Genomic DNA, 144,179 nt, shown 5'->3' on the forward strand with positions numbered 1-144,179 from the left:
GAACCGTGACCTTTGGATGACAATTAATGCCAGATGTATTTCCACAATGTTCATTTATTACTGGCTAATTTTACCTTGCCTGCATTTTCTCCTGTGCGGATATTCATGCAAGTTTTGTCTAAATGAGCTCTTCATCATTAGTTAGCCTCACCAGGACAAAGACTTCCCTGTCCACTTGCTGGGACAGTATTTGAAAATCCAGCTATCAATTCTTAATGAATATGTTTATGAAAAGCAGAGGCAGATATATTAACTGCCCTTTTTATCATGAGAGATTTTGATAAAGATGATAAAGCCAGGTGTATGCATTTATTATTGGGGTACAAACAATGTATAGCTTGAGATGTGTGTCACGAATATTACCAACCCTGTTTATGAACAAATGTGGTTGTATTGATTATTTCATTGAAATACTTGTTTCAGAACCAATCGATCTAAGAATGTGTGTTCTAAGCATCCTCATGAAGTGCTTTTAATTTTTAAGCCTCATCATAAGTCTGGAGCATTTGGTTGTTGTTGTTTTTTTTGGATTAAGTGAGACAGTCATCACAAGATCTCAGAAATATCTAGTTTCCTCTTGTTCCTTTTTCTCCCCCCACCCCTTCTCACTATGTTTCCAGTCTATCATACATCCCCCCCTTACTGGGATCAGTGGGGCCATCACGCGCGCACCTTTGATGTCTCCCAGAGTTAAGCTGGTTTTGAAGTCAGATTAGTGAATTGTAAACACCCTTTTAGACCTTCAGACTCTCTCCGCAGAATGAGGGAGAGTGAGAGAGGGAGAGAAAGTGAAAGAGTTGTGGTATTAACCCATACACTACAGCTCAAAGGTTAGCCAATCTAAAACCATGCTCCATATTGCCATGTGCAAAATCATAAACTGAGGTGTTCGATTCGTTTATCATTTGTTGCCTCCTCCCTGTCTCACCCTTTTTCATTTCATTTCATATTATTTTGGGGATGCTATTGAAATGGCTGGATTGAAGCAGACAGTAGATATTTGTGGGAGCAAAAGTGCCCTCTCAAATCACACACACACACACACACACACACACACACACACACACACACACACACACACACACACATACACATGCAGTCACACATACGCACACATATATACACATGTGTACGGAGAGAGGGCAGTGTTTTTCAGACGAGAAGCCCGTCTGTCTCTTTCACATTCCATTAGTTCCTGGAGCTACATCAGAGGGCAGGGAGAGCACACAGACATTCCTGCAAGACGCAGATGTCAGGATCAAAAGTCAGACTGACTCCTGTACGCAGCAGGGGAGAAAGACAGAGAGGAAGAAAGGAGAGGGAGAGAGCAAAGGAAGAGAAAGAATTTATGCTGGGCATTGCGAGAAAGCGTGGCTGCATCTTTTTGAACATCCTGTGTGTTGAAACCGATAAAATCATCATACTCTCCTTCAACAAATTCTCCAATTTTCTGCAAACAAAGGCCTTATTCACTGCCTTGTGTTTCCATCTACACCTGTAATGCTTTGTGTATTTACTGTTCTCAGGGCTATTGTTGCTATTGTTACTTACTGCTCTCTTGCTGCCAGGCTGATGGGAAACCATGCACCATGCTGCCTACATCTTGTGCCTTGTTTCAGTTATTAAAAGGCACGGGACCAGATGGTGTGTGTTTGTGTGTGCGTGCGTGCGTGCGTGCGTGCGTGCGTGTGTGTGTGTGTGTGCGCGCGCTGCGTGTGTGCGTGTGTGTGTGTGTGTGTGTGTGTGTGTGTGTGTGTGTGCGTGTGTGTGTGTCTCCAGGTCTACACTTTGGCTCCAGGCTCTTTCAGAACTGGCACAAGCCCAACTGGGTCATCCATGCAAAGACTCTCTCTCCTCCTCACCAAGAGCGCATCTGTGTAGGCCTTTACATGGGGAATGTGTGTGTGTGTGTGTGTGGGCATGTGTGTGCATGTGTGTGTGTGTGGGCATGTGTGTGTGTGTCTCTGTGTGTGTGTGGTTTTAGTAAAGATACAGTATATGTTGGGGGTGCTGGGCAAAGTACGACCGCTCCTCAACAAAATATAAACGCTGTTCTGCATATGCCCATCTCTCCTCCTGGGTCTTTCAGTCTCTCTCTCTTTTCTCTGTTTATTTTCCATCTCATTTGTTTTTTTATCTCTTCCTTCCTCTCATCTCTAGCCAGCAGAGCAGCCAGGTGAGCACTCAGTCAAGTGATCAAGAGATGCTATTTTTTGCTATTTCCACAAGAGAACTGTAGGAAGAGAGAGAGACAGAGAAGAAAATAAAAGAGCACTGTGGGATTGCAAAGGAGCAAAAACCAAGAGGGAGTCAAGGTGGGTAATAGCGAGCTGCAGACATATGTGCAGGGACACCTAAGGTAATGCTAGAGGATAGGAGGGTAAACACTTTCAGCATCGGGCTGAGAAAAAGATAGGAAGACAGAAGGAGTTAAGAAGAGTCATGGGCCTAGTAGAGCTGTCAAGACGGCCAGGGAGCTGTGGGACTGCAGACTGTCAGGAAACATCGTGTCCCTCCAAGAACAACCAGAACTCGTCTCAGCTCACAGCGTCGTTGTGATTTTACAGATATGTCTTTAAGTAGTAGACAACTATTTTAATCTTCTCATAGATTCTTCTCAAATATTTACATGTTACTGTTACATGAGACATCAGACACTGGGATTCAGCTCGGAGCTTGGCCACAGATCTTTTATCTATCATGTTGTGTGTACTTCAGTTATGAAACAAAGCTAGAAATTTGACAAGCAGGAGACTGCCTATGTTTGCTTTAAGCGGTGCTTTCACTCTGTGTAACCTCCCCCCCTCACACACACACCCAAACAAAAGGACTTGTAATTTACTTGCATACTGTATTTCCATCTTATGCTACTTTATACTTCTTCTCCAGACAAATATTATACTTTTTACTCCACGCTACATTTATTTTAAAGATATAGTTACTAGTTACTTTGCAGATTCAGATTATTATTGCAAAATATAATCAATAACAACAAATAAATTATGATGCATTATGATAGATTACCCTACCCAACAGTACTTAAAATGAGCTCCACCCTTACCAGCTTCAACATTACACACAGATGCATCAATAATCATAATTATAATATAATATAATATATATATTATTCTAAAATGGGCAAATCTGCATAATGAGTACTTTTACTTTTGGTAGTTTAAGTATATTTTGAAGCTAATACTCTTATATATTTTTACACTGTGGTCTTAAGTAAAAGGTCTGAGTACTACTTTAAGTTGTGTTCCTGTGTTTCCTTGTGCTTGTCTTCACCTTGCAAAATACAATGTATAAACTATAAATATATGCTATGTACAAGGGATCCTCAGTGCTTGACTCCTGCCTATTCTCACACCTGTCTCACTGCTAATCTCGCCCTCCACCACCTGCCTCTCAGCCTGCAGAGGCAGGGGGCACTGATTACATTAGTCCACAGAGGGCTGACCAGATCAATAACAGAGTTGCTGTTCAATCCAATACAATCACAGCCACTCGCTAATGAGAGGGAGAGAAAGACAGATGGATAAAAGAAAGAAAAGAAAACTGGTAAAGATCTGTTCTGTGTTTTTTGTCAAAGTGGATTGTGTCATAGATTTGTCTTTTAAGGACCACAGATACTGAGAGCTCCATTTTACCTTGATCAATACTGCATCCTGATTTTGGCATTTACTGTACAGTCTGCCTATGCCAATCTCCCTCTTTCCTTTAATCTGGTTCCTTTCATATGAAGTGTCTGTCTTCCATCCTGCCTTGTCTCTGACTATCCCATTGTCTATCACGGGCTCTCTTTTTTTGGCTCCCTCTTTCTCTCCCTCGCACATCGCTGTTTAATGATGGTAATTTTCTACCCAGGTCCGAGTGTGAGCTGATGTGGCGAGGCTCTTGGCCCCCCGCTGTTCCTGATGAGGCATGATGGGAAATTACCCAGAGCTCTCTGTTGTCAGATTGTAACTCACTGTTTGGTTGTAATAAGCAGGCAAACCCCTGCATGGGTGTTCACACACACACACACACACACACACACACACACACACACACACACACACACACACACACACACACACACACACACACACGCGCGCGCGCACGCACACGTGCGCGTATGCAGACACCTCAGATTGTGTGCATTAATTACACTGTGTGAAATCACCACAGTGACCACAGCTGTGTGGGCCACGCCTTGCTTTCCGGGTCACTTGGGTCATCAACTCTCTATAACAGCTACAGCGCTGTCGCTGTCAGACACAACAGCACATAATGAGAGTTCTCTTCGCTGTGCTTGCTGTTCAGATCCCACTGAAACACTCTCCTCCATCCATCCATCGCTTCCTTTCTGTCACTTACTTTCCCTCTCCATCCTGTCATTCTCATCAACATTTCCAGGTTGTCGATGATGATGTTGTGTGTGTGTGTGTGTGTGGCCGCCTGCAGTTTATTGACTGACGTGGCTGAGGTACAGGGCTCACTGGGGCACCACCGCTGGGTGAGTGGATGTTAGTGGAGAGGGTGGAGGGGGGGCTGCCCCTGTCACTGTGGTGTGTCACCTCTGCAGCAGCGCTGTCACCAACAAATGGAGCTGTAGTGGAACCCTGTAAAGAGAGTCCTGCTGAGGTACTGTTTGAATCAGCTTGGGGCCAGTGGGGGACTGCAGGTTCTGTTTGATCAACATCAGCGGATGTGGGAGGATGTCCACTGTCAGCTTAACTACAAATGACCATCCACAGTCAACACAGACGGTGGGTATTTATTTTAAGTTGCTGTATATTGAAGTAGGGTTTGAGAGGCTAACATTTAATATTCTAAGAATACAGCTTCCAATTGAGGTAAAAAATAAAAAAAATAAGTAGTGCTGTATCCTTCACTTTGCAGAAAGTGAGGGGAATTTCAAAAAATCAGAATCCATAAGGTCACTGGCAGACAGAAAGGCGTGGATAGGAAGGCTTTGTAACCTTTGTAATGACAACTGTCAAGCAGACCTGTATCAAATTTGGTTTGAATGTAACAATGCAAGCATAACAGGGAAGACTACTTGCCAAAGTAGTATTTAAACCATCCACCAACATGTGCTTAAAAATCCCCTGCAGACATGCTTTATATATAAATACTATAAAAAAATACTCCGCTTTGAATAATATTTTGTGTCCAATGAGGTTTTCCACAAAATGCAAGATGTCTCCTACTTCACTTTAAAGTCCATTCTCAGTGTATGTGTACTGGAGTTTTCAAGCTTTCACACCGCACTTGTGCTTTAGAGCAAATGGCTGTAAAGCATATTAGGGGCAGCTCAAGAAGAGACAGTTCAAGAAGTCTAAATTATGACTGAATCTGAATCTAAAATATAACATATTCTAAAAATATGTCCACTCATGATGATAAATAACTTTAGACATGCACTGACTTTAAAACATATTAGACACACTTCAAGAGGTTCACTGATGAGGTTGATAAGGACATTTTAACTCACCAATTTCCCTGATTATGGTAAAACTATGAAAGATAAATTATGTGATGCAGACAAAGAGGACCAGTTCTTGGGATGTTTAATAATTAAAAACAATGTGTGGGTTGTGCAAAAGCAGCTGGATTATTTAGAAGAAGATTATTTAGAATATTTAGAAAATGTCCCTAATGTTATGTACTGTACATTCATTGCATTATGATTAAAAGATGAAGTCATGATCTCCATCAGACTACCCATTCTACTGTGATGCCTCACTGTGATGCACACTGAATGTCCACATCACGTATTTGATGTATCTGTGATATCTGTATCATATTGAGGACATGGTAATTACATTCCTCCCCACAGCACTGGCTGCCATGCTCAGCATCACCCTGCATCGCTGTTGAGATACCCTACATAAGAGAAGCTTTAGCTAATGGATAACGGTCAGCATTACCACTATCATGGTGCCGCTGGCTGAATGTGGGCAAAATGGCAAGGCCCAACTAAACTGGTGTGACTGAGAACGGTCTCAGACAGGGCAAACCCAGTCCTGCTCTCACACACATACACACACAGCAACACAGGCACACCCAGGGGCCAGGAGCTGACAGTAAATAAAACCAGAGTCCTTCCTTAATTAGCTCTTTGCCTGAGGGTGAAAACACAGAGAGAAAGTGTGTCAGTGTTGGACACTAAACTGCCACCCCGTCCCTCTGACCATAGAAGCCAAGGAACGTGGCATATCAGCACACTGATGTAGCTAAATGGCCTTTATTTACTTAAGTATGAGATGATTGTTTTAAAGTCAGTGTTCCTTACCTCATTATTGTCTATTCATTGTCATTTTTTAATTGTCACTCAATGCAAATACTGCACATTAAACAATGACAGCCTTATGCAGAGACAGCAAAAAAAAAATGGTATCTAATTAGACATAGAAATAATTTGAATTTAAATTTAGGCCAGAATGTCATGAGATATCTGAATTCACTGAGGTGAATATTATAAAAGCTGATTAAATTTAACAATTACAAGGTAATGTCTGTCTCTACCTTTGTGCATCAGTTACGTCTCAGCCTCTTACTCTAACCTGAGTTCATTATGAAATAAAAATGAGAGCTCTCCACTCCACGGTTGTTCATGAATTACTGACCCTCATCCACATTTTTAATATGAGCTCTAAGCATGAAAATAATGATCTTTAATATTATGTTTTATTTCTTTTGTTAAATTCCCAAGTGATTTTACTGGATATTATAACACTGTCCACTATATAGAATACAGACAATTATGTAATGTTAGAAAAATAGTTTATATATTTTAAATAACCAGTGTAACCTATTTAAAAGCTTGGTGCAGCTGCTTGTAGGAGGAAGCCCTTTAGCTGGTGATACGCAGCTCTGATAGCAGTGCACTACTGACCCCTGCTGGTATGATGTTGCCCAGAAAAACAGGAGTCCAGTGTGACATGAAGTCAACAAAAATCATTTTACTTGACTTAAAAGTATCTGCTTTTTGCTTTTTCAAGGCCTGATCTCCATCTTTTTTCTAACCTAAATAAATGGTGTTTTATTAATGTACTGTACATTACATGAGATACAGTCTTTCCCAGATAACATAAATAAATCCACACTATTCCATTATACTGCTGAAAGCTTGCAATCTGATAGCTTTTTGCAGGACTTACAATGTATGGACCATTCATTTTAATTTATTTTCTTATTATATCATTTTTTATATACCTTTTGGGGAATTATTGCTGTTATGGGATGGTCGACAGTATAGTAAAGAGACAGGAAACATGGGAAGAGAGAGAGTGGAGTGTGACATGGAACAAAGGTCTCCAACTAAAATCAAACCAGGGATATTGCAGTTATGCTTCTCCACTAGGCAACAAGGATGCACTAAGTTACATTTATTTAATCGTTTATCCTCTGCAGCACTAGAAACATCAAAACAAATATTTGCAGCACTTTGCACACTCTCTCTTTCAGCGCAAGTGGATATACTGTACATTCTCATGGTCAAACAGGCTTGTGTGTCACACCTGACTTAACTGTGGCAGAGGTCTGTAAGAGCAACGGATTTACACCTCATTGCACATCCGATGTCACTAAGCCATGGGTCAGAGGGAGGAAGAGAGTGCTTGTAAGTGAGACCTCTGGGAAAGAGCAGGTTCAGGAGGTTAAATCCATCTTGTAGTAGAGAAAGGCTCAATCAGAAGGGACACACCTGGGACTTGTTATTACTCAATTCATCATTCAGCAGGAGTAGATCATCTTAAAACGTGATGAGCTTGAAAAGTATAAAAAACATGTTTTATCTGAACAGAAGTAAGGAGTCTGTTCTGCAGCTTGATGATGTTTGAGAGTGCATTGCCTCCTCTGACCAGTGTACAGCTGAGTGTTGTCTGAGACAGATTTTTGCAAGGCAACCGTATGAGATCAGGCAAGCACAGGACACACGTCATTAACAGCACATGGCAATGGCCCCGGAGCCATGGGTGGCTATGAGTGGACTATCAGTCGCCACTGTAAGGAAAGGCCCAATTAAGAACATTAATTATGCTTCCTTGGCACTAACTCTATCACCCTCTTTTTAGCCTGGAGAGCATTTAAGTCTGAGGCCGTGGCTGCACGCTCCCTCTCGTGCTATAATCCAATCTAGTTGAGGAAGTTTGTCATGTTTGGCAGAACTGGACTTTCTGGGATGAGCTTGGATATCCAGATGGACAGGGTAGCAGAGTCAAGCTCATCCACAGGGTAAAGATGTGAAGTCGCACAGAAAATGCAGTGTGATCTCAAAGACTGATTCTACACGGTTCTCCTAATGCACTGTGAAAAACCTGTGAGGGAGGCAGATACAACATGTTTCACATCAGCACGCCTCACAGCTCTTTACTGACACAGAAAATGCTAAACTGATACAGGCTTAATGTCAATTAGAATGCCTAAATACAGTGAAAGTGAGGAAGCTGTTAAGAATGTGTGCAATATTTCTCTGTATGTACTGACGTTAATTATAGGGAGTGAAATGTGCTTTTACTGTTAATAAAAGCCTAAGGCATGCTGTCTTAATATATAAAGGGTTTTATTTGTGAGAGTTATTTCTCTCTTTAGACTTGGTTCCCCTGCTCGTCTGTTCACTAATTAGTAACATAATCAGGTTTACTTAATGTCACAGATGAGTGTCTTTCTCATTAGCAAAGCCTTCATTCTTCCAACTACACAAAAACTTTAGTTTTACTTTGATTTTAAAAGGGTGTTTCTCAACAAGTAGCTCATTTGCATCAGAAAAAAGACATTTGACAGGTTTATAAAAATACATCGCTGTAAGAGGGCAAATGGCATTCCAATTAAGGACATAACCTCAAAACATTATAGCAGTCTAATGACACAAAGCAGGTTCAGTTTATGATTAAATTAAAACAGTTAATATGGGACAAAATAGATTTGAAGTGAAGAACATCTCACAAATGGTGTGTAGCCTCTTTGTTGCATGTGAAATGTTTATTTGGGGACTAGATAATTGAGATGATACAGCGCAAATACGCATGTCCCATTGAGTGAGTTCTCACTCCGCTATGTTAGCTGATTTCACTCATCACTTCCTCCTCTCTGCTTTAAGATGTGCTAATCAGCAAATCAGCTGGTGTGGTGCTTAAAATCAAAACCTCAATAGCTCTGCCCTCTATGGTTGTTCATCCCTCTAATAGAGCATAGAGAAAAGCAGAATGCTGAGAGATCATGCCTTTTTGACTGTTGGAGCTGCTGGGCCAGGGAATCTTGCATGAACTGAACTGGGACAGTGCCGCATACCTGCAACCATGGCAGGTCAAATAGTTTTGAGTTTCAAATAGCATGCAAGCAAAGTTTAACAACACTGCCTGTATCTCACATGTCACCTGGAACATGGTATTTTCTGAGTTCAATGCCCCCGTCAGTTGATTAAATGTTCTGGCAGCCTATCCATAACAATTCACTCAGTTCTTTGCATTACACCATCTAATGCCAATCTGCTCTATGGCGGTCTGCTTACGGTGCTGCCGTACGTAGAACATATTTTGCCAAACCAAGAGAGTTAAAGGTTAAAAACCAAGTAACCAAGAGTGTTGAAAGGTTAAAAGATTTAGTGTAGAAACTGGCCTCAGCATGAGCACCTACTCTGGCAAGATGGTAACAATGTTCCTTTAATTTATTTATCTAATTTGCAATAAGCATTAAAATGTGCTGGTGTAATCCTTTTGGCTGTACATGTTTATGTCTACTCACAAACTGTTTCCCTAAGAGACAACATTATCAGTGGATTTCATGAAGGATGACAATATTTTGATCAAAATATGGTGTCAGGCAAAAATTGCTTTAAAATATATTATTGTATCCGGACTGATACTAAAACTATGCTGAGTATATAGTGTATGTGCCAACAGCCAGTGATGCAAAGGTGATGGAAAGGTCACACTACAGTTTTCATAGTACAGTACACACAGTATCTTCAGTGTGTTTTTACAGATCAAACAAAGATCAAAGATCAGCCTGCAATAGGAAAATGCAAGTTTGAAAAGTTTATGCAAAACTACATGCATGTTTTCAATATTTACTGCAAGTTAAAGTAGTTTATCTCCTTCAGTGAAGAAACCTGGAAACAATGCTTATTGATAAATCAGATCAGGCACTAATAAAGCCATTTCTTTTAAGGATCTGCATTCAGAATATAATATGTAAACTCCTCTGCTGGAAATAAAAAAAGGTGGAAGGCCTGTTGCAATAAAACTTAAAACAGCAACATTATCATCAGAAGTGGCCATGAAAATGATAAGACATCTATACACTGTTCAATACTGTGCATTCTTGGATTTCACTGATTGAAAGTTCAAAAGTTTGTGTCTTGATTGTCCGTTACTGTCTGGACCTCCAGCTCCCACCCAAAGCACAACTTAGTCATGATCCTGCTCTAAAGTATTACCAGACCTCAGTTTTCATGGCCAACAGAACATTAGAATGCTTATTGCTCTCAGCGATTATCCTCACTATGTACGCTACATTAGTGAACTGTACGAATGGCCAACCCCCTGCCTGCACAATCAACAGAGAGCGTGAATGAATGATCAGCCATTAGCAGGTCGGGTGTGAACTGTGAAAATGGGCTCTCACACCAATGACTGCAGGAGGCCTTGATTTGCTTTAGCTTAGCCTAGCATCCTGCTAGCAAGGCCCTGCACTTGTTACACTGTGGCAGAGCATCAGATAGCATTAGTCTGCTCTGCCCAATGTAATGTAGAATACAGACTAGTGTAGCGTGCTGAAGCCCAGTCTAGTGGAGTGCTGTGTGCAAGATCATGGTAAGACTCCTTGCTAGCATATGCTTGTGTTTAATGCAGCGACCTGCTTCTGCATGGTGAGTTTACACATACCCTGCTGTGAAGGTAGTGTGTGTGTGTGTGTGTGTGTGTGTGTGTGTGTGTGTGTGTGTGTGTGTGTGTGTAATATCAGTAATCAGTGTACCTCAAACAGGCAGAGTATAACTAGGCCTGGTGTGGTGAGAGTGCTGTAGACCAGCTCTCTGCCAGCGCATGTTGACTGTTTCAGCTGCTGTGTGTGTGTGTGTGTGTGTGTGTGTGTGTGTGTGTGTGTGTGTGTGTGTGTGTGTGTGTGTGGGTCTCTCTGTGTGTGTGTGTGTGGTCATGGATACTAAAATTGGAGTCTCCACCTTCAGATGCCACCAAGACAGTGAAGGCCCAAAAGGTTAAGGTAACAGGGAGAGGTGTCAGAGTGTGTTGTTTGTTCTTCACAGTGTGTCATTTTTTTAAAGCAAGATAAAGTTCCTTTGGTGGGAAAAAATGTGATTGTTCATGTGTATTTTTTTCTTTTTTCTTTAATACACCTATGACCTCTGTGTGTTTCAACTAAGTCTCAGTGTGTGTGTGTGTGTGTGTGTCTTTGTGTGGATCATGCAGTGTTAGTCAGGTCTCTGTGGATGAGATGCTATTGCAGTTGCCAGCATGACGTCAGCAGCATGTCAAGGGTCATAGGAGGATTTCAGATGGACCGAAAAAATCTGAGAGAATATAGCCAAGCAGTTTTGTGATTTGTCAGTAAATGTAAAAATGACACAAAGTAATAAAGAGAAATACATATGAGGAGGTTGAAATGTTACCTCCTGCAGCAGCACTGGAGGAAATTGTTCATTATTTCAGTAGTTGCAGTCTCTTTGTTGCCTTGAAGTACAATAGAAAATGCTTAGAAAAGTGAGAATGTAAGTTTCACTCTGGTTTTTAAACTACTTAATTATTCTCTTTTGAGTATATGTTGGCTGAGAGATATGTGCATGACTTAATAATTCAGGTTAGAGATAAAGGAGACAGTATTTCAACAAGCTTGAGGCAAACATGGCACATTAGTCACAACAGAGAAACCAAGATACTTCTGATTGTGGACACTTTTCTTCTTTATCAAGTTTGACAGCGTTGAGGCGCGGGAATGTGACAGGCGAGAGTTTGATACTGTGTTTCAACCTCATGCTTATTTGGTTTTTCCACTTTCACACCCCAGTCTAATTTCACAGTACAGCATCCTGGCTGCATGATGGGCTCGTTGAAGTCCCTCGAATCACTGGACCGGAGTGGTCCCGGGGCCACTGACTGAGCCCACGGCTCACCAATATCAGTTGAACACGCTGACGCCTGCATGTGCATGGTTAATTTGGTTGTTATTGTCGCTTGTCTGTGTCCCAGTGGAGCCAAGGCGCGTTGGTTTTGCAGGCCAGGTTTTAGTTCCACTCACTAGTCTAAATGCACACACGAAGGCTGATGTGAGGTCTCTCTGGGCTGCTCCCCTCTTCATGTGTGAAAACCTGAAACTCTTATCCGACACTGACTCCATTAGTTTGGTATTTTTTACTTGATTGATAGAGATGGCAAGACCCGGGTGAGCAATGTTTGTATTTAATGATTGCATGCACTTCAACTAATAGCACAGTGAAGTAAGTAAACAAAGCTTGTCAATGAGCTTTTCTGTTAGTACATTTTGTTAACACTCTGTTCATTATACTGTGCAGTAAAAATAATGTATGAGTAGCTGATACAAGACACTGAACACACATAAAACCTTACTTTTCACAGTCGAGTGGCTCTATCTGTTCAAGTACTGTTGCTTAAACGATGACCTCTCTGTTCCCTGCCACTGAACAGCCTAAGGACCATCAAATCCTTGTCCCACTGTGTCGTATTCACATCACAGAGCTAACCCGGGCTCCCCTGTCCATCAACAGAAACAAACATTTCATTATCGCTCTAAATCACTGGCAGATCACTAATTCATCCCTCACACACTCAAATCCAGACACTTTTTTTTTAAATAATAGCACCTAAACTTCTTCCATATATTAACATCTCACTTTCTGCACCCTCAAGGCCTAATTGGCTCATTTTTGGGATGTGGTCAGTGGCTGTGTGATATTGACATTGTGTGCATAGTTGCCAAATAATGAGTAAGCTTTAAAACAAATAATGGTTGAGCTTTACTATTAAACTCTCACACTAGGGATTTGTAGATTAGTGTCGCTTTTTGATCTCATATCCTCGACCCGTTGATGTGGCATCATAGACACCGTTGCGCTGATCTTCATGCAGGCTTAGAGGCATGATAATGAGCAACAGGATGGGTGCAACAAGGGACTGTGTGACAAATACTGGATGCATGTGCCGTAAAGTGTAAACACTTAACTGGATTCACCTGATTTGTGCCAGTTTATGCCTCAATGTGCTGAGCTGCGTTAGATATTCAGCACCCAGGCTCATTATAAGTTCTAATTCAATTGACCTGGAGATGTAAACACATGTGTATGTGGATATAAGAGAGGCCAATTAGCAGTGCTGTGACACTGAATTGCAGCGATTTGTTGTACCGTGAGGATAGTCGTCACAGAGCCTAAAAAGTAATTGTGAGAAACTAAGGCAATGGCATATTTTGTGGTTCCTTGTTGGAGTGGGAGACAAAAAAAGGGGGGGGGGGGTTCAGTACAGGCCCAGCTAGTGTCCCATGCTTACTTGGGTGTAATGACCCATCAATGGTGACATCTTGTTTCATCAACTTCTGCTTCCCTTCACTTGTCTGTCTGGGCCTGCATGGTCTCTCCCTTTCTTCTGCCCTTCTCCCCTCCTGCCTCCTGAAATCCATCTTCCTCTCTCATGTTTTCCATATCCGTGGAACTGCCTGTGTGCCTCTGCTAGATGTAAAGGAGAACCCTGAACCATGTACTAGAGGACGTCCAGAGTTTTTTGTGATGCAGTGTCCTGTTAGGGCTGCGTGAAATGGTTAAAATCGATTTCATAATATCACAAATCAGTATATATCCCAAATATTGCAAATGTATGTGCAAAATTACAACTAAAATAATCAAACTGATTAGCAATTTGGACTCTGGGAAATTGTAATGGATTGCGAAAAACAATAAATCAATCAAGAAATAATTGTCAGATTAATCGATAATGAAAACAATTGATAATTGCAGCCCTTATCGAATTATTGTACAGCCCTATGTCCTGCCTCCATTAATTGTTTATCCCCAATTTTTTTCACATTTAAATACTCTGTATGCCCAGCAAGTTTATTTTCAAAAGTTGATTCGATAATGAGAAAAGAAAAATACATAAAATATGACAATTGTATTTTAGGGACATATAGTTACATCCCAAAGAGAGTAAACAGAGGTGGAAGTGGTGTGAATGGAAAATGCCGTAACAGCATAAACTGCTTTAAAATTGAAGTGTTTGTGTGTGTGTGTGTGTGTGTGTGTGTGTGTGTGTGTGTGTGCGTGTGCGTGTGCGTGTGAAGAGGCAGGAGGCCCAGCTGACGAGGCCTCTCACTGGGACACTGGCAGGCCTAACTCGCCGCAGGCCCAGCTCTCAGCTCTACCTCTGACAGGCTTCATACTTATTGCTCAATGACATTCGATGTTTTCCTTCAGTTTGCTGTAAGATTGATTTCCCTGATATGTTTGAAATATCTTCAGAGCCCTAGAGCAGGGTGACTGGCACAGTGGCACTGAGAGAGAGAGAAAGAGGCGGTGCAGAGGAGGAGATGGTGTGTACAGGGCAAAGGAAAAGAAGTAAATATGAAAAGCAAATGTGGACTTCAAAATCAACAGATGAGCTGTTTGTTACCTGCAGATTACTCAAGGTGCCTGTGCTGTCTACAACACCGGACTATTGCATTTAGAGATTATTGATTACTCTTGATTTATCTTCTTTCTTTCTTTTTCTTTTTTTTAAATTAATAATTTAATCATTTAGTTTTTTAAAATGTCAGAAATAGAAATACAGTAAAAAGTTAAAGGTGCACTATGGAGTTTTCTTGTAAACCACAAAAGTTATGCTTACATTTATTGTTTCTCAGCAAAACGCGTGTGTCCTTGAGGTCAAACAGATGTTGAATGCATTTCCTTCCTCATAAAACATTTGCAAAAGCTTGATTTGTTTACCTCCATGTTAGTTAGCCGTCTTTACTTTACTTTACTTCTTAGTGCATTGCTACACTTACCGACAGAAGGACTGTGAATTGTGTCGCAAGCATGCTCATGCGAATGCATGTAGGTCCTCATACTCGTACACAGGACAAACAAATCGGGGACCCGCTCATAAAAACATTGCTCTGTAGCACTACTAGTGGTTAGAAACTCCACAGGATACCTTTAATGTCTCCAAATTTCTTGTTTCATCTAACCAACAGTCCAAAACCCAACGATTTTTAATCTGTATTCATAAAAAACACAGTAACACAGCAAATCCTCACATTTGAGAAGATAAAACAGTGAACATTTGTAATTGTTGTTTGATAAATGTCTTAAGTGACTAATTGATTCGAAAAATTGTTGTTAAAATAAAAAAATAAAATAAATTGGGACATATTGATGCATGACCCAGAGAAGCCTGACAATCCCTTTAGCGTGACTCCTGTTGTGGCATCAAGTTGATCTCTCTTTCCTGAGGTGTTTGTCATGATTGGATAGGGCATCATGATGAAATTTTCCCCTTTATGAAAACACATCCTCGGTGCATATTACATTATGTCACGTCTCGTCACTGAGCATTTGAGCACATTTACTGCTTTGTTTTCTTGGGAGCAGGGGTGGGGGGCACAGATCTACTGTTTTAAACTCTTTAATGCAATTTAACAATGCCATATATTCTTTTCACGTTTCATTGGAGTCCTTTACGTGTGAAATTGCAAAGGCTTGCCTAGCCTGAGCGACACGGCACAGCAGAGGCATGGTCACACCGAAGCGCCAGATGTGGGAGGGAGAGCGAAATTAATTGCTACACATTGTTCAGTGGGTGTGTATGCACCTTCAGTGAATTAACTGCTCTCAGGGTGTGACTGTTTGAATAACGGGAATTAGATATGAGGCCTCTCACTCACAGCTGAAGCCAACTGCAGGCATTGCATCAAATTAGCTTATTTGGCCCCAAATTCACATGCTTAACTTGTCGATTGTTAGTGCATAGAGAAGGAGGACATTTTTGTGAACAACACATTGTTTATAGTTGTTGTTTTCTGTTGGTTTTCTGTGCAGTTCTCACGCATACAATACACCTCTCTAAACTCTTATTTTTAAATCTATTTTCACATCTTTCAAGACAAGAAACAATTTCATTTAAAGGTATTTCAATATTACTGATATAATAAGAAATATTAAGGGCGAGACACTTAATTCAAGTGACATATTCAGATAGACAGTTTTAATAGTGATGACCTGAAAGCTATGCATTAGGTGAAAATGGCAAACCAATTAGAGAGACCGTCGCTGTGAGCCCATTAATGTGAATCTTAATGTTGTCTGTTCAGTCTTGTATTGCTTTCAGATTAGACTTCACAATGTGGTTGAGAGCAGAGGTAATGCATATTAATGACAGTTGGATGGCAGACATCAGGAGCATATGGTGCTCTCCTATGGCCATTACCAAGTTCATACCATCCCTTCACCCATATGGAGAATGACAAGAAAATCAAATCCATTTTAAGACAGAATTCTTCCTGTAATGATGTATATATAATACAGCTTTTTATTGCATTTAATCTCATTTAGTTTTAATGTAGCTGTATTGTACGACATGATTGTGTGACAACTGTTTTCATTGCATTCCACACCATTACCTAAAGACCTACAGTACCTACAGTAAGAGTGGCAGTACATCATATTCCTTTGAGGTCTACAATTACCAACCAAGTCACGCTGACCCTAACCCACACTGCCAGCATCATCTGTATCAGAGGAACTAGCAGTGGCATGCCCTCCCTAATCATGACCCTGGCGTTGTCTCCGGTGTGGAGAGCTTCTTGTAGCCCAGTCCGGCACAATAGAGCACCTCTTCCCTCCACCTGCCCCCTCCTGTCTCTCTATTTTCCTGGGCAATAGGAGGGTGGAGGGGTGGGGGGTGGTTTGATGGAGAGATGGTGGTGGGGGGGCACTCTGTTTCCCCTGGGGCTGCCTGCTGGAGCGAGGTGACCCAGCTTGTCGCTCGGTGACCTGTGAGAGGGACATTATGAAGTGTGAGTGGCTGTCACCCTAACCGCTTGTGACAGCACGGCTCCCGGCACAGCTGTGCCAGCCTGCCCCAGCCAGAGACCCAGGGCCCATGGAGAAGGGGGCGGGAGGGAGGCCGCTTTGGAGAAGGCGCGGGCTAGAGTGGGGTGTTCAGAGAGTGTGTGTGGTGGGGCAGGAGGGTAGGAGTAGAAGGAGAAAGGAGGTGAGGGTGTTCGGGGCCTTTGCTCTTACTGGTGTAATGACTCCATTGAGTCCAGTGCTTAAGGGACGGCCCTGCGGCTCCACAATGTCAAAGCCAGCACTGTCAGGTTTTGAGCTACAGGACGACATAGGGATGTGATGGTAGATGTGTAAGTGACCAGCTGTTATCCTTTAAGTCAAGCGGGGTTACATATACGTTCTGTATTTAGCATCCAAAAATTATTTTCTAGCTTGTATTTTCCTTGTTGTCAGTGTCAGAAGTTTTTCCTCCTCATCAAGCTTGGGTCAGACACTTCAGAAATGTTTTGGTCCCGTTGACTTTCCTCAGGTCTGTATAGAAAGCATATGGCACCAGAATACATGACACTTTGTTCTGTCACCCTACATCTTAATGTTGGGTTATGCTGAACCTCAGCAGGATTTTGTTCTGTTTACTCCTCTGCAAATCTCTCTGATTAAGGCTCTAGTGAACGGATCACAGACCTTTGACATGCTTGTGCTGTTGTTTGTCACCTCGCTAAACTCATTAGTTTGTAGAGTGACCAGAGGGACAAGAGTGCGTCTAAATCCAGATAAGGATCATTAAGCTACACTCCCTCCTGCTCAGTGTCTTTTTTCATCCTCCTTTGATAGTTAATTGCAAACTTTACCATCTCTTCTTCCAAGTATAATTTAAAAGATGGAACATCAATTCCATTTTCAAACCAAGTTTAAGAAATTGTTTTAACCTGCAAGTAAAGTCTGCCCAATAAGACAAGGGACACATAGGAAATTTGTTTTATATCCTTAATTACAAATGTGTGTGTGTAACTTTAAAAATTATTCTGTAGAGGAAGCATGACACAAAGAAGGAAGTGTGAAATAGTTTAGAAAAAATACATTTTCTATAACTCAGGCCAACATTGTTCACTAATCAATTATGCAAAACTTTTTCTTAACCAGAGTCAAATTATTAGTTATTACATGTTATTGTCTTGCAAGAGAGGATTATAATATTCATGTAATTTGCTCATTTCACAAAATTGTGTGTGGCTGTATTGGATACGTTTTCAGTGAGTGCCTCTAGGCAAACATTGACACTCGTGCTGTTAAGAAGCATTGGCTGAGCTATCATGGATTGAAACTTTTTTTTTTTAAAAAGGTCACAAGATCTGAGAATGAAGGGCACGCCGTCCTGGAAGTGGTTCATGCTTGTGTGATTCTATTGCATCTGACAGTTTGTTAAATGTTTTTGATAAACAGAGCTTTACTTGCTTTCTCTTACAAAAGTGCATATGCAAGATGTAACTAAAAGTGACTTTAGGCTCTCCAAATTTATAATCTGAAATTGAATTGAAAGTCTTGTATTTCTTTTGGAGAAGAGATTAGTAGATTATTGAAAAATTGTTCAAATGGTTTCACATTCTGCCTCCGATTAGCAGTGTGCGTCTCTCATTATGTGAAAAAGTCACACAGCCCAGCGTCAGTCTTACATTGTACATTGCAACAACCCTACTTCCTAGTGGAAGAGCACACACTGATTTCCTTAAGCAGGTCTCTAAATCCCCTAATCACTGTACATTGCAAAAAGTGTTCTTTACACATGGATGAGCAATCCAAGAAACACAGAGCCTGACTCCTCTTGAGGTGTTCCCAAGCACCAAATGAGCTCATGTGTCATACTTTACTTGCTTTTTTCATAATTTGAAAATGCCAGAATGGAGAAATTCCTTCATAGCTACAATTTGAAACATTTTAATCCTGATATATTTGGCAACCCCTTTGAGCTCTTTACAAATAGTACTTTTCTCCTCATTTGTCCAGCTTCGCCGCAGCCTGCAAGGAGGCGACAAATATGCAAACAGAAGAGGTGATGTGAAAATGGCCTAATAAAACTGGAATAAACCTGTTAAAGGGAGCAAATATATATATTACAATATATACACATCTTTATCAGGGGCCAAATTCAGCTCACGTAATGCTCATTTACCCAGCCTGACAGTCTAACTACCAAACTGCCAATCCACGTACAGCATGATTGGACAAGCAGGTGTATCCATTACAGGTTTTGATAACAAGTTTAACTCAATTTAAATAACCAACAATCAACAACAAAACAAAATGGTGCTCTCTCACCTGGATTTAATATTCATGTTTGTATTACTATGGGTGTTTGTAGCTGCAGTGGCTAATCTACTCATCAACACTTTCTTTTTATTTACACTATTTTATGCATCCAACAATCCTGAAGGAAAGAGAGTGTGTGTGTGTGTTTGTTCGTTTGGCCACACAGCAGGTCTACAATGCTTGTATGTACAGTAGTTAACAGTAAGTTAACTTAACTTAAACCATTTTGATAAATTCAGTGATATACATATTACACCATTTTCATATGCGTGAGGAAGTAATTGGTAGAAATGTTTTGCCTTATTTCCTGCAGAGTAAACAACCAAACCTGGATTTTTGCTGATAAAAATTGTCAGTATATGCAAAAGTAAAGCAGGTTTGATGTAACCCAATTTTCAGCAGTTTCAGCAGTTTATACTGTAACAGATACAGTGTAAGTAGAGCACTTGAGAAGTAACATGTAATACCATAAATGTGTTAAATTACCTCAGCTGGGATAACTAAGCATGTACTTTTCCACATTTGTAATTATCATATTTTACTTTCCTTATCACATTTGCAGTGCAGTACAGTAGTCCTAATATGGATACTTTCATTAAGTGTAAAAATAAGGTCTTATTTCTTGGTCTTGTCCTGCAACTGCATTTCTGAGAGATTTCTTTCTTTTTTCACTTTCACACCATCTTTCTGTCCTTTGCGTTCAATCCCTCTATAACTTTCCTCTCCCAGTATGTTTGTAGCCTTGCTCTGTATCTGTATTTACTCCATACCTCTCTCTCTCTCTGTATCCCTCTGTCACGGCTGACCTGCGTCCTCTCTCTGCAGGGCCTCTCCTGGTAGCGCCCAGCTGGCGCACTGTGAATTGGCTGGGCAGAGGCAGGAGGCAGTGCCAGCTCTACTGGTGCAGAAAGGGGCACACCAGGCAGACAGGCCCAGTGTCAGCAGCAGCAGCATGCTATCCCCCCGGCTGCCATATTCACAACACACACATATGCCCGCATATATATTGCCGCAACCCAAACACATGCACACCAGCATCAGCAGACCAATGCCAAATAGGTTTGGTCCGACTGGGACCTAGTTAACTGGGACAAAACATTTGTTTACACACTAGACTAGTACAAACAGGCACACAGACACATTGAGTCACACACACATTCAGATGTAGAGACAGTGCCATATTCACATAAAGAGAAGCATAGCTATTCTTTGGTGCTGTTTGCAGACTCCTAAGTGATTAGTTTGACAGTCCTGATGTCAGCCTGAGGCCTGTGCACGAAGCACGTAATAGAGCACATATTGAAAGACACGCATGTCATTGGCTTGTATGTGTCCTCAGGGTCGACACTTGAAGCTCCTTGTAATTAAGAAGATGGAGACTGGGCCTCCCGCCTACAGATACCCCTTCATGTCTTCAGCCCTGGGTATTTCTGTCCGTTCTCTGCCAACTGATGTAGCAACAAGATTATTTATTGTTATTCGTTGGGGCATTTTTTGCCTTTATTTGATAGTGACAGTTGTAGAGATAGACAGGAAAGGCGGGAGAGAGAGAGAGAGAGAGAGAGAGAGGGGATGATATGCAGGATAGGGCCGCAGGTTGGAATCGAACCCTGGCCACTGCGGCCTTAATGGTGAGCTACCAGGGTGCCCCCCTTTAGCAGCAACTTTATTAACCCAAGTGAAACAGTGCTGCCCTGAGATCCACTTATAGTGATTAAGATCAGTGGGGAGACGAGAGAGCATGTTGCACCTTGACTGACACAATTTTAAAACTGGTGAACTTGTGGCTTGAATTTAAATGTCAAGAAATATACAAAATAATGCTACAATTTATATGTGACATAAAATTCAATAGCATCCATAGTGTGACATTATTCTAACTCAGACATTCATATCTGAATTGTCTGTCTCTGCAGAGAAAAACAAACTCTCTTATTTGCATACTGTTTGATTGTCGGGATCTTGAGTATTCAGCCAAACTTCCTTATTTGCGTTTGTGGCCCTCTCTCTCTCTCTATGTGTGTGTGTGTGTGTGTGTGTGTGTGTGTGTTTTGACCTCTTTCACACAGAGAGACCCCCAATTGTGCTCCAGTAGCCAGCCGAGCTCAGTGAAGCAGAGCCTATATGCTCACTGGCATTTCACACACCCAAACGCGTGCATGTAAACACACATGAATATCATTTATCCAGCTGGGGTCCCATGCGATACACACACACACAAACAGATGCACACAGACATCAGCTTGGATATGGAAATAATAGTTGGGGTCTTATCCCCTAATGTACGCCTTGCATAGCACTTCTCTGCAGCAGAAAACCCTCAGCCATATCTCCCCTGTTATCAGTCCAACTCTTGCTTGACTCTGCAGGTCAGCCCACCCTTTGCCATCCCCAGGATTTGAGGCAAACTTCCGCCTTAAAAGTTATACACCACTACCTTTGATAATCAAGATAGAAACTAATTGAGCTCACCCATGCAGAAGATGCTCTCGCCTTTTCGCGCGCACACACTTTTTGAGAAGATGAGGGTCTATACTGTTTCAGCTCATCCAACTGTGAGATTCTCCTTTCCCCTTTCCAGTCCTGCCATCATCTCACTAATGGTGTTTCTATCTCTTCTCCATAGGAGGTAAATGAAACTTTTAAGCAGGGTGGAGGGAAGGGGGACCACTGAAAAGATTAATTGACTTTCTGCAGAGCTTCACTTATCCTCCACTGGCACCTTTGGCTTGTGAGTGTATTTGTGTTTGTATTACATGATTATATCACCATTATTGCAGCAATTTGTGGTTTGTTCAAAACTGTGTCAGGAAATATCAAACTGTGTCCCATCAACCATTTCATCCACAGTGACTGCTTGGTACCTTTATGCAATTAGAGCAAATCTTGGTGGCATTCGTGATAAAATATTTTCTGATTATAAATGATCAATGTAATAAAGATAATTCTGAACTCATCCATTTTTTAGATTTACAAATCAGCAAAAACAGTTAAATGGTTAAAATGAAATAAAAATAGTCACAGTGAAACAGATTCCAGACATTATGTATATATATATATATATATATATATATATATATATATATAATGTAGATTTTGTCTGTTCCTTATTAGTTCCTTCTTATTTGTAAAACAGCATTATTCTTCTTAATTTACAGTGTCATTTTTTTTGCTACAGAGCCCATTATCCCATCTTCCCCCAACCTTCTAGCTTTGTTGCTCAATAGATCATAATGTACCCCGTAATAGTAGAATAAGTACCCAGTAGTTAAACCTACCAACAGTATAAAGTTCCCAGATTGTTACCTCCTTATTCCCTAATGTCACATCTTGTTCCCTTGTACCTACACTTATGTATCAGCATGCACTGTTCTGGCAAACCATTAGAACTAAATATTAGACTGTTAATTGGGAAGAATGACGCTGTAAATTGCTATTATAAAGTTAACATTTCCATTAGTTGGTGTGTGTCCACAATTGATTTTATGAACCTGATTATTCCTCTACAGAGGCTTTCTGATTTTCTGTTGGTAGCGACGCAAGCTTAAGAAAGAGCTTGTAAATGAGCAATTCATCTTAGTGGGCAGAGAATTGACAGCTTAACTAGACTGCCTTATTGCAGCGGGTGCGTTTATATGTTGCTGATGATGGTAAATTAATGTGTCATAGCTATAACAAGAGGAGCTCAGAGGCTCTATTTGCAGGGAGGTGTAGGCAGAGAAATGAATGACTGAACTTATGATAGAATATGATAATGATTCTAAACTGTGCTTTATAAATAGGGATTGAACCATTGAGGAAAAGATCTCTTCGCACGATTTAAGTATAGGGCAAGTCAAGGAGCTCTACATGTTTTATGTAGATGGTTGAAATGCTCCTCTGTTGTCTCAGACACTGAATAAGTATGGTCTTAGACTAAATTGACTTTGGTATATAATCTCCATTAAAAGTTCAGTCTAATGCAGGAAAATGCTTAATTTGGATTGCCTGCACGTGTCTGTGCACAGTATGATTATTTGACTTACAATCAAATACGTACAATCCTGATTACCGGAGCCTTGAGTACTTTTATCATGTTTGTCTGCTCTCTGTGTTGTTTGTAAAATGTCTGTCAAGATGGATGCCTTGTCTACTGCAAACCAAATCTATGACAGTGGGTAGCTCAGGCAACCTCCTGCATGTCTCAGATGTCTGATCACACAACATCCTCTAGTTCCACATTTGTTCCTCAAGTTTTCCACCTGTCACCTTCTTTTAACCTATGTCAGTGTTTACTGTATGTGTGTGTCTCGATTTTCTTTCTCAGGCACATACATATGATGGACAATCAGTACATATAAGATTGTATCTTGCAGAGACTGAAGTAAGTTTGACTTTGACTCCGAGCACTGGTACAGTGAGAAAGAAGAGCCAAATGCGTGAATGTACAAAGAGTTTGCTCCCCACCCCCATCTCCCCGCTGTAAACTCCACCACCCACAGCTGCACACACTTCTCCTGTCACGGTGATAATCTCTTTGTCAGGAGCCGTCTGTTAAAGATTTGTCCGTCTGATTCGGTGAACGTCCGAGTGGCAGGTCTAGCTGTAGTGCCACAGGGTGTCAATGTGCGTGTGTGTGTGTGTGTGTGTGTGTGTGTGGTACTGGGTGTGCGCACACCCAGTACCATAGGTGGTGGTGTCTCCGTCCCTGTCAGAGTGTGTATGTTGCTTGTCTTCAGACCTCTGTTTTGTGACCAAAGAGGAATGTTGAGCAGAAGAGGAACAGATACATAGACACAAGGGAGTGTTTGCATTTTACATTTAAAAGCCAATTCGATATCATCTGCTCTTTTATTTATTTTATTTACATCCATCTTTATCTGTCCTTATTTTGCAGCCAATATAACTGGCGATACATCAGCACTCTGTGTCATCCATAACTAAATGTGAAATGTCAAGGTTGTTTTATTCCCATCACAGAAAATGTTAAACTGGAAATGGCCTTCCATTAGATGGCTCTGCTTTCTGCATAGAACTACATCTAATCACTTTGCTCATAAATTAACAAGCAACATTGACAATAATGTCTCATCTGTGTTAACAAAAACTAGCTCACCCAGTGTTTCAGGGAAAAGACAAAAAACTGATTAAGTACTGATTAAGTGCTGATAATAGTCCAGTGATATTGTTTTTAGCAGTGGTCAAGTGATAGATTCAATAATATTTTGCAAAATTTTCATTTAGAATCATGTGCAAATGTTGTAACATTGTTGTAACATTATAACAGTTTTGCAGTGCTCCGTTGATCTCAAAATAAGTATTATCTGTTTAGTCTGTAATCCTGCAAAATATAACGTGATGCATGCCATCTTTGTAATAACAATAACAATGTTTTCTTTTACCTACTGTGATAAATAGTACTCTTTCTCCTGTATGTTGGATACAGTAAATTGAACTTAATACTTTGTCCTGAATTTTCTATAATATTCTTGTTAGTTGTGGAGTAGACGTTTACTCCATGTAGAACTTCTTGTACTTACGGACAGCTAATCACTGGGATAACTGCCTACAGATTGCTGCCAAACATTTCTTCACTTGATCTGATGGTGTTTTTGTCTTTTTCTTGAATATTGAGCAGCACTGTCACTTGCTCTTCAGAAGGGCACCTTCCATATGCTGTAAATCTAAATGTGTTTTCATTTTCTCCCCTTTACAGGAAGGTCAGAGGCCAAGTTATGCTACAAAACAGCACTTCCAGAGAGGGGGTAATCAATCAGTTGCTCAAGGACACTTTGGTATTACGAGGACCTGAACATTGGCTGTCTGGTTTAAGGATGGCCAGGTGCAAACCAGGTTTCCTACTCATTATTTTAATCAATTTCACTTTAAAGGAACACTAAAGACCAAAACCTGAAACTTCAACTGTTTGATTGTACATCAGAATAACATTAAATTATTTGTTGAAGCTACACAAGTGTGAAAATATTAACCTGCAATGAAATATAAATGACATTATACTGAGTTGAATTAAGATGAGAAAATTCCATTTTTTAATACATTTTAAAGTTCTCCCTTTATGATAGATAACATAAATTCTGACAAAGCTGTAATTGTTGGGTTGAGATATTGTTTCTCAAAGCTCTTTCTTTTGCCTTTCATCTCTCCCCTCCCAACACCTTCTCCTTCCTCTATCTGTTGTTTGGTCTTCTCTTGTCACTCCACTGCAATCATCTTCGCAGGGGGGCTTGTCATCTGTATCTACTCATAGCCTACAATCCCTTTTGCTCTGAGCACTACTGCACTTAAATGTCAGGGCTGATGAGCCTGCCACACCCACCTGACACATCAGCTCAGCGCCTGCTAAAAGCTTTTATGGAACAGAGTGTGAGCCTGGTGGTTGATATAAATTAAAGCATCCTTTTTGTCTTTCTTTTTTAGGGATTATGGCTCTAAAGGGACAACTTCTGGTAAAAATGGAAAGAGAGAGAGTGAGAGCATAGTTTGTGATTGGTTGCCATCTAGTGGCTTTGACAAGCACCTGCTGCCACATTATGATGGATGGAGAGGAGGACACAGTAACTGAACTCTTACCACCTAAAACTGTATTACATTTCACACTAATCAAAGACAATGCAAATTATATAGATTTCCTCCACCATTCATAGTTATTAGTCATCCTCTTTTATTGATTTTAACATGTACAATTTGGCTGAATTTTCAAATGGAAAACAATTAAATATCTGAAAAAAACTCATTGTTACCATTTTGTGGTGAAGCAAGTCAAGGAAGCTGAAAGTATTTTATAGTATTTCCTGGACTGCCAACATTCATCAGTATCTGACACAGATTTTTTGTATGAAATGAGAATCAGTTCTTCATGTTTGGAAACAGTTTCTTTTGGGTGCATCCTTGCGAATTGTGTATAAAACTACATTGATGTGACAGCTGCACAGACTGGACTGAGCACAGTGACTTCTATGGGACACTTTTCATACATTTTTCCATATTGTGATGTGAGGGTAGTGAAATCTTTGAAACCTTTCACATTTATTTGAATATCACACATGAGCGTTTCATAACGCAGCATTTAATGTTATTGTACAAAACAGAATTTTAAAGATAGAGTAGTTTGTTATATGTAAATGCCTTTTCATGTTATATGTCTTTGTCTACTAATCTGTGCCTGTCTTGAACTATACCTACAGTATTTAACTCGTTATCTTGCCTCACGTCACCCCTCATAATTTATTTTCTACTATGCTCAAACAGCCTTGATTACATTTTATAAGCTCTATAAGATCTTTGAGGGGCCAAAATTTGATTATTGTGAGGATGTAATGCTGAAATTGCACTGTACTAATACATCTTTTTCACTGATGACATTTTGACATGTCATAGTAAGAAAAGCACAGGTGTAAATAATAAAATTAATGATGGCTGAATTCCATTTAGCTGCTTCAGTTTCTGGGTCCTGGTATTACGCATGTTGGCTCACTGTCATAGCTTACTGGGACACTTGAATAGAACGGTGCCATCGTTCATGACATTAGAAACACCTGTGCGTTTCCTCCTATGACAAGTCAAAATGTCTGCTGTGAAAAAGGCCTGTTGTTATGTAGGAATGTAAGTTTACTTTCTGTGATACACTTTGTTAATCTCTAGGTAAGTACTCCAGGTAAATGTTTAAAATTTAAAAAACACTTCACTCATTTCAGTGCTAGTTCCATTATTTTCCTTTATTTGTAAAACTTTGGCATAATTTCAGTGATTGGCCAGGTATAGACAGTATGTACACTCTGAGCAATGGATACACAACACAAAATAATATGTACAATGTCTCAATATATCTGCAACCACAATATATACAGTCTCACTGCTTGCCGATAGTTGTACAACACTATATATATACAATCTAACCTCTTTACTGGTGGTTTTGCATGACAGTATGTACAATCTAAATTAGTAAACAATATTTACAGCTTTACCTCGAACTTATGGTTGTACAACGCAATATCTACAACCTTATCTGCATACTCATAGCTGCATTAGTCCCAGCTCCACCTCTTACAGTTGTGCAGTGCGTCACAACACATACAGTCTGTGTATATGCAAACATTATATGTACAGAATTACTGTATCTCTGCTACAGTGCTTATTGGTTACACATCACAATATGTTTTGTTTTACCTCTGACCAGTAAGTATCAGTATTATTATTATTATTAAAATCTACATTCCTACTGGTAAGTTGTACAACACTGTAACTGTACAACACAAAGTGTGCTACTCATATCTGCTAAACGCCCTGTTCAGTCTTACCTCGTAATTGTGATTGTACAACTTATTAGATACAATCAGGGCAGCAGCAATAGACAGTATGTACAATCCTCTGACACAGTGGTTCCCAAACATTTTGGCTTTCAGACACTAACAGCAAACAGAAGCCGAATGGCAACTACTTGACACACTCGAACACTCAAAGAAAGATGAACTATCACACTGAATGCAGAGTTAATAATACAAAGGTGTTTAGGCTGCAGAGTTTTGCTATGAGAGCCATATGATGTGCTCCAGGTTTTCCTGCCTCTATGACTACTCTTAAGCCAAATAACATTTTGAATATGTTATGAAAAAACACAACAAACTACAACATAAATAGCTTCATAGCTCACTGATCCATCTGATCTGGGAAGTGCAGTAGTGATATATTTAACAATAAATTGTATAAGAGCCAAAGGCTGCATTTATGGAAGACAGCAATACATACAGTAAAAGTATTAAGCATATTATGAACAATAAGACTTCAGTGGCATTTTTAACTTAAGTAATAATTCCCTTTGGTAGGATATTTACATTTTTAACATGCATAACTCTGTAGAATTCAGAAGATTGATTGGAGGAAAAATATAATCTAAATGACAGTGCCTCATTCAAATAGATGTTACTCTAACATATATCTAATGTTAGAAATATGTGATATGAGTTATGACTGTGGAAGATGGTATTAATGTTTGGCTATCCATGAACTCCTGGTGACATACATGTATGCACTTAATATGAAAACTAAAGTAAACTGACTACTTGGCATGTTGTTTGTGGCACTGAATACTAATAACTTTCAGCTGCTGGAGCTACTATAGATATAGATCAAGGCAAGCAACAATTTGTCTGTGTATATTGCACTACAGCGCTAATTATATTATGACATGTATGACCAAAAAGTAAATGTCCATGTGTTTGCTTTGAATTTCAGATCAGTCAAATTCCTTGCAATTTCATAGCCATGACCACACTACATGAAATGTTGCCTGAGAGCCAGGCTTACAATTAAAGTGAGAATAAAATTTAGATAAATATTTTTTCAACCAAGCGAAATCAAGGGCAACTTTCTAATTAAGCTTGTAATTTCCACAGGACAACTGAGGGACATCCAAAGGATTGTACAAGGCTTCTGCATGATTAACGCATGAATTAAACCCTTTCTGATCAGGATTAAGGTTTAATTTAAGGTAATAATAGTCAACTTCTTCAAGCCACTGGATCAGTTTTAGAGTCACATTTGATGTGCAGGAGCACATGATGAATGTTATATTGCACAGTATCATATTAGTTTAAGATTTAAAAGGTTTAAAATTTACACTTTCAGTGAACTGAAGCTAATCCTGATGCCAGTGCTAGTGGACTGATTTATTGTTATAGTTAATTAGGCTTAGTCCTTTTGGGATACATTCAGTTTATAGGTCTACAAGCACTTCGTAAAAAAGTTTGTGCTTTTCAAAAAGAGAACATCTTCTTTAATTATGTGGCTCTCTGTTTAATATCTTTTGAGTTTCATTCAGATTGTTGAGGCTACTCCTTTTCTTTAGGGTCTGAATTAACTTTGGGACTCCCAAGTTTCTTCATTCCTCGCCGCTGAGCCAGGGTGGAGGACTGAACAGGCTCCAGAACTGGAGCAGGAGCACAGCGCCTCAGAGCAGAGTAGGTGGCAGACAGCGCCCCCTGGTGAAATAAAAGGAGACTATATTATATCATATTGATACTGGCCTAATCTGTCCAACAACTAAATAAGTGGCAGACAGCACCTCCTGATGGACAGTTTTGTGCACTGTAGTACATTTTACTGATGAACTCTGTTTATACATCCAAATACATCCTAACAACAGTTTTTTTAAGAGCTCAGTCTTCCAGAGCAATAGAAATGCTGACACATACAAACACTCACATACATTACACACACATTGTTTTTTATAAACTGTGTATTCACCACCTAAACCATAGTTCTCTCACAGTTAGGCTGTAACATGGATACACACAGAAACACTGAACGTCAGAGAACAGCAAGTATTTGGTCTGATATTCTGATGACATTTACTGGATACACACATGCACACAGGGCTGACCTTGACAGTAAATGCATCCTGTCGTGTGAGAGCACTGTCAGAGAGCTGGTCTCTGTCAACAATCCAGGGGTGACGAAGAACCTAAAGGGCATCACAGGGCATGTTATTTCCTAATGTATCTTTCAAAAACTGCTCCTAACACTGATATATAAACAATAAAGCTAACATACAGTATATACTGTATACTATCCTAATAAAGCATACCAAGTCCTATTATGGACTAATAGTACCTGGGGGGCAGTGAGGCGCTGGTGAGGGTCCACATGGAGCATCTTGATCACAATGTCCTGTTAAACATATGCAGACATACACAGGTGATATAAGTATATTTAGACAATACCGGTATCATGATGTCAGCAACACAACCATTTTATGTCCATTTATCTCCTAAAAAAAAGAATAAAATTTTACCTTGGCAGGGTCTGATACCAGGTCCCAGTTCCCTCCTGTGATAATGAATTTCCCGCTGCCGATTTGAGCCAGAATTTCCTCTGCTGTGTCCTCAGAACTGCTGGCAAATGGACTGAAACTGGCCAATAAAAAAAAAAATTACAGAGAGCAATTCAAAGGTTGGTTGAATAACAAGAACAGAGAATGAGTCAGACCATAGAAAGCCTTCTAAAATCTACAACTAGTGTAAAAACCCACTTGGTAAATTCAAACCTCTGACATTATAAAATCTAGAGACAATAAAACCCATTGTAGAGAAGATAAAAAGCAATAACCTTTCATTTGACATGGATAAAATACATTGTCTCTTATTGCTTTCATTGTAATTTCACCAGGGGAGTTTATTTAGAACACATCCTGTTTACAGCAGCAGAGGGAGCGTTTGCAGAAAATGGCAACATTAGATACAGTTTACACATGTACACCAGAAAGCTGAACTGTACTGCAACAGTCTGTCAATGCTGGTAGATTTAAACTTACCCAGCTATCATGGTGTAGAGCAGGATCCCCAGGCTCCAGATGTCACAGGCTGCATCATAACCCTGCTTCCTGAGAACCTGCACACACAAACACAAACACACACACCCAGTAGTCATTTCAATAGAGTGCATGGTGGGATTAGTTTCTGTGATTCATTATTTTTCAATGTATTTTGATAGCCATTTCCTAATTTGTGTAAGTGTTAGAGATTTGTTATTATGATTACTCATATACTGTACCTCAGGAGCCATGAATGTAGCTGTGTAACAGGGGGTCATCAATAAGCCATTCTCAGCCCTGAGCTGTTTGGCACAACCAAAATCACATATCCTGATGCATTCTGGGAGTCCACTGTCATCAGAATATCGAATGTTACTAGGCTTCAGGTCTCGATGCACGACCTAAAAAGGGGAAAGACACACACAGACAAAAACACACACATGATTAGCAAGTTAACATATAATTAGTTTCACAGAATAGCAGGACCTTTACAGCAACCACTGGGCTTTGCTCTCCCTCTCTTTGTAAAAGTTACACATCTGGTTACACAAAAAAATTCAAAGGTTGCTCAAACTGCTACTGACCAAACACAGACATACAGTATTTTGCAAGTAAGTGTAAACATTCATGTATAATGATGTCAAGAAGTCTTGTGTTAAGGGTTTCAACAAATATTTTTTTGCCTTCTGTCCCTGCGTCTTACCCCCTGTGAGTGTAAATATTCCACAGTCTTGGTCAGCGTGCAGATGATGTCTGACGCATCTCTCTCTGTAAAATTTGGCACCGTCAGAACTCTGTCCAGCAGCTCATCTCCTCTCAATAAATCCTGAACCAGGAACGCACACTGGCCGTCGTCAAACACCTAATGGCAAAGCATGCACACACGCTTATTAAAAACTGATGATGAAGAAGTTCTGCTTCCATTTTAACATGGTTTTTGAAAAAAAAAAACATTTAGGGAGGGGTGGGCCTGTTACACTTACATCCTTCAGGGTGATAATATTTGGATGCTGTCCGTATCTTAATAGAATCTCAATCTCTTCTGATGGATCTTTCCTCACTCTCTCAATAATCTGACACAAAACAGAAACACACAGGATATGTTGTGAAAGACACACAATAACTCTAAATCTCTAAATAGACATGGCCAGGATGCACAAAGCATGTTGTTTGAGTGCAGCCTGTCCCACAATGCATCACTAACCCACCTTATGCATATGGAATTAATACATTTTGTTGGTTGGATTTGGAGGTGTGTTTGAGGTCAGACTGTGAATGCTATACAATGCTATGACAAAAGCTGTAAATGCTTTGTATGTATGTTCAAAAATACTTTGTATATATTATAATGTTAATATTATCAGAATCAGAATCAGAAATACTTTATTGATCCCCAAGGGGAAACTCTTTTGTTACACCAGCTCGCCTTTACGTCAGTGCACACAGGAATAGAAGTACTAGCAGAAAATATAATACGCTATAATACAGGTCAGAAGTACCAAGTGGGTATAATTATAAATTAAAATAAGTGTGAAGTACCAAGTGGGTTTACCAGTTGATGATAATAATACGGTATAAGGTAATAGTGCATAAACTGTCAAGTTAAGTGTAGCTTATTAAGATTATAATGAGACCGAGGATATTGCACAGCAGTAATAGAGGTATGAGTAATATCAATATCAATAAATAAATAATGTTGTATGTATAATGTTGTTGTATATCTTTCTTCTTGTTCTAGTAAAAGTTTAGTGTCCACTACCTTCACTGAATACTCCACAGCAGTAACTCTGTGCAGACATCTTCTGCAGACAGAAGTCGCTGTCTGTCCAACTTCCTCCTTAAGCTCATAAACATCACTGAAGACCACATCACCACGGAGATGCTGCAGGGAAAACAAACAATCAGACAGACACACACTCTTCTATTATATTTCATATATCTGTCATAGTCAAATGTGTCAGAGTCATATGTTAGGTGAGAGAATGAGAGAATGATGAGAATAATTATTCAGTCTGTTAATCTGTCAGTTAACTCATAAACCAGTGATCAATTCAGTGATTTATTTACAGTTAATTTGATATCCAATCAGTGCGCAAGTGTATCATTTAATTCAATGTGGAGTTATGACATGAGCTGTTTTCTTAAAGACGTATATACCTGTGCTATGGGGTTGATGTTGGTCACTTCCTGACGAGAAGGCGCTACCGTAGCAACACTAGGCTCTTGAATTTGATTTGTTGCAACAAAGCTGAAACCACGAAACAACTGGTGTGTGTTTGCGCTGGGAGGGATGCCGGGAGAATCTGGATACAAAGACACACAGAAACATCTGCTCATAATACTTTACAGTGATTTCTAATGAAATTAAAATTATACTAATATTTCTCATTGAGTCCAAATGCATCATCAGCTATAACAACCACTAGATACATTGCATCAGTTAATGGACTTATCTTATATTATCTAAGCACACGTATGCTAATATATCACCATGTATGTGTATGTTTTTGTCTGTGTTAGTTACCAGTGGGTGTTCTGGAGGTGAACTCAGGGTCAAAATGGAAAGTGTCTTCAGGTCTTCCAACTGTCGGTTTGAATGGAGGCCTCATTTCCTTCTTGTACAACTTCTACAGAAAACAACAATGATCAATATCAGCACTTATCAGCAACAGCTGGTTTAACCACAAAATGACACATGATCTGGTGCAAATATAACATAATGTAAAAGGTATGTTTATAGTAAGCTAGTGAAAAGTCAAACCTTTGCTTTGTTTCCATTGAATTGCTGTTTTTAATAGTCACTGGATCCAGTATGAACAATGAAATATGGGTTGGGTTCCACAACAGTTAAATGAAATGTTCATGTCCCACCAACTTTTGTCTCACATCTCACACCAAACTAATCCTATAGTGATGCACGTTTTAATGTAAATACGTATTGAGTCAGCAATGATATTGAAATGTAATGGCGAGGGCAAAGAATAGAGCAAATTAGAAGAGAAGAGAATTTAAAAAAAGGATGCATATATCCAAATTAGAATGGAAAATAATGTTTGGCCTCTACTTGTGGATAATGAAAAATCCTAGGCAAAAATGGTCACCTATATGATATGTAAAGTGATGCCAGGTGAAAACTCTTGTATGCCCATTATATAACAGTACACGAAGTTCTTACGCACATGCTAAATATTTATTTACTTAAGTGTATTACTAGTTATGGCCTACAGGTGTCACCATTGTATTGTTAGTCATTGCCTGATGTGAACAGTCTGGCAAAGTTTCACATTAAATAACTGTGACTGAGGCCACCAGCATTGGAAAATATATTTATGGTGAGACTGTTACCAGTAACACACACTCTTACTTGCTATTTGATTTGCAACTGACTTTCTTTGTGATGCACAGCCGCTGAAAAAGTGAGGATGCAGATTTTTTCAGTTTTGTCAGGTTTATGAGAAAGACTCCTCAAAGATCAAGACATTAATGAAAGATTGTAGGATCACAGAGAAAAAGTCAAACAAGATTCTGATGAACAACAGAGGAACCATTTCACAAGGCCAGTGTGTTTGGGGCGAGTAGGTAGTAACTTAGTGAGGAGTAACAGAGAGAGCCAGTGGTGAGGGCAGAGATTAGTGAGCATGCAAAGAAGATAATAGTGGATTTTGTTAGAAATGAGAGCGTCGCTACTCACAACAGCGGATAAACAAGCATCACAAGCCTTCCGAACATCTCTGATAGAAAGGAATTGGTGCAACAGCGTGACCATGAGCGCTTTAAAAGAATTTGTTGTTCAACCAATATAACAATGAATCTGTGATTACTTTGCTGAGATTTCTGGCTATCAAAACAGATTTTCTAGAGAACAGAACCTCTCTCTGTAACTCTAGCAACAGTCTTGCTGGTTTGTAACATTGTTGAGTTGCTTTTAACTGCACTTGTTAGGGTATGTAGTAGAAGGCTTCTGCAGCATGAATGTTACTCGCATGTAACCCTGGAGCTTCAAGAATAACTTTCAAGTTTGCCAGAAACAATTGGAGTTTCCGAGCATGATTCAGTGGTGTTTGACAGGCTACTAGAACACCAGATTTGGGCAAGAGTGCTTACAGTTAAAAGAATGATCCCGTTTAAGCAGCACACGTCCAAGGGGTGAATGTCAAGGTTAGATTATGATAGCGCAGTTAATGTCTGTAGCCAGAACATTTGCGCATGAGCAAACTTTCTGTGAGAAAGGCTATTATAGATAAGAGGATTAATCACAATAAAGTTGGGCAAGACAGGCAGAAAGGGAAGTCAGGGATTTTGCCACTAAGCAAATCTCATACTAAGGATGTTCAATGATTCATGATTGTGGGCAACACTTGAGGAAGTGGATGAACAGCTGCAGGGTTTCGATGACAGGATACAACAACTATAGTCACCACAATGTGATTCAGATGTGTTGTTAGAAAAAATGTTTTTAAATTTAACACCGGCCACTAATCTGAATAGTGCACCAGCAACCAGTACATTTGTCACATGATAAGGAAAAAAACTGTTTTATGAGAAATGTCTTTGGAAAAAAAAGAAAAGATTTTTCACTAACACCCTTACATGAAGTAACTGTAAACATAAAATTAACATACGGTATCTATGAGCAACCATGTGTAGTTGTTGGTGATAGGACAGGGTATTTACTAACAGACCTTTTCCACAACTGTGGCATACGATAGTACCCTTGTAAATAGTGTCCTTCCCTGAAAAAACAACATTGGACAGCTAAAAATTATATAGACTACAGAATATTCTTCATAAATTGTACTTACATTCCAGTCTATCGATGCAAAGAAGCGATGTCTTTTTATTTCTTCCACTCCATCTGGTCCTGCACCTATCAGTCACACAGATTGAGACAGATTGAGAGAATGACGTCATTGTTCACAGCTATTAGACAAACAGACAGCATGGCAAAAACACCTAGTAATTAAAAACTAAATAAAACATACAAAGAGCTTGAATACAGTCAGTTTTTGGACATTTGTGACATAAATGTTATCGCTTAACATTACTGGCATACTATAGGAAGAGTGTTGTTAAAGTGACATTTTCACAACCTTACTGCTCGCTATGAACAGACATGATTTGTAGAATATTATTTTACCACATCAGGATGAGATTTAATAGCATTTTCTCCCCAAGTCTGTATGTGTGAAGTGTCTGTCTATGTTAACTGACTATTTCATTTTAGGTTGCTGCAACTTCAGCCTTATTGTTCCTTACATTTTGCATCCCTTCAGGTAAGAACTGACCTCAATAATTGGTAATCCAAAGCAGCACAAAAATGTAAATGTACTAACATTATTCTGAATACATATTTGCCTGTCAATTTACAAGGTTTATGTATACAGTACCTAGTCGATTAGCAGGATTCCTCTTGAAGAGTGCTCTTAATAAACTCTGCACTTCAAGACTGAGGAACTGTGGCATTCCCAGTTTAGCCCTGTACAGACAAGACAAGAAACAGGTTTATGCACATGCAGATGTTTGGTAATGCTGTGATATATTAACATCATTTTTAGTATTGGATCAGTTTAACTTTGTTTTCATAGTAACACCTTTATTATTCTGTTTCTTCAGGTACAGTAGGATACTGAGAGTGATAATAAATAATAAATAATAATAATAAATAAATTCATATAAGCATTTTATCTTGAATGAACCACACCTGAAATGTGAATTATTATTTATTTATTTAATTATTATTGAGTACTATGAGCAATGAAATACAGTTGCACAGGGAAAGCAGAAGTAGATCAGATACTTTGAGGATATAAGTATGACCAAAATGCAATAACATCCTGTACATAGTGCATATGAAGAAAACCACATCACTTGCACATAGAAACTACAAGACTAATAAAGACTAATAAAACAGTAACACAAGAAAACAATATTAACATTGTTACAATTTATCTACAGGTAACACATAACAGCACTTAAGAAATCTATACCCAGACCATTAGGAGTTGGTCATAAATAAAAGTCTTTACGGATAACTACAATGAATGTTTTAATTGGTCTTACTTTAGAATAAGTGCCATTGTTTCCTTCCGATCTTTTCCTTGGAATGGTAATGATCCTGTCAACATCTCAAACTGGAAAACATTGATGATAACAGTGTAGGTTGGATCAATGTGAATTCTGATGAACATTTTGTATACTACACAATTGTCAGAGCGCATGGCAGCTGACCAATGGAAGGAAATGTATAGGTGGACTGTTCTGAACATTTATGCTTTCATTAGTTATTTGACTTCCCCTGCATGTGAAGACTTTCTTTGAATTGATAATGCTGACATAGAAACTTTAACAAATGTTAAAGATGTTTAATATTTAATATTTTGTTAAAATATATATATACATACTGTTTATAAATGTTGCTAGTGGACAAATTTTATTAAAACTGACATGAAATAAATAAGTCTACATAAAAATGTACAGTACTTAACACTGTGTTACAACACACATATACAGGCATTGTCTGTTACCTTAATCAACCTCAGTGACACAACTACAACGACTTTAGGAAAAGTTTTATGCACCTATATGTCTCTGCAACACCTTCAACCAGACCAACATGCCTATTCATGAACAATTAAGTCATAGTTTCACAGTAATGATGATCAAAGTGAAAAATCCAGTAGAGATATCCAATAGCAGATCTAGTGGTAGATGTGTAGTAGAGTGAATTACATTTTATAGTACTGACCAATAAATCTTGCATCGGTCTAAAAAAGAGAACCAGTTATATATGTAAAGTACAATATTACATTTTGTGATAAGAAACAACATCATTAGTTATGGATTAGATATTATAGAAGAAATATATAATATCAAAATACCAGAAATAAAATCATAATACAGAAAAAAGGGATAACTTGTCCCGTTGAAGATTAATAGAACACATGACTTTTATGTGTGGCAACAAATCTGCCACTGTTGCTGACATGGCCCTGCTTTCCAGAACCATTTTAAATGGTATTTACCTGTCTCAAAGATTATATTACAGTGTTTTCAATTAAATGTAATCATACTTTGGATTTTTCAATTACAAATATTGTTTTAATTTATAAAATAGACTCATTCCACTCCTGTCTTTAGTTTTACAAAATCTGTATGGTCCAGAAGGAATGTTTTGTTCAGCTATTTGTTTGTTTGTTTTAATATTTTTATATGCCTATACTAGCCAAGGGCAAATAGGGTTGACAGCTTTCCCTGGTGCCCTGATGTAGCTGTCAGCTGTCACTGAATGTTAGCCTCCTTTTCCGTATTAGTAAAATAAGCCACCAGGCTAACAAAACAAGTAGAATCCAACAGATGCATGATTACTGAAAGTGATGAGACCTAATCTGCCAGATACAGTAATTAAGCAGCTTTACCTCGAGAAAAAAGCTAAATTAAGAGACAAGTACACTGGCTCATTGTCTAAGAGCTGAGTCTTTGGCTCATAAGATATAGTAAATTCATGCCAGCTATTTTAAGATTAAACAATTCTTACCATAAGTACCCCAAATGACCACCAGTCGGCACTTTGTGTATGCCCTCTCCTGTTTACGACCTCTGGAGCCATGTACTCTATTGTTCCACAGAAGGAATATGCTCTTTTATCATGGTCGATGGCCTCCTTGCTCAATCCAAAGTCTGAAACACAGAGAGACAGAGAGATGGGGGAACAAGGTAAGCAGAAAGATTGACATTAAGTAAAAGATGAGTCGAAAGAAAGAAGACTGTTTGCAGATGGATGCACTGACCAGTTATCTTAATGTGTCCTTCTTCATCCAGAAGAATACTGTTGGGAAAAATGAACATTAAAATCTGCTTTAAAGATAACTTTGTAAAAATAAATGGATACAAAAAAGGGAGCCTTTATGAGATAGTACTTCTCAGGTTTGAGGTCCCTGTAGATGATCCCCAGACTGTGTAGATGGTCCAAGGCCAGGGCCAACTCTGCAAGGTAAAACTTCACATCCTCTTCTGTAAACATTACCTACAACAAATAAAGACATGTGGATGTAGTAAGTAACACATAACAAAAAAAGAAGATAAAAAGAAACAACTGGAGCTGGTGAAAAAGATCATAAAAGAAGAAAAAGAATTAGCAAAATATTAAAAAATGTTTTAAAAGCAGTAGATGGCTCATGTTGGCATCTAACTCTCAATAATCATGAAGAAACTTCTCACTTTGCCACAACATTTCCATGTCAAAGTATTACATTTGACAAAATTACTTAAACTTAACTCTCCAGAAATAAGTCCATATACCTCATCCTTGTCACAACAATCTTAAAAAAAACATAATACCCTTGTGGAAGTTCTTAAGCGTGATTATGGGTCTCTTGGTGACACCAATATGCACTTTTTTTAATGCCTCTTTTGACAGTAGAGAAAACTACTTTTTTTCTTTCTTTCATTAATTAGTTGGTCAGTTAATTATTTGTTCTTTCTTCACTCTAGAATAAGAGTCTGTGATTTCCATGATTTGGGAAAGCTGCGGCACTACAGACTAAAATAGCTTCCCCTGCAGCAAAAACAATGATTGGTTTAGACTTGGGTCTTAATGGAAAAACAAAATAAAACTGCACTTATCTTTTAAAAACTTCATCCAGCAAAACACAGCTCACAACCAACACACTTGTGTGGTCTTTGTTTACTGATGATGTATCAGCATGAAAGTAATAGAGGCGAGGGGTCACATCAACACAGCGTTCACAAGGAGAATAATGATGGCAGGTATATTCACTCCTGGTGATTCTGCATCAGTGTTATAGAGCCAATAATTGACCTTGATAAGTAAAGGCTTGTAATTTTTCTTTACTGGAGATGAAGAAAGAGGCAGGGAGTCTTTCAGGAGCAAACATACCTCCTTTGACAGACGAGTGAAAAGGTCTCCTCCTCGGAGGAAGTCTAGGATCAGATAGAGCTTTCCTTCTGTCTGGAAGGCTATGTGTGTGCGCGCACACATGCACACACACACACACACACGCACGCACGCGCACGCACACACACACACACACACACACACACACACACAAGTTATACAACACATATTGAGGATACATTGCTGTATTAGGGGGCCATATTGTACTCTGTGTTATTTTGAGGATGTATTTAAAGTAGAAAAGGTGCACATCCAGTCTCAGCAGGGTACAGGTGTGGGACAAAATCAGCATCATCGCACAACTTAACACATTCAGTGTTACAGTGACTAATGAGCCAAGGCAACACTTCTCTGCACAGAAACCTGGTGTCAATGTGAAGCCAGGGGGTTGCTATTAAAAGGGTCATGATCAAGGGCCAAACAATGGTTTGTTTGTTTGTTATGAAATGAAATAATATTCAGCTTCTACATTTTCCATTTTTTCAAAAGAACTTCCCTAAAAATAAGTAACTTAATAAGTAGTATACATACACAAGTCATAAACCTCGTTTTCTGCTTATCTCTTGTCAGAAAAGAGGAACTGGTTTGTTATATATGGGGATACTCTGTGATTTCAGAGAGACAGATACAGTATTCATATCAACACCTGAATGAAGACCATGCATCAGACTTACCATAGTGCAGTTTAACTATAAATGGATGGTTCACTTCGGCCAGAATGTCTCTTTCCATTTTAGACCGCACGCGATCCCGAACTGAGAAGGCAAGGCAAGTTTATTAGCACATTTCAACAACAAGGCAATTCAAAGTGCTTTACATAAAACATAAAAGCAACATAGGGCAATATAAAAAGACATTTAAATACAATTAAAATAGTTAAATAGAAAATAAAAACAAGATAAAACAGGAGAGTAAAAGTTACAGTGCAGTGTAAGAAATTAATCATTATTTGATATAACAAAAGGCAGCGGCAAACAGAAAAGTCTTCAGCCTTGCTTTAAAAGAACTTTGCAGTTGCAGCAGACCTGCAGTTTTCTGGGAGTTTTTCCCCAGATATGTGGTGCATAAAAACTGAAAGCTGCTTCTCCATGTTTAGTTTTGACTCTGGGGACAGAAAGCAGACCTGTCCCAGATGACCTGAGAGGACTGGATGGTTCATAACGTTGCAGAAGATCTATAAGATATATAACTCTAAACATTCCTGTGCATAACCATTATTAATCTTAACAAATTACCAATTTACTCAGTGCCCAATAAAGAACTAAGTTGTTATGCACCATAGTGTGTCTCAGTCAAGATTCAGAAATGTATTAGATTTTTGTATGCTATAGACACATAAATAGGTTAAACCACAGTATTTACAAGTACTACTTGAACCTGACATAAGAAGCATAAACATCACAACAATGCTTTTTTAAATTAACTCTCTGAATTGACTTCTGTGGTTCTCAAATATGATGGCTGTTATTATGGCTGGCAATTTTAATGTGCACATTGACAACTTCTCAAATTCTCTTGCTACCACCTTTTTAAATATTACCAACTCTTTTAACCTTGTTCAACATGTGTCAGGGTCTACGCAATGAACATGGTCACACTCTTGACCTTGTTTTTACCCTTGCCTTGACTTTGAACTCTCTTTGTATATTTGATTTTGTCTCTGACCACAAATGCATTGTTTTTGACACTCTCAATTTTTCAATGCCCACTCTGCAGCTACTTTTCCATCCTGTTTTTCTGATTCATGTTCTCCCCCTACCTGACCCCTCCAATGTTTATGATCTTGTAACCTGGTTCAATAATCATTGTGCTTCTGCACTAGATACCACAGCTCCCTACACTACCAGGCCGTTTTCTTCAGCTAACTCTTGCCCCTGGATCAATGACGACATTCATCAGCTGAAAAGGGTAGTTAGTTGAGTGGAGCGTAGTTGAAGGAAATCCAAACTCAGGGTCCATCTTCTCCATCTGAAAGAATTGCTGTCCATGCTCAACCAAAACTTCAAAGAGGCGAGAGTTGCCTACTTTGCAGGCCTAATCAGTGACAACAAACACAATCCTAGGTTCCTGTTTAATACCATTGACCGGCTTGTAAACCGTGCTCATCCTGCTGTATCTGCCTCCTCCCCATTAGACTGTGAGCATTTTTTGTCTTCCTTTGTTGACAAAATCAATAACATCCGATCCCATTTTAACAATGCTACTCTTTCCTCTGATTCATCAGTCTACTGTCCTACTCTCTTGTCTGAGTTCTCCGCTTTCTCCCTGCCTAATATTTTTGACTCTGTATCCCATATGTGCCCGCCCTCTTGCCCTTTTGCTGCTGCTTTCGATACAGTTGATCACTCCATGCTGAACATCTAAATAAGTGGGTTGGTATCTCGGGCTCTGCTCTCAACTGGCTGAAGTCCTGTTTGACAAACAGGAAGTTTCAGGTTGTGTTAGCCAACGTTGTGCCCTCAACTGCCCCTATACTCTATGGAGTTATCCAGGGTTCAATCCATGGTCCCATCCTTTTCTTACTCAACATGTTACCTCTAGGCAACCTGGTTAGCCAGTTCAATTGCATCTCCAACCACTGCTATGCTGACAACATGCAGCTGTATTTTTCAGTTAAGCCACACGATCTGGGTAATGTTGGTACCCTTCATGACTGCCTGACTGCTATTAAGGAATGGATGTCACTCAACTTCCTTCAGCTAAATCCAGACAAAACCAAGGTTCTCCTTATCAGTCCTAAAAAGTTTGTCTCTGATGTGAAACTGTATTGGCCCTCTGGCCACCGATGTTAAACCCTCCTCAAGAAACCTGGGTGTAATTTTTAACCAAAATCTGAACTTTGACACTCACATAAACAAACTTGTGCAAACCTGCTTCTTCAAACTCTGGAACATTGCAAAAATCAAATCAATGCTATCAACCAGAGATCTAGAAATACTAATACATAATACATACATAATACTAATACAATAATTTTTCTACATCTTGACTATTGCAATGCTCTTTTCTCCTGTCTCAGCCAAGTAGCCCTGTCCCGTCTGCTTCCCAGGCTGCGTACCAAAACCAACCGCAGATCCCACATCACACCAATCCTTGCATCCCTTCACTGGCTCCCTGTTAAGTATAGAATAGATTTTAAGATGCTGTTTATCACACATAAGGCCCTACATGGTCTTGCCCCTTCATACATTTCCAAACCTTTGCATCCCTATTCCACCTCTAGACCACTCAGATCATCCAACCAAGATCTCTTATTTATACCCCGCATCCCCCGCAAATCCAAGGGTGATTGTGCTTTTGCCGTTAGGGCCCCATCTCTCTGGATCAAAACCCATTTTTACCGACTTGCCTTCTTTGCAACGGAGCTATAATTTATTTTGTAAATTGTATGTTGCTATTTATGTATGTTGTTTATTTTTTCTGTATCTATATCCTGTGCAGCACTTTGTAACTTTGTGGTGCTATATAAATAAAATTTTACTTACTTGCTTACAAGAAAAACATCCTCCACAGACAATGCTGTTTGTTTTTGTAATATTTTCTATCTTTAAACTCTGCCACCCAGCACAATATACCAGGGATTTTTTAAGGCAAAGTTATTAAATTTGTTCTTTTCTCTTAATTTCAAGAATCCAAAAATGGGTGAATGACCCAGTTATGCCTCTCTAAAAAATTACTGGAATATATCAAATAATGAATGAAGCCATTTAGACAATTGGGTAGGTATGCCAAAGTATTAGTAGTTTAACTTACTGCATCTTACATTTCAGCTTTTCATTTTTACCTTTCAGTGTGGCTTTCTTCAGGACCTTCATGGCATACAGCTGTCCTCTGTCCACTCCTCTGATCTTTCTCACCAGAAACACCTGAAATCATCATCATCATCCACCACTGTCATCATCACGTTTTCTGAGAGGCTATTTTGTAAAAGTTTGTAACAATTTAAAACACTAGTTTAGCACTTCAAAAGACCCTTTGTAGCAGCATTAGTTAAACATTAAAACACATGTAGGGAGTATATTAATATTCACATTGTTCAGGTGTTGCTAATAGAAACCCCTGTTTCAGTAATAGTCAAGTCAAGTCAATTTTATTTATATAGCCCAATCGCAAATCACAATTTGCCTCAGGGGGCTTTACAATCTATACAGCATAGAACACCCTCTGTCCTTAGACCCTCAGTTCGAATGAGGAAAAACTTCCCCAAAAAACCCTTTAACGTGTAAAAAATGGAAACCTCAAAAGAGGAGTGATCAGCCACATTGGAGGGTTTTTGAGCATGAACTGCCTTTTTAAGGTAATGCCACAGCATCTCAATAGGATTCAGGGCAGGACTTTGACTAAGCCATTTTGTTCTTCTTCAGCCATTCAGAGGTGGACTTGTTGGTGTGTTTTGGATCTGCAGCAGGACAATGATCCAAAACACACCAGCAAGTCCACCTCTGAATGGCTGAAGAAGAACAAAATGAAGACTTTGGAGTGGCCAAGTCAAAGTCCTGACCTGAATCCTATTGAGATGCTGTGGCATGACCTTAAAGGCAGTTCATGCTCAAAAACTCTCCAATGTAACTGAATTACAACAATTCTGCAAAGATGAGTGGGCTAAAATTCCTCCACAGTGCTGTAAAAGACTCATTGCAAGTTATCGCAAACACTTGATTGCAGTTGTTGCTGCTAAAGGTGGCCCAACCAGTTATTAGGTTTAGGGGGTAATCACTATTTCACACAGGGCCATGTAGGTTTGGATTTTGTTTTCCCTTAATAATAACAACCTTCATTTAAAAACTGCATTTTGTGTTTATGTTTACTTGTGTTATCTTTGACTAATAAGTTTAAGTGTGACAAACATGCAAAAAAAAAAAAAAAAGAAATCAGGAAGGGGGCAAACACTTTTTCACACCACTGTAGTGTACATGTGAAGTGTGAAGTTCAGATATTTTAGTCTAGTGAAACTGTTGTATTCACATCTTACAGATAATCCAACTGGTGTTAATACTATAAACATGTAGTACAGCTGAAGAGGTGCTGCCCCAATACAGCACCTAACCTAAGTAATGACCTACTGGGTCAGCCAGGTAAGTACAGAAAGCCTGCAGGTAGTAGTCAGCATTGGGCCTGGCTTAGTGTCATGGGTTATCTTTTGGCTGGCAGTGTCAACACTGATCTTCTTTCCCAGAACTCTGATCCAATGGATTTGAGAGAACCTGCTTTCTCTCAAATTTCTTTTACATGAGTTTTGGTTTGAGATATTCAGGTTTGAGCAGTTATGGTTAAAATGTATATTCTGTACCTTTCCATATGAGCCCTGTCCCAGGACTTTAAGCAGCTGGAACTGAGAGGGGTCTGCTTTCTCACAACCCTCCTTAACATGGTGGCTGATGTCAATCTCCTTAAGAATACTGTCATCCTGAGGAAAGAGAGACAGACGTCACTATTAGTATGTTATTTAAATATTTACAAAGACAGGAAAAACAGAAAAGCTAAGAAAAACTGAAGAAACATCTGTCTCAAAGGTGAGACATGAACACGAAGAGATTAATTACATTTTACAACACCTCAGCAGTTAAGAAATATTGTTCATGCAACATCCATATTGATTAAAAATAAAACAAAAAATAAAGTCAATCGCTCTTATAAATACACACATAAAGAGGGGTGGTGATTTATGAGCCATTATGTTATTGCTGGAAAGGTATGGGCTGAGGTCACTGGCAGTGATGCATCATGTAAGCTGCCTTTTTCAGCCTATTCAGTCTGCTCAGTGAAGCAAATGATCTACTGCCAACCTGAGGCATGACTGAGATTGGTCAGTGTGACAATATACTGTAATTCTGTAAAGCTGTCAGTGTCATTTAGAAGGTAAGAGCTTTACACCCCACTTTCAATCAAGTATGAAATGCTGACAAGAGTTAGTAAATCTAGAAAGGCAATTGTTGTAAATTATATTTTCTTTTGATAGCTTCCACGAGTTTAATATAATCTCTCACATAAGCTTAATTGTTGTGATTTTGTTTCTCAGGGAGGAGGCACTGAGACATTCACATGTGCAACTTGACGTGGTTGAAAAAATGGTTAAAAAAATATCGCAGTGAATTGGGGATTAATGCTGTTGTTTCATCCACATTATTCGATTTGATCTGTCTGTTTGACAAAACATGCACATGGTGATAAAAGGAACAGGGCTGGCCAGTGTTTCCTGTGAATATATATATATATCAGCATTTTAGTTTTACAAATATGGTTTTTAGTTTAGCTAAAGCTTTATTTACATAATATACAGCATGAAATACTTGATATTTTACAAGCTTATTTCTCTAAATTTTGGTTGGTAGAAATCACAAAGTTGCCTGTCACTGTCGGCCTTATTGGGATTATATCAATACAATATATAATGTTTCTATATGAGAACTATCCCTCTATTTGGAATTAGAGTAAGTTCTAAGATCTATATAAAGCTAAAATAAACTGTCACTTAGATCTGTTTCTGCTAAGACAGCAAGTTCTTTGATGCTATCTCTGCGGTGAGAGTGTTACTAAGTCTGTGAATAACACAGCACGTGTGTTTCCCTGTTACACTTTACCCTAATCAAAAGCATGAAGCAAAGCAAGTTATTAGGTCTCAAATTCAGCCTTCGAGATATATTTTTATTACAACAAGAACAAAATCTGCTGGCGGGAGAGATCATTCCAGTTGCTTCCCTTATATCAGGAATTTTGTAGAAATCAAGAGTCAAATTGATGAACTTGTATCGAGAAAATGACACATGATTCTAGAAATTTCCTAAAATATAAATAAATTTGTATTGGAAACAAGTGAAATGATCTCACCCTCCTGACAATTCCTTTTGCTATTCAATAATTTTCAGTCTAGATCCTAAAGGAAGTGTAGAACCAAGAAGAGCAACCTGACGGTAAATCAACTGCTGACATGACAGCCCAGTGCAAATCCACACCACACATAACACAATCAGTGATGTCAAAGGATTTTCTATCACAATGTTTTACACTTGCTTCGATAAAATTTTCATATCAGAGTTTGTGCAAATGCAGAAAAAGCTATACTTAGCTCTATAATGTGGAACTGTATCAAATTATAGTGATTGCATTATGTAAATTAGGTAATACATCATGCATAAAGTTTATTAGAATCAACAGTATTTAAATACCGTGTTAATACAAGATGGCTATAATCTAAGCGCAGAGCATGTGAGTTTGCAGTTTGAGTGTAAAGTAATTAAGCTCTTTGCACACTAAAACTGTAAAGTTAAAGCTATCATAATATACTGGAGTTTTTCTACAGCAATCACCTACTCTGATGTCACTGATTGCTGTGTGGCTTGAAGTGTAACATGCTGGAAAGTTTCAGCCCATAGAGAGTAGTGCAGTACCAGTGTGTCTAATGAGATTCATCTCTGTTTCGCAGCAGGAGTGACAAACATCACCCAGAAGGAAACAGGTTCCCAGCTTCAGGGATGCTGATCTATAGCTGACCCTGAACTCTGACCTTCCCATGAAGGGGGAGGGAAGTGAAAAGAGAACTTCCCCACACAGAGCATCAAAGCATCACCATACAGATGTGGACAGTCAGCCAAACAGGTAAATAAACACAAGCAGACAAACATTTGCCGGCCAGAAACACTAACAGTCACACAAACAGGTAGATAGCCTGTCAAGCTGATTCATCAGCAATCACAACAACAAAGACCAGAGGAGGAGAGGGGGGTGTTTTCTATTTATATCTCAAAAATACAGGTAGACATGCTGCAAACAGCATTCTGCCTCTCTCTCTCTCTCTTCCCGCTGGTTTGTTTGGGCTATAAATAGACCTCCACTGCTGTGGCCGTCCACTGAATCAATCTTTCTGTATCCATTTATCTACCAACCTGCCTGCCTGGCTGCTTGTTTGCCTGTTAGCGTTTCTGTCTGTCTGGCTGTATTCCCATGTAGCCTGTCTCTCTCTCTCTTAGTCAAAACACTCTGTTTTCTGGATTCTTGACAGACAGGCAGAGCAACAGCTGTAACGATGCTGCAATGACTCCTGAACCGCTCCGCAACAAACCAGATAACACACATTCTTCCCACACCCATTCCCATGTGCACACAGACTACTCACACACATCCTCATCTACTGTTGATATGAGACGGCTGCTGTTTTTGTCTTTGGGCTTTTGGCCTTAACATTCACACAAACACACACATAGTGCAACTGTGTTGCAATCCCCCTTCCAGCACACAGATTCACATACACATACCAATCTCTGGATGATAGAAGTTTGTACTGCTCCTGAAAGGGCGTCTAAACAGCTTGACTAACCTCAAGTTGACAGAAGCCTGTGTTGTTCTTGTTCCTCGCTGCCTTGTTCTTCAGGTAGATAGAAAACCATCTCCGCACAGTGAATTTTCGCGTGCTGGTATCCATGGCAATGGCCAGACCTGTGCATCTACCCCATAATGATGGACATCTCCATGCAAGAGGTCATAAGGCAGAGACGCGGAAACAGAGCTTTGTTTTTGGTTATCTATTTGTCCCGCAGTTTATCCATCGGCACATCCTCAATGCAGTCGTCGCTTTTTAGTTTTCCCATCATTCACATTCGCCGCTCGTCTCTCTGGTGGGTTTCAGCCTGTCGTTTCCCCCCTCCGTCTCTCAGCTGCACTGGCCGCCAGTAAGCACGCAGACAGAGTTGTAACAGAGCCGTTAATCTACGCAGACAGACAGGCGGGATGACAGACGGCGCAGGTGCTGCTGGGTTTGGGATTGTCTTGTTTAGCAGCAGGCTCGCTGCGTGAGGCTGCAGGGAGAGGTGACGAATAAATGTGTTCCGCTGAATCAGGAGAGGTGTGTGTGAGCTCCCTCTTCACGTCTCTGCCTACGCATGTGTGTGTTCATCCCCTGTTGCCCCATTCTCTCTCTCTCTCTCTCTCTCTCTCTCTCTCTCTCTCTCTCTAACTGCAGAACAAGGGATTGTCACCAGTCACATTGTGTGCCGGCGAGCTCCCAACCCCTCCCTGATGCTCCCCTGTTCCTGCCCCTCACCTCCCTCTCTGTGTCTCCCACCAGCATACAGCAACAGCTGGCGAGGTCACATGGCGTAACCCTCTCTCTGTCTCCCTTATCCTCGGTCCCTTCTGCATGACATCCAGTAACACACATTAATACAGGCGGAATAAAAAATGGTGACAAATGACAGAGAATGTCAGCAGCGTAACAGTGGGGGTCTGTGGAAAATACCCAGGCTCAGATTCAGTGACATTACATCAGAAGTCAATTCAATTTGAGGACAGCAATCAATGTTACAATCAATAATGATGAGAGAAGCAAGGGCAGCAATCACAGAGAGTACAGTGTGATCTGGTTGACAACTGGGCATGGGTGGGTGAGTGTGTGTACGTACTTGGATATGTCACATCAGCAGCTTTGCAGAACTGCAGTGTTACATAAGCACAAAGGGGGGGGGGCAAGGGAAGTGGGAGAGATGGGGGGGCTTTATTAGATGGAAGCAACGGGTAAATCAGGACTGCTGCTCTACCTGGGTCAAGTGTCCTGGGCTTTATTTTTTTTCTAAAATAAGATTTATTCAGCCAGTGTAATTCACCTCAAACGCTCAAACTGTGATCCCCAATCTTGGAACGTCACTAAAAACAGAGCTCATGCTGTTTTCATGTGTTTGACAGGATTTGAACCTCATTCAGAACATAGCTGGCACATAGTTTCAGGGTATTTTAGCACTATTGAAAATGTAATCAGATGTGTTTAGTCAATCTGGGTGCTGTGTTGTGGGAGGAGATTCAGGATTATGGACTGGTGTCTTTGTCCCGGTAGGATTAAGGCTCTGTAAGGAGATCACAACATTAATATTCATACACATGGAGTAGATATGGACAGACAGAAAGACAGACAGGCTGAAATATAGTACTATTACTATACTATTTTATACTAGCCTACATGCATACAGACATAAGTTAAGATGCCCCTTAAAACCATCCTGACACCATTGTTTTCAGGCAGATGGTCCTTCTGTATTCATTCACTTTCAATGACATCAATGACAATACATTAAAAATGCAAATAGGTACATTTAAATCAATATTGCATGTTATATAATAACTCACTGATGACTAGAGGGCAGATTGGTTACATACTGAATATTTTATTGACATTAAAATGACAAAAATAAATGATACAAAAGTTCATTTCAGTCATTTCACACCACAGCATTTGTCCACCTTTCAGTTTACGCTGAATTGATTTAACTTTGCACAAAAATGTCAAACAGCACCAATACAAACAAATCATTGTACAAAGTTCAGTTGGGGATTAAATTGTGTTTATTAAAACATTTGCTACACCCTTGAAAAACAAACATTTTACTGCTCTATGCCTGTACCATCTGTGCATAATAACATAACTTGGGGTGGGTCTTGAGTTTTTGGACTCATCTCTACTAAAGAATGAATATAGAAGAAACTGAAGCATTTACGCTATACACCATACACTATGTTTACTCTCTAGTCTATACATAATGCACATACTATTGGTTTAAGCTCACACATGTGACTAACAGTCCTCTTTCAGCAACATAGACACAGACTTAACCAGGCCTACAGTGGCTTATGTACTTCGCAAACATCAGAAGGTAGCTTATGATAACTACCACTAGGTTATAATGCCTGAAAGATGTAGATGTTGTTGCAAAGCAGCAGTGTTTGTCTAAAAATGATTGCCCTTGCCCCAAAAGCCCTCAAAAATATGCTTATTATTGGAGTGTAATGGATTCATTTAATTATCATAAAGTTGCAAAACCATTTATTTAATAACTAAAAATCCAATCAACCCCGCAAAGAAAGATGCAACATGAGCACACAAATGTGGTATAAAATATGGCCAGCAGAGGCACAAGATATGCACTAAGGTTTGACATCTACACAATCAATAACATGAAGTAAGAGTCGCCCCAATACAACAAAAGGTTCTACTCATTTGCAAACAAGATTGTACCAAAACTGCCTGTCTGCCCACCTGCCTGACCTAAACTCACCATGATGCTGCTTACTATCAGACTCATCTACTAGTAAGGGTCAGGAAGGAACATAATTCCATTAAAGCAGCACTATGCAGTAGTGGACAGTGTGTGTGTGTGTCCTGGTTTTTGTAGGATATTAAAGTACCTGTCACAGCCAGAATTTTCATGCAGTTCAAAAATGTTTTCAGACTGCACTGATTGTGTGAGGCTATTTTTGACTTACATTATCATTAAAGCTATGATGTTCATTGTGAAGCCTGAGAAAAATAAAATTATAGTTAGGCAGTATGTGTGTGCATGCTAAATTACAGTACAGTTGACCGGTAAACAAAGAATACATTTGTTACTTTGTGTATGTAAAAGTAGGGTTGTAGTGTGGTGTTGCAATTCAGTTTGCACATGTATGTGTTTTATGGAAGAGGTGGGTAGTAAACTGGCATATCATGGTCGCACACACTGAACCCAGATGCCTTGTCAACAGCCATGGGATCGTTCCAGTCTCCTTTAGATATTGTTTCCCTGGTAAACTGTTTCTCACAGTCCAGGAGGGTGAAGTCAGGGTTGAAACAGATCTCAATCTGCCCCAAAATCTGGACATCAGCATTCTGTTAAACACAAGAACATACAATTTAACGACCTAACAGACTGTCCGCCGACATTTGAAACATAGCTTAAATATCTGACAAAAAATGCATCTAGACATTCTTGAAAAGTAGGGCAATGCAAAACACACACAGCCAATTACGATTTCATTATTTGAATGAAAGTAGATGTTTATACCTTTGACGGAGAGACGCATTGGATCTTAGGTGTGACGCCGTAGAAGTTCTCTATGACTCCTTCAATTTGTGAAAACTATGCACAGACATTAGGAGCAGAGAGAAGAGAAAAAGTGAGAGGCAATAGTTGTCACCTTATTATGAAGCACTTCCATGCCACAGATTATTCCTTACATAACACTAACATTTGAGCTTTTAATATACCATAATTTGACGTTAAAATACAACTAGACCTACTGTGTAGTATTTTTCTGAAGGGGTGATGTCGAACTTCCTCAGGATGCTACAATAACAGAAACACAGATTTCTATTTGAGGCTTTGAGGTGTTGATGCTTTAATCCAGAGTGACTTAAAATGAGTACGTAACAGTAGACTGTGGACAGCAAACATGTGCAGGAGTCAGGAATATCAAGATAATACTAAGAACTAGAAACTGAAACAATTGTTCCTGAGGAAAGAGGTGTGTGTACGTGCATGTGTGAGGGTGTGAATGTGTACATGTCCTGTACCTGTCCAAATCCAGTTTATGGTATAGTTCCAGTGCCTTGCTGAAGTATTTATGTTGACTATTCAGAGAATCTGCTTTGGCTGCACATGTACCATGTTTGTGCCACTCATACTTCCTGTTGAAACAGACAGACAAGCAAGTAGCAATAGGTTTTACTACTGACGCCAGGAACACACTACATGATCTCCACTAGTCAAAGCCAAGGCCAAGTGAAGTCTGTGACTCTGAAGTACATAAAATCCATTCAGATCACCCACAATAAGATGATATATATATTGTTGGTCTGAAAATAAGGTAATATGATCACATATGTCTTTAAGATCATATACATTTCAAAGTATACAAGGCATGGTATAGTGGAGCAATGTCCACTACCACAATCAGCAATATTATACAGTAATACAGTAGTTATTATCACTACTTGCATTCCCAAATCTACTTGAGGATGCATTGACAAAACAGCCAGCCAGACAAACAATGCAGCAGCAGTCATGTAAGATAATACTGATGAGGTAGTACTACAGTACTATGGTATATGAAACAAACTAAAAAAGTGTCGTAGACAGACACAAAATGGAAGGACTGATTGATGCAATACCAGAATCCAGCAGACAAGGGGTTAAGCAAGTCAGGCCAACTCTTCTTCATGTCTGGAAGCAGGTCCTGAAAACACACACCCAAAAAACTGGTTTGTTCTATCTATCAGTATACCAATTGGAGAAAAGGAGTAGAAAATCATTAATTTACCATCCCAAATTCCGTAATGCCAAATTTGACTGTCTGTCTCGGTTTTGTGTGCTTTAGATTAAAAGAGTTTTTCATCTAGCTATTCTAAAAAAAAAAAAAAGTATGTTCCCGTTTCTTCTTTGTCCTGCCAGTTGTCATTGGTGTAAACCGGTGTCTGTATATGTTCCTTCTTGATAAATTAAAATGACTACAGATCTACAGAAAGTAGATTAATGAATTTTACACCCAGTTATAAAGACACACTCAGATTGAACAGTGTTGTACCTCTATTAGGGAAGAATTGAAATGCCATGATGAATTGCAGTCAATCCCTTTATCTGGCCTGGAAAACAGAAAGACTCACAATATTAGATATCTCACTTGCCCAGTGTTACTCACTGGCTGAGAGAGAAAAAAAGAGGAAGTAAAAACAGGTATAACAACCAAGCAAAAAGGAATCAAAGAGCTGTTTTCTATGCGTTGCATTTCTTTCCCCAATTAATGCACAACTAGTCATGGTTACTTTCCTAAATAGGGTTAGTGGCAAATAAATAATGCATCCCTGTAGTATTTTTTTTAAGTTCTGAGCTGGATTTTATTCTTATACTGTATATATTTAATATGTTGTAATAAACGCTTTCAGACAGTACATTTATTCAAAACCATTTTTCTACAGTGGTAATACCTAACAATTAGTTGTTAACACCTGCCACACACACACACACAGACACATACACATACCAGAGTCCATGTAGTGTCCAGTAGCTAATGTTGGGATGACATGGTGGGTGTTCCATCTGTAATTTATAAAAAATTTAAAAAAAGTTTTTCATTGAGCTGAAATAGAAAAATCTGTCACAACCTCAATGAAGGTGCATGAATTAAAAAATAAAGGTTGAAATGAACACAAAGCAAATTTTGGAGAGCAGCTGCTAGGGCTGCAACTTATTTCTAATATTGATTAATTTTGGTTAATCTCAGATGAACCGATTAATTGTTTATTAATATCAAATATAATGAAAAATGTCAGTTATAGGAGCCCACAGAGATTAAGAGTCTTTATTAAAAAAAATCCTGATGATATTTTTAAGGTAGCAGCATTTAAGGACCATTGCTAGTGTCACCATCAGCACCATCAGCAATGGTTTAGTGTTTGTAGCTGATTAAAGACTTAAGCGATTGATTAAAAGAGGAATGTCACATTGTTGAATGGAAAGGGAAACTGCAGCAACTTTGTGGCTTTGCAGTTAAGGATATACACATATATCTCCTCAGTTAAGTCTTGGTATGTCTAATTTTTTTTTTTTTTTTTTTAATGTCTTCCCAAAATTGCCTTGATAGAAACTTCTACTGAGAATGGAAGCTATGTCAATCATTAAGCAATATGAGACCTAGAGCAAATAAATGGCAAAAAATGTTCAGCCCTAAACAGAAACCTGTCATACCAAGACCACAATGTTGCCAAGTCAAACCTTTGTTTCTGACACACAGCCAGGCATATGATACAAAACCACACGTCACTCAAAGGTTTGAACAATCAGAGAGGTTCTCAGGAAAGCATAAAAAGCAAAGTAAAGTGCGGTCAAAAAGCACAAAACAAGGGATGTGTGTTTTGTGTTGTGACTTATGGAATGGTTAAAACTGCATCCTTGTGTGTTGAACAAAATGTTGTCTCATCAAACCAGATTGTTGAGACACAGCCAGCCTTGTGACTGAGACATCACAGACGTCACATGATATTTAAGGATTAAATGTTGACTCAGTGATACAATATATAGGTAACATTCTGGGGCAATATAAGAGGGCAACATTGTCTTATGATGGGATACCATGTTATTAAACAATTTATCATAGTTGTTAGATAAATATTATTTATCCACACTACCCTCAGTTTGTCACAACATATACTAGGCTAAGCCTCAATCTAAAACTATACCGAATATCATGGAAACAATAAGTGATTACATTCCTTTTTTGAAAAAGTCCTATCTTTAAAAAGGTCAAAATGTTAAAGAATAAATAAATAAAGGCAGGAAGAAACTCACATTACAGAAGGTGTTTGGCCAGTGGTGGGTCAGGATCAGTTTGGTCCACATGTGTCTGAAACACACATACATGAATTTCTTAGTGGAGTCCCATCCCCTTTATTATTTGTACAGAATGACAATGACACAACTTTATCTATTTTGAGCTATATGTTAATTTAATAGAGATACAAATGGAGAAGCAGAAGATAGCAAGGTTCATTAGACCATCTACCATTATATTCATCTATACATACAGTATATTATTTTGTCGTACTTACGGAGGTGAAATCACAAAGGCAGAGGACAGGGCTGCTGCTGCTGCCAGACAGAGCAGAAGAGGATAGCAGAGCCTCATGTCTGACCTAAAAGAAGATAACAGATTTGTCAATTCACAGCTTTTATCCGGAGCTTGTATTGAACATCAGAATAAACCTTGGTTCCTGCAACACCTACATCACAACAATATTAAAACGTACAGTGTCGAACTGGTAAAAACATTTGTGTATAAAGAATTCATGCATTATCATCAAAGTCAATTTCTGTAATAATGGATTTTGATGAAACCATGTATTACAAAAATTGTAGCCGTTAGATTGGTTCACTAAGGAAGAAGAACAGGCACATGCGCACAGTGACACAGACAAAAAGTGGAAGTGGAATTAGGCAATCAACAAAAACCTTTAACCCAGCAATGTCTCCCTCAAATACACAAACAATGACATAAAATGCATTTGAAACTGGGCCAGGTTAGCAAACAGTACCCTAAACACCATCAATCATGGCGACAATTAATCTAATGATATTAGAAAATGATTTAATTCTGAAACTGACAACATTGATTATCACAGGATGGATATCGTTCAAACTGTGCTAAAAGGTGCAGTTCGTGTCATAACTCAGGCTAAAGTTCCCACTATCATTATGAAATGGAGCAGTTTGTGGCAATACAACACCAAGCAAGTCACGTGCCCTACTACAAGCAGTAAAGTCATTAACAGTGAAGACTGATAAAAGGATCTAGGAGCATAGTTCTCTAACACTGCAGTGCAGTTCACAGTGCAGCAACCGCAGAAAAGGTGTCTAACGATAACACGTTAACACACTCGGAATGAAATACAACATGGTTGTGTAACTGTTTTGAAAGACGTTTTAAGGAAAAGTCTGACCTGTCTTGGTCGATCATGCGCATAAATACTGAACTGTTAAATTAACAAACCGATGGCGACGGGCAACTTTGAAGTCAATGGTCTGGCACCAGAAATTAAATCGTATTTCTGTAGTTCACTAACTTAATCTAAAACTAGAGTGTATACCTACATTTGTGAAAACGTTAGCTAAGTCAAGCTAAAAACTCGAAATAATATCGGCACTTGAGTTACCAAATCTTAAATCAGATGAAACCCTACTAGCGTTAACTAACACAACGGACACAAACCAAACAGAACTTTGGTTTGAACAGATGTAAAGTTTAAATTGATCTCACCTTCTCCCGGATATGTTCAAAAACGATGTGTGGTGGTTACACAAACGCAGCGCAGTTTACCATTAAAATAACTAAACTGGTTTAGTGTGTTACACAGGATACAGTACCATTGAACACTGCTGTTTATGTCCATGCATGTAGTTTACGTCCCGGAGGCGCTTCACTAACTGTCTGTCTGCTCAGCCAATCATGAGCACCGTACACGTCATGCGTCATCACGTGGTAGGATGGGTGGCTAGATTTATTGTCCAGCCTCCACCGGCTGCACCTTGTCCTGAAGCCTCTTAGTGAAGTTTTGAAACCAGGTTCGCTGATGTATCACTGTACGATCGTCCCATTCAAAACAGCTTGCTCTACAGTGTACAATAAAATCGTACTAAGTTATGATGGTAATTTAAAGGATAGCTTTTTATCCTAAATATTTTGTTTCATGTTACAGAAGGAATTATTATTATTAAGAAATTATACAACGTCTTTAACTCTGGAGAGTAATTATATATTAATAATATTGAGCTAGATTGACTGCATTCTGATAAACACCATTTTAATGATTTTGTAGAGAATATGCCCGATGAAAACAGCCTGTGAACAACAACTGTGTTTCAGTGCTTAAGCAACAGCATTTGGAAGTAGTGTGCATTAAGTGTGTCAACAGAGAATGTCAGTTTGACAATGCGTTCACCAAAAATGACTTAATTCATCTGCAGTCAGTTATATTAACAGGGTGTTCAACAACCAAACAACACCAAATGAATTATTCATAGTTTTAAATATATATGTATTTGCTGGATGTTTTAGAATATCTGTTTTACAGAGAGTCCTGATAGAAGGGACATGAACAACATACTGTGGAATTTACTGTATATCTCCATTGTTACTCTGTGCATTAAGGTCTTTACATTTGCTGCAGTTTTTGGCAAGCTGCCATCCTCTATGACTCTAGGCTTTCTAGGTTTACAAAACCCAGAATGAACACACTCTGCAGTTATTGGAAAGGGACATTTGATATCTTACTTGATGAGTACAGTTTATTGTACAGTTTTGTTTTTGCAGAAATCGGTATATTCTAAATAGTTTAAACAGAGAAGCAGTCAAGTAAATGTATTGCATACCTACCTCGTGTTTCTTCAATTGAAGCCAAATATTCAGTCAGACATTTGCTCTGCACTAACGATTCATAATTCAAAGTTAATCAGACAGGCCTGACGTATGAAGTGCCTAGGGGTTCCTTTTAAATAATGACTCATTATAAGCCAATGTGTAAAATTAAGCATGTCAGAAGACTAAAATAAGAGGATAATTCATCTTGCCATGTCTCCAGGGACTTCAATGTCAAAAGGTGTTGCCTGGAATAGTCAAAATTTCATAATATCCTATTGGAAGAAGCAGAGACTGATCATACAACAAGACTGTACATATATTTTCAATTTTCAAAGATAATTTTGTTTCAATGCTATGTCTTCCTTGGTCAACTTGCTGAAAATTTACCACCACCTCATTACCCTAGAGCCCTATCTTACCAACATCTCACTGTCAGCCAGCAACATAATGTACCAAAATGATCACTTTGCTTACAGAGTGTACTACCACATGACCAACAGAGGGCTCATTTCGACCACAGACAGACTTCAGTTCTGTTTTTACCCCACACGTGCACACTCACACACACACACACACACACACACACACACACACACACACACACACTCACGCAAGGACAAAAAGAGGAAACAAAGATTACAATAGTGCACAGAAGTACAATGAATCTTACATGGACTCACTGAAGTTTATAAACCGTTTGCCCATGTAAGACATTCAAGATTTAGTAATCTTAGTATATGTCTCATGTGTCTGTAGTTTTCAATGCAGGGTCCATCACATATATATAGCACATATACACATATAACAATATGGAATTTAATCTCGCTCATAATTATTATTATGTTTTTTAATGTTACTGGGTAGGTGATGGGAATGGTGCTCTTACTGGAGAGAGCCACATGTTTCTGACAAAGTTCAAACAGTTACAAATTTCAGCTTTAAAGAAATCTTGTCTTTTGTCTTCTTGGTTGCTTTCTTTCACACTCCTCTGTCTGTCTACGTCACACACACGCACATCACACACTCCTCCCCAAGCCCCCACCCTGCCACTCTCTCTCTTTCCTTTTTTCAAATGTAATTCCATGTTGTCCCATCATATCATTTCTCCTCAGATGTGAAATGTGTTTCACAGCTTCTCCACTGTGTCAGGAAAAGTCTAGCTGTAACTGTAGCTAGTTTTATAAATAGGCCCTGGCCAAAGTTCAGCATGCAACACAGTGTCTCAAGACGTTTATGAGTGCATATGGAGAAAGCTCTTACAGAGGGACTTCAGTACTGTCTAAAGTGCAGCGATTAAACAATTTAACGATTAAAATGCATATGTGAAACAAGCCGTATACTGTAGATTTAGTCTGTTGCCATTGCAACTCTGAATTTAAAATTGGTTGTCAGAGTTTGAAGATGCATGCTCCATAAGCTCTGAAATGCTGTCTAAAATAGGTTTTATTATTCAACAATGATGCCATTGTGGTATGGAAGAAATTAAAGTGACCAGCCTCATTGCGACGTGGTTCTTGAGAAAGCTCGCCATATTGCTGCCTATTCTGTAGAGCTAAAAATGCTATTTGTAAATGTGTGGGGGCAGTGCCACATAACATCAGCATGGTCAGATTCTCTGCATTGTCTAGAACAGCTGGTATACTTGAATAACCAGTTGTTTAGCATCAGTTGTTGAGCTAACATGCCAGAAACCAGCAATTGGGCTAACATGGCTTCCACTAAAAACTGTAAAGAGCAAACTCTTTTAATCAAATAGTTGACTGGTTCTAGTGGCCCTGAGTCTTGAAAGATACTGGTTATATATAGGCAGCTCTCTCTCCTTATAAGGCCTCAGGGAGAGGCAGGTGGCTGTCGGTTGGAGACGAGTGGTGGTTTTGTTGGCCTGGTACTTGGTTTAGGCTGACTCCCTGTGGATTCAGGCTGACAACCGAAGTCGCTGCAAAGGAAATCTCAAGGGGTAAGAAAAACTACAATTTTATTCTCTTTCTGATGCTATCCCCTCTGTATCCTCAGCTTTTTAATCTAATTTTGTTTCAAACCCAAGTGAAGCAGGTGGAATCAGTGGGATGGAGGAATGGAGAGCAGATTAGGGCACAGCCAAGAGATGTTGCATGGCCCCTAACCAGAGCTCATAATACTTAAAGGGATGATTGATAGGATGTATGAATTATGAAGGATGTGTGGTTTTTCAATTGGGATAGATGAGTTAACCACTGTTTTGAGGATAATGGCCATAATTGCCTTGTTTGAGAAAGGTCTCTGTGTGTTGATTATACTAAGACTCTAACTGGTTAAAATGGATTCCCACTGGACAGTCAAATTTGGTAGGAACACTTGGGACTGTTGCTTCAGTGGACATATTACTGGTGTGTAGTTCTGGGACTCATAATGTGTTGACTTTATTTGATCTTTTCGTTTTAAATTAATAAACTTACAATACAAAATGAGCCATTATTATTCCATTGTATTACCATTGCCACTAGTTGGCACACAGCGTTGTGTGCAGTGTTTGTGTCCAAATAGCAACTGTTTACAAGAACAAGCTACAGAATTTCAGAGGTCTGTACGGTTATGGTTGAGAATTTTAGAGGTTTACTGTTACAGATGGAGAGGCTCAGGTGTCATTTGGCAGGCATTTGTGCTGTTACAGTATTGGCTGGACTGACGAAGGCAGAGATCGGCCAGTGGGGTGTAGGACTGACGGGACTTGAATATGACCTGCCTGCACTGATCACTTGAGTTTAACGCTTATTTTCTTTGGAAGCACAATGTCTTCCTATGTCACATTTTCTATGACAAATTAATAATTTTGGGGCTTTTCTACTGCACAATCACATGATTCAACCAGTCATTATTGACTTCAGGGGTCAGAGGTTAGATGTCCGGGATTGGGGCATTATGGCGTCATCTGTCTGACTGACTGGCTGCTTGATTGCCAGTTTTGGAGCATTAGAAGCGAGTTAAACGTGGCTTTAGTGATAGCTTTGGTGACCCCGGAGCTGGGGTGAGGGTTTCAAAGATGTGGAAACAGGGAACTTTGCCAGCGGAGCACGTCTCAGTAGCTTTCAGGGTGAGGTTGGGCAGAGAGAGTCGCTTTATGTTTCATATGACCTTATTTCTGGTCTCTGAGGACTTAGGTGATGTAAGGCAATTATGTTCCAATGCCACTATGTGTGCATGATGTAAGACAAAGTTATGCTCTTGCTTTGGTGTGTCCACTGTAAAATATGTTTATGTCAGACACACTGCTACTGTAATGAGAAAAGAATACAACTCATTTGGAAAGTGAATTACCTGAAAGTAATAACACTGACAATTTTCACTGTATAAATGCTCTACTGTTAAACTATGAATACAGACCAATTTACCTTATTTGACAAGACATTGCTGATACCCCTCCTTGAATGGTTTTGGTACAAATTCCAATTTTTACAAATGGTGGATTGGTGATAAGAAAGCTTTTTTAAGTTGCTGAGTAGTTCAGGTTTTCTTTTTATATTAGAGGTTTTTATTAGACTGCTGCCAAACAGCAGTGAGCTACCCAAAAGTTTTTGATGACACATTTGAGGAAACTTAACTGTCAATGATATGTGTATGGCAGTGTTTCCCTTTCTTTCTCCTTTTCTTTTTTGTATTAGTGGTAATATCATCAGTGTTGGATTAGTGCCATTTTAGGCCTAAATTCTTTTGCTAGTGCAGGTTATGACATGCAAATAATAGAAACGTTATGATAAGAGCTGTAATTTTACAGAGCTCACAATAAGTAACTATCCTTTCATATTTAAGTCAGCATTGTTTCATTCACTTGTTTTTAAAGTGGAAAATAACAGTATTCACAATCCACCACCACACAAATATATAACAGCTCAGGCTGAATTTGGAGCTATCAAACTGGACAATCTTTGGTGCAGCTGTACTGTCAGGTGCTATTCGTATACATTACTGATCCAACAATAGTCTACATCTGTGTCTTTTGTTTATTTATGTGTACATGTGTGTCTTTATTGTTGCCGTCTTTAAATCAATAGAGTGTCACCTTGTCATTCTTGAAGCTGACAGTAAGACTGCTGTTTGAGTGTGTGTGTGTGTGTGTGTGTGTGTGTGTGTGTGTGTGTGTGTGCATGTGACAGTGTTACCAACTCCATGTGTCCAAATTCCAGGAGGGCTTTTCTTTTTGCAGGGGGTGAGGCAGTAAACTCAAATGTATTTTCCACATTGTATTCTTACTACACGTTGTTACAAAGCACCAAATCTTTAAGACAGGACTTTTCTAAATGCTCCAAAACACTTCTTGAAATAATTAACCATCTCTTTCCTTCTTTACATTTGTCTTCCTTAGACTGCATCTAATTCCTGAAGTCACTTTGACAATCCTTTAGGGTTGGTGGCCCTAGTGTTTGTGCAAGCTGGTGTCCCTGTGTTGCTGGTCTTATTTGTAAGCAAGGCTCTACAGCACTTTGTTACCATGTCAGTCTGTGTGTGTGTGTGTGTGTGTGTGTGTGTGTGTGTGTGTGTGTGTGTGTGTGTGTGTGTGTGTGTGTGTGTGTGTGTGTGTGTGTCTTGCTGGTCCAACAGGTCAGTATCTACAGTGTCACCATGTCAGTGTGGATCAAACGTGGGAATTACAACCATGAATACCACCACAAACAGAGCCAATATGTGGTTAAAGAATACAGCAGGTACATGTTATACTCCAATGCTACTGTAATTATAACTAAAACATTAAGCTAACAGTAGTATTGTAACAGCAGTAAGCTTTGTCATTGCTAAACCTGCAAAATTAGCCATATAGGCTGAATATAGCAAAAATAACCTAGTTTATAAACCCAGACTAAGTTAAAATAGGAAGGCTAACCTGGTTAACATGAAGCTAACTCCAAGACCAAACTAACCACAAGCTAAACATAAAAATAGTTTTCACAAGGGATGTCCAAAGCTCATCTTTGAAATCCATATCAGGGCTGATCAAAGCATTTTTTCAATTGATCATTATTGGCTATATGAAGCCAAAAACAAAACTTCTGTCCATGGTAACTTACTGCTTTCTGATTTTGCCAGCAGTCAAAAACACCCCACTGTGTTCACTCTGTTAAAACACTGAAACCTGTTTGCAATGCACAGAAGTGCGAGTGAGTGAACAGTACTGTTTTGATGAAGGTCCCATACTGAGAGCACACATCAGTGTACAGGTTGAGAAAAACTGCTCTGGATTTGCATTTGAATTTTTCTCATGCCTAAGAGAGGCTGTCCAAACTTTCAAGCAGCAAAAGTCTGATGCTGATGCCTTTTCCACAGATAAAATTCAAAACACCATAGGAAAGCTTTGATGCAGAGTGGCTGGTGTAACTTGCCTAAATTGGATTAGCTTTACTAATTTTAACCTTTCAAGCCTGTCTGGGAAGCTGTATTATGTAGCAAATAGTAAAAAAAAAACAAAAAAACGACATCCCCAGTTTTCACTGTAAAAAACTGGCTGATGTTAATTCTAGATAGTCCAACACCTTGGAGAAAAAATATTTTGCTAACAGATTTTGTCACATTCTGCAGCTGTTGTTAGAGAGTGTTTATGTGTTTGTTTGTGTGTGTGATTTAAGAGGAGTACCAAAAGGTATTCTGGCTGCTGTGTTTCATGTCTATACTTACCACTTTAAAACATCTTATTCTTTCTGCTGCTCACTTTTTCTTGCTTCTTTTTAATTTTTGCTAATAAGCAGCTAACAAGCACATACGTCTGACCTATGTTAAATGAGGACTACCTAATAAATTTAACAATGTGTTCAATAACAAGTGTTGAATTCTTCTTACTCATGTAGTGGTAGTGATTCTGCTCGTACAGAGCTCCTTCTCTTTTATTTCAAACTCAAGTAAGTATGAAGCTTGTGTGTGTAATGTGCCCCGATCAATGACTGACTGATTTGCTGATTAAATATAAGTTAACTATAGTACGCTCAAAACGATCATTTCTCTACAGACTAGACAACAATTCCAGACACATTTAAACTTCCACAAGAGATGATATTTTGTCTTCTGCTTCAAATATGAGCTTAGTTGTCTAGGTTACTAAGCATATAGAGTCTGTTCTTTTTCACATAGGTTTACCCACCCTCCTCTACAGAGCAGCACACTGAAATCTGCTTGTTTCGCCAATTAGGACAAACCCACAAATCCCAGCGACTGTGTAAAAGGTCGCCATACCCCAATTTGGCATTCACTTGCAACACAAAAACTAAGACATACTTTTGGTCTTGGTTGGCCTCATCTTCCGCTCTTAACATGCAACATGGCCCCTCCTGCCTCAGTTTCATCACAGTGGCCCCCACACCAACTGCTTCATCTGTCGCTGCCAGCTTTCAGGATCTCCCTGACTTTCTGGACTGTGGGGTACTCCCCTCTAATTTCCGGTGGCAGTGGTGGAATGACTTCAGGCCTGAGGGCTTTATGGAAAACAGTGATGAAAGACACCGACTCAGACCTTCCCACTGCTGGCTGTGTCTGTCCTGCTGACAATCTCCAGCTCTCGGGCAATAGGTCTGTTGCCAGCTCTGGGGGCAGCCTCTCATGGGTTGGGCCTTCAGTGGCATAGTCTGCTGAATATAGGATTTGGCTATGCGTATGGCAGCAAAAAAAACCCAAAACAGGGAGGGTGATTAATCATTGTCCTCACATTTCTTGTCTCCTATATTTCAAACAGCTGTGTCAGTCACAATGGTGCATGACATTTCATGACAGAAATATCATGCACCATCAAGCCTGATCACCATGTTTTTCATGCCCTGGGTGCGCAGACAAACACACCCTTTTGTCTTATGTTGGTGTCATGGCGGGGTTCGGGGTTCAAGCATGGGGGCTTCACTCCATTAAGTTTTTAATGCCTGTCAGAGGGGAAAAAATGTGAAACAATGTGGAATCAGATCACAAGACCTGTCAAGCACTGGATATAGACTGCATACTGCGTGTTGCACATATCTGAGAGACTGGGCAACTGATAAACTGAACAGGCTGAACAGTCAAAAAGCACCATAGACCCTCAACAGCGTGAGACATTTTCACACATGTAGTTATTATTGTTTTGAAACCAGTACTTACTCTTTTAAGTAGTGTTATTTGGGCAGAGATGCACTGTTAAATGAGGCTAATGTCACATCTTGAATATTTTAACAAATGTTACAGAGTTACAATATTTATATACAAAGTAGGTACATGTTCAAAATCACATATCTTTAGGAATTTACTAAATTCTCTGCCTGTGTAAAAGGAAGCATTGTTTTCCTGAATCTGTTAGTGAAACTGACTTACTGTTTGTCTTTAGCTCTGAGGCGATGGAGGAAAGATATGAGCACAAAACACAAGCTCGCATCCAGGAAGTGGTAAGAATCTGTTTGTTAGATTCATTCTGGAACTAGGCACCTAAGAATTTCACTATATGTTGTATGTCAATACATTAAAATATTGTATAGTAGTAACAGTAGTAACAGGGTTATAAGGCAATGTGGAGTGTGAGTAAGTTATTTATTTGTTTAATATTTATTGGTGTTCCTGTTTCCCTGTCTAGATAAGGATGAAGATGTTGGACAAATATGTGCATGAGGAGCCTATGATCAGGGGACCAAAGTTCCTGGCCAGACTCAGATCTCACACTGTGTTTGAAAACTCTTCAGTGAAACTCTTCTGTACTGTTGAGGGCTTCCCCATGCCTATTGTAAAATGGTGAGTAAGAACTAAAAACTCGTTTTTCTTTTAACAAGGCAACCTATTACTAAAACTGATTAAATCTATTAATTAAAAGCTTAAAACTTTTTCTTTTACACATACTCTACAGTACACTATTTCATGAAGATAGGTTGGCTTATCATCTCTCTTTCTTTTCTTCTTCTGGATATGATAGTAATATTATAGTAGATCTTAGTAGTGATGTTAGGAAAGTTGCTGCTAAAGATGCTGTCTATTATGGTTCCTCATATCTTGATGCTGGTCAGCTGTAATTTTCCTCTATTTTAGGTATAAAGATGATGTGATCCTGAACATGTCCTCTGGAAGGTACTTGGTTGAAGCCAAAGGTGGAATCCATTCTCTGGAGATCCCAAGGTACAGTAAGTCAAAAAAACACAGACTTTAAAATTATTTAAAAGGTTCCCTGTGGAGTTTTTGACTGCCTGATAAGCAGGTTTTTATATTAATGGCGTACTCCACCAATTTTACTCATAAAAGTCAGTTTACTTGTCACGGTTTTAGTACTACTGTTGTATAACATCTTCTGTGGCTCTGAGGGAGCTTTGTAAAATCAAAATTAAAATATTTAACAGAAAACCTACGTTATAAACTGCAGATATGGAGTTTGAAAGGTGAAGATGTTTAACAGCCAGAAAAGGTCTAATGAAAGATGCTTGCATTATGCAAATTATAGAATCTATCATTTTTGGAGATTGACCCATGGTAGGGACTAAACGTCAGGATATCTCAGCCTGATTTTGACCATTATTTTTTTTTATTGTTTGACACTTGCAAGTCCCCCACCTTTATATAAGTGCAATACTAAATCACTGGATATGGACCTTGATTCTATCTTGTTTTCTACTACGCACACAGACGTTTAGAAGGAACATGATACAGTACAATGCACTATCAAAAGGTGTCAATGCACCAATAAAAGTGAATAAAAAGAAGACCACAAGTTGATGTAAACAATGTAGGTGTCTAAACATTTAAAACAAAGGTTTGCCAAATGGTTAATACAGTAGCAAATGCATTTAATATAAAAATATATAATACTTTATAATAATAGTTTATTAAGCTTTAAGAATACAATACATTGTCCATTTACTGGGTTTGTAATTCATTCGCCACAAGCTTTCAAACTAGAGTAATATCAGTGTCAGCTGACTGACTGTGTGGGTACATATATATGGGGGTGGGGGTGGGGGTGGTGCGCATATCCTGCTCTCCCTCCAGTCTTAGGAAGCTCAGCTGTTCGAGTGCTGACCTCAGCGCTACATGATACTCCAGGATTCTTTAAGTCATCACTCTCTCCTTGGATCCAGTCACCTTTAGCTCCTTCTGTCTGTTACATACACATAGATCAGCCAACAGCCACTACTCCTTGTAGAAAAATACTCCTTAATACTCCCATCACCCTCCTGAGTGGTCTGAAACTCACAAGACTGTTAGATAGATTACCATTTACACAGAATGCTGTGTGCAAAAAAAATAGGGATAGTATCCAAGTTTTAAAAATAGGATGGAAGACCTTAGAGGATGAATCTCTTTTGAATTACAAATTACCAGCAGCTTGTTGTAATTTTAAGCCAGGAACATGACAGAAAGAGAAAAGCAGAATCCCCACCCCCCACTCCCCCATCCCCCAACCTCTAAGTCCTACACTAGATCAGAAGCTTCTGCAATTTGCTTGCTTGGGGCTTGCTTAGATTGTCAAACATCTGTGGCCTTAGAGGGAACAAAAGCATCAACATCTCATGTAAATATGATTATGTGGAAGCATGCCAATCACAAGACACACAGAAGATGATGCATTACATCCTTCAACTTGATAACATCCTGCATTTTGCAGAATTTCCTGACTGAAAAGAAATGTTATCTTTTCAAAGAAGGCAAGATTATGTTACAGCTTTGTAGCACTGTCTCCAAGTAATATGTCTAATGTCAAGTCTTGTCCAAGCATTACTTAATCTATCCAGATTACGTATATCAAGTAGAATCAGACTAGACACATATTTATTGTCGCTGTGAGTTGAAACCAATGCCTTCCCCAGATAACTGAACTCAGTAATGTTGTAGGTTCTACTGCATGTGTGAACGGGGCTTTGCTCAGTGGGAAAGTATTGCTCATTCAGTGCATTCAATTCATATAACTTGTAAAAGCAAATCCCCACTGTATACACTGCATCTGGTATGAAGGCATTGTTTTTTCAGAAGACTGTAAACATTTACTAAAGACTCAAATAAACACCCCAAGCTTGATATAAGCTGACGAAGAACCTTGTTAGGGTAAAACCCTAACCCATGGTTTCATTTACACATCTGTAGGCTGTTTTAAGAAATCTTATGTTCTAAATACAATAAGAGTCTTTGAGAATCCTGATAGGTATATTTAAGGAATACTTAACTTGTGTTTTATTGTGTGTTTATAGATGCTCAACTGATGATACCGCCCAGTACACTGCAGTGGCTGGTAACATCCATGGACAGGCCTCTAGTCAGGCCTCCATCATTGTCAAGAGTAAGTCTCCTATCCGATTGCCTTGTATCTGATGTTGTACTGTGATTTTTATCATACTGACTGTATGATAAAAAGAACACCCTGGTTGGCAGATCTGACTGCATTCAAGCCAGATTAATCAAGTTCTGGCATGCACTACTAATTGGAGGGGAGTATCTGTGGGTTCTGTAAAAGTCTTGAAATATCTAAAGTTGGGGTCTTAAAAATGACTGGAATTCCTTACATCCAGTTATTGGAAGTCACATGTTTTCAGTGTACAATGGCAGCTCTTAAACCATAACTGAAGTTATCTAACATCTAAACTACTTTACTAAACATACACTTATTTTCTGGACAGAATACATTTAATGCTAAACTTGATGAAGAGTTGCAGATTGACAGACATAAAGCTGTGTATTGTTACTATATTAATACCACTTTTAACATCTGTAGTGATTGTTCAAGTCACAATTTAAAAAACAACCCATTTGTCATTACATTTATCTGGGGCACTTGGATCTGAACTCTTTAGGCTGTTTTCCATTGCTGCCATCCGTTACCATCTGTCTGCTTGTTCACCAATTTCTTAGCCTTCATCATTACAGCTGGCTGGTTAACTCTTGTTTGTTTTGTAATCATGTAGGGTTCAAGCAGGAGGAGGAGTCCTGTCCATATGCATGGTTGCCTTTTACAGGTACGCATTATAATTACTTCCAGCTCCATCTAAATATGTCCAGAAATTACAAGATCAGTACCACTACTAGGCTATAAAATATCTCTTTTCTCTTTTTAAAGTAGTGTGTGAAGCAACAAGCTGTTACCACCAGCCCTATTCCCATCTCTCTCTCATCCTCTGTTTCTTCCTTTCCCCAACCTCTCAGCTGCCATGCTTCCCAAGATCCATTACACTAAAATCAACATTACTTTTCTGGAGAAGTTTGGGCCAGTGTTTGCTACTGAGGGAGAATCTGCCACTCTGACTGCTACCATGACCCTGAACCCCAACCTGGCCAACCTGCAGCCTGAGGCACAGTGGTATAGAGATGGTAATTGTTAGAAAGTAGCATTTTATGACAACGTAATTACACTACAATTGCTAATAATATATACCGCCTGCCACAGCAACTACCAGACCCAATCTAGGCGACACGCAGCCAGAGGCACAGCAGTGGAAAAATGGGAATATGTTACGGACACTATTTTTATTGCTAATTAATTATAATGAAAGTATCGTAGAAAAGGTTTCAGTCGTAGTCATCTGGACACTGTTTTCAGAATCAAGACGTTTGGCTCCCATCCGGAAGTCATTCTCAATTGTGACAATTAAGAATGACTTCCGGATGGGAGCTGAAACGTCTTGATTCTGAAAACAGTGTCCAGATGACTACGACTGAAACCTTTTCTACGATAGAACACTCCTGGACGAATGAGGGACTACACCGTCTTATAATGAAAGTAGTTAAGTAGACTCTAGTGATATACCCAAATTCATGAGCAGTTTAATTTGCTGTGTGTGTGTCTGTAGACATTACATAAAAGGTGCCATGTGGTATATGTAACAGGTCAATCTTTTATATTCAAAACCACTATATGCAGTCAAACCTCATGTTTAATTTATAGAAACACTGTATATTGCTATTCCCTGTCTCATTTTCAGACACGCGTGTGTTTGATTCTAAATGGGTGAAGATTGAAACTGGCAGAGGAATCACCACCTTGACTATTCCTAACCTCTTCAAAGATGATGAAGGCCTCTACACACTACGCATGGTCACTAAAGGAGGCACCGCAGAACACAGTGCATTTGTCTCTGTCGCAGGTGAGGTGTGCTGGATGACTGGACAGTCTAAGAGAAGTTGATAACTTGAAATCAAACATTAAGCTCATGACAACCAATGATTCAAATTTGAAACTTCAATCATACTGGGTTTTTATTTCATTGCTATTAACTTGTTGTCAATATTCAATTCAGTTGTATTTATATAGGACCAATTCATAACAGAAGTTATCTTATTGCACTTTTTCTATAGAGCAGGTCTTGACCATACTCTAACATAACATAATGCCTGTTTTAACAATTTTACAGATTTTTACAGAACTCGGTTATTATATTTATCTAAATATGTATTACTTACTTATGATGTATGATTATTAAAATGTCACTGTGTCACTTCCTGTGTAGATGGTCCTCCCCCAGTCCCTGGTTCACCTGGTGCTCCTATGGACATCAAGATCCACGATGCCAATAGAGATTATGTCATTGTGTCATGGAAGCCCCCAAATACCACCACAGAGGGACCAATCCTGGGATACTTTGTGGACAAGTAGGAGTTACTGATATAAACACCATAAATAGATAAACTGACCGACATAAAGACAAACTGATTACTGTAAGTCATCACATAGAGTTTGCTTGACTAACAAATGAAGGGGTTGTTGTCTTTAGCTACTGTACTTCTCCATTCATTTTTAGCTCTACTCTTACTGACCCTTTCTGTACCTCACATATTTAACCAATGCAACCTTAAACACGCTTGGCTCAGTAAGTTATAGGAGTCTTTCATATTTTTGCCAAGCACCATAATGGACAAAGATGATCTCTATGTAGCTAACTTTTGTTGACGCAACTATTACTAGACCCCTTCTCATCTGTTACGCTCACAATGTACCATCCACTGTATTCTAACGCACTGGCCAATATTGATCACTACAATCTTATCTTATATATGTTATGGTCTCTGTTTGAGGCATTGTTGTGTAGAGGACATAACAATGCATCAAACCAAAAAAATCTAAATCAGTATTTTGTTAATCTAAACCTAGGTATATAATGTGTTTTTCTTTGTGCTTTCTGGAACTTTCCTGAACTCCTTTTGTTGTGTATTTTGATCTTAATTTTGTAGATGTGAGGTTGGAACTGAAAACTGGACCCAATGCAATGATCACCCCATAAAGATTTGTAAATACCCAGTGTCTGGGCTGTTTGAAGGACACTCCTACTACTTCAGAGTCAGAGCAGTCAACTCGCACGGAATCAGCAAAGCATCACGCATGTCTGATCCTATCGCTGCACTGGACCCCACTGAGTTTGAGAGGCTCCATGGTGGGTTTAACTGGATTGGTATAGAAAAATGTCATCCCTGCCTTTTATTACACATAATTTGAAGACTTGAAGAAATGTGTCATGTAGTCGTTGACATGCCAAATGTCACTGCTGTTTTGTTATGTTTGGATAGAATCTAAAGTAGTGATTTCTGACATTATCATAATTGTCTGCTTTGCTACTTTCTTTTACTGACTGTACACAAAATCAGTTCATCATATAGCCCATTTGTGAATGTTCCCACATATTATTCAAAACAAGGTTTAGAATGGTTTCTCTTTGCCAGAAAAAAAACAAACAAAAACAAATCTTTTGCACATTGTTTTTAAGGGTTGTTGTACAAAGTTTGGTTTATGTTTGAATGATGAGCTCTTCCTTGGTCAGTGCAGTTTTAAAAATGACTGGACCTTCTGTTTTATCTTCCTGTAGCCAAAAAACTTGGAGGAAAACTAGATGTTGTGTCTTACTATGATGAAGTGGAAGGTGAGTTTTTACTCAAATTAACACACACACACACACACACACACACACACACACACACACATATATATATATATATATTATTTTATATAATATCTAAATCCTTCTAGTATATTACTGTACAGAGTGAGAGGAAAACAGTGGGTGTCTCACAGTGCAAGTGTGTATGTGTATCTCATCTGTGTGTGTTTCTGTGTAGCTGAAGGAAAGCCCCCAGGTGCTCCATCCGGAATTTATGCCTCAGAAATAGACAGGACATACGTTGTTCTGAGCTGGAAAGCACCCGCATATTCCAGCAAGGCTCCCATGTGGTACTACATAGAAAAGGTAATAAACTGTGTCATACTGTAACCAATGCTGCTTTGAATACTACACAGTATATACTACTTGGATGTACACCTTACCAGTAGTGTAAGAATGCATGTTCTTCTATGTTTGAAAGCCCCTCCCAACTCCAGTAAAGCTGCAATGCAGTTCGAAATCAAGATGTATTTTTGAATAGATTTGAATTGTTAATAAAGCTAATACACTGATTAGGCAAACTACTCGTGTGACCATACAACCAGTGCTGTACATGACAGGATACACTACTATTCTTCACTTCTGCAGAATATATGATGTTTTCATGTGTGATCAAAATAGCAATATTCCTTGTGCAGTTTTCTGATCATCTGCACTAGATCAGACTATTGTAAAATTAATCTAATTCAACGGGGTGCCACACAATTACTAAAGATCAGCAATAAAGCCAGGCTAAAAATGCAGCACAATACATCATTATGTGTGTGGATATATAGTAACAGCAGGCATGCTTTCTCTGTCTCTCTCTCTCCACACAGTGCATGGCAGACAGTGGTGCGTGGCAGCATGTTAACACTCAGGTCCCAATTCGATCTCCCCGTTATGCTGTCTTTGACCTGGCAGAGGGCAAACAATATAAGTTCAGAGTTGTGTCTGCCAATATCTACGGAAACAGTGAGCCATCAGAGCCGACTGGACCTATTGAGACTCAGCAACTTAAAGGTCTGTTTCTGTCCATGTCTTTGTATACAGATCATTAGATTTTCTACAACAGTGGAATAAATCCACACTTAAGATGCTGTTGTGTTTATGATTATCTATTGTCATTTTTATGATTTATTGTACATTTTAGCATTTTCTTTTTTTGTTGTTGTTGTTTTCAGGTGTGCCATCTGCTCCCGGTCAGGTGATTGCTACCAGGGAAACAGACACCTCTGTCCTCATCCAGTGGGCTCCTCCAAAGGAACCCAACAACCTGATTGGCTACTACATCGACCAGTGTGTGAAGGGGTCCAAGGACTGGACCTCGGCCAATCACAAACCTCACAAGAGCAGCAAGTATGTTTGTTTTCAATCAAACAAAAACACACTGTATTGTTCAGAAATGGGCTTTTCTTTGATTGTTGGTTATAGCGTACGATTGCGATCCTCATGGTTTTTGCATGTGATTCTGTTTCTGCAGGTTTGTGGTTAGCGGTCTGACCACAGGAGAAACCTATGTGTTCCGTGTCCAGGCTATCAATGAGCTGGGTCTTAGTGATGAATCCCAGGAGTCCGCACCTCTGACTGTTAAGGCTGCTCTGAGTCAGTATTGGCATATGTTTGGTCATTGTTATTGATGATGATGATGGTGATAATGATGATAAGCTGCTTTGTAATATCTCACTGCTGGACTGTGATGATTGTTTTGATTGTTGTAAAGTATTAAAGTATATCATTGTGATTATAAGTATTAAAATTCAGTACTGCCTTTTTAGCTACCCCCTCTGCTCCCTATGACATTGCATTGCTCAACTGTGACGGCCATTCAATGGTTCTGAACTGGAAGAAGCCTCTTCACTCTGGAGGAGCAAAGATCAAGGAGTATTATGTGGACAAGAGACGCAGCGGGACAACCATGTGGAGGGAGGTTCATATCCCACCACTCACAGAAAGACTATATAAGGTACAATCATATCTGCTGTTAATCGTACCTGTTGTCTGTTCTTGAGCTTACCTTAAAACATCAAAATAAAACTCAAGAAGGAGTCACAATTTTAATTTTTAAGTACTTCTGTTTGTTGTTCTACACAACAAAGCTTAAGTCACATACCTGCTTTGTTTTATGGTTTGGTTTGGTTTTCCACATTCTAAGAAAAATTTCTGGGTCAGTTTGGATTACTGAATCAGCAACTTTTTCACCAAGCCCCCTATTTCCCTATATCCACTATTTCACGCTGGTTATTTTGTACACAGTCGGCTTGTGTGAGTTTGGACAGTGGCTTGCCCAGTTTGTTTAAGATAATGATGAGTGGCATGTTAGTAACCATGGTAACATTTCACTGACAGGTGGAGAGCTTGTCAGAGGGAGCAGTCTATCAGTTCCAGGTGTATGCAGCCAACCTGGCTGGCCTCGGACCAGCTTCCACACATTCAGCCGACTTCACCTGTGAGGCCTGGACTATGCCGGAGCCTGGTTAGTAAATGTCACCTTCTGACTGACTTGGTCACCATTACTAACAAACTTTGAAACTTGCCCAAAAACAACATGAAACCTTTACAAGTTTATGGCAATCATGCGCATGTCTACCAAACAGCCTTGAGAATGAAGAGGAAGTCATTGAAATGTGCACATAAATTCAAATGGAAATGTGGGTCTGTGTCTCTTCCCCTGTGTCTCCTTCAGGCCCAGCCTATGACCTGACTTTCTGTGAAGTGAGAGATAATTCATTGACAGTTGAGTGGCAAAAGCCTGTCTATGCTGGTTCTGGACCAATCACAGGCTATCATGTTGAGTATGCTAAGAAAGGCACTTCTGACTGGACCACAGCCAATGAGACAGCTGTCAGTCATCGCTTCCTCAAGGTGAGAGCATCTTTAATATGGTTTATGGTTCTTAAGGTTCATTTATTTGAGGGTTACCAGTATGATTATTAATCTGAAATCCTTCCATATATTATCATCTGAATACAATGTTGATTGATTTATTAGTTGATAATCAATTAATCAATCACTGAAACAATTTTGATAATTTATTTTTTCAGCAAAAATGCCAAAAATTCACTGGTTCCAGTTTCTCTATTGTGAATGTGTTTGATTTTCTGTCTTCTATGACAGTAAACTTAATATTTTTAGGATTTGGGAAACAAGCAGTTTGGATACATCGGCTTGGGTTTTAGGACATTGTGATGGGCATTTTTCACTATTTTCGGACATTTTATAGACTGAACGATTAATCAAGAACACAAATCAACAGATTAATCGCTAATGAAAATGATCGTTCGTTGCAGCCCTAAAGTTATGCCATAACCTTTTTAATTCTAGTTTTCTGTTTGTTGTCATCAGACATTTGTCACAAAGTGTAAAAAATCTTTTGGGATGGCACAAAGCAAATTCTAGTATCTCTTTCACAACACAGAGCAATTTACTTTACTATGTAAAATATTATAGTGGAGAAAGTGGATGCTGGTGCTGAGTGTCAGCACTGCTGAAACAAGTTACAGCTTGCAATATCCTCCGTCTCATTTTAATCTTAATAAGCTACACTTAACTTGACAGTTCATGCACTATTACTTTATACCGTATTATTATCATCAACCGGTAAACCCACTTTGTATTTCACACTTATTTTATTTTATACTTTTACCCACTTGGTACTTAATTTATTTTCTGACCTGTATCATAGTGTATTATATTTTTTTGTATAGTACTTCTATTCCTGTGTGCACTGATGTGATAGTGAGCTGCTGTAGCAAAAGAGTTTCCCCTTGGGGATCAATAAAGTATTTCTGATTCTGATTCAGATTTTGTACATTGTGCTCATGATGCTACATTGTATGTTGCTTATGTTAGTATGTTCAGCACTGTGCACCTCTGTGCTTTTGTTTGTCTCTGCAAAGCTTTCTATTGGCTCCTGTTCACTATAATATTGTTTTCAAACTTCCATACATTACATTTCAGCCTTCTGTACCAGCCTATAGTGGTATAGTTATACGCTTACATTAAACTGTGTGACACTGACATCTAGTGGTTGAAGTAGGTTAAGTACAGTACAGAAAAAGATTAGAAGGTAGATGGATATTGGCTGGTTGAGCTTGGTTTTTGAATGAAAAGTAGCAGCAATCAGGTGACTTATCTCATATGTGACACTGGCAAGTCAGTCAACATATCAACATTATATGTATTTGATTACTGTCTAATGCAAAGAATATTTAGTGGCCTAATAAAACATGGGTTGCAAAGCAGTACAATTTATTATGAGTGAATTAAAATAAGGTTAATTAATTTATTGCCAAAAATAATAATAACAGGTGTGGGTGCAAGTATATGACAATATATTTTGCATAATCAGCTGAAGCCTCAGAAACTGGACTATCTGCAACAGTTTCTGATGTTGTGGAAAAACATACTGCTACAAAGTTAATGTCACAGTTACTGTAACTGTCAAATTTGCCCAAACTGATGATTAACACTGGTGTAGAAAAAAAATCATAGCTGTCCTCCCTTCCACCAACACGGGGTTGTTTTCCTGTCTGTTTGTTTCCTAGGTAACAGGTCTGGAGGTGGGCACTAGCTACGTGTTCCGAGTGCGTGGGGTCAACGCTGCAGGAGTGGGTATGGCCTCAATGTCCTCTGACCCCGTGACTGCCAAGGCTGTGGCAGGTAACATCTATTCACAGACAGTAGGAGATTATCAAATTTGTGCTGTCTTCACCATTCTCTTTGAACAGACACAACATAGTCAACACATGGCTTTGCTTAGTTGGAATGATGCACTATAAGTGCTAGAGGCAAGATGAAAGTGGGCAGTGGAGCAGACAAATATAATAAAAAAACAACTGAAATATAAAAATCTATGGACAATTCCTTCTTTTCCCTTCCCGCCTTTTTTGGAGACTGAAATGTGTGCAGTTTAAAAATGATCACTTTGTGTGTGTTTGTCTCTGTGTATTCAAGGTTCCCAGGAGGTATCCTGTGTTGTGGATGAGAAGTCAGGTGACATTGTTCTGTCATTCGAGTCCTGCCAAATGGCCGAGAGCTCTCAGTTCATTTGGAAGAAAGATTATAAAGAAATCACTGATTTCTCCAAAGGAGTAGTGATTAAGACCGAAGGCAGCCAGTAAGACCACACACACACGCACACACACACACACAGCCACACATAGATTTGTGTGTACACATGCAAATAGTTGGAAACTGTAAAAAAAAAAAAAGAAAAGCTGTGCACCATCTCTCTGTCTTTATCTGTCTGTGTCTCTCTCCTGCCCTGCATCGTAGCTCTAAGCTGATCTTTAAGAACGCAGATAAAGAGGACTTTGGGACGTACTCTGTTTCTGTCACCAACACAGAGGGAGTGTCATCCAGCTATACAATCTCTGCTGAAGGTAGCATTTTACCCAGAAATCCAACACTGATTATCTTCACCATCTTGTCAGCATTTTCATTACATTAACTTACATTAAATACTTGTTTCTGTTATTGTAGTGCATGCAAATATATATATTTCATGCCTTGCTCATGGAAATTTGAACAGCTGTAAGTATCAAAAGCAAAATTCAAAAGGAAACTATGCATGGAAGAACTGAGGCGCTGTGTAGGATGAAATAAAGATGAAAGCAATGAAACAGTGCTTGAAAACGATCACACTGGGATTTAGGCAACAAACAATTTCATTCCACATCTGATAAATACTAGCAGAGCACGTTGCTCACAAATTTTTTCCTAGCTTGGGGCAGTGTGTGTGTTTTAAAACCACATTTTCATGGCAAAGGGCTTTCTGTCAGAAAGTTTCACAATATTTTTCCTGCTATTGCACCACTACGCTACTAGGCATTAATATGTTATTCAGTGCGCCTTACACTGATTGCTTCCCATTTGGCCTACAGTTTTTCAGCCTTACAATAATTTAAAAACTCCTGGTATACAAGGTTTTCATTTATTTCACTTACATCACAGGTACTTGGGAAGACTGATCATTTTATATAATAACTCTTAATGTGGTTTGTTAGAGGAATTTCAGAATTGACCTTTGGGTCCAGTTCAAGGCATAATGTATTGTCTTCCCTATAGCTTGCTTCAGTCTTAAAGTGTGCATTTATCTGCCTCTTCTTATTAAACAAAATTACAGTAGTGACTTCAAACTTGGTACTTGAAGTACCCTATCAAAGAGCATGACATCTGTGTACAAAGTGTAATGTGTATTTTAATTGCTTGTTTGTGCCCATGGCTGCATGAAATGAATAACTTGTCTCTTTACGTTTCAGAATTGGCAAAGATGCTGGCACTCAGCTATGATATCAGACACCCAAGTAGGTACCTCTGGCTGACTCTTTCCATCTCTCATAATCTCTCTCTTTGTCCCTTTTAATCTCTCTTCTTTTACACTTTTTCCTCTGCTTCGTCTTTAATCTGTCTCTCTCTATTTCTCAGTTTCTCCCTTTTCACGCCTTCATTTTGCTTTGTTCTGACTTGCTTTGAACCTTTCAGATTTCTTTCTTCTCTTAGGAGCACATTTCTCTTTTTATTTAATCCAAAAAAGTCTTACCTGCTTTTGCATCACCTGCCTAACTACTATTCACCTCTACTGTTCTTTTGCCTCCTCTCCTCTCACTAATAAATTAACAACAGTTTAAGTTATCAGTAAATAAGTGCAATAATGTTTTTTAACCCCTAACCTTCCTTCCTCCTCTCCTCTCCTCTCCTCTCCTCTCCTCTCCTCTCCTCTCCTCTCCTCTAGTCATCCCGCTGAAATCAGAGTTGGCTTATAAGATTTTGGAGAGAGGCAGAATGAGGTTCTGGCTGCAGGCTGAAGAGATTTCTTCCAAAGTCACCTACAAATTCTTTGCCAACGACAAGGAACTGTCTGGAGCTGATGTAAGATACATTGTAGTTTAAGGACATAGGGAGAAATGGAAAAAATTACTTTCTGGCTTCAAGCTGTCCGCCCTTGATGTACACTGACAATGATTCAGTCAGCTGCATGTTGCAACATTAAAGCCGTAATCACAGTAAAAAAGTATCAATATTCATATTCCAATCTTGGAGTGCATTATGGCCTTTTTACAACAACCAACTCTATTTTTCTGCAGCCCAACAAGATGGGTCATGACATCTCTACAGGTATCATTGAGTTCATCATGGACCATTTCACTGAGGAGAATGAGGGGACATTTACCTGCCAGATCACAGATGGAGGAGGCAAAGGACAGAGCTCACTGGTTCTGATTGGAGATGGTAAGAGAGGCCAGGTCTGATATCTCACTATCAGCACCTCCACTGCATATCTAAACTGGTCAAACCACGTACAACCCTGCTAGAACTGACTACAATCTACCACCTGAAGAAAGGTGATCAGTGGACAATAAGATGTTTTTTGCTCTCACATTTTGTTTCAGGTACTACAGTGGCATTAAACTGCAACAGTAATTGAGACAAGAATGACAAAAAATAAATAAAATTCCATTGTAGCTGCTGATGTAGTATGTTGAGTTTATGTGTGCAAAAGGACTTGCCATTTTCAAATCCTTATTTTTCTCCTTACTAATCAGTGGGAATACTGGCAAGCATCAGCAAGAATGATCACAGCCTATTGAGACATTTGTAGTATATATGTGCTTGTGTCTGTGTATGTGTGTTTTGGCAGTACACTTACTGCATCTCTAGCATAAGAGACTACATTACAGAAATGTATTCAGTTGATAAATGTAAAGGTGGGTTTGAAGCAGTTAAGTTGCTTTTATTCATAAATTATGATTCCACTCTCATACAGGGGACCATTAGCTAGCTAATCCACAGAAAAAAAAAATCTATAGCAACTACTGGCAACACTTTCATCTTTTAATTATTCTCTGTGTATCTATTCTTATGTGTATCTGTATGTGCACACAGCTTTTAAGGCAGCGCTGGCTGAGGCTGACTACCAGAGGAGAGAGTACATCAGAGTCAAGGAGGGTAAGAAACACAAAACATCATGCACTTTTAAGCTTTACTCTGCTTAGCCTGAGACCAGCACACCACTATGTGGCCTGGGAGACAACTAATCTAATCAGTGAGTGTACAGAAAAGAAACAGACCAGCATTACTTAAACTGGGAGTTGTAACTTTAAAACTCAAAATAGACCCATTTCAGTTGGCTCGGCGACAAAATAAGTCCCAAATTTAGAAATTTACAGAACAGCTACTGTAGGTGCACGGGAAGATTCCACGGTGGTATTCTGCATTAAGAATTTTAAAACCATACTTAACACATGCACAAAGCAGTTAATAGAGCTCATTCAATCAAGGTCCACAAGTAATTTGTTTTAAACTCATGTCCCTTCCCTGGGCCTCTCTCTCCCGCCTTTATCCACCACAGGTCCCCATTTCAGTGAGTTCCTGTCACTTCAGGTCGGAGACGACTGCTCTGTCACTTTGGTCTGCAAGGTAAACACAGCCAAACTCAATAATTATTGAATATTTACACTCTAAATAAATGGGAGGCTGGCTTGTGGATAGCTGATTAGCCACTCTAAGGAGGAGTGCAAGAGTGCGACAATGCTGTGTAATGACAAGGTCCAGATTGAGAATAACCAGAATTAAACTGTCAGGATTTTGTCTTGGCTTTGTTAGCATGAAGTATATAATTAAAACAATTGTAAAATCAAATGTTTGTTCATATCCCTCGAGACAATCTGAAGCTGACATCTGTTTAATCTGTTTGCCAGTTTAGCCCAAATAAGTATATTTTGAATAATGAAGAAACACAACCAACATATGCAGTAAATTACGTGGGTGAATGTACGCAGCACACAGCAGGCACAATCTTCCTTTCAAGTATCAACCATTTCGCAGAAATCCACTCCATTTATAGTTGGTGACAGTGATTACTTTGGGTACAATTTATTCTTCAAAAATGACTATAGGCCAATGTTCTCTTGGGGGAAAGAGTGGATTTTTTATCCACAAGATAAAAAGTAGTAAGAGTGAGAGCAACTGCGGAAAGTACTGCCCAAGGTATCTCTTGCTGTTAATGAACCACCACATAAACTGAACTTTACACACATCACTGACTTGTTGGATTTGCATCTTGTAATGAGTTATAAAATCTGAGGTATGCAGCATTAATGGCATTGCTAACAGGTTTCTATATGCTGGAACTAAAGTGTATTTATATTGCTGATTTTACCCACAGGACACCTGTAATGGACCTGTTAAACTTCAAGTGTTGAATAACCCTGGTTGCCATGAAAAGATGAGGTGCAACACATTTAGGGGCGGGACTGATAAGTGACTTTTAGAGGCAGATTAATGGGGGTAGTGCAAAAATGGGGTTTTTGGGCTGGGTCCATCTGAGATCGAATTGGTGCAATTAGGATTTGATGATCTGCCATATAGAAGCTATTAAAGAAGCACAAACCTCTCTTCCTTGTTAATGATAATTATGTTGAATGCTTTAATAATATTGGTGATTATGTTTTTCATTGAAGGTTGCTAACTTGAAGAAGGAATCAGAGTTCCACTGGTATAAAGAAGACACAGAGATCATCCCTGATGTGAAGCCTGACCTTGGATCAGGAGTCTGTAAACTGCCAATTAAGCTGGTAATTGCACTTTGGTACCTTAATCTTCCAAATGTCATGAAACCGTGTTTCATAGCATTCAGTATGAAACACGGTTCAGTGATTTGGTTAGTTTATATGAGGATCCAAAAACAAGGACACTTTGTTCAAAAACCTCACAATGTGTTCAGATTTAGAATTCAACAAATCTGTGGTCCTTATGTCCCCTACACTATTTTATGTGTTTCCTGTTTTGTTTCCTCTCCAGTTTTCACTGAAGACAACAGGAGTTTATAAGGCCACCATCAGTGATGACAGAGGAAAAGATATGAGCCAAATTGACATCTCCGGAAAAGGTAAAGCTATCTTTCTTACTTAATATATCTTACTGATTAATTAGGGGGGTGATTCACTGACTTGCTGGTTGTCTAACTGAGCAAGAATAAATATTAACCTACAGTATGGTGTGTGTATATATATATATATATATATATAAATACACACTGAAGACTGGAGACTGGAAAAAATATGATCCAAATGTATATACTGCATCTGTACATGGTGAGGTAATGAATTTTTAACAAACCCTCTAACCTCGACCCTGGTTTTCTGACTACTGTATAAAAAGAGTTCTTTCCATGTGACATCCTGCCCACCTGCTGTCTGTATTTATTCCAGAGAAAATCCATTTTAATTTTCCTGGAAAAGTCTGTGTGAAATAAACTTAAGCTGGTATTCTTTAATCCTTCAATCTTGTACTTCTGTATATGTTTTGATGACAGAACTGAGCATTACTGTCTTTTTCAGATAATCTTTTATCCCCTCTGTATTAGAGGTTAGTAAGTATTTAATCAGACCTTAAGGGAGAGATTAGCTGACAGATACAGCATTCATACCTTTTTGCCATTTTCTCTAATTTGGGACGCCACCAAAGAACAGAAATATTCAGTTAATTGGTTGATAATGGCAACAGGGATACTGAGTCACAGGGTATGGAGACATCTTCTCTCAAATACACTATAACTCTGTAACCTGGGAGTTGCAAATACCCAGACTAGGAGAAATGCCTGTTTTGAATGCAGCCACCAGAGGGCAGCATTGTGACTCTCCATCCTCCTGGCTCTTTCCCTGACCTCATGTTTCTCTGCCTCTCTTCTAGTCTTTGACGATGCCATCAACAAGATCAGTCAACTGGCTGGTGGGTATTTTTGCGCACACACACACACACGCACAGAGGTGAATACACAGACATCAATTATCTCACTGACAGATATCCATATTAAAAACAGTACTAAACATCATCACCATCATCCTGCTCTACCCACTGAAGGGATCAAGTGCAAATGATCTAAATTTAACGTGGCACAATCACACCACAGTGCTAAGAGATTTAGGTCCATCACCAGGCTAATACATTTCTGTTTTAAAATACCACTGCCACACACACACACACACACACATATCAACATGTGGCAGAAGTTATCATGCTGGAAGCATTTGGCCATCATGCCATCATGTGGTGAAATCACTTTAAAATTCCACTGTGCGCTGTCACAGTGACAGTTTGGAGGAGCATCTTACTCCTATTTTAAGAGACTGTCACTTGACAGCTCTGCAGCAACTGTTACAGCAGTGGTTGCAGAGGAGAAGAGGATGCATTACTGTGGTAATGGAAAACCATGGTGATGTGACCAGGTGGCACACTTGTACATATGCAGTGAGCAAAGTCATATATATATATATATATATATATATATATATATATATATATACATGCATACACATATATAAATACATACATACATATATATATATACATATATACATATATATATACATATATACATATATACATATATATATACATATACATATATATACACATATACATATATATACATATATATACATAACTTCATTCTTCACCCTCCGCGGGTGGTCTCATCCTTCGAGCTCGGGTCCTCTACCAGAGGCCTGGGAGCTTGAGGGTTCTGCGCAGTATCTTTGCTGTACTGTTGCCAGTACTGCACTCTTCTGGACCGAGATGTCTGGTGTTCTTCCAGGGATCTGCTGTAGCCACTCCTCCAGTTTGGGGGTCACTGCCCCGAGTGCTCCGATGACCACGGGCACCACTGTTGCCTTCACCTTCCAGGCCTTCTCCAGCTCTTCTTTGAGCCCTTGGTACTTCTCTAGTTTCTCATGTTCCTTTTTCCTGATGTTGCCATCGCTTGGTATTGCCACGTCAACCACAACGGCTTTCCTCTGCTGCTTGTCAACCACCACGATGTCAGGCTGGTTCGCCATTACCATTCTGTCAGTCTGGATCTGGAAGTCCCACAGGATCTTGGCTCGGTCATTCTCTACCACCTTTGGAGGTGTTTCCCACTTTGACCTCGGGTTTTCCAGTCCATACTCAATGCAGATGTTCCTGTACACTATGCCAGCTACTTGGTTATGGCGCTCCATGTATGCTTTTCCTGCCAGCATCTTACACCCTGCAGTTATGTGCTGGATTGTCTCAGGGGCATCTTTGCACAGCCTACACCTTGGGTCTTGTCTGGTGTGGTAGATCTGGGCCTCTATTGCTCTGGTGCTCAGGGCCTGCTCCTGTGCAGCCATGATGAGTGCCTCTGTGCTGTCCTTCAATCCAGCCCGCTCTAGCCATTGGTAGGACTTCTTGATATCAGCCACTTCAGTTATGTTCCGGTGGTACATCCCGTGTAGGGGTTTGTCCTCCCATGATGGTCCTTCCTCCAGCACGTCTTCCTCTGTTCCCCATTGCCTGAGACATTCCCTGAGCATGTCTTAACGTCTGTGGTCTGTATCTCTTCCTTTGGCCACCTTATTATTCCCGCAGGGTATCTGATCACTGGCAGGGCGTAGCTGTTTATTTCCTGGGCCTTGTTCTTGCCATTGAGCTGACTTCTTAGGACTTGCCTTACTCGTTGGAGGTATTTGGCCGTTGCCGTCTTCCTTGTTGCCTCTTCGAGGTTGCCATTTGCCTGTGGTATTCCAAGGTACTTGTAACCGTCCTCAATGTCTGCTATTGTTCCTTCTGGGAGTGAGACCCCTTCTGTGTGGACTACCTTCCCTCTCTTTGTCACCATTCGACTGCACTTCTCAAGCCCGAATGACATCCCAATGTCAGAGCTGTAGATCCTGGTGGTGTGGATCAGTGAGTCGATGTCCCGCTCGCTCTTAGCGTATAGCTTGATGTCATCCATGTAGAGGAGGTGACTGATGGTGGCCCCGTTCCCCAGGTTGGTGTGTCGGGCTCTGCAGTCTTGGGTGACTGTTCTGTCAACCAGGAGTTGGTGTTTGGCTCCTCTGGTTCCTCTGCCAATGCCCTTCTGTGCTTGGCTCATGTATTGATCCATGTGTCCACTTATCTTAGCCGCGATGATGCCTGACATGAGCTTCCATGTTGTGGAGAGACAGGTTATTGGCCGATAGTTGGATGGGACTGTACCCTTCAGGATCAGGATTGTGCGCCCTTCGGTAAACCATTCAGGGTCCGTCCCATCTCTTAGCAGCTGACTCATTTGTGCTGCTAGGCGCTCATGGAGTGCAGTGAGCTTCTTTAGCCAGTAGGTGTGGATCCTGTCAGGGCCCGGTGCTGTCCAGTTCTTCATACCTGAGACTCTTTCTTGGATGTCTGCCACTGTGATGGTGACTGGATTCTGTTCAGGGAGGTTGCTGTGGTCCATTCTCAGGGCGGCCAGCCACTGTGCATCGCTGTTGCGTGATGCCTCCCTCTCCCATATACTTTTCCAGTACTGTTCCGTTTCCAGCCTTGGTGGGTCTGCTCTGCTGTTATTACCCTGCCATTGAGCGTACACTTTCACAGGTTGAGTTGCGAACAGCCGGTTTATTCTTCTGGCTTCATTATCTCTTGTGTATCTCTTTAGGCGGCTGGCCAAGGCTTGGAGCCTTTGTTTGGCAGTTTCGAGTGCTTCAGGTATGGGCATCTGGTTGTACTTCTTGGGTACTTGCTTTCTCATTGCACCTCTCTCAGCCTCTGTCAGTTGGCTCACTTCTCTCCGGGCCTCCTTGATTTTTGCCTCCAACCTTCGTTTCCATGGTGGGTATTGTCTCTCATGGCTCCCATGGTTGCTCTTGTAGCCAAGCATCTCTAGGATCACTGCTGCTGAGGCGTATATCAGCTCATTGGTTTCAGTGATGGTTGTGGTATCGCTCTCAATGCTGCATTCACATCTTCTAGGAGACTTTCTGATGGTACTTCACTTAGCCGTTGTAGTTGGCGTCGGGGTTGCCTTGTATTCATCCTCGCCATGATCTTATCTTTCAGGTCAGTCGCTGCCTCGTTCAGCGTGATTTCTCTTGGGGCTTCGTACCCAATCTCTGGTTGGGGAGCTGCTGGTTGCTCCCCTCTGACTTGTTGTCCTGGCTCCCCCTTGCCGTAGCATTTGTGTTGTATCTCGTCAATCTCAAGTTGTGATAGCAGTTGCCGCTTGTGGATGTTGGAACACTGAGCTACTAGTTGCTTCGCTGTAAGCCTTGATTGTGGGTTTCGAAGTAACCATTCATCCCACATCCTGTGCATGTAACCCCTCTGACTAGGGTTACTGGAGTAGTAGCATTCCAACAGAGCCTTATTATCGCATCTCGCCCATCTCCGTCTTGTTCCAGTAGCCCATTTGTCGTCTCGATGCTCTGGTTCCCAGGCAAAAATCAAGGAGGCACAGAGAGTGTGTCAAGTGAGCCAACTGACAGAGGTGCAATGAGAAAGCAAGTAGAGCAACCAGATGCCCATACCTGAAGCACTCGAATACCCATACCTGAAGCACTGCCAAACAATGGCCTTGTGGGGAGATGCTCTGTCATCAGCCAAATAATCAACTGCCAGTGATCATAATAATAATAAGGTGGGGATAAGGCGGGAATAATAAGGTGGCCAAAGGAAGAGATACAGACCACAGACGTTAAGACGCGAAAGCTCCTCACCGTGCATGTAGGGTTCCATCCCAAATCCAGCATCCATAAGGAAGGCATTATCCAGGATGAAACATCCAAGATCCACAAGTACATCAAAGATAAGGCCCCAACAGATGACGTGCTCAGGGAATGTCTCAGGCAATGGGGAAGAGGAGGAGGGACCATCATGGGAGGACAAACCCCTACATGGGATGTACCACCGGAACATAACTGAAGTGACTGATATCAAGAGAGCTGGCTGGCTAGAGGTGTAGGCTGTGCAAAGAGGCCCCTGAGACAATCCAGCACATAACTGCAGGATGTAAGATGCTGGCAGGAAAAGTATACATGGAGCGCCATAACCAAGTGGCTGGCATAGTGTACAGGAACATCTGCATCTGAGTATGGACTGGAAAACTCGAGGTCAAAGTGGGAAACACCTCCAAAGGTGGTAGAGAATGACCGAGCCAAGATCCTGTGGGACTTCCAGATTCAGACTGACAGAATGGTAATGGCGAACCAACCTGACATCGTGGTGGTGGACAAACAGCAGAGGAAAGCCGTTGTGGTTGACGTGGCAATACCAAGCGATGGCAACATCAGGAAAAAGGAACATGAGAAACTAGAGAAGTACCAAGGACTCAGAGAAGAGCTGGAGAAGGCCTGGAAGGTGAAGGCAACAGTGGTGCCCGTGGTCATCGGAGCACTCGGGGCAGTGACCCCCAAACTGGAGGAGTGGCTACAGCAGATCCCTGGAAGAACACCAGACATCTCGGTCCAGAAGAGTGCAGTACTAGGAACAGCAAAGATACTGCGCAGAACCCTCAAGCTCCCAGGCCTCTGGTAGAGGACCCGAGCTCGAAGGATGAGACCACCCGCGGAGGGTGAAGGACGAAAATTTTTTTATTTATTTATTTTTATATAAACATTCCCTTTTAGGCATAACAGCTTTTAAAAAAACATTATTAAAGCTTCTGATGTTTGAAGCGTTTTATTGAATGCAGCATACAAACAGTCTGCACTCTACTTCATTAGTACACAATTCTGCTCTCCATGCTAGAGAAATGTAACAAAAAGGGAAGTCTTAAAATGGATATCACAAATGGCTGCAGATGAAAGTTTGATTTTATTTGATTAATTCTGAGAAAAAAGTGCATTCTGTTGCTCTCCTAGCAGAGAGAGGCCAGGTTATACAGCAGCAGATGGAAAATATGTATCTGATTCTGATTTCAAATGTGCCCTCCACAACCTCTATCACCTCCATCACCTCTAGGAGCCAGTGCAGCGGAGCTGGTGATTAACTGCACAGCAACAGGCATTCAGCTGCAGTGTCACATGAAGTATTACACCTCAGAGATGAACATCACCTGGTGTCATGGGTAAGAAATTATATTTATAGTACTAATAACACTACTACCACAACAACAAAAACTACAACTACACTACTACTACTAAAGAGAAGAAGAAGAAAAGCAGTGGTTTTAGGAGGAATAAGAGTATTCTTTTAAGTATAAACATGCTGACCACAAACATATTATTTTGCTTTTCTCTCAAATTAAACTGCCGGGAGTGGCAAAAACAATAGGCCACATAATAAAACTTGTGATGGCTGTTGGCGAGTGTTTTCATTATCCTGGTTATTGCAGTAAAATTGCCCTGTTTTGTGGCAGAAATCACAGCCCTATCATTTTCTAAGAAGAATTAAGGTTTTTCTGCACGTAAAAGCACTCTGTCATACCCTAGAGATTATAAAATGTAAAGGGAGGAGAAACAGAGTGAGAGAGAGTGGATCGAAAGAAAGAAAAAAGATAGAAACAAAAGACAAAAAAAACAAAGAATGAAGAGAAATCCTAAGATGACAGGGGGTAGTAGAGGCTTTTCTGTTATTCTATTGTTCAAAGAGAGATTAGATTTTTAACCTCTCCCCGTCTTTTCTGTGTGTGAGAGAGCGACACAAAGCAAGAGAGAGAAATTGGTATCCATGTGCGTAACATTAGGCAGGCATGTAAACATGATTTTTCATTACCTCTGAAGCAGGCTTCAGCTACTCACACACATATACACAATAACCTCTCCTCTCCTCTCTTCTCCTCAGTGAGACTAAACTCTCCCACAGTGACAAGACTGTGATTGGAGGAACCCCTTCTATGGCAACAATGGAGGTATTATCGTCTCCTGTACAATGCTGAACAGTATATGCCTCTTAGGTGGATCATACATAGGTAATTTTGTGACAATAAAGCCCCTCAGGCGGTGGCACTGTTGCCCATCGATGTTGCTTAGTCCTCAGAGTACCTTTGTAGAGGTGATACCAGGGCAACTTTGAGATGAAATAAATAGATCATCTCACCTGAAGAAGGGGAGGCTAATGAATAAAAACATCATACATTTTAAAATTCATTCAACTTAATTAATTAAACAGTGTATCTTCCTTTTACCTTTTGTCAGAGAGCTTTATAATTGTAATTACCCGGTAGATGAATGACCTGACCCTTTATTAAACCATGAATTAAAGACATACAAGTAGAAATAAACAACCAGACACTGATTAGTTGATGGGTTGTGTTGCTCACATGACTGATTGGTTAACTGATTGATTGATTGATTGATTCACAGGTGATTGAGCCACTGGAGAAGGATAAAGGAAAGTACTCCATCATAATCACCGACCCTGAAAACTCACACAAACGCACACTGGACCTCAGTGGTGATGGTCAGTACCTCCTCTCTCAGTGTCACACACTCTTTTTATTGATAATACAGTAAAAAGAGGGTTGGAAACAATGCAGTCACTTGTTTTTGTGGAGCTCTTGGCTTCGATCTGCAGTTTAATACTTTGAAGTGATCTTCCAACCTTTAAAGTATCAAAGACTCATCCCCATGGGCTTGAAAACTGGCTGTAAAAACTTTGCAGTTTGCTCTTTCACAAAAAACTGCAGCTGTGGTCAGCTTGAATTCATGCTGTTTATAATGGATTCCAATAGCGACAGGTTTTCATGCAGAAAAAGTCCTGAGCACAATCAACTTCTCCTCTGCCCTTTCATTACGCTCAGTATGTTCCAAACAGTTGTATTTTTGACAAATATTGGTGAAGTGCACTGCTTCCATGTTGCATTATTCCCTTCCTTTAGTTCGGAAGCTATGCCAGAAGAAGTGTATTTATATTTTAACCAAAATATGTTTAACCAACATTAATTAAAGCCGAGCGCTGCTGCGGTTGTTCATGAAAGGGCAAGCACCTTTTAAAAGCCACCTTTTAAGCCAGGGTTGAGTGTTTTTATACTCTATATAGAATGTGGATTTCTAGTGGAGTATCACTTTAAGATAAATTAAGGAGACAATTGGTGTTGTGAAAAGTGACAGTGAAATTCTGTTTTTGTCTTTTACAGTATATGAGAAGGCCTTCGCTGAGTTCCAGAAACTCAAGTAAGACAAATCGGTTTCTTTACTTTCTGTGTATATTTTAGTCGGACTAACTCTGCTGATGATTAATCATTGTTTCCTCCACATTTGAACCTACACTGCTTAATCACTGCAGGTTTGATATCTGGTAGCTCAAAGTAATGTGTAATGATTGCCCAGGATACTTTCTATTCATATGCTGAAAACCATATTCTTTATCCTTGTTTAAATAAATATAAAGCACAATGATTACCATAAATACTTTTGATATTTTGACTATATTAAAAATAACATCTCCAAGAAATTAAACTGATGTATATTTTATATATATATATATTTATCTCCACATTTAAAACGTTTTACTTACTAGATCCTAGACTTCTACACACACAACTTACTTCATTGACCGCAAGATTGCATGTAGATCCAACACACCCTTTACCAATAAAACGATCAATTTACAGCATCAATAGACAGCCCTCTCTTTTGATGCAGCTGGCATGCTGCTGTTTTACTATTCTGTTTGCAAACACTGCAACTACTGCTACTGTTAAGTATTGTAGCAGTTCGTCAGGCCCACCTCCACCCAGCATCCACCTGTAGGCTTTCTTTCTAAGTTCCCGGGGGGGGGACAAGCTCAGCACTAAACTGTGCTGAGCTTATTGTATGCGTGCACCAGAGGTCAAAGCCGATTTTTCATGTGTGTTTGCACACTGAACTGCTACTATTGAAATGTTCTGCTGAAACACTGTTGCTCAGCTCTTAGATTTGTTTTTTATGGACTTTTCTGTACAAGATAGCCTGCGTGTTTGCATGTGATGTATTTGTAAACACTGTGAACCTTTAAGTAAATAGAGCTGTATTTCAATTTATGAATGATCAGAACAGCTTCAGTAAAGGTTGCTCTCCATCTACAAGTTGAACGTTTCAAAAATTCAAAAACAATAGTGAATCCAAAAACTCCAAGCCTTGCTGTCTGAAAAAGTCCAGTATATTATAATTTGAGATAAAAATCAATGTTGAAAATAGAAGCAGTCAGGTAGCAGAGAGATCTTTTTGGGTTTTGTGGCTAATTGGGCCAAAGCGAAACTCCACACACTGAATTTTGCAAATCCATTTAGAAAAATCAATTGAAACTCCAAACACTAAACACTGCATGCAGAGTGGAAACTGTCCAAATCCCTTTTCTAATTAACATTCAAAGAGAGACATTTAAGCACAAGATTTTACAAACACGCTGAAACAAGTGACACCCTGTTGCCCTTTTGATTGAGCATCAACATGCCAAGAGGAGAGCAGAGTTCCCCCAGCCATCTGGTCCTGTGGCTGACCTCTGGTCCTCCCATGCTGCTTCGACAGCCCTCACCCAGTTATTACAAAGCAATATCATTTTTCCCATTGACAAGATTCTGTAAAGTCCCTGAGTAAACTACGGCGTAATGTGGTTTGGCTCTAAACCCAGAATGCCTTGTGGCAAACCATCTGACCACTGCCACTGACCCAAAAATGAATATTATGTGCGTGGTCAGTGAGCAGAGCCAGGTAGTGGCAACAGGCCATAACCAAACTTGGCTATACTACATTCACAATACAGGGTTACATTTGATACTCTCAGAATTATTTGTTGAATTTTTTTATTTTGAAAGACAAATTAATACTGAGAGTTACACTTTAGGTTACAGTGTTGCACTCAGTACTGCATTTGCTGCCGATTTGCTGTATGAGAGAGCGAGAGAAAGATCTCTAACTTTTCCTTCTGTGTGTTTCAGGGCTGAGGCCTTTGCTGAGAAGAGTGAGTTCATCCTTCCATTCTCCTTGTTTCTTTGTTTTAATACAGTTACTTTTTCTTAGTTACATTCTACAGTTACTTCTGTTTAAAATTGATCATTGTTCAGACATTGTCTCAAAAAAGCATAAAGCTACTGGTTGTTTAGTTATCTTGGAGAGTGTTAGGACCCATGGTTCATCAACAATATAATAAGCAAAAGGAATGATTGGTAATGTTAACAATGGTTTGTTTCAGACCGTGGTAAGGTGGTGGGAGGACTTCCTGATGTGGTCACCATTATGGAAAAGAAGGTAAGTATTTAAGTGTATGTGTGATTTTAGTCTCCGTGAATTCGTACATGTTTGTCTAAGAAGTCATGTTTGTTCCTCCTACAGACCCTGAGTTTAACATGTACAGTGTGTGGGGACCCCAAGCCTCAGGTCTTATGGTTGAAGAACGGAGCAGAGGTGGAACCTGACGATCAGGTAAGTGCTTCGGCCACACTAACAGATAAAGCACTTCAAACAGAGCCTCGTTCTTTTGTTTGGCTCCTACCTGCCACACTCTACTGCTGACACTTGAAGCTGTTTACTCCCTTCCCAAACCCAGCTCCTCCTTCCTTCCCCATGATTAATGACCTTATTAATCAGACACAATTGCAACAGTATGTTTCTATCAACTTGTCTAGCGATACTATGGAGTTTCTTCAGTCAGTACATGTCTACTGGATTCTGTTGTGTGGCTTTGACTGTGTTCAAACATTTTGCACACTCTTTGGATTCGTATGGGTAGTATCATGAAGAGCAGAATATGTACTGTCAAAATGCAAAGTACAACCATGACTACAACAACGGTTTAAATATCATGGTACGTGTTCTTGACAGAACAAGAACTTTTACCTTCAAAATGACTTGCGAACTAATATAAAGTTATGGAAAAGTTATATTATACTGGAGGAAATATCCAGGTAGTAATAAACAGTACTTTCTAAGTAGTTTATGTTTCATTTAAGTTTTAATTAGTACACTAAATTGAAACTGATGAGATAGATAAGTTCCTTATTGGCAACTGACTGATTACACTGCTGGAAGTCTCTATACAGCCTCCATATGTACTACTGATGTGATCAGGATGAAGGGAAGGAACTTCAGCACCACTTACAATCCCTCACTGAAGGAATCTACATACTTTAGGTGAGGTCAGTATTATAAGCACACTCCTGGATTGGTAACGGAACAAACCTCTCATAACTCATTGACCTACTTGCCAACCACTATAAGTCTACAGTCAATCCCCAGTCAGTGGAGGCTCTTTCAACAGTATCAGCATCCTACGGCTCCTAACGGCTTTGAAGATTTAAGTCTGAGAAACCCCGGTCCAGGTGGAATATGTGTTGAAGTTCGCCCTCTTCTTTATTCATTTCCTCACCTGCTAACCTAACCTGTCGAAAATGAGAACCTATATCCTTGGTGTGTTTTCAGGAGTGGGTCTCCCCTACCAAGCTACCTACCACAGAGGCTACTGAAGATATTAACAGAAAAACAAACAGAAGCATATACAGATCCAGAGAATATTGCAGTGAAACTCAGAGTAGGAATAAGTATTACTGTAAAACTATACAGGCTTAAATAGAGGTGAGTTGGAGCAGGTTGTGAATACCAGAAATTAATAATTTTGTACATTTTGTCACTAAGTATGAGATTTGTGTGCTCTGAGTACCATTGTTACCACCACAACAACTATAATAGCCTAATATTATGGGTTTTTCTGTAGCAGCTACCTTTCATCAGTCAAACAAAATAAAAACTAATAACCCACAGATTAACCTACATTGGTCTAATAAATGAATGCAATTATCCAAGGCCATATAATATGGTAATTAGAAAAGGGCCATCAATTGCAAAAATCTTTTTCTAGGTCTACTTGATTTTTAGGCCAGTAGAGCTTTTAATTTCTCAAAATTAAAGTGTTTCTCTTAATAGGAATGTAATTAGCCTGCTACAAGTGCCACTCCATAAAAATGTACTATTGTGTAGACCTTGCAAATGAGTGGGCAGGTATGAAGCTGTGGCTTAGAGGTAGAGCAGGTCGTCCACTAATCACAAGATCAGCAGTTTGATACCCAGCTCCCCCCAGCCTGCATGTCGACATGTGCTGGCGCAAGATACTGAACCCCAGATTGGGTGCGAGTGTGTGAATGAGGATTAGTTATTCTTTCCTTGCATGGCAGCCCCTGCCATCTATATGGGGTAAATGTTGACATGTAGTGTAAAGCGCTTTGAGTGGTCAGAAGACTAGAAAGGCACTGTATAAATGCTGTCCATTTACCATAAAATACTGTATTCTTGCCGGCTCCATTCACATGGTACAAGTCAGAATACAAGTACTCTATTTTGTATCAGGTGGTTGAACAACATGGACACAAGTTTACTTCAACTCTGAAGGCTTTAAACATCAATAGTTTTGTTTCTGTGGTCTCAAGAAATACGGATGGAATATGTTTTTATTGTCATTTAATTCCATCATATTTTGGTTGAGCTAACAGGGCTCAGCAGAATAGAATAGTTAATAGACTGGAATAGATCATTAGTCCTCATGTCCATCAAGCCCATAGTGCTCAGCTTTTGCTAAAGGGAGGGGGTAATCAAAGCTCATGCTGCTGCTCTGAGTAGATAAAGATAAATCCATTTTTAAATAAAACTTTAAGTGACAGGCGTTTTAAATATTAAATCATGCTAAACTCCCTGTGCTGCCTTTCTCACTTTTTTAACTTTTGATTTCATATTTCAGTACGTGGTCTCCCTGGACCAGGGCAAGTTTGCCAGTCTGACGATCAAAGGTGTTTCCATGGAGGATTCAGGCAGATACACCATGATTGTCCAGAACAAATATGGAGGGGAGTCTGTGGATATAGTTGTGAGTGTCACTGCTGTGTACCACAAATTACTGGATTTACTCAGAGCCGTGAAATGTATCTGACCATCTGTGGCACAAATCTTGTCTTTTCATTGTGAGATATTTTTGTGATCACACACTCTGTGTAACTCAGAACTGTTACAGAGCCGGTATTTGACCTTGTGACTTTTGTCTGACCCTGATTTGACAGTTTTAATATAAATCTTGACCTAGAATATTCTTTACTTAAGACTCAAAACGATGTGTTTAAATGCTGTACAAAGCTGTAGCACTTTGAAACTCTTCTCCACATTTTATTGTAAGCACATACAGTGGAGTAAATGCACGTATGAGAAATGTTTACATAACATTAACATAACATCTTATTCTGTCTCTTATTCTCTCCAGGTCAGTGTGTACCGTCATGGAGAAAAAATCCCTGAGGCAAAACCAACTCTGACCCCTAAAACAATCATCCCTCCCAAACTCCCCATTGAGATCCCTCAGCCCAAAACCCAGCCTGCTCCAAGCGCCGGCCCCTCCTCTCCTAGCCCTGCCCCTCCTAAGGCAGCAGCAGGAAGAGGGGTGAAGAGTCCCACTCCTACTAGGAGGAAGTAGACAGCATGTCAGTCATAAATGAGGAAGAAACATATTCACACACTGGTGCATATGTAGACCACACAGGCTTGTATTGTTATTATCTATCTGGACAAATATTAAAAGCATTAAATGAAATGCCGTTAAATTAGGGAGTCAAGAAAAGACTGATAGCTAAAACAATAATAATGTTATAGTAAGCAACCAATGAAAAAAAATGTACTACTGTGATATCACTGTATTAAAAAAAACCCTGAAATTAATAAAATTAAATATAAAACGAGTTTATATCTGAACATGATTAAATTAGAAATGAGTTTAATTTAATTGAAATTAACTGAATTGAAACTTGAATAAAGCTGAAATTTGAATAAAACTATTGCTGGAAAAAGAATGAAATGTGTTTTAAATTGACGCTGGGATGTAAGTGAAGCAGAACAATTAAATGCGTAATTTTCACGGACAGCCCTGTGTAAAATGTTCCCAAAAAATCCATTGTATATCTGGATAAAATAAAAGTATAAGGCCTAAGTATAAACCCCTCAGAGCAATACTCACTGTCTCAAAACATGTTAAAACATAAAACAGAACTTTAGGAACAATAGCTTTGATATGCCCTCAATAGTATCCTGCTGAAAAGACATGTCATATTTTTCATTGATGCCTGCATTTTTGATAGTGTGTAACATATTGTGCTTTATGAGGCCCTTGGCAGAATTTCTTAATTCCCCCCTCACGCACCCTCACCACCACTACCACCACCCTTTGAAGAGAGAGGGGCGGCTTTGCAATGGTTCGGCACTGTGTCACGGTCATGAGATGTGTTTTATTCATGAAGGATTTCATTTATTGTTCATGTTTCAGAAAATCTCTCTCCTGTAACGGTTTCCACAGGATATTGATGCACAAAACAACACAGCTCCAAGTCACTACTACATCCAACAAGATGAATGTTCACGCGATGTAGTTTTTACCTTCCTTAGGAAATAATGCTAACTTTCACAAAGAACATGTTAACACAGGTGCAGAGAGAAACAGGTCGGGCTGTGCTGGCATCATTACGCTCCCACCTTTATCAACCGATGGCTGCAACACCGTCCTCCTTAACATCATGGTGAGATATTGAACATGCTGATGATCAGCTGGCAGTGAATCACCACTTAGTAAACCAGAGCAGAGGAGCAGGACTGTCACACTAACACTGCTGCCACTGAAAACATCATAACAGTCATCTGCTTAATATTGACTCTGACTGTTAGTACAAAAAAACATTTTTGGAAAATCCATATGCATTCTACTTTACAGTTAAATATCAATTATGTATAGTCCTCCTGGTCATCAGCCAACAGCAGAACCAGGAATGTTTTGAGAAGTCAGACAGGTTTAAAGTGCAGGAAGTTGTGATGGCAGTGCTGATGAAAAGATGGCTGATGAGATTTGTGGTTCATTAAAGCTGATGAGAGGAGACGAGCAGACGGAGAGGAGGGGGTGGGAGGAGGGTAAATTCATTGTTTCTGTGTTTGCTGTTGCTAATAAAAGAAAAGAGATTACACTTTGCTGAGCCTGTTTATTAATTCTGTCAGAGAAAGAGACCGAGAACAAGAGACGGATTGTGCGAGTGAGAGAAGTGGAGTAATGGAGAGGCTGAAAGAGAGAAAGTGAGACTGTGAGGTTGCTGTTGTTTTGTGTTACATTTTGCTGCTGATGTGTCTGCTCTAGCGGTATGAGACGAGTCTTGTCATGCTTGTTAACAAGTTGAGAATGAGTTGAGTAACTGAATGAAAAGGGGGGAGATATAATAAGAGGCATGGGCATAGCACAAAATTCTGGACCCTGTACATAGGCATTCTCTATGGGCCCCTCCCTACATCCACAGCTATTCATTCGAGTATCTTTGTGGGCCCTCCTCACATGAGGGCCCTGTATACTCAGTCCCCTTTGTCTCCCCAGTCCTACATCCCTGCTGTTTGCGTGTGAAGTTATTTTGCTATTGCTGCTGTGTTTTTTGGACATGAAGACATATTTCATGTCATAAATTGTGTCTATAAGTGTGAAAGGAAGGAAGAAACAGAGTGAGACAAAGCGTGTGCGAGAGATGAATGTAGATAATTCAGTGTTGCATGGCAATAAAGGACTTCTGAAGTGCGGCGGAGAGAAGACAGGAAGAGAAGGAGACTTGTGTGCATTAGAGAGAGCGGGAGGGAGACACAGAGATCTGAATCATTTTGATGTTTCGCTGATCATCTGCTGTGAGATCATTTCCCTGACTTTTTAATTAATTTTCACATTTTTAATCAACATAATTACTGAGAATCCAAATGTTACCATGACAACCAACTTTTAATTTCAATAAACTTGGAAAAGGACTCATCTCTGTGAAACGCACAGACAGCCTGTGCACTCACAGACACACAAATATATGCATACATACAGGCACATGAGTATAAGCACACACAAACACACACACACACACATATATAGACGCATACACACACATATAGACGGCTGCTATCTAAATGGAATAGCTAGCCAGCACTGATAGCATGAAATTGTGTTTCCAAATATAACACCGTGTCATTGGAGTGTGTGAGTGTGCGTTTGTGTCTGGGCGCACGTGTGTGTTGAGAAAGTATATGCTTGAGTATATGTTCTTCTGCAGTCCTCCACATGGGGGCACTATGGCAACATGAACACACACTTAGACAATGATACTTTTAGGCACATGCGCAGACACACACACACACACACATGCACACGGATAGACAGGCCTGTCCTAATTAAAGCAGTGCTGTTCAAACAATGAGATAAACTAGGAGCAGACACACTTTATGAGTGTGCACTGACACAGCCACATTTTAAAATACTGCCATTACGCAAACATATACATTTACACACATATTTTTTTAATTTGCAATATGCATTGTGGGAGTAAATGCTGACAATTATTCTAATGATGATATTGATTACTGCAGATTTTGGCCTAAAAGACAGAGGAAAGCAGTACAGAGAGGGATATGAGAGGGGGAGAGACATGAGGAACAAGGGAAGGAGGAAAGAGAGGAGAGGAACTAATAAAAGGACAGAGTGAGAGAGGAGAAACAAGCAGCATGTTATTCTGCAAGCTTGTCTCGCTGTTTCAGCACAGATGATCGTTTCTTTATTTTACTGTGAGTAGGACAGCTATAGGAGAAAGGTAAGGAAGGTGGAGAGGTAGGGAAAGAAACTTGAGTGCAGAAAGGGAGCATTATGAGAGAGGGGTGGAAGACAAAAGGAGGGAGGGAGAGCAGAAAGAGGGAAATAAGCAGGAGAGGTGAAGAGGGAGAGAGAACTGATTTTGAAAGTGCATTGCATCAGATACACATTGTTGGCTTTTGTGCTCACAATATCCTCACAATACAATCAGACAACAGTGGGGTATCACACACACGTTGTTCAAACTTGCTCGAGTCTGCTTCATCAGCCATGTCGGCACCTCCAATCTCACACCAATCAAAAAAATCTGTATCTGCAAATGCTGGATCATAAATATTAAGTTTGACATAATCAAGACAGCTGGAACGTGTCTGCTCATTGAATAGAGCGGTAAAGGTCGAATTTGTAAAACACTCACACTACCAGATAATCCTGGCTGACCATTGGTCCTGTCTAACCTCTGGCTGGGATTGCCCCTCAGATTTGGTGGCAGATCTAGACTACACCAGCCCAGTAATCCTCCACTTACAGCCTTACTACTGCAACGTTTGTTATGTGTAATGCAAATGAAGTAATACAGACAATATAAAGTCACACTGATCACAAATAGAGCAACGGACAGGGACAGAACATAGGAAATAATGGAGAGAGGAGAGATCAAAATAAAGAGGTTGAGTTGCTTTTACATGTACTACAGCTCCATTGCCGTACTATTCTTTGGTTAGCTGGGCTATTAAAATTGTTTCATGAGATGAGAGCAAGTTAGATGCTGTGATTATTAATACAGTCTTTGGACATCTTTTCCTCAGGCATGTTATTTGTCGGAAACTTCTTGATGGGTTCCATCAATGTCACATGCTCAAAACACATTCTGTAAACTTAAAGGCTGCATTTACGTCAAGTAGAAAATGACTCTTTTTAACAAGGAGGCAAGCTTAATGTTCACATCTGGTATATTTCCAGTGATATTAAGTGTTGATTTGAAGGGAAACAGGCTTCTCCCTCTGCTGGGAAGTCAGGTAGCTCAGCTTCACAGCAGCTTCCATGGAGCTCGTAGTGACTCAGTGTCTGGCTGTTGGAGGCTTCAGCAGGGCAGATGCTTGACAACATGGGGGCTTAAACCCTGGATCTCTCGTCCAAGGACAGCACAATTACTTGCCATTCCACTCTGTAGCCCTAATGCCACTCTGCTGGGATACTGTGGGCCCTTACACACGTTAAATCCAGAGACATTGTTTGTGACACTGCTCAATAAATCATGGTAGTGGCTCATTGTTTTATAAAAACCCCAAATGAACATGCAAGCTCTCGTCTTCGCTCTCCATGTTCACATGGCTTCTTACAGGTTTCTCACTTTTCTCTCCTTTTCCAGACATGAAAGTTTGCTTACATTTATGAATGTGACATCTGTCTGAGCATGTGTCACCCTGCCCTGAATGGAAAGAAAGAGAGAGAGAGTGGGCAGAGAAAATGAAAAGTCGTTTGTGAAACAAGAAAATGTTTTCAGAGTAGTTTGAATGGAGTCTGTGAGAATGGGAGAAAATAAGAATGATTGATTGAGTGATTTTAACTTCAGCTGCTTATTCCTGGAAAGCTGACTTTTTTTTTTTAAAGATGGAAGACTCTCCTCTGACAGCACTGTTCTTCTCCCCCCACAGCTAGATTACTAACAAAAATGAACTTAGTATTACCATACTCTTCTCAGAGGCAGAGAGACAGACCTCCTTCTAACTCGTAGCCCTCTACTCTCTATTCATTTCTGCCCCCCTTTCTTCCTCTATTTCTTCTCTCTTTCACTCTCTCCTCCCTCACTCTTTTTTTGCACTTCTTCAATCACTATGAAATTGCAAGGCGGGTGGTCTGGGACTTTTTTGACAGAGAAATTTGGCTCCGATCAGAATCACTAGCGAGCATTCCTGAATTTCCTTTTCCCAATTTAAATGATTTTGCAGCTTCACAGGCACACCCACCCAGACAGCCAGACATACTCACATTGACACTTTGCAAGTCTCCTGTCCTCTCTCTCTCTCTCTTTTGCACACACACAAATATACACATGCAAAACACAACTCAGACCTAAAAGTGGTGTTACTGGTGAGGTGCCAACAAGCAGGAGACCATACAGTTGCGTCACTGACTTTAGTTAGCTGAGAAAACAGATGAGATGAAAGAAGAGAGGCTGCAGCTGGAAGAAGAGACAGCAATAGGAAAGCAGATAGATGGAGTGACAGTTTAGCAAAGTGTATCATTAAAACGTGAATAATATGTTTATCCTGGTGTATATCTGTGTTGCAGAATGCACTATTATGCACAGTCTCACAATAATGTGCCTTATTTCCTTCTAAACCGCATGCAGATGAATTTTGAGCTCCTTGGAAACAGCTCAGTCCCTGATGCATGTCAACATGTCAAAGTCACACAGACAAAGGAAGCTGCAGAGTCTGCTGGCAATTTTCTTTTTTTTTTCTTGATGTGTAGGGGCCAGCTGTCTCGCTGAGATTATTATGTTAAGGCAGCACACCAGGTTTGCCTCAACTGTCTGTTCCATGCATCGATGTTCTTCTTGACTTTTTGCATTGAACTGCGGAGGCACAGTGAACAGGTGTCTGCACCTCCTCAGGCTAAAGGGCAGATTCAGAGGAAGAAGCTACATCGTAATCAGCCACTTCAAATTCAACTTTTCACTCCGCCTCAGAAGCCATCAACTGCAGGCAGCACAGCCAAGAGTCATGAGCATTCATTAATTTCTTGATTTTAATGCAATGTATCATTTTCAGATACTCCTAAATGTTTCCACAGCCTTTAGTGGTAGAATGTAACTAAGTATATACTCAATTACTGTCCTTAAGTACAATTTTGAGGTACTTCTACTTTATTTTAAGTATTTTGAGCTACGTTATACTTCTACTCCACTACACTCCAGAGGGAGATATTGTACTTTTTCCCTCACAACATTTATCTGACAGCTAGTTACTAGTTACCTTGAAGATTAAGATTTTACATACAAAACACATGACCAGGTCATAGAAAAGTATGCATTGTTATAGATTAAACTACCCAGCAGTATATATAGTTAAAAATGTCTTCACCTCAACCAGCTAAAACATTAGAGGATTATAATGCATAAGTAATAATAATCCAATGATAAAACGCTAGGAAAGGGGCCTATAAGGAATTCTGATACTCTAAGTACATGTTGCTGCTAATACTTTTGTGCTTTTACTTACTGAAAAATTATAAATGCAGCCAGAACTGTTATTTGTAATGGAGTATTTTTGGTGTGGTTTTGCTGCTTTTACTTACAGTAAGTAAAATACCTTCCACCACTGACAGCCTTATATCTCAGGTAGTTATAAACATTTGTCCTTTCTTACTGAAATAAAAAGCATAATTATTGATTCTAACCTCTTCTGAAATTACATGAGCAATTAAATAAATGAACAAGTTTTCTTTGAATGCCTCTTGAGCAAAAGACATTCACATATCTGGGCACATATGTCCAGCGGTGTACTGTGCAGTACTGATGGGTTTATGTGTTAAAAAACAGTGAAAACAAAACAACCTGTAGTTAATCTCCACAAGGATTTTCTATCAGTCCAACAACAAAGGCATATTTAAAAACCAATAAAGATAACTTCATTTTTGAATGCCCAGTAGTGTTAGCTCATTTAACAAGTCTACCAACCAAAACAACCATTATGAGCATTTTCTGATCTGGCACCTGGTTAAATTTTAGGTTACTAAAAGTACTTGGTTAAGGTTAGGGAAAAGACAGCAGTTTCCAGAGTAGTAGTAGTAGCAGCAGCAATAGTTGTACCTGTAGCAGTAGTAGTAGCTGTTGTAGTTGTAGGAGTAGTAACAGTTGTAGTAATAGTTGTTGTAGTTGTAGTAATTAATAATATGACAAATCTAATTGCTTGTAATACTTCTTATTAAAACAAGTTCATATTACACATTTTTGTTGGCTGATCTCCAGCTGTATAAACATACATTAAGCTAAATTAATTGTTCTGTATGGTGGCCTACTTGTTATTAAGGGCAGTATGTGAGGTCAAAAGTCCCACAGGTCAAATCCAGTCTTTGGTAATGTGAAGTGAGCCGTTTAAGCCCAGCAGAGAGCTATTACTGCTGTGTGAAAGTGTGTTTTAATATGCATGCATGGACATGAGAGTACAGTGGTTGTGGATGTGACCTTACAATTAGAGGAGAGGACTCTTGTCCACAAGGTCCTGAGGATCAAATTCCCCAGTGGCAGTCTAATAAGAAAGAGTCAAATTTGCGACACACTGCTGTGACTGCATGCATTATATGTCTACTTAAGTGTGTGCCATTTCTGCTATATGCTACTACATACTACAGCTATAGTATGTGTGCTGTAATTCATGGTGGAGCTGCAGCTTGAGGTGGACTATTAAAGTTCTTGTTTTCAGGCTACTTCATAGTCAATTTCATTCTGTCTCTTTCTGTCTCTTTCTTACTTCCTCTCTTTAATCTCCCACCTCTATGAGTCCATCCAATAATAATGACTTCCGGATGGGAGCCGAAACATCTTGATTCTGAAAACAGTGTCCAGATGACTACGACTGAAACCTTTTCTACAATCCATCCAATAAAAGCAAGAAATGACTTAAAAGAGAAAACAACTGAGATAAAAGCCTTTGGGTTGTCTCTCTCTCTGATCTGCTTTTTTCTCTGACAATATTAATATTATTTACTTTGAACTTTTTAACCTGTTGCAGCACAGATTTTCCACATCTAAAACTTGTAAGGTCTTATAGCTTTACTCAAGTTCACCTGTGCAGGACCAGGTCAGAAGCAGCAGTATATCTTTTAACCTTTGCTCTGGTCTTTTGTGTGGTTTTAAATTAGCTGAAACTTTAATAATCCTTGCAGAGATTTTAGAGTAAAAGATTTCTCACCTTCTGATCTCTTGCTAAGCAGGTAACATACCCATTCTATATTTAATCTTCTATTGCCCTGGTGATCCATGTGGTTTCTCCTTGATCTCTTTGACACTTTTTGAAATTGTTGTTAACTGTAGAATTTTTCAGAATAGAAGTGGGCAATATGGAAAAAAGTTTTCTGAAAAATCAGCTAACAAACCATTTAGATTAAATAACCAGATGAGATTGTTTACTTTTGTCCAATCTAGTGAATTAAATACTTGACAAATCACAAAACTTCACCATGTTAACAGAAAAAGAAATTAAACAACCAAGTAGTGCCATAACAGTTTTGCTCACTGAATTACCCACAATAGCATACCACACAAAGAAATATTAAAGGGACATTTACCACAGAATACAGGGTATGGCAAAATCTCTGATGGCAGACTAATTTGTGTCAGAGTATACTTCTATTTCAGAATTACAAATCACAAAATACCACATGCTACACACTTACTATGGTGGGTAAATACACGAAGATAAGGATTGTCCACAATGTTCTAGACCACCTCCACTAACACCATAAAAAATGTATAAATGTTTATGAAATAAAACAATAACCTTCAGGGAAAAAGAGCAGAGGTACTTTTTTACATATAAAATGCCATATATTTAATAACTATTGCTTATGCTCTCATCTACTAAATAAATTGATCACGAGATGTGTCAGTATTCTGGTGACTTACCACCTTTTCTAAATAATTTCTGAAAACTGTGCAGATGGGTGACAAATTAAAGAAAAAAATAACATTAATGTTATTATTAATGTGTCATAGTAAGGTGTTTAGCCACAACGAGCCACCAGAGCAGCTTCACTGTGCCGTGGTGTAGATTCTTTCTGTCTCTGGAGGGATGAATGTCATTCTTCCAACAGATATTCTCTGATTTGGTGTTTTGATGATGGTGGTGGTCCAAAATCTCCCATCTGTGTTTAATTGGGTTGAGATCCGACGACTGTGAAGGCCATACCATATGATTCACATCATTTTCATACTCATCAAACCATACAGTGACCCCTTCTGCCCTTTATAGAATCATTTGCATTTTTTATATTTCTCCACTCATTTATTCAGGGTTTTTCTTTTTTGTCATCCATCTGCATACCATACTGTGGAATTAGGAAAAATGACAATGAAATGGTATTATTTCACCAAAAATACTTACAGAGTACAGAGTAGTATTTTGGATTTGGAGGGGGAAAAAAGAACAATGGCATTTGAAGAGAGACACAGTAAATAAAAGAAGCTGAGGAAAAAGGAATGGAGAGAAAGAAAGAAAAAAACACAGAAAGAAAGAGTGTGGACGGGAATAACAGGACACTCAACAAAATGTACAGTAAGGTAAATTTAAGCATGAAAGACCAAGAAATATTTAAAGACAATTGTTTAGTGAATATTTTATATATATGTGTGTATGTATGTATGTATGTATATGTGTGTGTGTGTGTGTGTGTGTGTGTGTGTGTGTGTGTGTGTGTGTGTGTGTGTGTGTGTGGTAGCAGGATGCTGTTGCTCCTGGCAGCAGGCCCGTACACTTCACCTGTCATGGCCAATCATTGTCAAGAAGACCGCAGCTCCTCCACACACAGACACACACACGCATGTGCACACACACCCACACAAGTTTTCTTGCTCTCTCTAGTAATATGAGGGTCAGCTGTGCAGTCACCCGTACCTGTTATTCTCTTTGCTTTCATATACACACAGAGTGGAAGACATCAACAAGCTGCAATAAAATTGTACATAGCAAGTCCTTGACTATGTTCGGACATTTCAACCTCGGGACTAAGCTACATACTCGGTGGTCCTGAATATAACTAAAACATGTTTGTGAGCATGTATTGAATGTGTATGTGCATGTGCTTCATTTGTGTGCTCCAGCCTAGAGAAAATTTAAAAGGAAGAGCTGCACTGATCTTTTCAAGCTAGAGTGGGGGGCTTAAAATGTTGCACTGCATGCTCAGAAATGAGACCACTCTCACACACACACACACACACACACACACACACACACACACTGCATAGATATTTGGAAACAGGGATAGCACCCAGATTTAAATGCAAAATCCATATATTTAAAAGTACTGCAGTGGTCGCTTTTCATCAGCTGCAATTTAGAGTACAGTGAAGGTCTGTGCAATAATTCAATTAAACTATCTTTTGTCTGACCAACTTAATAATTCCTTGCATGCTGCATCTAAAAACAAAAAAAATCATTATTGAACATTTTGTTTAACACATCTGAAGAGTTTGATCCCATGTAGATGTGTGCAATATAACAATACACTCAGAGGTCACTTTATTAGGTACACTTGAAAATCGAATGAAGAAGATTTTGTAGAACAAAACGTTGCCTTAAAAAGGGACTATTTACTATTTATTTGGAGCCTAACAGTGTGCAGACCTTTCTCCTTTGTACCTAATACAGTGGCCACGTATATGAATGTATATTCATTGAGACAATATAAATTTGTCAATTGTCAGAGATTTTATCCCCTTTATACAGTGGTAGCTATCCCTTTAATATCTACATTGTGGGCACTCAATAAGCAGGTCTGCTTTATAGCATTACTGGATTAACGGGACTTTTATATCAGTGTGATGAAGTATCTTGATCTGTCTGTTATTTAATTCACTGGATTAGCAAAAAACAGGCATTAATGTCTGGTTATCTTATCTATAAACTGTTTCAGAACTGACTTTGAGATAAAATATACCAAAATATATATATCGATACAATGATACATGAATGAAAATACATATACCTTGACTTAAGATTTTATCCATATCGCCCACCCCTAGTCTGATGTAATACGTAACGGTGGGACACATTTAATCACTCTGAATGTCAGTTTGATTATTTATATATATTTGCCATATTGTGATATACGGTATATCAATATCGCAAAATATCCTTGTTAATGTCTCGGTAATGATTTCAACCATTTCACTGAGCCCTAGTACAGAGAGATATTAGCTCATTATATCACTTATTTGTGGAGTGTTAAACATGTTTGCTTTGTTGCAAGGACTTTTTAAGAAAATTAAATGACCAAAACATATACATTACATGTATGATTTTACACACACCCACTATGCTACAGTAGAGAGGGATTATGTTTCTTATGTCCCCAATCAGAGGCATGAGCCAGTAAGTGGAGTGCTTCGATAATGCTGTGGAGGTAGCTACAGTAAGTACAGAGATGGTGTGTTTCTTAATGTGTGTCATGTGTTGAGGCGTGTGTGTCCTGGGCTGTGTGTGTGTGTAGACATCAGGTGATAATGACAGCCGCTTTAGTTACTAGAGCACCAAGAGCCAAACATGCTTCATCCCCTTCTGTGTCTGTTCATGCACCCTCTTTCTATTCTTTTTTCACCTTTTTAATCTCTCTCTCCTCCTCCTCCTGTTTGTCAGCATATTTTCCTCGCTGTATTGGCGTACTGAATTGATATTTGTTGAGCTTAAAGGGGGATTTTGGTAGCTGCTCATGCAGCCATGAGACTTAGTGTCTGCTCTGCTACACTGCATATTCCAGTGGAGCAGGTAGAAAATGGGTGTTATGGTTGCTACAGCCTGTTGCAGCTAAAATATCTGTTGTATATATTTTTGATAAAAGAGTCAGTGGAATATAGTGTTGCAGGTTGCATGTAACTTCTACCACCCACTGTCTAAATGCCAGTACACAGTACATTTTCAGCAGCCCTAAGATGTAATGGAGTGTAATGATTTAAATGCATTCTGACCATGACAGATTCAAACACTTCATATTCATTTCCCTACAAAGCCGTAGATCAGTTAGATAGTATCTTACTGTGTTTCACATGGAACAATAATTCTCCTCTGATCATGAGTGAGTCCCCTCAAGGTTGAAATGAAACCCTCCAGCTTAGAAAATCATTTTTACTGTCCATTTTTTTCAGCTTGACTCCAGGACACCTCTTACAAAGCTGAATTCAACTCAGTGAACTATATCAGATGATAATCCCTCCCTAGCTACCTGCTGCTGTCAGGCTCAAGAGTCACAACCATAAGTGGCAAAAACTTATTGACTGCTGTCAAAAAGTGCAGAAAAGACTAAAATAAGAATCACTTGACAATAAGCCTTCAAATCTCATCACTGTAGGACAGATAGAGGATAGATTAAAGTAGTTATAGCCTCAGTAAATCAATTTATTCATTTTCTTCACCCAGTTGCATATCAGTGGTGTCAGGAGTCTATCCCTGCATACGCTGGACTAGAACTGGGCCGATGAATGATGCCATCATGACAGCCATCGACTACTGAGCCCTCTACCATTACAACATTGTTTTGGCCCTTTTGCTGAGTAAAATCTTGTTTCTGAAAGTGCAATAAAACCATTGCAAGTAAAATGCTAAAAAGAGTAGTTTATCATTATGACTAGTATTTTTAAAAAATAATAATAAAAAGTATTTTTTATCATATGATCTGCTTAATGAGGTAACTTAAGCTAGTGTTAACCTTTCCTGCTGCAGCTTTCAGACCGTGGTCGGGAAGCACTGGGAAGACTTTGCTTTCCTCCCGCACTGAAGTTGATGCAATCCTCGGGGCTAACCACCTTACAGCAGCTGGGAAGCAAGACACGGGAATGTTGTGGGTATTGAAGAGCTGCAGCATTTATTCATTGGCAAACTGTAACCTACACGGCACATTTACTGCCACTAGACAACTGCTAACCTATCCCTCTGCTCCGATCTCCAACACATCTGTCTGCTCTGAGTGCAGTCACTGTCACTCTCTCTCTCGCTCACCCAAACACTCACTACGCACTCCCTAATCCTTAAAGGAGCCACGCTACTCTTATAGCATAGAGGGAGGAAAAGTAAAGAAAGCCTGGGTGAGTAGGTGAGGATGGGCTGTGAATGAATCAATGCAGAAACAACACAACGGGCGGTAGGTAGGCTATGATTACAGTTGCGTCACTAGTCAACCTCCTGGTGTGAGGACACAACTTCCTGTACCAAAACAGACATTCATCAAAAATAGTTTGCCTTGCTAATTTACAATGCAATCTGAGCAGAAAAGTGAATGAAACCGAGGAAAAATGCTAAATTTGGATGAGATGGTGATGAAGAGATGACAGCAACATGGTCTGCAAACTGTATGGGGAGAGGCAGTGGTGGTTAGAGAAGGTCAGAGAATCTGGCTTGTGACCAGAAGGTCGGCAGTTAGATCCCCAGACTGACAGGATAAAACTGGGCTTGGAAAGTGGAAAAAAAAGCAGCACTTGCCACTCCCAAATTGTGCCATATTGTGCCCCTCAGTCATTACCGGCATTGTGAAAGACCCTTAACCCCTTCTTAATTCAACAAATCTAAATAGGGGCAGTTCAGTTTCTTACTTAAAAGGTCAACTGTGTGCCAAACCATTCGCTCATTAAGCTAACTGGCCTTGATTAAACTCACTGTATGACAAACAGAGCAAAAAAAGCAGAGAAAAGTGGTACAGCACATTGCATGAGTTTTAGTCGGTTTTGTTTTTATTATTGTTTCTCCTGCTCACACACGTAATGTCAGTAGCTCCTAACTGCAGTGGTAATATCTACTGGATCAGAAGGCAAACGATCAGAATCCTTCAACATCACACAATGTATGATTTTATCTTCCAAATGTCATCAGCCTCTGACCTAGATTGGAACAGATTCAGTTCAACTTGGTCAGCTCAGTCTTCACACCCAAATCATTTAAAACAGTCTCAGAAATCTAAATTTGTATCCCTGCTTTTAGTAAACAGATTCTCATTTGGCAATGAAGTTTCACGAAGATTAATGTTACTGTAGATACTTGGTATCATACATATTCCCCAAGTAATGAGGGAAGCTAATAAGGGCAGACTGGGTGCTCAGGCTAAGGCTTCCACCATTGTACTAATGGGTGTTAGATGCAGGACTGCAGACTGTATCATTCCTTAAGAGGAGCTAAAATCAAACAATGGGGGGAAAAAAAGAACAGACTATAAGAGGAGATAAGGTTTTTTTTAAAAAGGCCAGTCTTTGGTCAAAATGTAAGTCCAGGGATAAAGGTGTTGGATAAAGCACCAGAGAATGAGACTGCTGGGGCGGCAAGGGGAAAGGACATACACTTATAAATGTCTTTGTCTCTTCAGATTCTATTATGGTGGACTGCCACACTATCACAAAATCCATGATCTGACACCTGTGTGCGTGTAGGTCATTATAACCTCTACAGATTCCTGGGTAAAACACCTGACACCCACATGGTGCATGCGTGCGCGCACACACACACACACACACACACACACACACACACACACACACACACACACACACACACACACACACACACACATCAACATCCCTGAAAGGTGGTGGAATTGATTTTACACAGAAAGCTCCAATCCAAAGTTACTTATTAGACCTGCCAAGTGCTAATTCCCTGCCCACCTGGGGAATGTGTAGTGTTGGTGTTTGTGACCCGGTTGACCCAGATGTCACTTTTATTTTCTCTTTGTACGGACCTATTTACCCTTTCTCCTCTGTCTCTCCTCTCTCATTTTTAGTCATGGTAGCAACGTGGCTCTATGGATAGCAATGTCAATCTGTCCACCACTTTCGTCCAGACTGAAATATCTCAACAATCATCTGATGGAATGTCGAATTCTGTGCAGATATTCATTGTTCCCAGAGGATGACTCCTAATGACTTTGATGATCCCCTGACTTTTCCTCTATCACCACCATGAGGATTTGTGTAAAATGTCTTGACAACTTTTGGATGGATTGACATGAAATCTGGTACACACATTCATGTTTCCCTCAGGATGAATTGTAATAACTTTATTGATGCCTTAACTTTTCATTTAGCGCCACCATCAGGTCAACATTGTCATATGTCCAATACTTTAGTTTATGGCCAAATACCTTAAAAATTAATGATATTCCCATCAGCCTCAACTGCACTTTGTATTTAATACTAATTAGCAAATGTTATCATGCTAACAGGCTAAACTGATATGGTGAACATTATACCTGCTAAACATCAGCATGTTAGCATGGTCATTGTTAGCATTTAGCTCAAAGCATTGCTGTGCCTAAATAGACTTAAATAGACCTTGAAGACAGAAACACACACACAGTATTCACATCATCTTAGCTTCTGACTGTATGGTACAATTGGTTAGGTATTTTATCCCTGGGACAATGCTGTGTGTGTGTGGTTCAAAAGTGTTCCCCTAACTTGTTGCCATGTTGAATACCCACCATCATACACCGCCCTCATTCAGACAACCAGAGAGAAAAAACGAGAGCAGAGAGATGAAGCAAAGATGGGCAGAAAAAGACTGAGCAATAAGACAGAGAGCAGGAGAGTAGAAGATGAGAGGAGACTCAGGAGGCATTTGCCCGACAGGAATCCTGAATTTCCATTCCTTGTCGCAGACACACAAACACGCATATACACAAAGAAAGAGGGAGAGAGCGAGAGAGGGGAAAATGATTCACTCATGCTGCCAACCGTGGATGATGCCAAAATGATAATCATGCCTGAATCCCTGCAATGATGCCAAAATCCATTGCCATTTCCCATTTTAGGCAATTGGCCAATACAATAAGTACATAATAGCATTTCAGTGTTTCCCCAAGACATGTTTTTCTGGCAATGTGAAAAGGCCCTTGAAACAGCATTTAGATGTAATACTAAAACTCTCCATTGAAACCAATAATAATGAAATTCTGTGACAGCAAACCACGTGGTGATAAAGTTCTCCTGTTAAATCAACAACTGTCTGCCAAAGATTAAACCCAGAGCAGCGAGGGCTCTAATCTGTGATGATATCGAGAGACAGATGCTGGAGCTCCTTTCCTGATAATGAGTTACAGACTGGCTCACTCTTGTTTACAGTTTTTCACAGTCACTTAAAGCCTCCCCAGACTACTTGATATCAGCCTAATAATGGCCCGATCATACTGTCAAGAGGGAATATGAGCTCCATGGGTGAAATTATGTTTAATCCCATGTTGTGTACAGAAGACAACCAAAGCAGCCTATGGGACATGTACAAAGATAAATTCATAAAGACTAGCACATCCATCTTTTATCCTTTTTTGAGCTTTTGAGACAACTCTGGGCACAGGTTTGATTGTGGCACGTCATGAGTTCAATGATATTGATGAATCACACTGCAGTATGCTGACTACACTCTGAAAATTGGCAGTACTGCTTTAGTTTATCCAGTCTGTTGAAAAGTTTACCCTTCACTGTCAGGTCTTCCCCATCTATCACCATTTTTCAATTCCATGACTACACGATTGCTTATACTCATATTTTCATTTTAATTGTTTAAATGTATTAGTTGTTTTTAAATGTGCTCCATAAAAAGAAACTACTGCAGTCTACTCTGAAAATATGAGTAAAGATTGTTAGCTGCCATGTGGACGCAGTGGTGATGGAAATGATGAGAATTGTTGGCCCCACACCCTCAAGACTGATCACTCTTCCCCAACTCTTCCCCTGTTTAGCCTTCCTATCCACATACTGCCAAACAAACTGGCCCATCTAGTGACCAAGATTGTATAGTCTGTATTATGATGATAAGTGAGCGGAGTCCAGTGTAATTAAAGGAGATTTGAAAACTAAGGGAAAAAGCACTGCATACAGTCAAACAGCACAACACACACAATAATTACAGGTGACCACACCTGTAGGACTGGTGTTTGAAGATTACCAGTAGTAGTATGATCTTCCAGGGTTGGCTACTATGACTTATAATACAGGTCTCTCTCCCTAAACACACCCACCGAACACACACCCGCACCCACATACACACACACACACATACATACGCCTTCTGCTGACTCCAGTATAAGATGTAGTCCATTTTACTCTCTCACGTACTCCATCACTGATAACAGTGTTTGTTTCAAGTGTGGGGCAGCACTGTGAAAATAAATGCACACTATCCTGCACTGGTACTGGATATCAGGCAGATAACAGACTAAATTAAGACATCAGTATCTGAGAACTTCCTAATTACAAAAATGTGGTAAGATAGCATCTATGCATTACTGATTACAAATCAAGACTTTTAGCAACATGACTTCCTGTTTTCATATACTTAAAAAGATACTAGATCTCTTTGATGGGGACATAGAAATGAACTTTTATTGTGTGCTTCTTAACTGAGGCTCTACTATGTCTGTACAGTATTTAGTACAATTAATCAATTGGTGAGAATTAAAACATTCAAACCATCAAAAAAAAAGTGTGGACAGATGAAGCTATGGTAGCTCTACAGGACTGTTTTGAGTGCACAGACTGGCTCATGTTCAGAGATGCCACCACTCAGGAGAACCACATCAACCTTGAGGAATATACATCATCAGTGACATCATACATCAGCAAATGTGTTGATGATGTCGTGATCACAAAGACAATAAAAACAGCCCCCAATGGATGAATGGAGAGGTGAGGGCCCCCAGAGCCTAAAAAGCTGCCTTTCAGTCAGGTGACAAGGAAGCTTACAGCGCCGCCAGAGAGAGACTGAAAGCTGGCATCAGGAGAGAGACCTCAACACCAACAATGCCAAAGAAATGTGGCAGGTGATCCAGACTATTACAGGCTACAAAAGCAGGAGAGCCCTCATCATGTGTGAGGCCACATTACCAGATGAGCTAAACATATGTTTTCCACATTTTTATCTCCTCAACAAAGAGTCGGCTGTAAAGTTTACTCCGCTTCCAGAAGACCGGCCACTGTCAGTATCCACAGCGGATGTGAGAAGAATCTTGCTGAGAGTGAATATGAGTAAAGCTGCTGGGCCTGATAACATCCCTGGCTGTGCACTAAGAACATGTGCCAAACAGCTAGTCGATGTCATTACTGACATTTTTAACATAACACTGTGACAGGAGATTGTTCCCACCTGCTTCAAGACAGCCACTATTGTCCTTGTACCAAAAAGGTCTGCAGTGTTTAGTCTGAATCAATATGGAATGTGGAGAACAACAACACCTACATCAGAATGCTGTTTGTTGATTTCAGCTCAGCATTCAACACAATCTCCCCCATGAAACTGACTGGAAAACTTAGCACTCTGGGCTTGAGTACAACACTCTGTAACTGGATATTGGACTTCTTCACAAACAGACCCCAGACAGTTCCTCTAGTCCTCAACACTGGAGCCCCCCAGGGCTGTGCACTCAGCCCCCTCCTAATCACGCTGTACACCCACAACTGCAACCGCAGACATGGAGACAACTCTGTTGTGAAGTTTTCCGATGACACCACCATCATCGGCCGGATTACAAACAACGATGAGACTTTTTATTGTGAGGAAATCAACAATCTTTCAGAGTGATGCACAGAGAACAACCTACTGCTCAACGTTAGCACAACCAAGGAGCTGATCGTTGATTTTAGGAAAAAAAGAGGCAAATACACGCACCGCTGTCTGCATCAGTGGAGCTGAGGTGGAGCAGGTGAACAGTATTAGGTTCCTGGGTATCAGCATTACAGATGTCATGGTCATCACATATCTCCACCCAGGTAAAGAAAGCTCAGGCATGGCTGTATTTCTTAAGGAAACCTAAAAAGGCAAGATTCCTGTGCCAAGTTCCTGTTAACTTTTACAGAGGAGAAATAGAAAGCATCCTGATTACAAACTGGCATGGGATGTGCACAGCCCAGGACTGGAGGGCTCTGCAGCGGGTGATTAAAACTGCCCAGAACATCATTGGCACCCATCTGTCGAGCATCAGTGATATCGGTGAGGTGAGGTGCCTGCACAGAGCCCAAAGGATACTAAAGGACAGTACCCACCACACAGCCACAGCCTGTTCACCCTGCTGCCATCTGGCAAGCGATACAGAAGTATCCTCAACTCCACCTCATCCTCCACACTCTTTCTGCTATGCTGGTTTTGCACATTACCATACCAATACCTTTGTATCATATACTGTATGTATATAAGTAACTGTATATATTGTTTTTATTCTATTCTGATTTTGGATATTTGTATGTGTGTTCTGTGTGTGAAGCGTGAAGGGGGCTACAAATTTAATTTCATTGTGCAACCCTGTGTTGGTGACTAATAAATGTACCTTGAACCTTGAAGATGACCACAAGTAATAATTTAATGATTACTAAAGAACATCAGAAAAAAGGAAACAGAGAGAGCTGATCTGAAGATTGGGAATAGGAGAGTAAACAAGAGATACCGGAGAGGAGACAATGACAGAGACAAAAAATTGAAACAGCTTTTGTGTCATCTGCTAGGACACCATGAGTCTGAGAGTTCTTACTTTGCCTGTTCCTTCCATTGTTATTTAAAATTCACGGCTTTGTCTTTGTTTTTTGGTGACATATATAATACTAATATTACGTGCATTATTAGTTAAGACATAAAACAGAAAAATTAATAACAAAAAATAATCTCAAGCAACAATATCACTTGCTGAAATGGGAGGGAGTTAGCGATGGGTAAAGGAAGAAGTATTAAAGATCCTGTGAAATGCAATAAATATACACAGTGCATCAGTGTGTGCAGCTATGCGTGTGCGTACGTGTGTGGGTGTGTGAGCGAGACAGAGAGCATGGACGCAATCATGCATGTGGAAATGAGTGGAAATGAAGTGAACATGTTACAAACTGTCTCCCTCTTCCCTCTGTTTCAACAGACAGAAAACTATTTTTAGTTATCAGATCAGTTTAATAAAGCATCAACGAAGACCATCTGTCTCCCAAAGTCCATGCTGACTCACAGACAGCAATAAAATAGTATTGGAACATAAATGCAAGACAAATAAAAATGGAGGAATACCATGAAGCTCAAATAAGTTGCACAGATGCACAGACAGTGTTCAACAAGACACCAAGTAAAGTATCAACTGTTGCTGTTCAAATTCATAATGATGATAAAATGACACAGTGCTTAATTTATTTTACAGTTTCATGTTTCTTCTAAGTACTTTCTTTCTCTCTGAAGGGGTGAAGAAACGACTGTCAAGCTGTCTTTGTGACAGTGATCTGAAAAACTGCTAGAAATGTACTGAAATGGCCACCAAAGTTGTCACATTTTAGATTGTAGTGAAAGCAGCTTCTTATTAATTAATCAATCAAAACAGTTGTTTCTTAATTAGTGGATGATGTATCTCAAATTTTTTATCTCATATTGCAGTATTATTTCCTTTAAGCCTACAGCAGACTATCATAAGGGACGGACTTTGAATTCCCACAGTATTTCTTAGCTTGAGGTGGTGTTATCAGAAAGTAATTGTCTAAATGTCACCACTTTGTGTTTTGGCTTTGTGGTAATAATTAGATCCCCTGTGTTATGTTGATGGAGTGTTGATCTTCTTGCAGGTAACTTTCTGAAAACAACTGACTAACCTGCAACTGTAAAACTGGTGGGTTTTCTGAGGGATCTCTGCACAGGGCAGTGGGTTACAATAATCACTGCATCTCTGCATATTTCCTTAAAAGTTGAGAAGATGCAAGGGTCTGTCTTGCAGGGTGCTTACTGTATCTGAAGGCCTACTGTGCTTCCTGAGTCAAGTGAGCCAAGTATCTGCAGCATTTGAGGGAAAAGTGAAACGAGCTGTTGTTATACATCAGCTAGCTGGATCATGAGTCTCTAAATGTGTGACAAGTGTGAATCATGTCTCAACTCGCCATTATGGTTCACACTTAACAACAATATGGTAATAAGGCTAACAAATGACACTGTAGATGAATTATATCACATTTAATCATTTGTACTCCTTAAGTTCTATGCCCGGATTTAGTAGTCAATCGATTTGTGTGTTAATCAGTAGGGACAAGAGCCACAATGATGATGACTTTAAAGCATAATACTGCACATTAAAATTAGTCAAGTTTCTAACAACTTTTTGTGATGGCAATAAAGGTAAATCAACTCAAAACTTTATGATTAAATTGTAAAAAGCTCAACCTTTCCTTTCAATGTTTTGCACCTGCAGACAAATATGGAAACTTTATCAAGGGGATGAAGAAAATTAATATTAGACCCATTATGTATGGACTGCTCATTTTAAATTAACACAGTTTGTTGGCTTGTGTCGGAGTTTCCACATGGGGACATGCGTGAAACAACTGCAGGAGCACCAAGGTTCACAGAGAGGCTAAAGGGAAACCAGATGTTACTGAAAAGATTCTCCAACAGCTTCAAGTACCAACAGACCACAGAAAGCAATAGACAAATGCTGCAGTTTGCAATGTAGCCAATATGCAACATATCTCTATCCACAATGCAGCACCAGGGCCAGCGACAGTTTACGGAGCAGATGAAAGAAGACGGGGCTGTTACCGCTGAACCGTCTCAGGCGGTCTCTGTATGGCCAGCCGCCCTAAATTGGATTTCCTTCGTCGTTATTCAGTTAAAATGTTCAGTTAAAACAGCTAAAGTGTGGAAAACCGATTGTCACATGCGCAGTGAAGGCACCAAAAATCAGAGTGTGTCTGCATTTGCTTTGGCACTATTCCAGCTAGTCTCTGTCCTCAACGTGATAATGTACCATGCATGCGCAAAAGAGCGCATTTTATCTTGGTTTATTAGCTGTTCTATACAATCTGGTTTAAACGGACAAAGAAAAACAGTTTGATGTTTGATCCTAAAATCATCTGATGCAGAGGCTCACCCGGCTAACATTAGCCTCTGACACATTAGCTTTCCACACCTGTCCAGCACTGATATTGAAGAAGTTTTTCACACTTGTGTAGCACTCCCTCGGCCTCAAAAGTTTCCTCTTGTGCTGCAGGATCTCATTTCCCAACTGCTGCTGTAGACTCTGGGTCATGAAAAAAAAAAAAAACCTTAATTGTTTTTTGGGGGCTGACTAGCTAACCCCAGTTTTGCCAGGTAGTGTTGTATCCACTTCCTGTCCCTGCCACATTAATTATCACCTGAGTGGACAAAATGCCCATCAGAAGGTCTGCTCCAAAATATTGCCTCCAACTCCCCTGCACAAACATGACATTTTATCAATTTTTAGCATGAATTTTGTGATCATTTCGTGTATTTGTTGTATTTCATTTTTATATGATACCCATACCATATACCTACCCATATTTACCATGCTCTCTTTTCAAATCATACTTTGTAGGCTGTGCTTCCTCCTCAGTGGCCACCTCTCGCCTGTGGTGTTCCCCAAGGCTCCATCCTCAGTCCCCTTTGGTTTAGAAGAAAATCAATCATTTGGTTCTCTGAAGCCCATCACTCTACAGAACGCTGTTGGTATCCTGTCTGTAAATGTCAAGCTGCAGCCATAAACTGTAATTTAATATTGACATCTTGCTTGTGTATGGTTACTTACAGTTCTTCTAGCTGAGGAACTTGGTCTCCTGTTGATCTAGAGAAAGCCATATGCTTTTATGCTTTTACTTCCACATCTGTTGATATACATTTTCTGTTGGCCTATCTGCTAATTCAAGTGCTTAATTTATTGCCGCTATATGACACGTAAATTGACTGAAATATTCATACCCAAGATGCCACATTTGTCACAACAGGAGTTTATAATGATGAACTCACTGGCAGGTCAGTGGGGTTGAAGAGGGTACTGAATTCAAAGAGACAAGATCACATCAACTCTATTCTGGCCTCTTATTAATGTCAGCTTTTATTTTTCTGCTTCTACAGCTTTTAGTGTCTTCTCTGTTTTCCTTAATTTTATTTCATTGTCCTTTTAATTCTTTTAATTATTTACTTTTAGTACTTGTCCTCCTGGTTTATGTCTTCATCCATGCATTTTATCTCTTGAAATGTCTAATCTCGATATATCCCATAAAGCAGCTTGTAACCTTGTTTTATAAGGTGCTGTATAAATAAAGTTTCAGCTGTTACAAGTCATCATTCTGCCCCAGTTTTCCCAACCAGTCACATGCTGCAGCTGACTGGTTGTGCTGCTTTCTGCCTTCACTGCTCCAACTCGTTCCTTCTCTAGTTTCTTATGAGTCATTGATGGAATCTCTTTACTTGTGTATTACGTACAGCAGTCTGTTAAGAGGGCTAACCTAGACAAACAATAACATAAACTCATCTGACAAGTATATCACCTGGAGGAACCCCAAGAAAACATACACGCAGAGAGGCATCAGCCAGGCAAGTCAGATTTAAACCCAGGACAAAGGCTCCATGCTGAATCTGAGTTTGTAACTGAACATATTCAACCAAACAAAATCATTCAAAAGACAAGATCATAAATCAAGATAGCAGTTTACAAAAAACATTGGCACAAAGGAGAAATTATTGTATCAAAAAATTTATTCTCAAATAATGTTTTCAAAATAGCTGATAGATCAACTGTGAGTCTCTTTCACAGCAGGTTGTGAGGCTGCATTCACATACACTATCTGTTGTTTAACCCTTTATAACACTCCATGTTGTTTCTCTCTCATGATCGTGAGAGAAAAGAAAAATGTCCGCCCTTCAATTCAAAACTTAAAGTACCAGTCTTGTTTTACCAGTCAAGATAGCCTGGATAGATTTGGAGCCTCCAAAAGTGTTGCCGATTTGCTAATGCTGCTGCTAGAGCCTAAATTTACCACAATTTAATTTTTCCACTCTAAACCTAATAATGTCTAAGCAAGGAGAACCAGATTCCCTCTTATTTAGACAGACATGAGGTCAGATTTTGGGCCATAAAGGGGTCAAGTCATCCAAAATCTTTTGTGCCTGTAGAATTCATCCCTCTCCCAGATATAGACATTAAGATCAGCCACACAGGGCTGCTGTTACACAAGAACACTGTCTTTTAAAGGAAGTGTCATTTTCAACCCATCCATGAATACTGTTCGTGACATAATGACACTAAACATCTTGTGTTCATTTTTTAATGTAAAGTGTGTGTATGTGTGTGTCTAAAATCAATTCAAAAAATATATGTAAACAAGATATTTTAATGTGAGAAATTACCAATGCTCAGGCAACTCTTATGGCACAGCTGCCGCATTAGAAGCCACCCAAAATTGTTCTGTGTATCGTTACATTATATACCATGTTTTTGCCATCAATGCTGACTTAAAAATGTTGATGTTCAAAAGACCCACATACTCTGCTGTTGAGGAGTTGGAACTGATACATCATTTTATAAGACTGAAGTGTTTTAGATTGTGTGTTAGATAGCAATTTTTTTTTTTTTTTTTCAGGTGTGACCCAGAGATAAGCGTCTCTGCAGCACGAAGAAAATTAACTCTGGGTCCCACAAGGTTTTCTGTTCCTGTGTAAAAGCAGCCATAATGGACAAAATAGATCATATGACATTTTGATATTTGATACTCAGTTTGAACCATAGATTTTTACATGGTGTGTAACTGTAAAAACATTGACTTTAATGAACAAGATTTTGTTGTACCTACATTATTAATCATAAAAAGTACAGCATGTTTAATAATTTGTTTTTTTACAAATCTCCATAAAAAATAGATTTCTGTACAAAAATTGTTTTTTCTTTTTCACCTACTTCAAGTTCAGCAGCACATGATGATGGTGAGAGGCGACAGTGATGATAATGACGGTATGATGCTTAAAACGATAACATTAATGGCAATGGCTTTCCTGGTGAGGACTTGCCATTTGGGACAACAAAAATTAAAGAAAATTTTTAAGTACACACTTATAAGCAACAAACTTACTTACTGGAAGTCAGTACGTGTTGCAGAGAACGCATCCTGTCACTGTAACGTGTGAATATAGCACTAATATGTGTGGCATCCCAATCTACAAGCTGCCATGTGCCGAAATGATAATTATTCATCCTTTGCACTGATGAGTGAAGCAGAGCTGCAGTCAACCCACGTTCAATTCAGACACACCAGGTTGTAGATTTTCTTCAAAGCTCTGATGCTGAACGTATGGCATGAGAAGTTTGTCCTATCCAAACTAATAAGAAGAAGGTGAAACAAAGGCCTGTCAAGGGCAAATTAACTGCAATACTGAATATTTTAATTCGATTACACTACGAACAGAAACCAAAAGCAGTGTATGTGTGTATGTCATGGACAGAAGACAAGGATTGTCTAAGACACACACACACACACACACACACACACACACACACACACACACACACACACACACACAGGAGCATCAGATTTCCATCTGGCAATAAAATAAAAATAGGTCCATATGGCTATAGTGCCATATATGTACACATGTATGACACAGTTCCTCTCCAAGCAGGACTGCAACCAGATTTTCCTACAGTATTCCTACAGGAAATGTTGAGCGACATCCCTCTGCAGTCCTTCCTGGGTATATTTGCACCAATGTTTAAATGACTCTCAGACCCCATATTTCTGTCTAATTTAGATACATCTTATATCTGCATTGAATCTATTCTGTATTTAAGACTTGGTGGAAAAAAGCTCATCCCTGCCATGTGACATTGTGTGACATCTCGCAGCAACCTGGGCCCCTTTGTTTCAGTGCTGACAATAATACTTTAGAGAAAGTGAGGGACAAATGTGGAAACTTCTTCCCAAACTATGAAAATTCTTAGCTGAAGAAGAACAAACAACCGTGGCATTTTAGAATTTAGTGGGTCGTTCTATTCTTTTAAGTTGTAGCCAACTGTCACTCTTTTAAACAGGGAGGACTGTTGACGATGGCAAATGAAAGACAAATGTGGAAACTTTAACAGAAATTTGGAAAAAAAAAAGTCTTGAGTGAACAGAACATTTTCATAAATTTTCAAGGAATCTAATAGAAGTGATGTGTTATGTTTAGAAGGATAACAAGCATCTCATTTTTAAAAGTTGACTGAGAGAGGGTACTAGTAGAGGCCAGAAGTCAATGTATCACACGGTATCAGCCTCAGTATGTCTTTCCTACATTTTCCAACAGACATGAACAGAATAGCTATACTGATCAAGAGTATCTCATTGCACCAGGAAGGGTCATTTGAAATAAAATTTGATTTTATTTAAATTTAAAATTTGCGACACACTTTTGTCCAATAGTATATAAGATCATGTCCGCAAAAATTATCTTAATCAAGGCCACAACAATAGACCACCTCCTTTTTCTGCTATTCTTAGGTGAGAGGAAACACAGATAGACCACAGAGGAGTGCCTTTCTTCCCATTTCAATCATTCACATTCCTTTCATTTATCAAGAAAATGAATTATTTCCAGCTATCAGCGCGACACCTCTCTCCCTTTTGAATATTTCTGTGGCCCTGTTGAAGACTTTTTTTGTTGAAACAGATATTTTAATATACTGAATACAAATTTGTAACATTTAATTTCTGTTTAGTTGTAATATAGCACTTCAAAAATCAAGGGCTGTGTTTGCACCTCCACCATGACTCAGCATATCTAAATTTATCAGAATATTAGAATCGAGGGGAAGAAATATTACAAAAACACTGTAATAACTTCTAAGAGTATGATTTCTGCTGTAAGATTGAGACCATATTATGGCATGTGTGCCATAGTGGCACAAACAGTCACTTTGCATTTCCCCAAATTTCTGTGGATATGTAAAATCTGAAATCTCTGTTGTAGCACTCTATATCTATAAACAGGGACAATGTGGAGTCTACATTTTCTTGTTAGGGCATGCTAGGAGATCAGATCTGTGTCATTAATTGTTAAAAATTAGACCTTTTATTACGCCTGTGGAAACCTTGCTGCCTCTAATTTTCAGGCTCTATTATGCTCTCTTGACTCCATAGGAAGTCTCAACTGAATTAATTTAATCAATTAAAACTGAGGCACTGGGTGTACTCTTGTACTACTGTTATTTACAGAAGATTTTTACAGAGGTCTTCTTTATTTCTGTGAAGAGATTGTGTATGTGTGTCTTCTGTCACACTCTTTAACCATTGCCAGTATTATACTGTAGCTAGTACACACATCTGCATATCTTTATTTTCTGTGCCTCACACTGGTGTACATGTTTCTGACTGTCTGACCATGACCCTGACACTGAGGCTGTGAATGACAGGCTAACAATGGATATATTATAATACCAACAATATCCCGTAGTCATGCTTCCAAACATAATCGCCATTGTTTCAGGACATTTCATTTGCAACATTCAGGTTTGGAGTAGATTCATTTTCAATTAAATGAGCTGAAAATGTAAATAGAGACTGCAATTTGCTTGTTAATTCATTCTCACTTGTTTCAAAATAGGTGGATATAACAACCTTCTCGTGCCAGATGTTCTTTTTCCAGCTCTGGGGAAAATCCACTCTCTGATTTTAGCGAATTGAGTCTTGGCCATGAATATAACACTGCAATATAACATGTGTTTCATGGACAAAATCTTCATTTTATCAGTTCTCTCATAGTTTTCTCTCATACATTCCAGTCACCACTTGATATCATTTGTGTAAATGAATGGATTTGGGATTTACTGTTTGTAGGTATGACAGTATGATGGATTGAGATTGAATATTTGAAAACATGGGGAACACAAAGGAAAATTCATCTGGACAATAAAAATCATGCAGGTTAAAGCAAATGCCTGAAGTGTAAATCTAATGGCAGAATGGTGCACATGGAGTGTGAAACAAACAAGAAAAAGGCCTGAAGACACTGAAAGACACACATTGAAAGCAGTTACATCTGTGATCTAAACCAAGTGCAGCATCTTACTAAAAATAAAAATATTTTGAGAACACTGCGAGAAATAACAAGCTTGACAAGTGATTTGAAGCTAGACTCAATGGTGTTAGTACGACATTTTGACTTAAAATACCAGGAAATAAGCTGAATGCAAGGTCTCACTCACTAAGCTTGTGTATTTGTCGCAGTGAGGTTCCAGCATTGATAAGCAGGATATAACTTACTCTCTGCACACGAGGTATTTCTCAAACAATGGGGGGGGGGGGGCCTCCGGCGGCGATAACTATCGACAACAATAATTGTGCATGTTGTCTTCATACTGTATCTGTTTGTCCTCTGCCTTAAATGACCAATTCTCAAACAGATCACACATACACTGTGGGCTCTTTGAAAAGGTGTGTTGAAATAACATCATGTGCATCAGATATGTAAAATGTGTTGAAAGATGATGCATGATAACATGAGTAGTTGGGGAAACAACACATCTTTTTAAAGAGAGTTAGAGAGACATGTTTCTGAAAGCTGACACTGTCTGCTATTACAAGTGCTCAACTGAAAAAAAAGCCTATATTGGGATAATATTTAATCTTTGTGTACTATTTTGTGTACCTTAAGAATATTGCACAGTATCTCAGAAAATTAGGAGTTTAATGCCTGTAAATAAAACTAGCAGTGTGGCACCAGTGTTTCAGTAGGACCATACTGCATATTATGGGTATGAGCCTTTCTGTATATTTCTTCCACATATTATAGTATTCAGTAACAATACCAGTATTCAGTATGAGCTTTCAGAAACAGCTACTGTTCTAGAAATGGCACAAAAAAGTGGTGTCATTGCGTGACACTAGAAGCTCGGAGGTCCACAGGTAAACTGATCCCAACTTTCTGGTTGGCTAGCATGTTGTCAAGGCAACAAAATAAACAACGGTATAGCATGTGGTCACACCTTCTGCTGACAGGGAGTGTGAAATATAAATGTGTATATACAAACACTCTGTAACCCTGTATTTAGTCATTTTGCCGTCTTTTTAAAGATAGAAGTTTTTGAATAAAATTCTCTTTTTTGAATGACTCATTTTTCAAACCCATTTCAGACCCAAAAATTATTCATTTTTTCATAACCCAGTCAGAAAAACACACTAGTGCAAAATTTGTGCGGTTTAAGAGTTTATATAAAGTTTATATTTTGGGGTCCCCAGCAGCAGTGGTTCGGGAAGTCCCATGGGGCCACTGGGTTTTTGAACATGGAGTCTGTTCATCAATATCTTCACTGAAGAAAAATGCCAGAAGAGACAATTAGAGACAACTATTTGCCTCTGTTTCCATAGCAACCTGCCCTTGTCTCTCTTTTCCAGCACGACTGACAGAGGTGTCTGTCTGTCCATTTGTCTGTGTCCGTCTGTCTAATTTCTGTCAGTCTGCCAGTCTGTCTCTTAATGTGTTCATCTATTTCTGATTCTGTGGCTGGAGAGTATACTGTAGAAAAGAAATCAGTCATCACTTGACTGATAATCCCGATCGGAGTTACGAGAAGACAAATCATTTCCTCGATTTGGCCACAATGATCTTGACAGCTTATTGCCTCCAGGCTTCCCCTTGTTCAGCCACCAAGCACAGAATCCTGGCTAGTCCAAGAACAAGAATCAGTTGTCTGACTCTTTGATTGTGTTAGACAGGTCTCTGGAAACCAGTCCATTGTGTACACCAGCCCGGCAACTAAAATGTCTGGATTTCTGGTTCAGCACGGTCTGCCTAGTGCTAGTGTGGAATATTGTTCTCGTACTAAACCTGGGAAAAACAGCATTTGCAAATGCTTGATTTGGTATGTTTTAGCCTAATTAGTTGCCAAACACTGTAGGTAGACATTGTCATAAAAGGCAATACAGTAAGTGGCAGAAGTTAAAGACAATCACAGGCACCTATTTGAAAAGCCATTATTGACTGACAACTCAACTTACCTAACTCTGTGATTGTCCTGCTATATTAAACCTAACCCATTCAGTTCTCTAAGTAGGCTAAAACAAACATTTTAAACTTATCTGCAACTGTTATTTGACCCTGGCTTGTCTAGCACTAGTCCACCACTCCTAGTACTAATTTAATACTAGTATCTAGTACTGGATGAGAGTATCATTTTCTTTAAAGGAATTGGTCTGGTTGAACTTGTCACTGCATTGACTGCATTTAGTTGTCAACTTTACTGTAGTCTATACAATCAATTTCAGATTCCACCAAAACAGACTCTGAAAGCTGTCATTACATCAGAGAGTCCAGTCCTGTCAAGTCCAGTGGGAGTTTTTTGGTCCAGCACCAATGATGGTTTTTGTGTTGACATATAGGAACCATCCAATTACTATTCAATGTCTGGAGGGGGTTGAAGGGTGGAATAGTCTATGTGCTTCCCCTGAGGGTAGAACCTCGCATCGGTCAAACCCATGTCTGGCCTGCAGTAGGGGAGTTAGTGAGCCTATACCACTGTGCAAATTTGACATGGGGTATGGGGTTTGGTTGGGTAAACCACTATTCAGGTTACAGGGAGGGTATTTGAGGGCCATATGACTCTGGCCCTTTCCATAAGGAGGTTGGGTAAAATTTTGTCAACTGACACTGGACGAGCACTGTTCAATGAGGTTGTCGCTCTTGGTGGAAGTTCAATTAGTTGTACCATCTTTCTGAGTTTTTCCTTGATGTCTGAATAGCAACAGCGCTTAAAAGGAACTCTGGTCCCAGCATTGATCTCCTGAACAACAGATTTCATGTTATTTGATGATGTCATTGTCTACTCCCTTGTTTATTGGTTCCAACTTATTACGCTCTTTCAGACTATAGGTTGAGATGGATGATACCATTGTTCAGGTAAGAGGTGGAGCAGAGCTGCATTACTGTGCAGATTATGCTGACAGAGGACCAGCATGCTACAACACAGACTGCCCATGGTGACGAGTCCAGATCATAAGTTTGTTCTTTCTTCTCTGAAACCACACCGCAGACTGCAACTGGGAGGCTGGACTGAACCACTGTATAGGTAGTGACAAGTTTGTTGGACTATACCACAGTGCAGACTGTATTGAGTGTAGTATCAAATCGAACTGCCTTAGCCTCAGTAGGCTTCATGTTGGTGTCATACATTGGGTTTTCAAATGATGCCTGGCCATTGGAGCTCTCATGGCCGACATAACCATTGAACTGGACCTTGGGACGTGTCCTGAAAAACAAAATGAGAAGAAAATAATGGTATTCATGGCAGATATTTGGTTTCACAAGGATATCTTTGCAAAATTGTATTTAATGTTTGGAAAAATAAAACCACAGTACAACAAAAAAGGATGCAGGCCTCTGAAACACCAAATGACAAGTAAACCACAAACTCATAGACATTTTAGGACAGCTGAGCCCAGTAGGAATTATGTAGCTCTATGCAGCTTTTAGTTAAATGGTTTGGTTTTACGGCACATAGACTGTATAATAAAGTTAAGTCTCACAGACACACATCGGAGGTTCATGTTGGTCTGTGTCTGATGGATCTTGTATGTGTCTATGAGTTTGTTTTAAGTGAAAAGATTTCAGACGACTGCAAGATAGCAGCACTTATTAAAGTCTGTGTGAAAAATGTTTGACTTTTTCATTTGTGTGAAAAGTTTAAGCTTTTCAAACTAAGACTAGATACAGAATAGACTACATACACCATGTTATAATTTGCACTGCATGTCCTATTCAACATAACTAATTTAAAAAGCACAGGTGTTCAGGGAAATGAAGGATGTATGAGTTCAAGATTAACTGAACAGCAGAATGTCCTAGTACAACTCATGCATAGGAGAAACCTGTACATAATAACAGGGTATAGATTAACAATTAACTGAATATTGACTATATTTATCTTTGTCTCATTTAGTTCTATATCATGTTAAAAAATTAAACTTAAAATACCCTTCTCTGTCTTTTCAGCTGTCTTGTTAAGACATGTTGGTCGGAAGCTTTACTTTTGAGATTAAAGGCACAAACTTAGTAAGAGCAGGTTTCTGGTAAAAATCTACAAATTGCAAGGAAAATTATGGCAGGAGCAAGAACATGAACCATAACAACTGCCTGCTTCAGTGGTTCAGCTGCCCAGTGCCCATCTGCTGCTCTCATGCATGTGTGTCTGCGTGCATGCAACCTGCCATCATCCTGTGAATGGTACCCAATGGTTTTAGTTCAAATGAATATATTGTTACTCAATCTGCCTGAATGAGGATTTGAAGAAACTTACTGCAGGGGTTCAAATGTAGTGAAATGTGACTACTCCCTTCTAATTTGTCTGTTTGTTGCAGATTACATTTTTGGATAATCAAGTCCTATAATCCAGTTAGATATAATCACTTACTCCCAAACCCTGTGGAACTATTAGCAGAGAGGAGTGATGCAGTTGAAGCGCTGTTTGACTCTGACCTCATTAAGAGTGTGTGTACGTGTGTGTGTGCGTGAGCACGAAGTGGTAGAAATCCAACCCTGGGGAGCCACTAAGCCTACCCTACATGCTCAACCCATTACTTTACAAAACTGCACAGACACCGCAGACCTCCCTGCGTGGCAGTAGTTCAAATCGCTGCACTAGTTTCTGGTTGTGGCTGTAGGTGCAATAGTTTAATTTTATCGGTAGAATGAAAAAATGCACACGTAATTGCTTTGACAGTATTAAAGATACTGTACAGGCATATGAGCCAAAGCAAGACGAAATTGCAGTGTAGACATGCACACCTTACTTTACTTACTCAGTTTCTCATTTAAGCTATAACATTTTTATGTGAAGAAATCCTTTCTATTTCTGTTGGTTTGACATTATGTTGGGCTAGGCATTATGTTAGCTTTACCTTTAACTTTACCATACACGTACTGTTAAGATGAAAGTAATGAAAGTTATAGGTAACAGTAGAAAAAATACTCTACATATTACTAGTTTCAATTAGACCAGTAGGATAGTAGGTATAGTAGGTCAAATACTGTACTTGTTCTTGATGACATCACACTGACAGAGAGATGACAATGAGATCAAAGACAAAATAAAATGCCCCCTACCTTTAAATGATAGCTGTTTTGACACAGTAGGGCTGCACTGCTTTTAAAAACTTAAAATTATATGTTCATTTTTTCCTGAGTATACTTGAAGCTGATATGAGAAGTCTCTTGTTCCATTTCCCTCTGAATTAATATTAAATTTTATTTTCAGGTTTTATTTTTATTTTCCAGTAATACAAGACAAAGTACACAAATTCAGTTCAGTTCAGGCAATAAAATTTTCATATTTTGGTCAATTGTGCAGCCTTACTTAACAGCATGAAGAAAAATCTAAAAACTGAAAACAAGGGATGACAAGTTTGACAGAGGATGTGGCGGCGGGCGGAGATCTGGTTGCTGTTTGAAACCAGGTGAATGACAGGTGCCAGTCTTACCTGCCGCCAGGCCCCCAGGTGTCTTTTGGTCTCTCATTGTCATCTGTGTCAGCAGACAATGTCCTGCATACAACCATCAGCTTTAATATACATCAGCTAGCATTGCACTAGCACACACAACTTTCAAGCAGGTTGTGTAACAAAGTGTAAAGTAATGTAACGGTAGTGTAAGTAATCTACTAGCCAAATCAGCTATTGGTACACTACACTAAAAGTACTGTCTATATCTGTGTAACTCTGCATGGCCCTGTACACAGCAGTCCCCATCTTAGCATTCACAGGATTTACTATACTAACTGGTTAGTACATAGCAAAGCACATTACTAACTGGCTAACAAAGCATGTTTCTACCTAGACATACAGTTTCCTCAATAACATCAATAGGGCAGGACACTACATTTTTACTGCAAGTAGCACTGTAGCATCCAGCTACCATAAATGACAAGCCAACAGATTAATGTGTAATAATGACTATTGTTAGATGAGTAAGATGACTTTGAGTGAAGTGCAGAAGTCAGAACACCCATTAGATGTAGTATCTCACACACAAGTCTTAAGGAAATGTTAGTGATAACATTTTACCCTCAATATAATTCTGAATTATCTTGCATCTTTAGGCATTGTAAGTCTTTTGTGAACTTTCTAGGAACAATAATTAATATCTAAGGTCAATCAAATTTAACCTTCATGGTGCGCTTGGAGTTTTAGAGCTATAATTATGTTTTAAAACTCCTGTAAACCTGCCTGTCCTTCCAAAAAACTCTTATCTGGTCCACTCAATTTATTTCAAAAGTGTTGTTGGCCATCTACTCGACTCAATGTGGAACAGGAGACTCACTAATTAATGATGTTTTCAAAGAAAAAAAATCTATCATTACTCTCTTTACTACATGGGCTTTAATGTGATGTTGGTGCAAGGTTGTTGAAGGCACCTTGCTGGTGGACTGCTGATATGGAAGGTCACAAGTAAGTTACTTGTCTGCCTGCACCTATTTGGTAATACTCGTACTTATTTTTCATCTCATACGCAACTAAATTCACATCAGTATACAATTTTCAATGTCATTAAGGAAGATTTATACTAGGTTAGATTATTCTTAACTTCCCTTTGAAAGTTTTTGTCATGTAAATGTGATCTTTATGGGAGGTATCCATCCAGTCAAGCAATGGATTAAACAAACTACATTTTTTAAGACTTTGAACCACTATAGGCAAAACATTTTATCATACTGCAAGTAACTGAAGATAAAGTCTAACTGTATAGATATTATTCATAGATAGCATGATCACAGGGATTTCAGAGTCTACTGTAATCTGAATTAAACTTGAAAAGTGACAATATCTGCCCTTGAAAGCATTTGGGGAGTACTGCATAATAATATATAGGCTGATGTATATTTGTTACTCTGTACCTGGACAGTAACCCTTTTCTTGTTGTGAAGCTGGCCTTAACATTTGCACCTTCATTACATTAGAGCCCTGTGGTATGATTTGTTTTGTGGAAGGAAAAGGTGAAAAAGGTTACACTATTGTGTAAGACTCAAGTGCTCATATTTATCAAGCATCTCAGAATCACTCCTAGGAATTGTGCTGTAAGTTTGACCTTTCCTTCATAGTGGGACTTAGGAGTTTTTTTTAGTAAGTTTTGGACATTTACTCTCAGAAAAAATAAAGGTTTTCTTTTAATTTACACTTTAAGATCCAATCACATGCCATCACATTTGTAAAGGACCACTGTTGTAGATGCATTTCATTGTTTATGAAAGAAGAAGAACGTGTTTATGTAGTTTTGCGAATAGGGCATTACTCCCTTGACAAAATAAATGTGAAGGCATTTAAATCCTTATCTTTGAAGACATTTATTGTTTTTCAATGCCGCAGCCATCTATGGTAAACGGCACCTCTCCTTAATCCTGAAACGTAGGATGACTTTCCAAGGTTAATAAAGTTGATTCCAAAGATTAAAAGTATGAAAAAATATGTGTCACCTAAAAGCAGTTAGGATTGATTTCTTACTTTGAGAAGCTTGATAAAAACAGACTCAAGTTTTGGTGCCAGCCGCTCAGAATGAGAGGTCCCACGATTTTGCACTAACATTTACCAAAAGTCAGATATACAGTAATAAGACTTTCATCGACAGGAGCCTTAAGAGATCACAATGCAATGTAACTGAAAATAAGTTAGTGGGTGTTTCAAGGAAATGTATGAAATAAATTACTGAATTAGATAATGCAAATTAGGGAATAGTGGGGCACTGAAAATCATGAAGTTATATCTGTATAAGAAAATAATTCAAGGATATTTTCTTATATTTATTCATCAGGTGAACCTGTTAAAGATCAGCTGATTGAGATGCTGTTCATGTGTGTGTTATAATTTCACTTTTACTTTACTATACTGTACTTAATGATATGCTTTTACATTACTTTTGACTGAGGGCATCAAACCTACCATTTTTTTACAGAGAAGTCAAACACCTGTTGTGTATTCTACTCTGCTGGTTGTCTGTTTTTCTCTGATGGATTTACAATGAGGATATAGCTTACCTGTGCTTGTAGAGGTAGAAGGCAAATCCAGAGAGGATGAGGGCAAAGAAGGGAACTAAGATGGCTGCTGCCACAGAGCTGCTGTTTGTGTAGGGGTTGGATGGGTCCATTGCCATGGTTACAGGACCTGGGGATACAGATAAACCCACACATGCATGAACACATAACATGCAAACACCCTTTTGTACACATGTATTAGATGCTTCTTGCATTATTAGTCTGTATACTTGAGCTTTACTTCTCATGTTTACTCAGTCCGAAATTAAATTTATTTTACACTACACTACCCAAAACATTTCAATAATATTTCTTCAATCTGACTGAATATTTTAGTCTTTCCACAATGTCCCACTTTCAGTATGACATTGTGTTCCAGAAAGATCAAGGCTGTATTGTTTGTTGTGGTTGTTATTGGTGCTGATGTTACAGAGAGACCCACCTTGCCGCGTCAGATGGAACTTGCCAAAGTCTTTACTGTGAATATGCCCCTGGTAGACAAAAGTCTTCTGGTCTGATTCTGCAGTCACCTGATAAACGAAACATACAGTTTAATATGAGCTCTTTGTACAGACAGTGGGGGATACTGTATATGATGTTTCAGCATTAAGGGATTATGTGATGTAATTACAAAGAAACAAGTGCTAGTTTGATGCAGAGGTAGTATGGTAGATGGTCTTCAACTCTGTAAGTCAGAACCACAGCAGCCAGTTTCTTTTATTTCACTATGAAAACAGTGCTGAATTAAAAAAGTGGCTTATGAGTCAAAAATAGGATGTATGAGACAGGTGTGGTTATAGGGTGAAAATATTTTAAGGACGAATATGTAATTACGTCATTGTAATTATGTAATTGACTGCGGATGGATGACAACATCAAGCTAACAGTAGTCAGTTTAATGTTGTCTTTCTTGAGGATTACAGTAGAAGTAAGTCTCTAAAGTCAATAAACAATTATTTTTCTTAGGATTTGATTTTATGCCATATACATTTGAGTGCCAGGTTTCATCTTGTCCTCTCCCCTCATCAACAGTATTGCTCCACATCCTGTACTCTGGCCTCTCTCCTGTTCCCAACTCCTTTACCTCCCCTCTCTACCATCTCTTGTTTGGAGATTGAAGCAGCAATGTTTTACCCACAAATTGACAATCGAAATTTCATCTTCTAACTGTAAAAAGATTGTTTTTCAGGAATCACAACCTGGTCCTTTTTACCCTCACTCTTTCTGTCATTCGCAACATGATAAATTGGCTGTCTATGGCTCTCCCTCCTTCCTCTTACATCCTTTTTTCCTCCATCCCTGCCTGCTACTATCTTTTACAATCTCCCCACTTGATCCCTCCATCCCACCCTCTGCTCCTCAAACAGGATCAGATTTTTAATCCATTCCCCTGTTGTAAACATGATCTTCAGAAGTCCCAGCTTCAAATATCACATCGAACTAAGTTAAAAAGTCTACATGGAACATGGAACCCCACAAAGCTGACTTTCTATCTTTATTTTCTGCTCTCTTTGTCTTACTTTCTAGACACCCATTGCATTCAATATTCATGTAAAATTTTATACAGCTGATTGAATACATTCACAGTCTAAAGAAAATACAATTTAAGCACATCTAAGAGAAATTATGAATACACAGAGCAAATGTGCAATAATTCAACAATATCTGAGCCCCCGATTTGTGGTTTTATGGGGAGTTACATGTTGGAACTATTTACTGACCAGGCCAGTAACGTCCTGGAGTCTCTGCAGGAGACCTTGCCTTGCAACCTTACGGTGACAACAAGGCTGTGTCTGAAATCACTCCCTCATTTACTCATTCACTACTCCCTGTATACAGTAGTTTACTCTATGGTGAGCAATAAAGTGAGACATCAGTAACTTATTAATCATCATGAATTTGTGTCATCACTGATAAGTGTAGTGCTGCACAACGGTAATTTTCAAATCCATACAGTTCGATACATTGTCGGAATCTTTTTTTGGGTAATATATAGTGGATACATTTCATACATCAAATCGGACACTCAAATTAAATGGCAGAGGAGAGATATAGTTTACAATAGTAAATAGAGTGTGATGTGCAATTATAGTTCCAGTTATAGTTCTCTGTAAAACCAGTTGTTTTTACACTTAATTAGTGAGCTTTAGAAGGAAGATCTTTGGCCAAGCTAGCTGTTTCCCTCTGTTTCCAGTCTATATGCTTAGCTAAGCTAACCGTCTCCTGCCTGTAGCTTCACATTCACAGTACGGGTATAAGAGTTGTATTGATGTTTTCATCCAACTCTCGGCAAGAAAGCAAAAAATTCCTTTGAAATGCTGCTTCAGTTCAATGGGTGAAGTCACAGATGCTACGTTTCTATTTTTCTACAAAAATAATAATAATATTAATAATAATAATATAAAATAATATTAGACATAGCTGGGCAGAAGAGATCACCCCAGATGACAGATGGCAATTAGATGTGACATGTAGAAGATACATCTCCATTCTTTATAATGGCCAACTTAGCTGGATGTCTTCATTTTATACTACACTATAGTATTTAGCCTATAAAAGTTTAGAAGACAGTAAACATTGTGGACAGACTAATAAAAGGAAAAGGTCTTCCTTTTGAAACTGTATTGTATCCGTAGTAACAAATGGATAGATATGTCTTGGGATTTCTGGATTCTGATGACTTTTAGCAACTTCAGCTAATGGTGATTATTTTATGGAACAATTTATTTCTTACACCTTTGTCATGGAAACAAAAGTTTCTTGGTAAACCACATCATTCCTCTATTTGAAAATATGTTAATTAGAGTTCACTGTATTTCAAAATCTGTTTTGCATAATGTGACTGAGGATTTATCTGGAATTTCAATAAACCTCTCTCGCAAGATCCCGTCCAGCGTAGTAGGTGCAGGGTGAGTAATGTGCTGTGGACAGTACTATGTTATTGTTACAGCGTAGGGCAGGGCAATAAATCAATATCATCATTCATCGACTTTAAGGATTTGTTCATATCCTGTTATTAAAATTCTGTTTTTACATTAATATTGTGATATTGATTATTAATAAAGAGATGTCTTTGTGAAATGCTTGATGAGGAAGTTTGTCTTACATATCCATCCATAGCCCAGTTGTCGTTTTTAAACTTGCTGAGGAAATGCTCTGCCGGGCCCTTCACCTGGTAGACCTTCAACAGCAGCTGGTTCTCTTCTGACTTATAGGTACCTGGATGAATAGATATATATAGAGAGAGATAAATTGTTTTGGAGAGAGAATGGGGTTAGTGCCTGATCCTGGTATAATTTAAATAGCAATTAAAACAGCAAAAACAGCAATTTAACTTCTAATTTGAGTTGGCACTTGGCTGGAAAAAGAGAAAGACATTGAGGCAAAGGTAGCATGAGAGGTTGACAAACAGAAAGACAGACAGACAGACAGACAGGGTGGTAGGCAAACAGACACATTGACTGACAAACAGAGAAAAGGAGACACTTTGACATTTTGAATTATTGTACTCTATTTCCTTCACCAAGCACCTGACACATTATTGGGGAAAAAGTGACATTTACCCTTCAGCTACATGTCTCTACTTGGTTAACTGTAGTTCCAACACAGAAACTGTTGCTGTTCAATATGACAAGTCCATGTAAAAGAAATACCACAGATTCAAAATAAAATTATTTTATACATTGAGAGCCCTTGTCTCTCACCTGCAGAAAATCTTTCATGACCCTGGGTTCAAGCTGAACTATTGATTGTGAAATGTCATTGTGAGAAATGTCAAAACATACTTGAGTGTCAGTGGGAGAGTTTTTCTCAGTTGCTACTATTTTGAAGGTTTTCACTCACGAGTGCAGCTTTACCTGTTTTGTCAACCTGCCAGTAATTTCCATACAATACACTCCATGTATCTACAGTACATATAGATTTTAAAAAAAACAACAACATCATGTGCACTGGAGCACTGCTGTGGGAGGTTATGTTGCTCAGGTAATAATAAGGCCCTTCAGACTGGTGTGGGTATTCTGCAGATGCATTGGTGTACAGGGGCCCAGGCACACAACTTGTCAGGCGGTTCATAATTCCCACCAGTGCCCCTGCATGTTATATTATTTATTGTATTAATGACTAGTTTCTCTGTATGCTCTAAAGCTTTTGCACAAAACCATTTTTTTCAGCCTTGCAGACTGAATGTTTATAAAGACAGATCCTCTTTATTTTCATTTAGCTATCATTTCTGCACCATGTGAAATAAAGTATTTTCCACCTATTCTCTATATCCGCTTATCTTCTTCAGGGTAATTGGGGGAAATTATTTTCTATTTCGCGTACATCTTATGACTTCAAACATTTATGACTATGGTTTTATTGATGCAAAATTAATCTAAGGAAATAAAACTGATTCAAGAAATTGGTTTATTGGATCAGTTTTACATATCCTGTTTTTAAGCTCTGAAAACATAAAAATAACATAATAATAGGTCTTTTGTGAAGTTACTCAGAGTAAAATTAATCAGAGTGACTCTTAATAAGAAAGTGTTTTCTTTGTTTTTTTACCTGACAGTCTGATTGACACTCCGCTGGGTTCCAACAATGTGACGTTAACTCTGCCGCTGGTAGCATTGAACCCAGTAACTGTAAATGTGGTGGCCTGTCTCTTCCCTAGGTACTCGTAAAAACCACTCCACTCAGAGTTTAGAGAGAACACGTCCACTGGAACTGTAATGGAGACAGAGAAACAAATTTAAAGCTTGTTTGACTTTTTTTTTTTTATCAAAATATTGTAAGTGATAATGGTAACAATATCACCACTGCCTCAGCACTGACCAGTAACATCATGCGATTTTCTCAGTTTAAAAGGATCAACTTCAGCATTCTTGTCACCCAACCTTTGCAACTTTTCCCAGCCACAAGTTAAAAGTAATGAACAGAAATGATGGCAAGAAAAGGGTAAAAGGGTTTGCTAAAAAACAGAAGTAGATTAAACATATCTACTTCTGGTTCCTTCATAACTGACAACTGCTAACTGGGTTAGTCTCTGCCTGTCTGAGTCCAACACTTTGAAATATGACTTATTCAAAACTCAGCAGCTTCTGTATTCTTGCTACAATCGCACAACTTTGGTCAGTCTCTCTGGTGTTAGGCTCTCTCTAAATGCATATATTGATCATAAAATCCTACTTTAAACTTACAAGGTAGTACATGGTATTGCACCTGAATGTTTTCACTGATTTATTTACTTCATCTGAGCCTTCGTTGTATAAATCTGAATCAAGACTGCTTGTCCAGACCGAAGACCCTTGTAGTTAACACTCACTACAACGTCCTACCACAATAGCTCTCTGGAAAATACTTTGTGACAATCCTGTTTATTAAAAAAAACTTGTGAAAAACAATGAACAGTATTTCAACTTGAAATACAGCAAAAACAAGCTGCCAAGGAAATGTGCAAGTGCAATAAGTATATATACAGTACATCTGTGGTTTAAGTACTACAATGTATGTGTGTGTTGTAGTTGTTTATTCTGCACACCTCGGATCTTGTTCTTCTGGACATCTGACTCTCCTCTGCCTTTCGGATTGACCTTCACTCCGACTGAAACATAAAATAGCATTAAGTTTAGTTTAGCTCACTTGATGGTTTAGCTTATTGACAGTATATTTGGTATGGATAGGGTTGGGAATAGATGACAAATTTAATGTGTGACAGGACTGAGAAAATATTAAGTATATATAATATAAGTATTTATTAATATAATAATTTAATTGCCCATTATTTGCCCACAGACAAAATGCAAAGAAGAAAACAACTGGCAGTCTATTTCCTGTCTGGTTATAAACCTGTTTGTTTTGTTGTCATACAACACAGTATTCACAGCCATCCGCTCCTTGTCTTTGAGACTAGATAGGGCCATGAGTATGTGATTAAAAAAAAAATAAAAATAAAATCACCCAAGCATTCATGGTACGCCTGAGGCTGATTTATGAGAGCATAGCAATAATATCAGGGTGATAATCTGTATTTATCTAAAGCCATATGGGATTATGACATGCAGTTTAAATTTAGACACAACAGGAGCCCATTTTATACAAGCAGTGCATTTTCAAGATAGAATCTGAATACCTTTACAGAGCGGGGGTTTGCCCGACCATCTCCCATCGCTTTTGCAGGTTCTGTGCTCTGATCCCCCAGCCAGATAGAAACCGTCTTGACAGGTGTAGATCAGCGTATATCCCAAGGTAGGCAGGTCCATAGCTCGAACATCTACATTACTGGGGGTCTCTGGCTGTCTGCATGAATGGGCTGAGTGATGGGAAGGAGAAAAATAAACACAGAGTTAACAGTGACATTGCGTTCCTCTCGATAAAACCAAAATAAGTAATGAGTAAAATGCAACATAAACATCAACAAAAAACTCATCAGTAACAACAAAACAGAATTAACACACACATAAGGACAAACAATATTAGTACACAGAGTAATAACAGACATAGTTATTCCTTACATATGCACTCAGGTTGAGTTCCACTCCAGGTTAGGTTTTCTAGGCACGTTCTTGTGGTGGAACCAAGGATGTGGTAGTTCTTACGGCACTTGAAGGAAATTTTACTGCCAACCTACATGATGTAAAAGCACAACAAAAGCCCTCTTTATTTGCTGTTAACCCTATAGCTTCTTAAGACCTGCCACACTCAACAGCATAGGGTAGTTGTCATTTAATTTGAAAAAATTCTGACTGTCAAAATAAATAATTGACCCCTTAACTCACTGCTAACTCTTTAAATCTAACAAAACATAAAACAACAAATCATCATTCTCCATAACGTGGGTGGTAACCCTTTCTCTCTTAGTAGAGATGTCAGGGGAAATATGATTGTGGATAATATCCAATTATACCTCCACAAATTGAAGGATTTGCATGTTTGCTTGAATTCCATTAGGGATTATATGGCCAATATATTCCATCAACAGGTTCTTATGTGTGCTCCAGACAGCCTGTTCCGTAAGACAAAAGAAAATATTGCCTCTTTTTGTCAACTGTAAAGTCTGGGTGCCACTTTTGACCAGGCCGTTATTTTTGACCTGCATGTTTGATTGGCTCTTGTTTTTCCAAATAAGGAACTTTGCAAACCTTAGGTCCATTGTAACCCAGATGGAGATTAATATTCATGAATTTACTCATCCTGCTTGCATTCTTGCAACTCCTTTTGTACTTGCCTCGGTGCATCCTTGGATCACATTAAAAGTGGCAGGATACTAATTATGGGGCCATTTTTTGACATGGTCTACTAAAAGGTCTCATATACTCATCTTTACTTTCGTTTAACGGCTCCTCATCAAGTTTAGATTTGAAACCTACTGTAATCTACTAACCAATAAAACTCTGCAAATTTAATTTAATCATTTTTATTAAAATACATACAGTGCATGCCAGAGTTGCTAAACGTATCTTTTTTGGCAAGTTTAACTTGTATGTTTAATGTTATTTCAAGGCTTATACAGCAGTTTTACCAAGTATACAGTCAACTGATATATTTCTCACCTGAAAGCCTTGGGCCGTGACTGGGATACCATAGGCTGGAGTTCCTGGGTCACGACAGCTGTTGAAGGCTGGGTCTACACAGACACACACACACACACACACACACACACAAATATTGAGCATTATGCTTTCACATTTTTATAATCATTCTCCAAGTCAAAAGAAGCATTCTGATATTTCATACATAGTGTAAGCTTACCAATGTACTCAGCACAGATTTTCAGCTACAGTGCACTGTATCATCAACTTTTACACACGTACAATTGTTTTGCTGGATTTTTTCAACTTATTCCACAAGATTAGCATAATGCAGCTACTAGTACTCAGTCATAGCAAAAGTATCCAAAGCCTCAACAGCATCACAATACATCTAATTCAACAAACTTAACACACAGTATGTTTTGTGAGGAAAACCTTTATCTGCAAAGTAACCTGTAGGTTCATGTAATAAGCTAAAGTATTACTACTGCAAAAATGCAATACAGTGGAGTACTTGAGTAAATGTTCTTTGTTACTTCCCACCTCAGCTTGAGCTTCTAGTACTTAAAGTAATGTATAGGGGTAAAAAAGGCTGATATCATTCAGCAGCAATTAGAGCAACAAGAGGAAAGTTACAAGAAGTAATTCAATACTGGTTGGGGCACCATGGATAGATTTAATAGTTTTGTATGACACATAATACAGTTATTTATAGCAGAGGAACATGTTAAAAAATCTATGATGGCTGCTGTGTTGCTTTCCACTTCAGCTCTTACAAAATAATTCAGCTTTTTCCTTGTGATTTCACAACTTGTTCCAAAATAAGCTTCATGCTTTCAGAACAGTTACCACAAGAATATAAAATTCCCTTCAAAAAATGAATGGCTGCTTTCCAAGATAAAATCTTTTTAGAAACCAAACGCTGACATCAAAACTACACACTTCATCTATTGATTAGATAATATCTTCAGCTCTATCCGCGCAGGAATACTAATGTTAAAATGTGTACAAGAGTAAGCTCCACAATCTTGTTTACCAATAATCTGATTTCACACAATTTTATTCATAACTTGTTGATTAAATGTTTTTCTTTGCAGTAAACGAAATGTCTGCTCCTCACAATTATGGAAAGATTGTTATATATAATATTTCAAAGATTTACATAAACATTCTGTCAATGCTGAAATCTATCTCAAATTTATGCAGGTTCTTCTGCGTGATGCAGAAGGGTGTTAAGAGCGTAGCTGACTATGCTATTCACTATTTCCTTCAAAAGTGAGCACAAAAAAGCTATATGTTGTGTAAAAAAATAAAATAAAATAAAAACATTCCTGGACTGTAACTTCAGCCTGTAGTGAATAACATTGTTCTCAGTATCATGAAATGAGTTAACTAAAAATTAACAAACACAGAAACAGTTGTTCAGCCATTTTCTCTCACAGCCACCTGGATAATGAACATGATAAACTTGATGTGCAGGGTGGAGTTGACTGATTTTAAGGTATTATATGGATTTATGGATTCACAGTGGACATGTTACTAAACATTAAGGGTTGGAACCTCCTGTTCTCTAGACATACAACATTGTTAGGAGAAATTGAGTCTGCTATAGTGGTGGCAGCAGAGAAAAACTGTAGTAATTACTTTGCTATATTCAATATTTTATAAAAAGTCCATATATCACATGGTATGATATTTAGGTACATTCTAAAGTGAATCATCATCATGGTACTGTTTACATTTTAAAAACTGACACACACTCACATTGTGTTTGAGGGCTTAAGTTATTTGGTGTTCTTGTGGTGGTAGTATTTTAATTACCTATACAGGCTGGTTGTTGGCCACTCCAAATCCCATCAGCTTGACAGACTCTGGAGGCAGAGCCTACCAGCAAGTAGGGGGCATGGCAGTAGAACCTGACCTCTGACCTGCATAGGAAACAAATATATAATCACACAAAAAACAAAAAGAAGTGATGAGCAATAGTAAAATATGTCTTCAGTGTTTCCCTGTTTTCACTTGATCATTTTGGAGTGGTTTGATGTCCATAGGACAGGTTAGGGTGTGATATGTGTGATAAGTTTCTGCAGCTCTTTATTGAACAGCTTCACCTTTGGCCTACATTTTTTACTTGTTTTTGCTCACAAACCAAAATCTCTTTTGTCCTTGCAGTATTTCAAACTGACATCTAGACATGGGGGCAAACAATGTCTAATCTATTTTTAGATACACTTTATCGAGTCAACATTTGGTAACCTTGACGGAACAAACAACATTTTCCAAGGTGCTTTCACAGTAAAGACAGACTTCATCCTTTACATTAAAACACATTTAATGTACATGCAGCAAGTATTTCAAAAAATTTTGATGGCCTTTCTACAACATTCCTTTGTGTTGTTATTACACACCTATCATAAATGAACATATGAAAAGCAGTGTCTGTGTATGTCAGTAATTGCTATATCTTTTCCTACCGGTAGAAAAAGATGCTCCCCTCTCTGAATCCTCCTCCAGGGGAGCCAGGATCACCACACAGGACAGCTTAAATGAGACAACAAATACAGTTAGGACTTCTGCTTTGTTTGAACTACTAATGTTACTGAAAGGGCAACAGCGATGTGGATCAGTTAAAGTTACTAAGTAGTAGTTTATAAGTAGTGAAGGCCAGCTCACTTACGCAGACACTGTGGTACGTCGCCTGTCCACGTCCCGTTCCCCTCACAGGTTAACACAGTAGGGGTGGACAACTGGTAACCTTGGAAACAACTGTAACTAACACTCGATCCCCATGAATGGTCGGTTCCTTCCACTTTCCCATGATGTACTTGAGGAGCAGGTCCACACAGGATCACTGAAACACACACACAGAGATGTAAAAGATCACCTACAGTACTGAAGATATCATATAATGTAAATTAACAAAGCTCAAGTGACAACATGGTGGATCACTGGTTTTTACTGCCGCCTCGCAAGCAGGAAGGTCCTGTGTTGGAATCTCTGCACTGTTCCTTCCTGTGTGTGTGTGTATGTGTTTGCATAGAATTTGCATGTTCTCTCCACCAGGTGCTCGGTTTCCCACTGTATTTCCAAATACAGCTGTTAGCTGTGACTGTAGGTGTGTTTCTGTTGGATTTAATCTGATCTGTCTTGCCTTAGTTTCTACAGTATGCAATTTACAGTATACAGGATGTAGGCTCTAACAACTGAATGAATGAACATTATTTTTTTACACTGACACTGCTCTTTGACTGTAGCTAGCAGTACAAAACAGATAGTTTAACAAACAGCATGTCAGTAATGGCTAATACTATTACAATGGGATGTTTATACTTCATTTGATCTTTTGCTAATATCTGCAATTTTGTCTTCAGTAGAGACAAATAAATCAGCACCAAATAACATGATGAGATCTCAGATTGTCAAAGTCGCAAAGACAAAACAGCCCTATGTGTATGTGTACTGTAGATATGTAGCCCTAAGATGTGGAAGATATGAAGCAACAATTGAACTCTCTGAAAAGCCTGAAGTAGAAGACTTTAAGTACATTGTAACATTTGCCAAAGCCAGATACTTTTGTATTCAGTCATGTCGGGGCTGGTGTCTACCCCAGCATGCACCAGGCAAAATGCAGGAAAACCCCACACAGTGACAACCAATGAGCCACCCCGTGCTTCCCCTCTCTAATATGTGATATATAGTAAAAAAGTGCTTACTATGAGGGATTCACAATGGTACATGCCAAGATGGCTGCAGATGGGAGGTGTGACATCAAGTAAAAACAGAGAAGAGCAAAAGCAGCAGACCACTGTGATCACCATATGGACATTTACTGTCTTAAAGCAGCAGATGACCTAGGTCACCACATTTAAGTTGCTTAACCAAAAGAAAAACCACGGTTACCATATGGCCTGAGAGTTTCTGAAAGGACATTTGGGGTTTTGCATTGTCTGTGATGGCATTCCTGCTTCCACTCTGGTGCTTGGAAGTTAACTGTGATATTGTTTTCCTCAAGTCTGCTAATTCAAATGCTGGCAATGTTATCCACAACACAACTTTTCCATCAACCTCCTCCTTTTGAAATGCTGTCCTACATTGGGGATTTCAGGAAGAAATACATATTTATACTTGCAACTCACTATGTGGGATTGCTATTTATGTAATGCTAATGATTCACACAAACCTGCAGCTACTTTGGAACTTGATTTCATAACTGCTAGTGTACATAACCAATGTTGATATCAAATGGTCCAGCAGATCAAATCGATTAATTTGCGTTAAAAAGGCATCTGTTAAATTTGGAGAATGGAGTCTGTGATCATATGACAACATGTTGTTTATGCCTGATGATGTTACACCAGCTTCACAAGATTTCACGAAACGTGACACGTACAATTGTGCGCACCTGTGCATGTGTTAATACATGCAAGTGTGTTGTACGAGCATAGACATCTGTACATATAACTTCATAACACCCCGATAAACATCTGTGTGTGTGCGTTCATGAGCGTGCATGTGCCTAACCCCCTAAGATAATGATAACCATCTGCATGGTTTCAAACATTTAATAAAGTCAGTGTAATTCTCATCTAACCAGGAGACAGATGGTTTCACGCTCCGTTCACTCTGCTATGATGATATACAGTGCACAAAAGCATACACAGAAAGGGAGGCAGACAGACACAGATACACAAACAGACATACACACACAAAAAACACATACATGCTGTATATACAGTAGATACAGCAATAAGCACATACTGAAATGAACAGAAAAAAACATACAGATTAATCTGTGGACAAAATGCTGTAATATAACATGTATTGCTTCAACAATAATACTAAATATACACATTATATGGACATCTTCCTTATCTCTATTTTTGACTGCCCTTTTCTGTATTTTGTTTCTCTCCTGCCCTCTCCCTCCAACTCTTTAGTTTTTTCTCTGTCAACCTTTTATCGTATTTTCTTTTCATTTTTCTCAGTGTCTTTTCTGTTTCTCTGTTGCATTATGACCAGTCTTTTGGATGCAGACTCAAAGTGCAATAAACAAAAAAATGTTTTGAACTACAAAAAATGTCTTTTTTTTTGTAACATTGCGGTTTCTAGGCAACCGCTGGTGCTTGCAGCAAACTAATCAGTTGACTAATTCTGGCTTTGTATGTCACCAGTGTCCTGAAGAAGCCTTGCATCTCCCTAAAGTCATCCTCCCAAACTCGTGTTTCATTTTCCCGTGTTATTTTTCTCCACTCTTCAACGTGTTCTGCTTGTTGTTTGTCCCATTAAAAATATATACAGTACATACCTGCACACAAGACAATTCCAAATCCAGTTTTTAAAGTGTGCTGTTCATCACTTTCTGTTGTGTGACTCCAGACTCCATGTTGGATAGCCAAAAGCTAATGGGGATTCAAATTGATAACTTGAATGAGGGTTTTCTAAAAAAAAACAACTTTGTTGTTAGGGATCAAACTCCAGCTGTCTAAAAATAAAATCAACACTCTTATTGACTTTAGCAGTTAATATTCCAGCACAGTATTTCTGCAGGTCTCTGATACCCAAAGAACACTTATGTCTGTCATTGAAGGATTCTTAACTCTTTTATTTTCTCTTTGTGTCTCTCCCTTCTTGTGAATAGACTGGGCTGGCTTCCCATGAGTCTGGAGGAGTAACACTCATCCCTGCATGCTTACGCACCTCTGCTCTTCCCTCTGTCACTGCAATCATTGACTCCTTTCCCTTTCCCCACCCTTTCTTATTTCCTCTCACATCTCCACACTCTGTTCTTTCTTATACTTTGGTCCCCTGCCTCCTTTTGTCTTCCTACTTATTTTCCAGTCTCTCCCTCCAGCCCTTCTTTTCTTTCTCCCTGCACCTTTCTTCCTCGTCCTTCTGTCCCAGATCCAGTCCTCTTTTATCTTCTTCGCTTGGTCTCCTTCTCACACCATTACTGCCTCTCCCTCCCTCCCTTCGTCTTTTAGGCATATCTCTCTTGGCGCAGTTCACCCAGCCAACACATTTTATGGGCTTAATCCCTTTTTTCACAGTGTGTTTACAGGTTTGGGGGCAGGTATTGCTCGCTTCCTCTCTCTCCCTTGCTTCTCTGTCGCTTTCTCCTTGTAGCCCCACTGATGGTTCATCACATTCTCTCTTTTTCCTTTTTCATTCACCCACTTGATTCTCTTTTTCCACCTCCCATTTTCTTTCTTTCTTAATCTCTGCATTACTCTGTCTTTGTGTCTTTTTTTTGTGTCTCCTCTTTCTGTTATCTAATGTTTTCTTCCACTACACCTATTCATCCCTTCAATTCTTCCTTCCGCCCCTCCTCCCTTTACTCCTTCATTCTTTCTTTCTTTCCCTCCTTTCCCTATGCCTCCTCCTTGTTGCCTCGCTTGCTCAATCTCTCATTCTTTCTCACTTGATGAATTTTGCCTGTCAAGCTACACTTTTATGGCTTACAACTCCTTCATTCAATATGTTTCTGTGTGTGCATGTGTGTCTCTGTATGAAGAATCTGTTGTTCCAAAACAGGATCAAATTAAGAGTTGTGGATTGTTTGAAGTGGGAGAACACAGACGGGATGAAAACAGGGGAGCTGAACAAAAACACGTGAACAGTAGAAGAAGAATCTAAAGAGGAAGAGAAGTGAGGAGCAAAGGAGGGCAAAGAAGAAAAGACAGAGGAGGAACAAAAGAAAGCGATAGAGGACTTGCAGCATTTTCCTACCTGTATCTCTCCCTCTTTCCCATTCTTCCTTTTCCTGCCCCAGTCTCATTTTCTATCACCTACAGTATCTTTTACTTCTCTGTTTTCCCTCTCTCTACATCTCTCTATGGTTCCATCTCAGTAGCATCTCTGCCGGCTTTCTCAG

At 39.3% G+C, this 144,179-nt stretch overlaps 4 protein-coding genes and 1 long non-coding RNA gene across 11 annotated transcripts in view; 2 read left to right on the forward strand and 3 right to left on the reverse strand.

Annotated features, from left to right (window-relative positions):
• Positions 1-11,124: 11,124 nt before the first annotated feature.
• On the forward strand, positions 11,125-28,305 carry LOC122878784. 2 transcript variants are annotated; one of them, XR_006378535.1, is made up of 4 exons: positions 11,125-11,211; positions 21,939-22,043; positions 25,008-25,133; positions 25,730-28,305. It is a non-coding gene; the product is annotated as an uncharacterized LOC122878784 (long non-coding RNA). The 2 variants fall into 2 exon arrangements; XR_006378533.1 differs by lacking the exon at positions 11,125-11,211 and adding an exon at positions 17,252-17,355.
• Positions 27,007-48,531, reverse strand: rps6ka2 (ribosomal protein S6 kinase, polypeptide 2). The gene is made up of 22 exons (XM_044202137.1): positions 47,849-48,531; positions 44,825-44,941; positions 43,319-43,400; positions 40,209-40,289; positions 39,517-39,596; positions 38,537-38,643; positions 38,408-38,445; positions 38,155-38,297; positions 36,681-36,751; positions 36,008-36,096; positions 35,423-35,487; positions 33,145-33,247; positions 32,778-32,923; positions 32,380-32,502; positions 31,604-31,693; positions 31,324-31,482; positions 30,860-31,021; positions 30,621-30,697; positions 30,102-30,219; positions 29,921-29,977; positions 29,691-29,771; positions 27,007-29,289 (listed from the first exon to the last, which is right to left on the reverse strand). The coding sequence occupies exons 1-22, from the start codon at positions 47,951-47,953 to the stop codon at positions 29,140-29,142; spliced, it is 2,244 nt and encodes a 747-aa protein (XP_044058072.1). The 5' UTR covers positions 47,954-48,531; the 3' UTR covers positions 27,007-29,139.
• Positions 48,532-49,665: 1,134 nt separating this feature from the next.
• rnaset2 (ribonuclease T2) lies at positions 49,666-56,313 on the reverse strand. 3 transcript variants are annotated; one of them, XM_044198714.1, is made up of 10 exons: positions 56,190-56,313; positions 54,878-54,961; positions 54,618-54,672; positions 53,314-53,369; positions 52,858-52,915; positions 52,445-52,509; positions 51,848-51,961; positions 51,575-51,620; positions 51,339-51,413; positions 49,666-51,163 (listed from the first exon to the last, which is right to left on the reverse strand). In XM_044198714.1, the coding sequence occupies exons 1-10, from the start codon at positions 56,213-56,215 to the stop codon at positions 50,969-50,971; spliced, it is 774 nt and encodes a 257-aa protein (XP_044054649.1). In that variant the 5' UTR covers positions 56,216-56,313; the 3' UTR covers positions 49,666-50,968. The 3 variants fall into 3 exon arrangements, with proteins under 3 accessions (XP_044054649.1, XP_044054667.1, XP_044054659.1); XM_044198732.1 differs by having other exon boundaries at positions 54,874-54,961; positions 56,083-56,258; XM_044198724.1 differs by having other exon boundaries at positions 56,083-56,257.
• A 2,597-nt stretch (positions 56,314-58,910) lies between these two features.
• On the forward strand, positions 58,911-95,664 carry myom2b (myomesin 2b). Of its 2 annotated transcripts, XM_044201593.1 has the most exons (39): positions 58,911-59,140; positions 61,759-61,862; positions 64,493-64,550; positions 64,736-64,890; positions 65,182-65,268; positions 67,329-67,417; positions 68,040-68,090; positions 68,278-68,442; positions 69,054-69,215; positions 69,579-69,720; positions 70,300-70,499; positions 70,929-70,982; positions 71,179-71,306; positions 71,819-72,002; positions 72,164-72,338; positions 72,463-72,584; positions 72,758-72,945; positions 73,329-73,455; positions 73,666-73,844; positions 75,527-75,641; positions 75,936-76,098; positions 76,257-76,363; positions 77,243-77,287; positions 77,716-77,852; positions 78,068-78,212; positions 78,867-78,929; positions 79,333-79,400; positions 80,444-80,557; positions 80,784-80,871; positions 81,675-81,713; positions 86,724-86,829; positions 87,546-87,612; positions 88,067-88,163; positions 88,840-88,876; positions 90,622-90,644; positions 90,876-90,931; positions 91,016-91,105; positions 93,411-93,536; positions 93,924-95,664. In XM_044201593.1, exons 2-39 carry the CDS (start codon positions 61,780-61,782, stop codon positions 94,131-94,133), a joined length of 4,245 nt encoding a protein of 1,414 aa, XP_044057528.1. In that variant the 5' UTR covers positions 58,911-59,140; positions 61,759-61,779; the 3' UTR covers positions 94,134-95,664. The 2 variants fall into 2 exon arrangements, with proteins under 2 accessions (XP_044057528.1, XP_044057537.1); XM_044201602.1 differs by lacking the exon at positions 61,759-61,862 and having other exon boundaries at positions 58,912-59,140.
• Positions 95,665-117,487: 21,823 nt separating this feature from the next.
• Positions 117,488-144,179, reverse strand: part of LOC122876003 (CUB and sushi domain-containing protein 1-like) — a 491,774-nt gene continuing 465,082 nt past the window's right edge. For 2 of the 3 annotated variants that reach the window (XM_044195789.1, XM_044195805.1), the window contains 13 exons: positions 139,986-140,159; positions 139,783-139,849; positions 139,130-139,236; positions 137,330-137,403; positions 136,292-136,403; positions 135,910-136,089; positions 135,319-135,381; positions 134,343-134,504; positions 132,898-133,010; positions 130,234-130,321; positions 129,795-129,921; positions 127,249-127,311; positions 117,488-125,021 (listed from right to left, as the gene is read on the reverse strand). In XM_044195789.1, the coding sequence (XP_044051724.1) occupies positions 124,862-125,021; positions 127,249-127,311; positions 129,795-129,921; positions 130,234-130,321; positions 132,898-133,010; positions 134,343-134,504; positions 135,319-135,381; positions 135,910-136,089; positions 136,292-136,403; positions 137,330-137,403; positions 139,130-139,236; positions 139,783-139,849; positions 139,986-140,159 (1,490 nt within the window). In that variant the 3' untranslated portion in view covers positions 117,488-124,861. The remainder of the gene's footprint in view (positions 125,022-127,248; positions 127,312-129,794; positions 129,922-130,233; positions 130,322-132,897; positions 133,011-134,342; positions 134,505-135,318; positions 135,382-135,909; positions 136,090-136,291; positions 136,404-137,329; positions 137,404-139,129; positions 139,237-139,782; positions 139,850-139,985; positions 140,160-144,179) is intronic. The other variant, XM_044195800.1, reaches the window with a different exon arrangement.

The sequence above is a fragment of the Siniperca chuatsi genome, linkage group LG1 (assembly GCF_020085105.1).
Source record: "Siniperca chuatsi isolate FFG_IHB_CAS linkage group LG1, ASM2008510v1, whole genome shotgun sequence".
NCBI classification, from domain to species: Eukaryota; Metazoa; Chordata; class Actinopteri; order Centrarchiformes; family Sinipercidae; genus Siniperca; species Siniperca chuatsi.

What these genes read in the sequence shown, in the direction of transcription:
- rps6ka2 (XM_044202137.1), bottom strand. Translation starts at nt 47,953, where the DNA reads ATGGATACCAGCACGCGAAAATTCACTGTGCGGAGATGGTTTTCTATC. An exon ending in GACAGGGCTCATATGGAAAG is followed by an intron (nt 43,401 to 44,824) that starts GTACAGAATATA and finishes TGATGATTTCAG; the next exon opens with GTGTTTCTGGTGAGAAAGAT. An exon ending in AGGACACATTAAGATAACTG is followed by an intron (nt 38,298 to 38,407) that starts GTCAGTGCATCC and finishes TCTGTGTTTCAG; the next exon opens with ACTTTGGATTGAGCAAGGAG.
- rnaset2 (XM_044198714.1), bottom strand. Translation starts at nt 56,215, where the DNA reads ATGGACATAAACAGCAGTGTTCAATG. An exon ending in CATAAACTGGATTTGGACAG is followed by an intron (nt 51,621 to 51,847) that starts GTACAGGACATG and finishes CTGTTATTGTAG; the next exon opens with CATCCTGAGGAAGTTCGACA. An exon ending in AATGCGTCTCTCCGTCAAAG is followed by an intron (nt 51,164 to 51,338) that starts GTATAAACATCT and finishes TGTGTTTAACAG; the next exon opens with AATGCTGATGTCCAGATTTT.
- myom2b (XM_044201593.1), top strand. Translation starts at nt 61,780, where the DNA reads ATGTCAGTGTGGATCAAACGTGGGAATTACAACCATGAATACCACCAC. An exon ending in CAAGATCAGTCAACTGGCTG is followed by an intron (nt 81,714 to 86,723) that starts GTGGGTATTTTT and finishes CATCACCTCTAG; the next exon opens with GAGCCAGTGCAGCGGAGCTG. An exon ending in TGAGGCCTTTGCTGAGAAGA is followed by an intron (nt 90,645 to 90,875) that starts GTGAGTTCATCC and finishes GGTTTGTTTCAG; the next exon opens with ACCGTGGTAAGGTGGTGGGA.